Raw genomic sequence first — 131362 nt, 5'->3', positions numbered from 1 at the left:
CTCCTGTTCCTCAAAACAGCTCTCTAAGATCTCAGTATTCCTTGTGAAGCCCTGGTACTACCTGTTGGCACATCGCCGTGTACTCCCTCCGTCCCTCCGTGGTGGCAGCCAGAGTGACCTTCCGGCAGTGGTGCTGGCACCCAGGATCAGTGAATGATAGGACTCGCAACTGCCACCGTACCCTGGAGTTGTGCTTATGCAGCCAGTCCATTCCCAGCACAAAGGGAAACACCGCCTTCGGGGCCACAATGGGTTGTATGTGTTACCAGTGTTCCTCAATGTCTAAATTTAGGGGCAATATTTGGAACAATATTTGGGAAATTCCCTGTCCATTTGGGCAAAACGGATCGGCTTTTTTAGGGTCTGCAAGCCTACTCCCAAGGACTGCTCCATTTGAGTGATAACTATAGTCCAGGTGCACCCGCAGTCTAGGATTCCCTGCACTCTGACACCAGTAGGGTCTGACAATGCCACCGGAATAAGCAGAAGGGGGATAGGCCTTACTGAGTGTCTGCCTATGACCTGTCGGCGGGGCTGTCTTAGAACAGGTCTGCCCCGTTTCCCGAAGGCTTGTTGGAATCCTCGTCATCCTCTGATCCCACACTGGACGTGGAGTTGAAGGGCTTGGTTAGGGGAGTGAGCAGTGCCCTGACTTCTTCGCCCCTGCAGTGCTCCTTTCGTTGGCAGGGTGGAAGGCTTGGCTTGGCCGCTGCCTTGCCTGGTGTCTTCTCTCTCGCCAGGGTTGCCGGTTTCTCCTTCTTGGATGGGCATTCTGCCAGAAAGTGCCCTTGGCTGCTGCATCCTAGGCACAGGCCCTTCTCTCGGTGCCTTGCCCTCTCCACTGCATCCAGCCTTGAAGCCTTGCTGACCGGAGTCTTCTTTCCCACTTGGGGCTTCTTGGTCTTTTTGCTGGCTTCCTTGCTGTCGAGGTGGGTGAGGATATGCATCCTGCCCTCAGTTTCACCAGCCATGCAAACCATGAGAGTGTTAGGGTGGGCCTGGTTGAGGCATTTCTCCAGCAGGTCCTGTCAGAGCCCGTCTTGAAAGGCATGAACCCAGTGGATCTCCGACCATTCTGGAACCTGGGCCACCAGGCACCTAAATTCCCTGGCGTACTACACCACGGCCATAGACCCTTGCTTCAGATGTTTCAGATCTTCTAAGGCAGACTCCGCTACCAGGGGATCCTCAAAACGCTCCTAGAAGGCTCCCGTGTCCTCACCCCCATCTGGGGCAGGGGTCTCTGTTGCATCCTCGGCCATCCTGGCTATTGAGCAAGACCAGTAGATGACCAAATGGGAGTTTGGGCTAACTGTCAGGAGTACAGACTTGAAAATAACACACTTATTTCTGCAATTAAGACTGTCTATAGGGCTTTGTTGGTACCATGGCCATTGGACCATGCCCTTTGGATCCTTTGAACTCAGATGACTTTAACAGCCTTCATGTGAAATGTCCCATTACAAGACATTTGCAGGGTGGTAACCTGGGAAAAATAAGATACCTTCATTAGACATTATATGCTGGACTTGAGAGCTAGAACTGAGCCACATTATTTGCTTTCATGAGGACTCGGCTCTCCACCTAAAGCTCGCTAAGGTTCTAATGTGGGGGCTGCACATCAAGATGGAAGATGAAAACAGAGTTGCTTACCTGTAACTGTTATTTATCGACATCTTGTGTGCAGACTCCTGCCTACTCCGCTTGAGGCTTTATTATTATATTTCTCTTTGGTTTTACTACAGGGGCTTGCAGAGTCAATGGGAACTGAGGAGCGTGGGCACTCTGCCCCTAAATCATGTGCCCGACCAGCGGTTGGGAGGGGAAGGCGTCCTCTGGTGGACCTTTTGCTAGTTCTCCGTGGCAGACCTGCACATGTGCATTCCCAATGTGTCAGGAACCCAAAAGTTGAGCTGCAAAAACAATATTAAAAAATCTTACTAAGTGCACTGATATATATTAAAAACATAATAAAAACAACACATATCTAACTGTACATGACAGAATAGACCAAACGTGTTTTCACTCCGAAGGGTCTTCCTCAGTGGTCAAATTAATGTGTGGAATGTTCTTTCGTACAATATCAAAAACTAAAGGCTGGGTGACAAAGAAAAATCTGTTAGGTATAGCTCCAACTAGTATTTCTAAAGTATCTTATTTGGTGCCCTCCTTCTAAAATATGTGTTATTTGAGGCCACCGTTCGCAGCTCATTTCTAGCTCTACATTAAAAGTGTATTCCCATGTGTGCCAGAAAAAGCTTTGTCATGAATGATGGGGTTCAGGTTGGATTTTGGTTCCCTTTTTGGTTTTGCTGTCCCAATGTGTGCCTGCACACAAGATGTCAATGAACAAGTTACAGGGAAGCAACTAGAGTATGGTAATGTCATTTCTGTTAGCAGGGCGAATATATGCACACGCTGAAATAAGGATAAAGGAGGTAAAAGGATTTGTTGATGGAATGCCATATTGTGATAGTGGAGGACAGGGAGAGATTGTCTGCTCTGTCTAACTACCTGAGTAGAAGAGAGAGAAAACTTCCGAGAAGAAGCAGGATATTGCCCTAAAAGTAGCAATCTAGAGACAGACAAGAAAGCACACTTAATAGGGTAGAAAGGTCCTGAACTCTCTGACCTGTTTAACAGCCTCCTTGCTGCCCCCTTCAGGGTCTTCTTCTCTGCTTATCTTTGTACACCAGACATTGTCCAGTCCAACAATTTCCACATACAAATAAAAAGTGATTTCAAATGTCACATGCTGCCACCTTTCCCCAGCTAGAGTGAAGAGGCCTGGTGGAGTCTGGGGCAGTAGGGACAGGAGCTCTCTCTTTATCCCCAAAAGAATGCTAACCCTAGGCTAGCTGAGACAAGATGACTGGTCCAAGGTCACACACAAGGATGACCAGAATAAATCTATGAAATGTGTGCTGATAGAGTCTCATTTAAATTAGTGAAACTGATAACTCCTCTTCTGGCGCACAATAAAATATTCCTCATGTGCTCCTCTGACCCTCTTCTCACCTCCCCTCACTTCTGAGGGTTCTTCTGCCTTATAAGGAAAAAAAGTCTTATCAACAAGTGCTCCAGCATCAGTTTTTATGATTCATATGTTTATTTATCATAAAGTGCTCCAGCATCAGGTGCATATAATAAATATGTTTTAATTCACAAAAGTTTATTTGTCACAAAGCCTGTTCGATTTTGCTGTTACAAGCTAAAATGGGTTCCCATCTGGGCTCTTTTACTCTGTGGCCAGATTGCTAGATAGCCTTTTCACCCTGGAGGCTGCAGAAAACCCATTGATTGGTAAGGTTTGGATGACAAATACTATTCAGTTGCTTTATTAAATGGGTGCCTGTTCAACTGGAAATGACTGGAAATGTGTACCCTTAAGACCCCATCCTTACCATATTCCTATAGATGTGATAACTGTGGGAGAGTAGAAATGAAAGCTTAGGACACAGCAGTATTTCTGACAAGTAGAAAGCACAACAACTCACAAGTGTGCTTAGTTTATTTCTCCATGATTTTTATATTAGTGACACAAAAATATGAGTAGCTGGTTTGCCACAAGTAAATCAACATAGTTTTGAGACCCCTCCCTTCCCGGGAGTTATTAGGGTTCATAAAATAGCTTTTATCCAAGGCCTGCCCCCACTCAGTCTTTGCAAATCATGTCCCATCATTCCAGAATCTCACTTCCTATTTCAATGGGGCGTTAAGGTTGGATCCAAATAGTTCTTCCACTGGTGGAAAAGGAGTAGGGTGACCTTCTTTGACCACCATAAAGGTTATCCTGGGGAGTCTCTGAACGAAAATCATGTGGAATGGAAACTGTAATAAGGAGGGAACTGGAGAAGACTTGGGTGAGGAGGTAGCTGAGTGGAAGTAGCTGAGTAGCACCCCAAAAGAGCTCCATCCACTAAGGCAGTGGTCCCCAACCCCGGGCCGCAGCCCGGTGTTGGGCCGCGAAGGCCTCAGCGCCGGGCCACGGCTCCCTCTCCCTGCCCCCCCCCCGCAGTGAGAAGCTCGCCAGGCCGTGAGCAAATCGGCCACCGAAGCAGCTGATTAGCTTGTGGTTCGGCAAGCTTCTTGCTTCGGGAGAGGGGGGAAGAGGGAGCCGCGGCTGTCAGCATGCCGGTGGCCACGGCTCCCTCTTCCCCCCCCTCTGGAAGCAAGAAGCTTGCCGGGCCGCAAGCTAATTGGCCGCTTTGGCAGCCAATTTGCTCGCAGCCTGTGAGGAAGGGCGGGGAGAAGTAGCTGCGGCCGACGGCGCAAACGCGCATGTGCGGACTTGCCTCGCATGCGCGTTTGCGTCCGGCAGGACCGCAAACACGCACGTTGGCAGTTTTGCGCATGTATGCACACACAGCACTGCTGCGCGCGCGCGTTTGCGCTGGGTCTGCCACGCATGCACGGGGCCCCGGGTTGCCCACTCCCCCCAGCTCGTGGCAGCGGTCCGCAGCCACTGAAAGGTTGCAGACCGCTGCACTAAGGAATTTGTGTCTTAGTATCATGCAGCAGTAAAGCTGTTATTTCAGAGAGCTGTAATGATCTCATTTTGGGAGGGAAACTTCCTGCTTTCAAGCAGATATATGAAGATGCAGTTGGTCAATGAAGAATTTTAAAGCATTTTTAAATTTGTGTTTTAACACTCAAAAAAACAATCCTTTCAACCTTTAAAGAGATGTTTTTTTACATTCAGAAAACAGCAAGATGCCATGGAGTTTAACAGCAAATAAATTATTCTCATAGTTATAATACTTCTAATTTCCCCAAAGCTAATTTATGTTTGGCTTTATTATTTTTATCTCAGTACAAATAATTGTCCTGGATAGATATGTATTTAATTCATTTGGGGACCCACTCATTCTTTGAGGAGTCAAAGAAACTTACCTTACCATCATTCTCTCATTCATTTATCCTCGCAACAACCCTGTGATGTGAATTAGACAATGGCATGACTGGTCCAAGGTCACCCAGCAAACTTTCATGGAGATTTAAATCTGGATCTCCCATCCTAGATCCTAGTTCAACACAGCCTCATATATACTGGTCCTTCAACATTTTGGGGTTTGACTGGATTCTAGTAGATCTTTTTCACTCAATCTCACCTAACACTCTTCCTAACTGCATCCTCCATTTTAACCATGTAGATCCCATAATCCCCAGCATAGCATTTTTGATAATCAAAGGGACATCCTGACTAGTGGAAAAGCTGACTGAATCCCACTAGTATTCTTCATGGCTCAATTGGCCCAGCAAAAAGGGCAAGAACAACAGCTCAGTCAACAGAATGGCCAGCAAAGTCCAAATACTGAAATTGCATCTAGTCCTGTGGTTATGTTTTCACTGGCCATTGTTTTGTCCCAATAACTGAAACAGAGCCATCAGTCATTATGATTTCGGTGATCCAACCGAGGATAGATTGTTCTGTGTCCAGTTCTCTCAACTAGCACAACTACCATTTTGTTGAATAGGGAAAGGTGCTTATTGTTTAACTTCAGCACGTGTGTTCAGGAACCCAAATTTTCGAGGGTACGAGATATTCTGTACAAAGCTACAGAATATGCGCTGCAGCGTGAAAGTTGTCAGGTTCCAGGTGAGCAACCCTACTAGAGCTCTCAGAATTACAACAGATCTCCAGAGATCAGCTCCTTTGGAGAAAATGGCTGCTTTAGAGAGTGGACTCTATGGCATGACCTGCTAACATCCCTCCCCTCCCTGTTTATGCCCTTCCCAGGCTTCACCCCAAATTTCCCAACCCAGAGTTGGCAACCCCATGTCTGATTAACTACAAAATGGCTCTGCATACATAGGAGGATTGTGTGCGGTGCGCTCTCCCATCATGTAGGTTAGGAGCACCAAAGCTGAAATGACTGAACAAGGTTAAGTGCTGTTGTTCTCTCCATGTGTGGGGCCCAGAAGAATTGCTTCATCCTGAAACACGGGTCCATTGAACAGTAATTTCTCAAAAGCAGGGAATAGCATATGTGTGTGTGTATGTTCAAACAATTGCGAACTCTCACAAGCAGCCCTCTCCACAGCTGTGCAACCATGCTGGTCTTTTTGGCATTCAATTCACATTGGTAGAAATCATAAACTTTGGGCAGTTTGGAGATAACGCAGTGCTAGATTCCGTGTTTTTCTCCATGGCAGGTAGCCCTCGGCTGCTGTAATAATTTGGTGCAGTTTACAACATATGGTGCGTGTGGGGAGGAAGCAACTGTGAAAAAATAGTATCTGAAAAAAGGCTTATTAGGGAAAAAATCAAGCAAAGCCAAAGTCATTGGTTTGTCCTGTTCCAGAAAGCAGCAATTGACATTCTAGCTGCATAGCACATCAGTTTCCTCCCAAGATGCAAATATGTATCAGTTAAGGATGCCAGTTCTGGGTTGGGAAATTCCTGAACATTTGGGGTGGACCCTGGAGGTTTATTGAGGGAGCTCAGCAGGGTATTATAATACCATAGAGTCCACCCTCCAAAACTGCCAATTTCCATGGAATTTCCAATCTATCACCAGTTTGCTGGATGTGATCTTACACCCACCCTACCCCACCCCACTCCACCCCACCTCTGAAAGTTTTTGCATGGCTGCTACAGAAATTATTTTCTATATATAGCTTGTGGTGTCTGTACTGGGACTTCAGTATATTAAACATTAAATGGAGTGCAAGTGGTTAATCAGACCTTTTTTGCCATTTTTGTTTGATGCTTCAATGTTTCTTGAAAGCTGACTCTCCCCAGTTTCCTTTTTTTACTTAAAATATGTATAATCTAAAACTTACAATGAGACAAAATACTATTTCTGTTAATCAACAGTTTCATATCCTGCAACATTTACACTTTCGGGCAAACAAGATTTTCTTATCCCCTCAGAGTCATTAGAGTTGTTGCCTGATTTTGTCCATTCCATTTCCACTGTACTGCATTTCCAAGTCAACATTTTGGACATTTCAGACCTCGGGTGGTACAATTGCTGCCTTTGCCAGCTACCATTTTGTCAAGGGTTAACTTTTTTCCATGAAAGCTCTGGAGTGGCTCAGAGAGGCCATGCCCGCTGCCCACAAAGGAAACATGGTTTTGAGCCAGGATGGAGCCTCATACCTGCAAAAACAAATCCATAGTATTAATTAAAATGAAAGAAAAAAGCATCAGAAGCATTAACTGTAGGACTATTTTTTATTTTTTTAAAGCAACCGCTAATGCATTCTAACAATCTCCATCAACTAATTCCAGTGCCAGAATAAAATGCCTCAGAAAATGTCTGTATTTCTTTCAAGTTCCAAGAAGCATAAACACTCCTACAATGAAAAGGAACGCATATTTCTTAAACAGGAAAAGAAGCATTGGAATGAATACCCCAAACATCTTTAAAACATGCATTTAAAAAACCAAGCAACAAAACAGCTGCCTCTTTCAGAAACACTAAAGGATAAGATGAGTGATAGCTTTAAAAATGTAATCCGTCACTATCCACCTCCCATCCACCCCCCATCACAAGCTTTTCCAAAATAGACATGGGTTTTAAATACCAGGTTTTGTTGCCATCTAGGAGCCAGAATTCCCATCTGAAACCTTGCTGAGACCTGCCTTAAATTGGAGGGGGTGGGGAGAGAGAAACATGCAGACACATTTGCTGTTCTTCTGCTGGCTGGCCTCCATCATTCGTTGATCGCAGGGCTTGACGTTCTACAGCATATATATGATGTAGGATAAGATAACCAGGCCAATAATGGCAAAAAACATCAGAATGAAAATGTCCAACATGGTGATGGAAGAGGGAGGGAAACCAGGACAGCAGCAAACTCTCAGTGAGCGAGGTGAGGCAAGAGACCGCTGGCTGGTGCAGTGAGGGAGGGAAGGAAGGAGGGAGGGAGGGATTTGCAGGCGAGGTGGAGAGAGACAGTGATGCACACACACAATGAAAGCAACATCCTCTTGAGAGGCAGAGAGAGGATGTGGGAGGAAACAAAACTGTCTTTTGCTTTCAGGGGAAAGGCGGAAAGGCAGGTTGAGCAGAGGGGGACACTTTCTGATTGTGGAGGCTGCTAGATGGAGTCCAAGGCTTCTCTCCCTTTTCCTACTTATTTTTATTCTGGTGCACCACAGACCACTGGAACCAGGAACAAGCCAGCATAGGACAGCCGGGCTGTGATTTTCAGCCAAATGTGGCAGACTGGAGTGCTGTGTTTGAAAGCAAGGATTTTTTCCTAAATCAGATGAGTTCTGCCCGAGGAGAACTGCCTCTCTGTCTTTCAAGATGTAACTTCGTTCATTTAAAGGCATTTTGCCTTTTTAGAGCTCTTTCCTTGACCTGGATGGCCTAGGCTTCTTCAGAGCTCCAAAGCTAAGCAGAGATTCAAATGAGTAGCCATGTTGGACTGAAGTAGCACAATACAATCAGAGTCCAGTAGCTTCCAGTATATAGCTTCCAGTATATAGCTTCCAGTAGAAGCTATATATTCCCTGTCATGTAAGACGATCATAGTCTTTTTTTAAAAAATAATTTTATTATTTATTATTATATGAAGCATTTACAGAAAAGTAAAGAGAAAAAAGCCACCAGCTGATATGGTTTGCCATCCTCTTTTAACATACATATTCAGTTCCCATCACCTATTAATCCTAATCTAGAAGTTTTTACCATTTTTCTTAGCAAAATGATTGTTAATACATATGAGAATATGATCTATTATAAGAATATATTCTATTATTATCTTAAGTGATATACAGTCAGTCCCTTCATAAATTGGCCCTGACCTAAGAGTTACTGCTGCTGACTTGTTAATACATATGAAGTATAGTTTGTCATCTTCTTTTAGCATACATATTGGCATACATATTCAGTTCCCATCACATAGTGACCCTGATCTAGAAGTTATTACCATCTTTCTTAGCAGAGTAATTGTTGATACATATAAGAGTATAATCTATTATAGGAATATATTCTGTTATTGTCTTAGATGATATAAAGTCAGTTCCCTTCATATATTGGTCCTGTCCTAAGAGTTACTGCCGCTGTCTTCCCCACAGGAAACCAGGAGAATGCTCCACTGTTCAACACATCCTTCAGGTGGTCGCAGAAAATGAAATTGTGTTTTTTTCCATAGTAGAGTATTTCTGATTGTCCTTCTGTCAGGGCCAAAGAAGTCTCTTGCTTGATTCTTGCTTGCAGTCACCTTTAAGTAGGCTCTGTATACTTTATCAATCTGGATCTCTTCCTCTGGTCGCACAGAGATATCTCCTGATATCTTTTTGCGTGCTGTCACCTTTGAATAGACTCTTTTTATTTTGCTGATCCAAATAACTTCCTGCTCTGGAGAAGGCGGAGCCATGGCACTTGGATAGCTCGAATACTTCGAGCTCCTGTTCCACTGAGGGTCAATCGCTGCTGTGATTGACAGAATCGGGTTTTGGGTACGCTAACCCACCTACAATCTTCTCAGAAATTCCTTGTAAATCTCTGGGGCCTCTCTGTTCCGCAGGGAAATTAATCTCCCACTGGAACGTAAGCTCAGTGTGCACAGGGTCCAGCAAGCGCCGTCCGCCATTTTAATATCCTTTCCTCCTTTTCCTCCTTTTTCAACTCTGCAATCTACAAAGCTTATTTTAATCTACAAAGCTAATTGGATACCTCCCAGCAAGACCTTCGACTCACCACAACTCCGGAGTGAAAACATCTGGCAGACATCAGATCGAGCCTACAAACAGTGAGTGGGGTTTCCCCCGGCACCCTCTTCCCTGGAATGAAGTCTCGGCGTGGAGAGTTGCTTTCGCTAATCCAAACAAGCTAGAGTGATAGGAAGACGATGTATTACAACTGAGGGGGTGGACACTGCCAAATTCCAAGATATTGAGTCATTAATCAACGCAGAGATGCAAGTGCTCTTCCGCTTCTCCGTCTCTACTGTTTCCCCCGTTTCTGGCTCTGCTTGATGCCACCTCATTATGAGGCAGGCTAATTTTCTTTTCTAAGCAGAAGAAGGACTTAAATTAACTCAAACTAATAAGTAACAGCTCTTATTGCATCTGTTTTTGTCTTCGGAGATAAGAGAGATTAGAGCCGTGAATCTCGCGAGAACTAAGCTCCAGAGACATTGCTTTATCAAAACAGACTGTTGCTTTCGTTAGGACTCTGTAGGACCTCTACTGGTTATTTGCAAAATTGCAAATATATTTTGGAAACAACATATGCATAATTGATTAAGTCTAACAAAATTCCAAGCCTGGAACATGTTTTCGCTTAAAAAATTTGCATATCTTCTAGAGAAACAAACACAAGACCTGAAAGAATCTATAAATGGCTCGCTTAAAAATATGCTCATGGAGTTTAAAGGTATTAAGGAAGAAGTTTCTAACAGGAATGATGAACCAATAGTAGTGGCTGATGATAGCTCTAAACAAGGTGGAAAATTACCAGCAGAAGAGGAATCTGAAATTATGGAGATGGAAAAGGGGATGTCAGAGTCTTGCAGCTCAGATAAGGACACCCTACCTGAGAAGATATACAGCCACTCCAAAGCAACAGTACACAAGAATCAATTAAAAGACATATGGATCTGCGGTGAAAGCAACCGATTGAAAGGAGCTTCTTGGAAAAACATCTGTACTGATATTGGAGTCCAGGAGGTACAACTGTTTCAAGATTTATCGATGTATACTCCGAGGGAAAGACTACAACTGTACTTTCCCAGCCAAAGACCAACAGGACAGAACATTAGTCAATGGGAGCCACAAGACGTAACAAGCCTCGATATGAGACCCCCTTAAGAAGCTTGGGGAATGGAAATGTAACACAGTGGTTGAAATTCTTTTCCTCTTTTCCCTCCTTTCCGTAGCTATATAGGCAATATAACTAGTTAAGAAGTTAATCTGGGGTCTAAGATCTTCTAAGTAAGCTGAATTTGTATTATTAAATCTAATTTCGTAGTGTCTACCAGCCCAAAATTAAAGCATAACTAAAAGGAGACACCTAATGGAATGGGCTTACATTATAGTGTGGGGTTTTAGATTTCCTATGATAGCTGAATTTGAATTATATAACATATCTCTGTAGTGACTTTCAGCCTAAACTAAAAGCATAACTAAAAGGAGGTTCCTAACTGAGGAGGTGTAAATGTAACTAACGAAGAATTTATTCTACTAATTAATGAAGACTCCATTTTATTATTTCTGGTATTAACAATGTACACTTATATAACTTAATAACCTTAGCAACCCATAAACATATATTTGTCTCTCTTCTTTCCATACAACTAAGCAGGCTTGTTTTTTTTTTCCTTTTTCCCTTTCCCTAGTGGAAATGTGGAGGGCTCTAGGACCACGTTAAGTATAAACTGTTTATGATTGTTAAAATTGTCAGAAACTATGCAAACAAATGCTAAAATGATGGTAACAAAGTAGACTTCTCTTTTTAAATGTGGTGCAAACGTGAAAAAGTCTATAAAAAGTCTATAAGCTTTGGGTAAAAGTCCATAATATTGTAGCCAGTCTTATAATCTTAAATGAAGAGAAGAGGGTTTTTAAGATTGAAACGGGGAACCAAAATATTTTTCCGCAGTGCTTCTCAACCCACATACAGAGCTTCTTCTTCTATGCGACGACGGCAGCAAGACTAGAATTGGCCAAGAAATGGAAAACGCAAGAACTACCCTCGACAGAAGACTGGCTGAATAAACTAGCTGATTTTGCCAAGATGGCCAAACTGACACTAATAGTTAACGGAAGAATAGAAGAGGCCTTTCAAGAACAATGGGGCCCTTACCTGAACTATTTACAAAGGGGATTAAAATGGGGAACCAAGTGTATCAAATGAAGAGCATAACTCTCCTTTTCTGTATTAACAATGTAGATTGCATGTACCTCACTGTCTTCAACTCTGGAAAATAAAATAAAAACTCTCTATAAAAAAAAACAAATAACTTCCTGCTCTAAATATACTTCCAGGTTTTCGGTGCTTTCCTTCCTTAAATCTGTTTTCCCAAGTTCTTCCGAGGTGCTTTGGATTTTTACGTCCCTAGCTCTCTCCCCCTCCTGTTGATTAACTTCCAGACATTGAATTCTCGTTTGTATTGTTGACTGAGCTGTGTCCTCTTCAACTGCTCTCTCCAGACCGTTGGCTCCGTCCAAAAGCTCACCCTTAGTCCCTTGGATTTCCTTTTCCACCTTATTGACTGCTTTCAGTATCTTTGAGTTCCCTTCGCATAACAAATGGAAAAGCTGTGCCTTAGTTAATTTTTTACATGGTTCTAGGCAGTCACAAAGTATAAACAGAAAGTCTCGTGAGGTCTCGCGGGAGCACGAGCGATCCCAAATTATCAGTTTGTTGATCTCCGTATCAAGTCAGCGTCCCCCACTGAACTCTCTCCAGCAAAGCTTTAAAGTCTCTTTTTTCTTAAGCTCTCTCTTTGTTTGGTTAGTGGGTATAATTAGCTGGGAGCCTCTCACTCGACAAAAGAAGGAATTCACTTGTAAATTGGTTGGGGGGGGGGAAGAGCTTGTGGGGAAAGAAAAGGAAAAGCCAGAAAGCTTTCAATCCTTACTGTTGTAGACTTCAGCTCCTGTCAGTCTAGTAAAAGATGATCTGGGAAGAATGTAGGGTCAGCTGGTCGTTGCATGCCGCGGTTGATCCGGAGAGCTTCGTCTCTCTCCCTCTCCACGGATCTGTAGGACCCTCAGGATGCCGTTCCCGGTTCCTGGGGCGACCGGCGAGCAGATTTGCGTATCTGCTCAGGTCCGCCAGGTGCGGCTTAAGCATGGCTTAAGAGCCGGACAGAAGCCCAGATGTTACAGCGCCATCTTCAGTCGTTCTCCCAAGACAATCATAGTCTGACTAAGAGAGCTTGCACTCGAAAGCTCACGCCTTGAATAAATCTTTGTTGGTCTTAAAGGTGCTCCTGGACTCTGATTTTATTAAGATAAGCAGAGTCAGCCCTGGTTAGTACTTGGATGAATGACTTCCAAGAAAGTCCAGGGCCTCTTTGGAGAGGCCAGTAATGACAAACCAACTCTGAACTATTGGCAGAGTCAAAATATGTGAAAAAGCAAAGCATCAGGTTTCTTAAAGGATAAAACAGCTTTTAAGAGGAACAACTATGTCTAGAAAGAGGAGAGTCCTAAGTACCTGTCTAACCATTAGGATGCCAGTCCCCAGGTGGGATTTGGGGATCCCCTGGTTTTAAAGCGCATCTTCTGGTGACAAAGATCAGTTGTCCTGGGTGTAAACTGCACGGAGCTTTTATTCCAATCCCAGGTCAATTCAGTCCCTGCCGCCTACACAGAATGCGATTTCCGTTTTGATTTTGGGTGATTTAAATTTTCCTTCTGCAACAAGCTGGATTGATCCGGAGTCACCCTATCTTTATTGTGCGATATCCTAGAGTGCTTTTAAACCCCAATATTTTAAGATTCAGATTGAGATAGCAGGCTGTTTTGAATCTGGGCTCTGCTCTGTGGTACAGAACCCCTGATTGGCCAAAGCTGATCATGTGACAAGCTTGCCTTAAAGGAGAAGCCCCTAATTTATCTCAACTTCTGTCAGTCATAGATTTTTTTCTCACTCCTCTGCCTTCTTCGATCCTCTCCCCCCCTTCAAGAAAAGAAAGAGACTGTGCTTGGCTCCCCCCACCTTCTGAACTACCCTAACCTCGTGCAGAACATGTTTCTGTTTCAATGGGGAGAGAGGGAAGAGGAAGACCCGAGTTCAAATCAATCTGAATTCAACAGGATTGATAATGGAATAAACAAAGTAAGGGCAGACTCTGCCCTGGAGAAAATGAATGCTTTGGTGGGTGGACTCCATAGCATTATACTCAATGGAGTCCCTCATTTTCCCCAAACTCCACCTACATCTGGCTCCACCCCAAAGTCTCCAGGGATTTCCCAGTCCAGATCTGGCAACCTTACTGACTATTGCTTTTAGTCATTCAGTTGTCGAGCCAAACAGGGAGGAAGTGTACAAAGAAGCAGAAAATCTACTGAGCCAATCAGGGCGCTGGAGATTACTTGAAAAGTATCTGGAAGTTCCTGATCTAAGAATATCCCTGAAGGATATTCTTTATATTTTGCTCAATCATACCCACTGCAGATCTTGCATTTTCCAACAAGAAAGTCTCTTGCCTTTAAAGCAGCGGTTCTCAACCTTCCTAATGCTACGACCCTTTAATACAGTTCCTCATGCTGTGGTGACCCCCAACCATAAAATTATACAAGTGTTATTTCACAGAAATTAAGCCAAAATGGACCAATGGTGTGAAAATCCATTGTTCATGATTGAATATTAATTGTCTTTTTTCCGGGATTTCTCAGTTCAGTTCTGCCTCTTATCTCACCATGCCTATCTCGTTCTTTTCTGCTGCTCCAGACAGATGAACACTCTTTCTCGATCAACCCCACAAGGTTGTTGTGTGGATGGTGTCCCCACAGCCAAGTTGCTTGCCTGCCGCAACCCCTGTGAAAGGGTCGTTTGACCCCCAGGTTGAGAACCATTGCTGTATATTGACTTCAACTTGAGACAGTCCATTCCACCACCACTGGAGGTCTATCCCCATAGCTGAGATTATTTTGGATTGCACAGGGTGCATAGATGGGTTTTGGTCCTTTCCAGCATTATAGTCCCAAAGGAGGCAATAGGCACCCTGTTGGGTGCAGATGGACAAACTCTAATGGAGGATGCAGAGAAAGCAGAAAGGCTCAGCGCCTATTCTACCCTTTCAATTTTATCCACATCCTTTTTATTTTTATTCAATTTTATCCAACTGAAGCCTCCAGAACGGCACACAGTACCCCAGGTGTGGTATGACCAGTGCCGTATACAATGGGACTATGATATCTTAAGATTTTGATGTGATGCCCCTGTTGATACAGCCCAAAATGGCATTTGCCTTTTTTACTGCTGTATCACAAGGTTCCCCATGATGTTCTGATGGATAAATTGAAGGACTGCAATCTGGATTTTCATATAGTCAGGTGGATAGGGAATTGGTTAGAGAACCGCACTCAAAGTGTTGTTGTCAATGGTGTTTCATCAGACTGGAGAGAGGTGAGTAGCGGGGTACCTCAGGGCTCGGTGCTTGGCCCGGTACTTTTTAACATATTTATTAATGATCTAGATGAGGGGGTAGAGGGACTACTCATCAAGTTTGCAGATGACACCAAATTGGGAGGACTGGCAAATACTCCGGAAGATAGAGACAGAGTTCAATGAGATCTGAACACAATGGAAAAATGGGCAAATGAGAACAAGATGCTGAGCCTTTCTGCTTTCTCTGCATCCTCCATTAGAGTTTGTCCATCTGTTCATCTGTCTGGAGCAGCAGAAAAGAACGAGATAGGCATGGTGAGATAAGAGGCAGAACTGAACTGAGAAATCCCGGAAAAAAGACAATTAATATTCAATCATGAACAATGGATTTTCACACCATTGGTCCATTTTGGCTTAATTTCTGTGAAATAACACTTGTATAATTTTATGGTTGGGGGTCACCACAGCATGAGGAACTGTATTAAAGGGTCGTAGCATTAGGAAGGTTGAGAACCGCTGCTTTAAAGGCAAGAGACTTTCTTGTTGGAAAATGCAAGATCTGCAGTGGGTATGATTGAGCAAAATATAAAGAATATCCTTCAGGGATATTCTTAGATCAGGAACTTCCAGATACTTTTCAAGTAATCTCCAGCGCCCTGATTGGCTCAGTAGATTTTCTGCTTCTTTGAACACTTCCTCCCTGTTTGGCTCGACAACTGAATGACTAAAAGCAATAGTCAGTAAGGTTGCCAGATCTGGACTGGGAAATCCCTGGAGACTTTGGGGTGGAGCCAGATGTAGGTGGAGTTTGGGGAAAATGAGGGACTCCATTGAGTATAATGCTATGGAGTCCACCCACCAAAGCATTCATTTTCTCCAGGGCAGAGTCTGCCCTTACTTTGTTTATTCCATTATCAATCCTGTTGAATTCAGATTGATTTGAACTCGGGTCTTCCTCTTCCCTCTCTTCCCATTGAAACAGAAACATGTTCTGCACGAGGTTAGGGTAGTTCAGAAGGTGGGGGGAGCCAAGCACAGTCTCTTTCTTTTCTTGAAGGGGGGGAGAGGATCGAAGAAGGCAGAGGAGTGAGAAAAAAATCTATGACTGACAGAAGTTGAGATAAATTAGGGGCTTCTCCTTTAAGGCAAGCTTGTCACATGATCAGCTTTGGCCAATCAGGGGTTCTGTACCACAGAGCAGAGCCCAGATTCAAAACAGCCTGCTATCTCAATCTGAATCTTAAAATATTGGGGTTTAAAAGCACTCTAGGATATCGCACAATAAAGATAGGGTGACTCCGGATCAATCCAGCTTGTTGCAGAAGGAAAATTTAAATCACCCAAAATCAAAACGGAAATCGCATTCTGTGTAGGCGGCAGGGACTGAATTGACCTGGGATTGGAATAAAAGCTCCGTGCAGTTTACACCCAGGACAACTGATCTTTGTCACCAGAAGATGCGCTTTAAAACCAGGGGATCCCCAAATCCCACCTGGGGACTGGCATCCTAATGGTTAGACAGGTACTTAGGACTCTCCTCTTTCTAGACATAGTTGTTCCTCTTAAAAGCTGTTTTATCCTTTAAGAAACCTGATGCTTTGCTTTTTCACATATTTTGACTCTGCCAATAGTTCAGAGTTGGTTTGTCATTACTGGCCTCTCCAAAGAGGCCCTGGACTTTCTTGGAAGTCATTCATCCAAGTACTAACCAGGGCTGACTCTGCTTATCTTAATAAAATCAGAGTCCAGGAGCACCTTTAAGACCAACAAAGATTTATTCAAGGCGTGAGCTTTCGAGTGCAAGCTCTCTTAGTCAGACTATGATCGTCTTGGGAGAACGACTGAAGATGGCGCTGTAACATCTGGGCTTCTGTCCGGCTCTTAAGCCATGCTTAAGCCGCACCTGGCGGACCTGAGCAGATACGCAAATCTGATACGCAAAGACCGAGCCCTGAGCCCTGAGGTACCCCGCTACTCACCTCCCTCCAGTCTGATGAACACCATTGACAACAACTCTGAGTGTGGTTCTCTGACCAATTTCCTATCCACCTGACTATCTGATAATCCAGATTGTAGTCTTTCAATTTATCCATCATAACATCATGGGGAACCTTATCAAAAGCTTTACTAAAATCCAAGTAAATGACATTAACCGAATTTCCATGATCCAGCAAACCTGTTACTTGGTCAAAAAAGGAAACCAGGTTTGGTCTGACAGGACCTGTTGGAGACAAATCCATGCTACTTCCAATTTGGATCACCAAATTGTCCTACAGATGTTTGCAGATCGCTCCCTTTAATATCTGCTCCATTATCTTCCCCACAACAGAGGTCAGACTCACTGGTCTGTAGTTTCCCGGGTCATCCTTCCTCCCTTTTTTGAAGATCGGAATAACATTTGCTCTCTTCCAGTCGTCCGGGACATCTCCAGTCCTTAAAGAGGTTCCGAAGATGATGGACAAGGGTTGTGCAAGTTCTCCGGAAAGTTCTTTGAGTACTCTCGGGTGCATTTCATCCGGCCCAGGGGATTTGAACTCATCCAGTGCAGCTAAATGCCTCTCGACAACCTCTCTATCCATGTCAACCTGCCACCGAGACACTGTCCTTTGGCTACTGCCACCTCTAGATGTGCCTAAACCCTTTGACCCATGGAAAAAAATAGGCACTAAGCCTTTCTGCTTTCTCTGCATCTTCCGTTAGAGTTTGTCCATCCGCACCCAACAGTGGGCCTATTGCCACCTTTACATTTGCTCCTCACATAACTGAAAAATCTTTTCTTGTTACAATGGGCTTCCCTGGCCAATCTTAGCTCACTCTCAGCTTTGGCCTTTCTTATGATTGATCTACAGTGCATAGTAACCTGTAGGTAATCTTCTTTAGAGCTCTGTCCTTCAATCTATTTCCTGAACATTTTCCTTTTCTTTCTTAGTTCCTCTTGAAGTTCTCTGTTCATCTAAATAGGCTTCTTAGAGCTCCTGCAGTGTTTTTATCTTTCTGGGATAGTCATTGATTGAGCATGCCAATAGCTCTTGTTTGAGTAGCGCCCACCCTTCACATGCTCCCTTCCCTTCCAGCATTCTCGTCCATGGTACGACGCTCATCATGTCTATGAGTTTATTAAATTTTGCCCTACGAAAATCCAACATCCGCGTCTGGCTACAAGCTTCCTTGGCTCCCCATCTCAAAAGGAATTCTATGAGGACATGGTCACTTCCCCCTAGGGTCCCCACCTCTTTCACCTCATCCACCAACTCTTGCCTGTTGGTCAGTATTAAGTCCAGTATGGCTGAACCTCTTGTGGGTTCATCTACCATTTGATAAATGAAATTGTCAGCCAGGCAGGTCAGAAACTTGCATGACTGAGGATGCTTCGCAGAGTTTGTTTCCCAGCACACATCTGGGAAATTGAAGTCACCCATGATGACAAGGTCCTGCCGCTTGGATATTTTCTCAAGCTGCTCACAAAGTGCAGCATCCACATCCTCTCGTTGGTCAGGCGGTCGGTAGCAGACACCAACCACCACACTGTTTGTTTTCCCTTCGCTTATTTTCACCCAGATGCTTTCCACTGTAGATATGCTCTCCTTCACTAGAATTTCCTGACAGGTAAGCCCTTTCCTCACATACAGTGCCACTCCTCCACCTCTTCGATCTATTCTGTTCTTTCTGATCAGTTCATATCCATCCACCATTACATTCCAGTCATGAGAATCATTGCTGGAAGGTGAGTAGCGGGGTACCTCAGGGCTCGGTGCTTGGTTCGGGTCTTTTTAACATATTTATTAATGATCTAAATGAGGGGGTGGAGGGACTACTCATCAAGTTTGCAGATGACACCAAATTGGGAGGACTGGCAAATACTCCAGAACAGTGGTCCCCAACCTTTTTATCACCGGGGACCACTCAACGCTTGACAATTTTACTGAGGCCCGGTGGGGGGGGGTAGTTTACTCCTCTACTCTCAACCACTGCCCTAACGCTCTCTGATCGCTATGGTAATATTTAAACATCCCTTCAAAATAAGATACATACACGCCACAACAATGAACATGAGGAACATTTTATTTTCATGGAAATTTTAACTCTTGACAAATCAATGGGAACCCTGAGCTTGTTTCTCTGCAACGAGATAGTCCCATCTGGGAGTGATGGGAGACAATGACACCCGAAGTGTGTTGTAAAGACACCCTTATAGGCTAGATATCAGCAAAAAATGTTCACAGTCAGAGTAGTTCAGCAGTGGAATAGGCTGCCTAAGGAGGTGGTGAGCTCCCCCTCACTGGCAGTCTTCAAGCAAAGGTTGGATGCACACTTTTCTTGGATGCTTTGGGCTGAGCAGGGGGTTGGGCTAGATGGCCTGTGTAGCCCCTTTCAACTCTATGATTCTATGACAATATTGAAAAGAGGGAGAGGAGCTGTTTTTCATACACTTTTCATCTTCCCTTCCTCCACAACAAATACCCTGTGAGGTAAAGTGGGGCTGAGAGAACTGTGACGGCTGCAAGTGGAGGGGGAGGGAATAAACCCTGTTCTCCAGATTAGAGGCCATTGCTCTATAACCACTATACCATGCTGGAGAATCTGACATAATTTGAATCTTCAGCCTTTTACCTCTCAACATCATCTGCATTATCAGCAGAGCAGAAGATTAATATGTTCATTAGCAGATAAACTCTCTGGACCGAATCCTGCCAGAATTCTCATTCAGTTTTGCTCAAGTCTCCTCCATATAGCCATTGCTCACATGGCTTTTGTCCATAAAGGCTGGATGATCTGAGGAAATTTTGATAGTTTTTCACCAGAAAAGTTGGCTGTCTCCCACCCTCAGGTTTGTGTCAGACCACACTCATTTTGCCTTCCAATGAAGTGATGGCCAGATACGGCTAGAATTTGAGTTCACCTGTCTTCGTGTCTTGGGAGAGTAGAGTGATTTCAGATGCCAAATGACAATACCATGTGAATAACAGTAGCTTGTATCCGAAGGCTTTCTTAGCAGTGACTTAAAAAAAGCTCCTGCCCTGTCACCAATTTTGTTATCTTTAAGGTACTACTAGATTCTTGCTCTTTTCTAGTGCTAAGGGTAGCCAAGTTTATAATCTATTCATGATTCATGAAGTACCTAGCCTAGAATAAAAGCTACTAGTCTCTAATCTTTCATTTAACTATAGAATTTTTTGTATAATCTTTAAAGGCCTTAAACAAAGGGTCTAACAAAAGGAACTCTAGCTCAACTTGGCATGAGTACAATGTTCCAGATAAAAATGAACTGGCAACATCTTATATGGCATTGCTGTTACTGAGGCACAGAACTACCAAATGCAAACTATTAGTTCAGATGGGGAGGGGGTGTTGACTACCTTTAATCTAGCTGAATGTGTCCCCCCCTCCTCACCTTGTGCTTTGCATTTTGGTCTCCATCCATGAGCCAAGCAGCTTTATTGCTTCAGTTCTGGCAGGCGAGAGTCTTCCTCAGTGCTTCGTTGTTCTTTGGTATCCTTGGAGCTTCCAAGCACATCAGCTATAGAGCTGCAACTCCTAACCCCCATCTGGGTCTCATCTTTTGGATAAAGTGACACACCTCTTTTTCTCAGTCCCACCTAAAAAAGCTCCTCCTGTTTCACTAGCAGACACCTTGGCAAATAAATCTTCACCTTTCAGCCTCAGCATAGGTCTCCTTCTGCCTTTTCAACAGGTGGCACCTGGGTACCTCCTATTACAATTAATCTTCAGGAGATCAAGATCAGTTCCCCTGGAGAAAATGGCTCATTTGGAGGGTAGACTCTATGGCATTATATGTTGCTGAGATCCCTCCCCTAACTCCCCCCTTTCCAGACTCCCCCCTCCCAAAAAAAAATTCCAGGTATTCCCAACTCAGAGCTGGCAACCCTACTGGAAAATCAGAAACTGCCCTGTTACGGGCAGGACCACACATCTGAGGTTTCAAGAGCAGACTGAAGCTCTCTCAATTCACAGAAGCTTCCCAAGGATCAATCCCGAACTATGCAAGCAAAACCAGGGTTAAACGATCAAAGTCTCTATACCAGATGGCACTGAGAGACTGGCCTCTCCTTAGAATGTAATGAATTAGAAATTTCTAGCAGAGAGAAAAATAAACGTCAATGAAGACAAAATCAGTCAACAGGTAAAAATTATACTTTTATTTTCAAATTGGTGCAAATCAGAAGAGAGCTGGAATTATGACTGATTCTACAGTGCCACTGAAAAAGGCCCAGGTGACGTTTGGAGAGGGCATGCAAGCCCATAAAGGAGAAAACATACAGACAACATATGGAAACCCAAAATATACGCAAACCATTTTTAAAAAAATCATTCTAATAGACACTGAAATATAGCTTGGAAAGCTAAGATGTACAGACTTTATGTAAATAAAAATGGCTACACATATGCGATTTAGCTGTTTTGTTGGGCTTTTAAAAACATTTTATTTATTTAAATACAGGTTTAGGTACTTTTTAGCTATTGGGAAAAATAAAAACTCAAAAGTGCATAAGTCAAAGAAGGCAGAAAAATAAATCAAGCAGTGAGAATCTTTCTTCCAAACCAGGAGTCAAAAAAGCTAGGAAAGAGTTTAAAAAGGTGGATTTTGTAATTTTATTTGGTCCTCTAAAAATATTCACATTATGACATTTTGCAGCTTCCCCATGAAAAAACCTGTCCTCAAGGATTGTCTATACATGATTTTGCCTCATCCTAATCAGCTACAAAGGAAACACCCACTGCTAAACTTGTGCTTCTGCCTTAGCACCAAGGATGTGACTCCCCCCCCTCCTCCCCATCTGACTCACTCTTGTTGGCACCTTGAGAAAGCTCACCTCCAAGGTTAGAAGGTCCCCAGACACCTGCAGATAAATAAAAGAACAGAAAAGCCACTGCTGCTTGTTTCTCTGCACTGAATTCCAAACACGTATTTCCCTTTGGAGGACCTTTGAACATGTTTATCACTAGTGCAAAGTGTAAAGGGAGAAGGGGGCAAATAGGGGAACAACTATTCCAAAAACGTTTGTGCTTCCACAACCATTATGATCACTATTGGTCACTATTTGGTCACCATTTATGCCAACTGAGATCTGCAAATTATGCAGGGGTACATGGGGAGCTTGAAAATTCAGTAGCTGCAGGGATCCAGACAAAGGTTTGAAACCTTCCTGTCAGGTGACGTTAGAAGGCAACATGCCAGTATTCCACCCTACTGAGTACAAAGGGATGCAGGACAACTTTGGAAGGAACAAGAAGGAAAGCATCTTGTTGCTTTTAACTCAAGGGAGGGGCCCAACAAGCGAGGGAGAATGCTCTGCTTTAATTGTTTACTCCTCTTACAAAGAGACAAAAGGGGATGCTTTTACTATCACCAATATTTATTTTCTTTGCCCAAGGTCCGCAGAAAAAGTAGGGGATTTGTGAGGACATTAATCCTTGATATGCCTCTGGGCACAGAAAGGGGAAGGAGGAAAAGTAGACACAGTGGAATGGCAGAGAGTCTGTGCAGCTGACGCAAGTTTCAGAGTTTGGTCCTTGTGTGTGCTAGCTTCTGTAGAGGTATTGGATTGAACACCCAAAAACTGGAGGAAACTCAGTGGGCCCAAGCATCTCTCCTTGGACATGCCTTTGAAAAGCAATCTTAAGAAGCAGAAGATTTAAGAAGCTCACTTCTAGAGACTAACATGGTCACAAGAGGCAGCCCCTAACTTGACTAGGATCTCCCACAGGTCATATGGGCAGTGATTTGCAGGCATTGCTTGCCAATAAAGAAGAGGTGCTGGCTCCACAATCCTATGGAAGTAGCTCAGTTGTTAGGTCCATGAATTACAGGAGCCACCTCCGGAGGACTGTGGTTCTGCAGAGAAGCAGGCTGCATGCTACTTTTTCCAGCAGAATTTGCCCATGTTTGCCAAAACAGTTATCACAAGCAAAGACTGGAGACTTTCAAGGTTCTAGCAATTTTGGGCTATAGAAGCACCTTACTGCAGTCCCCTTTCCTGCCTGCATCCTCCCATGTGCACATACCACCCTGGCCTCATCCAGTTCCCCCCATTCTAACATGAGCACAAGTTGCTTTTGGTCCATTATACTACCCAAAGCACCCACCAGCTAGGTACTAAAGAGAGGGTGAGAGGTATATGTCTAGTGCAAGGTACAAGTGTTTCCCCTGACCCTTTGATCCAAAATACCAGGCTGTCTGGAGGGCAGCTGAGAATAGAGAGAGGGCTGTAAACATAGTCTGGCTCAGAAAAGGTACAAGAGAGCAAGATACTGTCATCTACTGGATTGCCTCTTAGGAAGGAGCTCCATTGACCCATGGTGGATGCCCACTAGCATCATTGACAGAAGAAGAAGGATAATTGGTTCCAAAGACAGCATTGCCAAGAAAGAGCTGCTACAGGGAAGCACCTGCCTGTCTTTGCAATATTAGGTGCCAACAAAATTCAGGTCATATGAAAGAGGCAGGGTGGGGAAGTATATATGCGATACACACAATCACCAGAGGCTTTAAGAGAGGTGGCTGTATGCATCATTAGCTAGGTGATTCTTGCATAGGCTGGCTCAAAAGTCATTCTAAAGCTATTTGGGGAGAGGGGGCAGCAGGAATAGCCAAAGCATTTGGAATATTGCTGTCCCTCCCTCATGCTTGCTCCAGCCTAGAGGTAGAACATTAGATGGAGCTGTGCAGATGGGTCCCCCCTCAGCAAGAAGCCCAGGACCCTTTCCAGTCTAAACTGCTTGGCCACCAGAACCCCAGTGAGCACAACTCTCTCCCAACCTCGCCAAAGGAAACACCCATTCTTACTTAGTCCTAGCAGCCAGGAGCCAATGCTTGGCTGCATTTCTACAAGTCCTTCCCTTCTCCAAAAACCTCTCCCCACCATTCTTTGCATTCATCATTCAAAATTGGCCTTCATCTTCCTTGTTTTATATGAGCAAGCAAGAGACGATAATTTCACCCACAGCTTTCAAATGAAGAATGTATTCTCTTTGATTTCTGTGAAGCTGATATTTAAAACGTTACAGAAAGACAGACAGGGGATGGAGAGAATTGGTCAGAGGTCCCCCCCCCAGATTATTCAAGGCCCCACAGCCCTAAAAAACAAATATGGCACCAGGTTCGTTCGTGTTAGGCCTCCCTTGTTCCCACTACCATGCAGAGGTTTGGTTAAATCAAGCTCATTTAATTCAGAATCCAAATAACTTCCCAAAATGGCAGGTACCTGGGGAGGGAGGAGAGCACAGTGCCAAGTTCCAGGAAAGCAGAGGGAGAAGATGGAAGGACAGCTTGTCTTTTCCAAAAAGGTCTTACATGGGTAGTTTAAAAGAGAAAGAGACCCCAATGTCAAATGCCTCCAAAACAAGGCCATGTTGGCAGAAGAATTAAAAAATGGCCACGCCAGAGGCTCAGAACAAAGTAACCAATGCGTGACAAGAGACAGCAGAGAAGGGATAATGGGACGAGAAGCACACGATGAGAGCCCTTCCCTCTGCTTGCTCCCAGGGCGGCACTCGAGCAAGGCTCATATAGCCTCCACATAGTTGGCTGGAAGCATGCCCGTGTCGCCGGTCCGCTCAACGGTGCCGTACATCCAGCCGTCATCAATCTGCTGCACGTTGATGATTGTATCACCGTCCTGGAAGGAGACCTCATCCTCATCAGCTGCACTGTAATCATAGACCGCACGGAATCGCTTCTGAAGTTTGAAGGTAGAGAGCAAGGGGAGAAGGGACAGATCAGCACTCAGGGATTCCCACCAGGTCACACAAAAAGAAATGCAACAGACAAAATGGGACTGTTTGCAGTTATGAAGAAGAAGAAGAAGAAGAAGGAGTTGTTTCTTATATGCCGCTTTTCCCTACCCGAAGGAGGCTCAAAGCGGCTTACAGTCGCCTTCCCATTCCTCTCCCCACAACAGACACCCTGTGGGGTGGGTGAGGCTGAGAGAGCGCTGATATCACTGCCCGGTCAGAACAGTTTTATCAGTGCTGTGGGGAGCCCATGGTCACCCAGCTGGTTGCATGTGGGGGAGCGCAGAATCGAACCTGGCATGCCAGATTAGAAGTCCACACTCCTAACCACTACACCAAACTGGCTTATGATACTAAACAGAGAAGTAAACTTGTCCCTTAGGCTTACAACAGTCACAATATCAAAATTTTTACAAAACACGTCTTTCCAATGAATGTTAACAAATAAAGCTATACAAATTGAGAAACTTTTCTCATTTCTTGTCTTTTATTTTATTGTAAAGGTTCCAACCAAAACGGTCTCCAGATTTGTCCTGTTTTCAAAATGTTCCTCAGTGGTTGTCCTGAATCAATATTAATATACAATACATCAGAGGTCTCCAACCCCCGGTCCACGGCCCAGTACCGGGCCCTTAAGGCCATGGTACCGGGCCGCCAGCGGCCGTGTCTGCCTTCCCCTCCCCCCGCAGCAAGAGGGGGGGGAAGAGGCAGGCGCGGCCGCTGGCACGCCAGCGACGCAAACGTGCACGTGCAGAGCTGCCGCGCATGTGTGTTTGCGCCCCCTGCTGGCGAAAACGTGCACGTGTGGCTGTTCTGCGCATGCGCGTTAGCGCCACCAAGTGGCGAAAACGCACATGCGCGGCAACTGCGCATGCACGTTTACGTGCAGCTGCTGTGGCTGGGCCGCCGGCTCTCTCCCACCCTCGGAGGTAGTCCCCGAATACAAGAAGGTTGGGGACCGCTGCCATACATCATTAACTAATTATAAAACAATTAACTACTAACTTATACCTTACCTCTCGCCATTTGATCAGTATAAGTAATTCTAAAAAGGAATGTAAAACACCTGAATACCGAAAAATTGTCTAAGTATCAAACTACATTGTTCTGAAACCTTACCTAAATTGGAAAAAAGGTTTTTTAATATAAAATTTTTAATTTTCATTTTGTATAAGATAGAAAAAATATGATGACAATAATAAACTAGTCACATTGTACATTATTAAAATGTAATAGTAGAACAAATCACCTTATACAGGGTACACTAGTACCCATACAACTTGCTATATTGAAACTAATAATTATTGAATAAACAAAATAATATACAGTATATATTATGCCCTACCCCTGCATTATACTATCTTGTTTGATTTATCTTTCTAAATAACTCAGATAAGGGCTCCATTGTTCTTGAAAGACATTTGTTTTTCCCTTGACCATCAATGTTAATTTAGCCATCTTGGCAAGATCAGCCAATTAGTCCAGCCAGTATTCTATTGAGGGTAATTCTTGCAATTTCCGTTTTCTGGCAAATACTAGTCTTGCTGCTGTTGTCACATAGAAGAAGAGGCTTCTGGTTTCAGCTGGAAGGCACTGCGGTAGCACACCTAATAACATACATTCAGGTTTTAAAGGAAATTTTTGGGACCACATTTTCTCCAGAATATTATGAACTTTAGCCCAAAATTTATAAATTTTTTCACATCTCCACCACATATGAAAAAAACAACCTACTTTATCTGCACATTTCCAACATTTATTATTTATTATTATTTATTTATTATTGCAGCCTTTTGAAATTTTTGCAATCACTTTTGGTGTCATATACCACCTGTAGAACATTTTATACCAACAGAATTTTACTATTAGTAAACTTAGGAATTCTAGACTATACATATTCCCAGTGTTCTAATGTAACATTTGTCTCAATATTTTGCATCCATTTGGGTTTCCAAGGGTTTTACCAGTTCTACCTCTGTTTCATACTTTAATAATAATTTATATGGTTGCCCCTGTAAGTGCAATTTCCCTTGGATCAACAGATTTTCAAATTCTGGTATAGACGCCCCTAGATTTAGGTGATCATGATATTCTGCTTTGAATCTAGATAAAAGTTGATTGTACTCTAACCATTGAATTTTAACTCCTTTTTGTAACACTTGCAGTTCTTTAAGCTTGCCAGATTTAGATAGAAGGTATTGAAGACAGGTCAATCTCTTCTGTTGGGCTTTACTGGTGAAATTGGTACTTTCAATACTGATGGTGCCGGTGGTATTCTTTCTTTATACTTTGCCCAAACATTCATTATTCCTGTGATCCAAGAATTTGAAATTGTCTTATATTTTTGTCTTCCTGATGGCCACAGTCTTTCATAAAAACTGCTGCCTAGTGTTTCTTTTTAAAAAGCTAATTCTCTTGTCTGTGGCTCCCATACCCAATCTACAATAAAAGTGAGTGCTGCTGCATGGAGATATAGCTTTCAGTTTGGGACACCTTGTCCTCCTCTCTTCTTCTCATCTTGAAGTAGGCTAACAGCAATCCTTGATCTTTTTCTACTCCAAATAAATTTGTTAATCCCCAATTGGCATTTCTAATACCAAGTTGAATAACAATGGAGATAAAGGACATCCCTTTGTTTATTTTGAATGATTGCTTTGTAAGCATTCCATTTACTAATATTCTTGCTTCTTGATCTCAATATATTCGCTTGATGAGCTCCAAAAATATGGTACCACAATATATAATTTTTAGTTTCAAATAGAAAGTCCCAACAAACATCATCAAAGGCCTTCTCTGCATCCAGGAATATGAACGCAGCTTACAGCTCCTTTCTGCGCACAAAATTTGCGGCATTCAAGACAAACCGTAAGTTGTTCCTCATTTTTATAATGTCCATTATCTGGTGAGGCTCAGGTTGCACTTGTTCAATCCTGAAGAATTGGAGTTCTTCTGCTGAGTGTCCAGATTCAACTGTTAAAATGCTGTAATAATGTATGTGGTTTTGCTTATACTCTGATGCTGGTCAATGACCATAAATAAATACAACATGGCTGACAATGGGCATAATTCAGTCCGCAGTTTCTTATGCGGGACATGTGTTCTTGGATCCCAACCTTCAAAGGGTGGCAACTAATCTTGATGTAGATCATCTAATACAGTAAATTATGTTCTTACTTAAAAATTTATGAAGCTGTTAACTTTAAAGTGAATGAATTTACTGAATTTACTGAACCATTACCAGGTTCATTTATAGGTAGCATATTATTACAAACGGCTCATGAACTACACCTGAAATTGCCTTTTGGTAAGTTGCTTAAAGTGGGAGGTACATGCTGATGTTTTTTGCTGACAAGTTCACCTACATGGTTGCTATATCTCCAAGCTGACTTAAATCTTTGCTATATATCACTAAGTAAACTGTAAAGGCAAAAATCAGAGCTGAAACCCAAGAAAGAAAAACTTTACTCCAATACCGGGAACAGGAATCTTTAATCAAACTTACATGTTCATTTGATTATTCACATTACACTCAGGATATTAAGAAAATAACTTTCAAACATCGAGATTAGTTGCTGCCCTTTGAAGGTTAAGATCCAAGAACACATGTCCCATGTAAGAAACGGCGTACTGGACATGCCCATTATTTATTTGTCTGTCTGTCTGTCTGTCTATTTAATTTACTTAGATTTTTATCAGCCATTTAGTTGAATCTGGACACTCAGCAGAAGAACTCCAATTCTTCAGGATTGAACAAGTGTAACCTGAACATCACCAGATAACAGACATTAACAAAATATTAAGGAGGAAGGGATGCTTCTACATTTATTCTTTGGACTCTCTGAGCCCATGGGGCTTGAATACATCTTTATAGAGCTTTTGTGTTTTCTTTAAAACTGTACCTTTAAGATAAGCATTTTGTAAAACACCTGTTGGCTGGGGGATTGCTTTAATAATGGCATTACTATCACTGCATTTGGGAACTGCCTGCTGACAAGCATCTCCATACAATAGGGAGCCAAAGGCCATATTATATGCTAAGAAATCTTTTTTCCAATTAAGGTAAGGTTTCAGAACAATGTGGTTTGATACTTAGACAATTTTTCTGTTTTGAAATATGTAAAAACGTATTGTATGCTGCCGCCCTTTCAGGTGTTTTACATTCCTTTTCGGAATTACTTATACTGATCCAATGGTGAGAAGTAAAGTATAGGTTGGTATTTAATTGTTTTATAATTTGTTAATGATGTATGGTATATCAATATTGATTCAGGACAACCACTGAGGAATATGTTGAAAACAGGACAAATCTAGAGACCATTTTGGTTGGAACTTTTACAATAAAATAAAAGACAAGAAATGAGAGAAATTTCTGTATTTGTATAGCTTTATTTGTTAACATTCATTGGAAAGACATTTTTGTAAAAAATACTGATATTGTGACTTTATTGTAAGCCTAAGGGACAGGTTTACTTCCCTGTTAAAAAAGAAATGCAGACAAATTCTGGTCACCCAGTTCTGCTAAAAGCAGCTGTCCCACAAGTTGGGCTGGTTCCAGAAATAGCAGTTTGTACACTGAGGTAGTTAGGAATTGGAGGAAAGGGCCATGATCTGCAAGTGACCAAAATATCCAGGAGACATGGAAGGAACCTCCTGCCTCTGCCCTGAATTGTGCTGGAGGCACTGGCTCAGCCAAAAAGGACATCTAGTTCTACTGTACTGGAGAATTTACTTCATACATAAACAAAAGAACAGCATATTTGAATGGTCTCTGGGCAATGGCAGCCAATACAAGGCATGATGAATGGGACTGGTAACCAGTAACACTCCCCACCACTTGAGTGACTACCCTATACATGTTTGCTTCACATAATGTGGTGCCAAAGACAGACAGAAAGCCATTAAGTCCAAAGATAATTTGGTGCTATACTACCATAATGGCACAATGTGACCTGGGACCTATGGGTTGATGTGGGGGCAGACATTGGCCAGGGAACAGGACTGGGCTGGGGACTTTATTATCACAGCCAATGGGACCAAGGCCAGCACTGAAGGCAGGGATGGCCTTAGATCATGGCCCAGATATCAGTACAATCATGGACTCTATAGGGAGCTAAGAGAAGGATGACATTATCTTTCAGCCTCTGTATTCTTGGGGGATTTTGCCCCCCACTCCCAGATTTTAAATGCAAAGCACCATACACTATACATCATCTGCATATATATTCCTGGAGTAAGTTGGTTTATTTTGAAGGACTTTTCCTTTCCTCCATAAGCTTAGAAAATTCTTAATGAATTTCATTCCCTGTGTTGGAATGAAAATCTGAGCATTCTGTGTGCTCTTGTGAAAATCCACTAGCACCATGGACATCTCCATGCAGGCAAGGAGCTACTTGAAATAGGCAAGACGTCATTAAAACTGTCCACCTCCCTGGCCACAAAAAGGGGTCACTGGCCATTGGTTCCCTGATTCCCTCTGAATTGTACTCACTCCTCCTCCGGATGGGGCATTGCGCTGTACGGGTGCTGCTGGCTCCTTGTAGCCATAGGACTGAGAGGCTGCCTGTTGTGGCAGCTGGTGGTGGTACACTGGGAGAGACAAGAGAACAGTCAGCTAGCTCTGGGTTGATGAAAGGATTGCAGTGTTTTGAATGCCCTGAAGCCCAGAACAGAATTCCAGCTTTCACTTGAGTCAAAACTCCTGCTGGATTTCTGCTCTGGATTGCCTTGACCATACAACTGTTACAGCCATTCGAAAAAGAACTTTCACAGGCAACAGAGTCAGTTCTTGGGGGGGGGGATGCATTTACCAGGAGTACTGGGTTGGATGTGGTGGGGCTGCTGGTGGGGAGGTGGCTGCTGCTGCTGTTCCACTGGCCTCCTGTAGTTGGCACTCTCCTGGGAGTTGCGACGCTCCAGTTCCCCTGACTCCCCACCAGGTGTACCCATCCGGCTCTTTTCAAATTCTTCATGGTACTTTATCTGCAGAGAAAGGACAGGAGATAACATTGGAACAACAGGGAATGACATCAGAACTGAGAATTGGTCTTCAAATAACCATGCTTTGAGTATGGTCAGCAAGAAAGGATTTGACCCACTCCAGCACACAATCCTTGATGCCTACTTCTGCCTCCAAGAACCTCAATAAGATGGCATAGTCAACTGTATCAAAGGGAGTCAATGGACCCAGTAGGAGCAACAAAGAGGCCAGGCCTTTGTCTATATTCAGATGGAGGTCTTCAACCAAAGCCAGCAAGGCCAACTCCATCCCATAACCCAGCCTGAAATCAGATTAAAAACCACAGTAGATGAGTTACCCAAGACTACCTAGAGCTTGTCTGCTGCTACTCTCTCAATTACTTTGCCCAAGAAGGGAAGATTACAGAGCAATAATTGGCTACATTATTTTCTACCCTCACCCTGCTCCAGATGAAATCCAGTGGTTGAGATCATTCTGCTGATAGCCATTAGAAGCTGCACTGACCAAATAACAATCCAAAGGGTGAGAGTCTGCGCTCTATTAACCTGAACACTGGCTCGCTCCTTCTAAAACAAAACTTTGAGCTCACCTGAAGGTTTCTTCTCTTCAGTGGTTTCTTCTCTTCAGGTGGTTAGGTCATGCCTATGCTTGCTCAGGTAGGTAGGGCAGTTCATATGCAAATTCTTTGCAGCCTGCCTTCTGGTGACCAGAATCTGATCTTCCAGTACTGCCGAAGCCCTGCTGCACTCCCGTTTGATGTCAGGCTCTTGCGGAACTGCAGTCATAGAATCACAGAGTTGGAAGGGACCTCCAGTCATGGTATGCCTGCCCCTGTTATATCTGATGGTTGCTGTTGGGCTTTCTGTCTTGAATTTCTTTCTTTTGGTAGTTGTCTAATCAGCCTCCCATGGGTGGGAAGTGGATGACTTCGCCTCATTGAAGAGAAAAAACCTTCAGGTGAGTCCAATGTTTTGTTCTCCTTTAGTGGGGCTGAAGTCATCCAGGCAGTTAGCTATAACCAAGATGGGACAAGGTGGGACAAGGATGTATAACCAAGATGGGACAAGGTGGGACAAGAATGTCAATCCCTCAGTATCACGCTACTTGGTAGAGGAATCACTGGCTGCTGCTTCTGCGTCTGTCTGGTTGATGCAGTAGTGCTTGACAAAGGTCAAGAAGGAAGATCCACCCGCACATGCTGTGATCTTTCCTGGGGAAATACTTTCTTCTGCTTCTCCTCCATAAGGAAGACCCTTGCTGACTGCGTGCATATCCTGGCCCCGAGATGGATGATGTCTGAAACAGGTAACAGGTGACTCTTGTCCTCGTTGATGAGGAAACCATGTTCCTGAAGGCATGCCTAAGGTATGCTTGTGATGTCCCTCACAGTGGCCTCATTTTGGGCTCTCAATAACAAGTCATCTAACTACGAGCAGATGTGTGAACGAAGCCACCATTCACCTTGGTAAACACTCAAGTGTCTGAAAACAGGCTGAATGGTAAGGCTGTGCACTGGAAGTGTCAACCTTGATGATAGAAGTGAAGGAACCTTCTGGAATCTTTGTGAGTGGATATGTGTAGGTATGCTTCCAGGAGATCCAGTGGTCTCTTCATATCTGAGGTCTGCAACACCTGAAGGATGTGTCGAAGTGATTTCATCCCGAACCTTGATGAAGGTTAAAGTAAACTCCTGTTCCAGGAGAACCACCTTGATGGCTACAATACTGAACAGGTGCTGAATGGCCCTGGGCAAACAGTAGTAGTTGATGGGGAGATCTGGGTACCAGAGAGGGAACAAACAATGTAGAAACTGTGCTTTTTGAAGTGTGATCCACCTTCCAATGTTTGTGCCAGATATTGCAGCAGATGGTAATACTAGCCACTTGCACCCATGCACAAAATTCAATTATGTCTTGGTAGGTATCTACTGCGAAATGCACCTCCTGCTTGATCTTGAGCAATGACTGCTGCATGGTTGTAGATTCAAACTCATGGGAATGGAGCATGTAATCTCTCCAGATGACAATGGCCTTATTGAAATTTGATGACAATGCTGCTCAGGCCCTGATGGCCATGGACACTGCCTTATAGGTCTTCTTGAGGGCGTACTCTTTTCTTTTGTACACGGAGTCCTTGGTGATTATGCCCCTGGAATAAAGGGCTACCACTGATGCATAGACAAGTGGCACTTTCATGGCCTCCATGGCCTCATCCATTAAGTATATACAGCTTCCTGGCCCTGGGCATGAGTGAGCTACTGCTACCTAAAATTGCCCATTCTGCCTTCACTATGTCATCAAAATTGTCTGGACAATGGTGGGCTGTCTGCACGAGCACCAGCTTTTTGAACCCTTTAACATCTAAGTTAGCAGAGGACGCGGATGCTTGTTTCTCCTGCATCTCCATTTTATACCTCAGTGAAAATATTACTTTTGGCAACAGTCACTGCAGATGTTCTGCCAGGAAAACTCTAGTGGAGGTGTCCATGGTGGTAGTGTTATGTGGGCTGCCACTTCTCCACTGCAGACTGACACAACCACCCCAACCCTCCCTGACACTCCTGCGCAGACCATGGCACAAGAGAGAGAAAGCCTTGCAAAGCATATTGGGAGAGCAACTAAAATCCACCTCTTGCTCTCAAGCAGGACTTGGAGCTAGGATTCCCCAGCACACTTGCTTGCAAACAAAAGTGGAGTTTGTCAGCACACCTGGCAGGAATAGAGGAAAAGGAGCCCTACCCATAACAAACCTCCACCAAGCCAAGCACATTGGCTTGTAAATGGAGCTGGCCACCTTCTTTCGACACCAAATCTAATCCAAGATTTGGTCTTTGTCCTTTCCCTTATCACTATCCCCAGGCACAAGTAGTCATCCAGCATTTGCCAGAATGGGGCCATCAGCCCTTCTAGATAAGAAACATTTCTTCATATTCCCAGCAGCTAGTTTCTTTGTCTCAGCAGCCCATTTCTTTGTTGGGACCCGGCCACGATCAAGCTCTTTGTCCCCTGGGCAAGGTAGGATCAGCCCCTTATAACCTCAGGTCACAAATTTCCTTTAAGTACTAGGCTCCCACAAAAACAAAGTGCAGTCAGTTTCCAGGCTATAGAAACGCTGTCTAATGCTCATCTTGGTCCCTCGTTCATCGCCCCAAATCACTTACCCGGACCTCCAGAACTCTGTTCCACCCAGAGAATAGGTAAATATCACCCTCAATCAACCCATAGTATAGGATATTTTTCCATCCCATGAAGCCTTTTCCTTGTGTGCTAGTGGATAAGAACGCATATTTCTATACTAGAGGGCACATGTGTCGTCTTTTATCTAATTAGTGTGCGTTAATAAAATCCTTTCATATTTAAATCTGGAATTTTAAAATCCTTCCATATTTAAATCCTGCCTGGCTGACAATTTCATTTATCAAACGGTAGATGAACCCACAAGAGGTTCAGCCATACTGGACTTAATACTGACCAACAGGCAAGAGTTGGTGGTTGAGGTGAAGGAGGTGGGGACCCTAGGGGGAAGTGACCATGTCCCCATAGAATTCCTTTTGAGATGGGGAGTCAAGGAAGCTTGTAGCCAGACGCGGACGTTGGAATTTCGTAGGGCAAACTTTAATAAACTCAGAGACATGATGAGTGTCATACCATGGACAAGAATGCTGGAAGGGAAGGGAGCATGTGAAGGGTGGGCGCTACTCAAACAAGAGCTAGTGCATGCTCAATCAATGACTATCCCAGAAAGACGAAAACATTGGAGGAGCTCTAAGAAGCCTATTTGGATGAACAGAGAACTTCAAGAGGAACTAAGAAAGAAAAGGAAAATGTTCAGGAAATGGAGGGAAGGACAGAGCTCTAAATAAGAGGATCTACAGGTTACTAGGCACTGTAGATCAATCATCAGAAAGGCCAAAGTTCAGCGTGAGCTAAGATTGGCCAGGGAAGCCCATTGTAACAAGAAAAGATTTTTCAGTTATGTGAGGAGCAAGTGTAAAGTAAAGGAGGCAATAGGCCCACTGTTGGGTGCAAATGGACAAACTCTAACAGAAGATGCAGAGATAGCAGAAAGGCTTAGTGCCTATTTTACATCTGTTTTTTCCCCACAGGTCAAAGGGTTTAGGCACATCTAGAGATGGCAGTAGCCAACGAATAGTGTCTGGGTGGCAGGTTAACATGGATACAGAGGTTGTCGAGAGGCATTTAGCTGCACTGGATGACTTTCCAGAGAACTTGCACAGTCCTTGTCCATCATCTTTGGGACCTCTATAAGGACTGGAGATGTCCCGGAGGACTGGAAGAGAGCAAACGTTATTCCAATCTTCAAAAAAGGGAGGAAGGAAGACCTGGGAAACTACAGGCCAGTGAGTCTGACCTCTGTTGTGGGGAAGATAATGGAGCAGATATTAAAGGGAGTGATCTGCAAACATCTGAAGGACAATTTGGTGATCCAAGGAAGTCAGCATGGATTTGTCTCCAACAGGTCCTACCAGACCAACCTGGTTTCCTTTTTTGACCAAGTAACAGGTTTGCTGGATCGTGGAAATTCGGTTGATGTCATTTACTTGGATTTTAGTAAAGCTTTTGACAAGGTTTGCCATGATGTTCTGATGGATAAGTTGAAGGACTGCAATCTGGATTTTCATATAGTCAGGTGGATAGGGAATTGGTTAGAGAACCGCACTAAAAGAATTGTTGTCAATAGTGTTTCATCAGACTGGAGAGAGGTGAGTAGCGGAGTACCTCAGGGCTCGGGGCTCGGCCAGGTACTTTTTAACATATTTATTAATGATCTAGATGACGGGGTGAAGGGACTACTCATCAGATTTGCAGATGACACCAAATTGGGAGGACTGGCAAATACTCCAGAAGATAGGGACTGAGTTCAATGAGATCTGAACACAATGGAAAAATGGGCAAATGAGAACAAGATGCAATTTAATAAAGATAAGTGTAAAGTTCAGAAAAATGAAAAGCATGCCTACTGGATGGGGGATTACGCTTCTAGGTAACTCTGTGTGGGTACTTGTGGATAGTAAACTAAACATGAGCAGGCAGTGTGATGCAGCGGTAAAAAAGGCAAATGCCATTTTGGGCTGTATCAACAGGGGCATCACATCAAAATCACAAAATGTCATAGTCCCACTGGTCAGTCCCATAGTCGGCACTGGTCAGACCACACCTGGAGTACTGTGTGCAGTTCTGGAGGCCTCACTTCAAGAAGGACGTAGATAAAATTGAAAGGGTACAGAGGAAGGCAACGATGATGATCTGGGGCCAAGGGAAGATAGGTTGAAGATAGGTTGAGAGACTTGGGAATGTTCAGCCTGGAGAAAAGGAGGTTGAGAGGGGACACGATAGCCCTCTTTAAGTATTTGAAAGGTTGTCAGTTGGAGGAGGGCAGGATGCTGTTTCCGTTGGCTGCAGAGGAGAGGACCTGCAGTAATGGGTTTAAACTACAACGATATAGGCTAGATATCAGGAAAAATATTTTCACAGTCAGAGTAGTTCAGCAGTGGAATAGGCTGCCTAAGGAGGTGGTGAACTCCCCCTCACTGGCAGTCTTCAAGCAAAGGTTGGATACACACTTTTCTTGGATGCTTTAGGATGCTTAGGGCTGATCCTGTGTTGAGCAGGGGGTTGGACTAGATGGCCTGTATGGCCCCTTCCAACTCTATGATTCTATGATTCTATAAATCATTGTCTGCCTCTGTTCTATCTCAGTGATGTAATTACCTGATAAACTGTGCAATAAAAGATCTCGCATTATGCCACGCTGCCTTTTGGTGGCTCTACTAGCTAATTCCAGACAATTAAATTTAGACACCTGTCCTTACAGACATCCATTTGGTGTAACAGTAGTATATTCTTCTCCTGACTACTCCCCGTCATACTTGTCTGACGGGCTCAGACCTAGAGGCTGTAAAGCAGGACTTGCTGGATGGCTTTGGCTGCATTTATGGGGTGACCTGTCCGCCTCAGTGTGTGGTTTACATGTCGCCCCCCCAGTCACTCTGAAATCCTCTTCTTCCTCATTGGAAGGGTCTAAGTATTCAACCTTGGTAGCTGGAGAATACTATCTTGAAAGGAAAGGCAAGATGTCCCAGCCACGCGCCTGATGGCAAGCTCTGTTTGGGGTTGGGGACCTACGCCTTCTGGTCTGTAGCCTGCACCACCGTAGGAAGTCAAGGATCTGACTTTCCTTCTCTGCAGTTTCTGAGAAGTCCCAGTGGCTGGTGCTCCTGTGACAGCGTGGGGACCTTGTCCCCACACCGGGCTCTGGCACAATCTTCCCTGAGTGGAATGGCAAGGATGGCTACATGAGGCCCTAGATGCTGAGGTGCATTCCCTGTATGTACTGGAGGAATCAGCTCCCAGCACCTTATGCAGAGGCTGCATGGTTGCTACCATCTTGTCTGCAGAGCTGGTATCATGGCCCACCACATGGGGGTCCTTAAAGGGGACTTGCTCTCAGAGCTCTGGGACACCCCATTGCTGCTTGTGTGGCGAGAGCCGGTCCCTTTTTGCACAGTGCAGCCCTTTACGGATTTGGTATCCCTCTTCTGTTTGCTGCTGGCCTTGCACGCTGATGGGGTAACTTCCTCCACTGCCAACCCCACTGTCTCTGTTGTGTCAGCACTGGAGGAGAAGGCCTGGAGCTCCGCGGTATTGCTCAGGGGCTTGGGCCACTGGCTCACCCCCTTGTAGCGGCTTCTTGTCAGGGATGGGCTGCTCAGCTGAGGGAGTAATGCTGGTTGCTCCCTGTATGTCCATAACTCCTTGCTGAAATATTTATCTAAGCTGTCTAAAATTGCTGTTTGATCAGGAGCAGGGCTTTAAGCTGTAGAGCAATTCAAAACTGGATGGTCAGGCTCTGGTCACCAGAAGACAGGCTGTAAAGAATTTGCATATGAACTGCCCTACGTACCTGAGAGAGCAGAGGCATGACCTAACCACCTGGATGACTTTGGCCCCACTGAAGAACTCTTCTCTCCCTGCAAATCTGAGAGGGTCCTGAAATACAACATGCACACCAGCAGGTGGCAGCAATGCCATGTTGTTAGGAGGACTGTCATCATCTCCCCCATGTTCCCTGGTGGGGAATGTGAAGAATAGCTTGGCACATATTTCCAAATCCAGTGCCAGTCAATCTCTCCCTTCAGACGTCTGGCCTGCCCTTTATTAGCCTGTAGCCAAAGACACAAATTGCTTCAAACAAAATTTTGAAAGATGCTCTTAGACAGATGTTAGTTTACTACATATCAAAAACAGACAGCATTTTCGGGAACTGAAACAATCCAGGAGGGCAAGGTGGGGGAGAACATTACTTGCTCTGTCCCTTGTACTTGCAAGCTCCAACAAAGCAAATACTCGCTCCTGCAGCCTCCTGTGTCGTTTTGGTAGCCGAAAACAATATGGTAGGGGCAGGACACCCCCCCCCCCCCCCCCGCATAGCACCTATCAGAATTAGATGCACAAAGGAAGCTGCTACTGGAATTTTCAGCTGCAGTACAGTAAAGGTAAAGGTATCCCCTGTGCAAGCACCGAGTCATGTCTGACCCTTGGGGTGACGCCCTCTAGCGTTTTCATGGCAGACTCAATACGGGGTGGTTTGCCAGTGCCTTCCCCAGTCATTACCGTTTACCCCCCAGCAAGCTGGGTACTCATTTTACCGACCTCGGAAGGATGGAAGGCTGAGTCAACCTTGAGCCGGCTGCTGGGATTGAACTCCCAGCCTCATGGGCAAAGCTGTCAGACGGCTGCCTTACCACTCTGCGCCACAAGAGGCTCATAAGCAGTACAGTAGCGAGTATAAAATGTAACATCAACTTTGGCTCTGAGGTATATGCTCAGTGTTGAAAGCTACATTTCACAGAAAACAGCCTGTTTATAGCCAAGCTACATTCCAGCTTTAGAGCGTGGGGCAGAATCTCTGCACTTGCAACACCAGGTTGCTCTTGGTAGTTTCCCTCCAATCATGTTCCATCACAGAAAAGTTTGCATTGTGTTATTAGAGGAAAGATTCAGCCCCCGCAGTCTTGGCCTTGTTAAACAACTGAGGAACATTTCTGCCATTGCACCCTCAACCTTGCAATTGAGGGGGAGGGGGGAAAGACTGTGGCAATGCACCCCTGGGCACACTGTGTCTATATATAGGTATGTGGAAATCCAGCTAAAGGAAAGGGCTGTCCAGGGAATCGTCAAGCCCTTAGTGCATGCTTTCTCAACCAGGGTTTTATGAAAACCTGGGGTTTCTTGATCGTCCTGGAAGGTTTCCTGAAGTTAATTTTTAAAAATATATTTTCTAAAATTTGTTAAAACACTTATTGGATAATATGACCACATATGATGGGTCTGGAGGGGGTAGAAAGTGGAGGGGGGCTCAGATGTACACAGCTATGGTTCCAAAATGTATTCTGCATGATTGTACCACTTTTGGAGTTTCTCAAAACCTGTAGAATATTTTGGGGGGTTCTCAATGGTAATTAAAGTGAGAAAGGCCGCCTTAGCATATCTCCGTACCCTTGGCCAAATCTTGTCCTAGCCATCATCCTTCACACTCAGTTTTCCCAACAGTTCAATAAGAATAGTGTCCAGTCCCCATAACTCCCCCGTGACAGGAAGGGAGAGGCAAGAATGGAAGAAAAGCATCTACCATGTGCAATCTGAAAGCTGGATGCTTGTGTCTTTGTAATGCATAGTTTATTCTGCTTCTAACAGCCTTGGGGAGTGCTGAGTCAAGTTCAATGGTCCTCTCTTAGACTACTGCAATTCTGCCAGATCTTCACCTTCATCTCCTTTTGCCCCCTGGCTCCTGAAGCATCAACAAGGCCCTGTTCACATATTTCAAACTCATCTCTGCACCCACAAAGAAATTCATATTGTTTTGCATAGGTTTCCCACTGTTTAGGGGTGGATTCTCTCTTCTTTCCCGTAACAGGTGATGGAATATTCCCTTTTGGAAGTTCCAGGTCACTGAATATCACTTACCCCATATACTCGCATATAAGCCTAGTTTTTCAGCACCTTTTTTCACACTGAAAAGGCCCTCCTCGTCTTATACGCGGGTATATATGATAATTGAAATAAAAGCCTGCTCCAGCCAGCCAATCATTGCATTGCCTTTTGCAAATGTGTACTGCAAGCTGAGCTTACTCTGGCAGCTTGTAGGACATCAACGGTTTGACTGAGGGACTCTGATCTATTTTTCCTTTTGCCTTCACTTCTTCCTCTTCTTAATCACTTCTTCCAAACTATTCTTTTGGTTTCTGTGGGTGGGGTGGGTTTTGGGGGTGCTTTGGGATTTACTGTTTCTTTCTCCTAGTGTTTCTTCTTTTCTCTGAGGGGCAGCATTATTTGCCTTTTCTTCTTGGGGTTGTGTTTCTTTTAAAAGTTGATTTTTATAGTTCTTTCTTTGCTCAGGGGGGGGGCACTGCAGTTGTAGTTAGAGTTGCCCATTCTCCCAGTTTGGAAGCTATGGTACTTGTAGTAGGTTGCCAAGCTTCGGGTATTGTTGTTCTGCTCTGGTTTGCTGGCCTGGGGGGCACTGTTTGGTTCTCCTGCCAGAGCTGATCTCCCACCCAATGGTGCGCCTAAGATTTCACCAAGGGTGCAGGTTGAATTAGACCAAGATATCATTGAAAAGCCCTTTCCCAAGGCAAGCATTCAATATCAGGCTGCAGAGGCTTACAGTCAAGAAGAAACTGAATAGCATTTGCAAGAGGAAAACAGCAAAGCAAAAGGGTAATTGCTCCATTAAAGAGCTCAAGCATGGTGAGCAAAAGGGCAATGGGGCAGAGGGTCTGGGAAAGGACTCCCTGTGAGACTGATTTCAGTCTGCTGGGCTCTCCTAAAATTAACTCCTAGAGAGCCAGCTCACATAAAATGGCTGCAGCCCATGGTAAGAACAGAGCCTTAAGGAGATTTTTTTTAAACAGCTACTGCCCTGTGGCAGTTTCCTTGGAAATAAACTCATTTCCTTGGAAATAAACACACAAATAAATACTAACTGTCTACAACTCAGGATGCATGACCATCTCACCCCTCTGAATCGCAAATACTGTGCATTTGTTAATCTCTAAGGTACCACAATTCTTGTATTTATAGCAATTGGCTAACATGACAACCATCTTTGGATTCTTCGTTTCCCATCTATAAAATGTAAATGAAATGCTCTTAACCAGAGCAGGAGTACGATGTGCAGGCAAATTTCTGTAAAATGCTTTGATTCGTGGGTCAGCCCTTCAATGGCTGCTCTCTTTTCTATGGAACTAGACACAGAGGGTTGCAGTGGGGGAAGAATTGTCATGTCCCTTTCAATTCCCTTGTGGGGTTCCACATACTTTCCCCCAAGCTTTTCAACATATTTATGTGCTCTGGCCCAACTTTGGTCTCGGTTGTCATCAGTATGCAGTTGAGGCCCAGCTATATTTCTTCATGGACGGCTGCCTGGAATACCCCACCCCCACCAGTTGTTTGGAAGCCATAACTGGATGGCTCAGGTAGAGTTGCCTGAAATTCAACCCCTCTAAAATGGAGCCCCATGGCTGGGAAGGAAAGGTGCAGAACAGAAAGCATTTCTACCTGATCTGGCCGGGATACTACTTAAGATCTCGCCCTGTGCCAGGAATCTGGGAGTGATCCTGGATACCTCTCTTACTATGGAGGAACAGGTCATGAGAGTAACCTATCTGGCATATTTCTATCTTTGCCAGGTGAGGCTGCTAGTACCCTATCTGTCCCTGGAACACCTGGCCACGATTATCCATGCGACGGACACCTCCGGCTTGACTTCTGGAATTCACTCTATGTGGGACTTCCCCCGACTTTGATCTGGAAATTGCAGCTGGTGCAAAATGCAGCTGCTGGGTTCTCACAGGAACACCATGGAGGACCCATATCCAGCTGGTACTGAGGCAGCTGCATTGGTTGCCATTTGCAGCCTGGATCGAGTTCAAGGTTCTGATGATAACCTTTTAAGGTCCTTCGCTGTCTGGGACCCACATACCTATTGCCTTGCATTCTGCGGGTACTAATTTGTAGTGTTTCTTGGCCCCCAGGAGGTTTGCTCCTAGTAGAACTGAGGGTATCACCGGAGCTTTCGCAGTTTTGCAAGACCTTCCACCAGGTCTTTGGTTGAGGCCAGATCGGAGGCCTGCCCGCCCGCCTCTCCATCCACCCACCCACATGCACGCTAGCCAAAAAGCCATTTGCATGCAGGGATGCAACAGGTGCTAGAGGCCCCCCCTCCCAGGACCACCACCACCACCTGCACTGCCCCACCTGCTCCTCTCCATCGCGAGCTGGGCTCTCTCTCTCTCAGGGGAATGGGGGCTTGGCAGGGTTCTCCACCTCTCTGCTGCCTTCCCTGGCAGTGAGCCCCACTGTAGGCGACAGGTTGGCCCTGCCCATCGCCCCGTGTGTGCTGCCGCAACGGGGACATTGCCTCCAGTGACAGTGCCTCCACATAGTGGCTGCACGAGTGAGGCATAGAGTAGGTGGCAGCCTGGTCCCAGTTGTAGCCTGTATTGCCAGTAGTGCTGCAGTCATCACGCAGAGAGCCGGGTAGGCCTCTGCAGCCAGCGTATGTGTGGCTGCAAGGGCAGGCAAGCCATGCATGGCTGCCTGGTGGGGGCTGGCCCAGATTGCCCTGCATTTCAGGGCTTGACAGGCCCAGATTGACCTGAACAGACCTAGACACGCTCCACCCCAGAGGCTGTTTCTCTTTTATTTATATAGCCAATGATTAAAATATGCACGCACGCACCTATATATGTATGAATGTATTATGTATATATATCTATAACACCTACGTTCTGATAAGACAGACACCCCAGCTTTGCATGCTGAAACACATGACGGAGACTATCCATTGAAAAGAAAAGGACATGCTCTGGTCTGCTTTTGCCATTTCCCTATATCCTAGAACAGGCTTTCCCAATGACAGTTTTGTGAAATCTGGGGGGTTCATGATGGTCCTGGGTTTCCTGAATGAGTGAGAGTTAATTGTTTGTATATTTTTCAAATGTTTAACATTTATTGGGTGATATGACCATCAAATCCTCCCCGCCCGTTCCAAAATGGCCAATACTGTGCCAGGAAGGGGTGGGCCCAACCATATTCTGCACCATCTCGCCACTTCTGGGATTTCTCAAAGCTTGAAGAATGTTTTCAGGGGTTTCTATTTGGTAAAAAAGTTGAGAAAGGCTCTCCCCTCACTGGGTCCTTAACAAACTGGCATTACCATACCTGTCCCACTCCATTACAAAACTGGTGAGCCACTCCCCCAAGTACCCCAGAGGGAGGGCCAACACTGGGTTCAAATCCTGCAATTAGTGGCTGCCAGAACTGCTGCACACAACTGGCAGTAGAACAGAGGTTAAGGGGAAATCAACTGAAGGCAACAATAGCATCCAATATTAAAGTTGGCGGGCATGTGTGTGCATCTGGCTGCAGTTTCTAGGTGTGAGACACATACTCAGCTGTACCAGAGTTATTTAGCAGCGGCCTATGCAAGGAGAAGCAGGCCTCCTGGATCTTTTCAGAGACAGTCTAGACTGTATGAGGCTCATTTACGAGGCACTATTCAAATCACATGGATCAAACACTCAGACTCAAGCTCTTCAGAGAAAGTTCAAATTTTAATGCTGATCCATCTTTAACCACTAGCTATATAAATAAAAAGGAGACAGCCTCCAGGGTGAAGCCTGTCCAGGTCTGTTCGGTCCTGGAATGTGGGCCAGTCTGGGCGCGCAACAAACCTGGGTTACCCTGGATTGGGCTGGCCCCTCGAGGCCTGGCTCCCAGCAGGCAGCCACGTGCGGCTTGGCTGCCGTCACACCAACGCGCACGCTGCCTGCAGAGAGTGAAGGAACTGCGCCCACCTGCCCAGCCTTTTGTGCGGTAACTGCAGTGCCAAGGTGACAACACTGGAGGCGGCGGCCCCGCAACAGTGGCAACGGTGACAGAGGTCACAGCTGGGCCTCTGTGAGGCTCAGCAGTGCAGAGGTAGTGGCCCTGCCGAGCCAGCAGAGCCAGGGGAGACTTGTGGGGCCAAGCTGCCACCTCTGATGGGGTTGGCCACCAGGGAGTGTGGCAGAGCCCTGTGAAGCCCCCATTCCCCCGAGAAAGAGAGATCAGCTCGACACAGAGAGGAGCAGGTGGGGCGGCATGGGTGGGGGTGAGAGCAGGGGCCTCTTGTGCCTGTGGTATTTATTTATTTGGATTTTTATACCACCCATTCTTTACAGCTCTGTGCGGTATCCGTGCGTGCAACGGACTTTACGGCTAGTAATATAATACAAATAATTCATATTATTTGTGGAGGGGAGGGCAAGTATATGGAGCAAATCTTCTGGACTACATTGCTAGAGTTACATGCTAAAAACAGGCTCAAAATGGTTTCCAGTTTTATTTTATAAACAGACAACAGCAAGTTTCTAGCTCTCATGATAAAAATGAGGGCATTTTGCTCCAAATCTTAATAAGCCCGGGAAAATTTCAAGGTCTTGACAGCCAATAAAATCTGGCAGTTTATTTATTTACTAGGGGCAAAGCCCATTGTATCCAGGAATACAACAGGTACTAGAGCTTGGCGGTGGGAGGAGGAAGGGGAAGAGTTGTCCAGTCTGTAAGGCCATTGGGTGGAATGTGTGTTGGGTGGGATGTTGTGTTGTCATGGTGACAAATGAGGGCATGGGTGTGCAGAGATGGGTGTCAAAAACACGTGGTTTGAAATGTTTGTTCTATGTGGCATAGGGCTGACCTTTGGGAATTGTGGCATATAGATGAGTTTTCAAGAGCCATGTCTTCAGATATGTGAAGGGAAAATCTAACTGGAGACTCTTCTTAGGGGGAGATTACATGGCAACCAATTCCTCCCAATTCTGTATTCAACATCATTTCCCTTCTTGTGTGAATTAGGCTGAAAGAGCTGGTGCAGCCTGCCCAAGCCTCCGTTCTCATCCCCCCTCAGCAGCCCTACTGACCTCCTCCCCCCGTGGTGCTCAGGGGCAGACCGGCGACTGGAGGCGGGCTGTGTCGCCTTCCTATTGGGCCCAGGTCTGGGGGGGGTAGGGCCAGTCCAATCTTTGGACCAATCAGAAGGCACTCTCTGCCCACCTAGGCCTTAGCTTTTTATTATATAGCAAAGCTGTTCCAGATTTTTAATACATAACATCTATTCTATGTATACACATTCAGCATATGCTAGTTCAGATACACATTCAGCATATGCTAATTCAGATATTTCAGTTGTTACATGGAAGAAATCCAGCAGACTTTTGTCTTCCAGGGTGCCAAGTTACAAACTCTGTCTAATTTCATTCACAGGGTTCTTCAGTTCCCTGCTCACAGACATCACCTGAATTTTGTGTTGCAATAGTTGCATTAGCTGGGGGGAGTAGAGGGATCAGCTTAAGCAGTTTTGCATGTAATAAACCATACAAGTACACAGAAAACTATATGTAGGACAGCTTACATTGCTGATTTGATCCTGAGTCTTCTTGATTCGCTGCAGTTCAGGAGTATCAGCCACCACACTGAAGCCCTTCCCTTTGTTCTTCTCAAACTCCTCCTTGTAGCGAACCTGCACAATGGAAAGAGGGAGAAATCCATCATCCTCAGCTTCAGCAGCCTCTTCAACATGTGTAAGTCTCAAGAGGTATAAGGTGATTGTGGGGATGGAGACTCTGGGTCACCATTCCCACAGTAAATGAATCTATAACTGTGCTGGGGCAGAAGCACCAAAATATTGCTGCAGTCAAATATTCAAAGTCAGTTCACCTAGAATTCAATAACGATGAGTTGGGATAAGTGAATGAGTTACAGAGCATATACCTAGTGTTCTGGATTTTTTGGTGGGAAACCCTTCCAGGACCATCAATAAACCTCACAAAAACCTGGTTGAGAAAGCCTGATCTAATCAGACAGCTAAATTAAAAAAAAATACCCCCGCTAACAGCTACAAAGAAAACACACTCCTATATCCATTTCATAAGGACAAAGCTGTGCTATTGCCATTTGCAGTGCTTGCTTAAGAGCAAATCCTTAAGGTGAGGTTAGGTCAAGCTTTGAAAAATCACGTTAGACTTAACTTCATGGAATGTTCATGTATTTTTATTTTTTATTTATTTATTATATTTATATACCGCCCTCTCCAAAGGCTCAAGGTGGTTCACATAAAATAGAAACAATACAGATAACTTAGTTTAACAATAATAAAGTGATAACAACAAGCAACAGAACAGTAGAAAAACATAGAGTACATTAAATTAACGCATACTGATAACCCAGTGGGTGGGGCGGAATTGTAGTGGATGCCATAGGAGGGAGGCTTAGGGGGAGGTACCGTGGGAAGTAGTGTTTCAGGTTGACCTCAACCAAATGCCTGGTGGAGGAGCTCCCTTTTGCAGGCCCTGCGGAACTATTCAAGTTCCGCCAGGGCCCTGATCTCCTCTGGCCTGGAACAGGTTTTGAGGGAAGAGGGCAATGGGCATAGAGAATCTAATCTGCCCGGATAGGTGAAAAGTACTGAAGTGTGAACCTTCAACAGGGATGGGTGTTTTGGGTTTTTAAATACTTTCATGCAATGATGAGAGCTAGGACTTAGTTTTCAAGCGCAAACTCTGCAATTTATACTAGTGTGGTTCACTCACTCACTCACTCACTCACTCACTCACTCACTCACTCACTCACTCCTGTATGGCTCAGGGCAGTTTACACGGAGCATGAATGGCATAATACAGTACAATATAATTTGGTAACGGTGTGATTAACAATGCAGTGGCTTCAACAGTCATAACATAACATGGGCAACAGCAGAACATGTAGTTGCAGTAACGTTACTGCGTCACCCCTGTACAATTAGCATATCTGTATGGGGGGGGTTTCTGGTAGCCCAATGGTGATGCCATTGGCCTCAACTAAACACACTAGAAATCTCTCGGAATCCATAAGTCTCAACGGGCAGACTAAGATCTGTCTGTCACCCATACGGGGAGGGGGTGGTATCCTCAGTCGAGCCTTCAGGTCATGGTGGTCTGACCATGGAACGATGTTATTCACCACCAGATCTACTGCTACACCTGCACCAAAGATCAGATCGAGGATGTGACCAGCCTGATGAATGGGACCAGCAATAAACTGCGAGAACCCTAGTGTCTCCAAGGCTGACACTAGGTCCAGTGTCCACTAGGTCCTGGAGTTGGCGCATCCGCATAGATATCAAGGTAAAGGAAGTAAATAATATATGTAAATGTAAATAATAATGTAAATAATAATAATAATAATAATGTAAATAATAATAATAATAATAATAATAATAATAATAATAATAATAATAAATTTATTGGCATAAAACAATAAGAGGCATATACAGCCAAGCAGGGTAAAAATATAATAGGGTAAAATAAGCTCATATTATAAACTAAAACAGAGTAAAATTGGCTGATTAAAACATCTTAATTCTGGCTCGATAAACAACCATTAAAAATTCAGCTACACACAATGTAGTCTCTGTAGAGAGATCATTGAGCAGGAACTGGAGTGTAGCTTCGTCATTGACTAGACCCCTGGGACGAAGTAGAGGATTGAGAAATATATAAAATTCCACTCACATATCCAGTGGAGGTGAAAAATTGATTCCAACTATTGGACTGCAACAGAAAAGATGCCTGATAAACTGTGGCAAGGAAATTTAATCAACGGTTGCTGAAACATACTGCACAAGAAGCCAGAAAAACGATCAAAATGGCTCTCAGATGAAACTATAATAGCTGAATACAGAAAAGCAGCATAAGCTGCAGGCAAGTGGGAGGAAGCAAGAAAATTAAATGTGGATTTTCAAAGGGCAGCAAGAATAAGACAGTGATTCTTACTGAAAACAGAAATGCAAGCAGTTAGAAGAAGATTACAAAAAGGGACATACAAGAAATGCTTTCACACAGGTAAAGGGGTCCTGAATGCTCTTTGCTGCTCACAAAATCATTATAAAAAATAAACAGGAGAAGGAACTGACTGACCAACAGAGCACCAAGAACGGATGGCTGGAATACTGAGAACAACTGTACAAATGCAGAACAGAAGTTCACTCTCTTCAAAATGAAAAAGAAACAGAAATAGAACTTGAACCAGACTTTCTTGAGGCGGAAGTTGAATGGGCCTTGAGTCAACTGTTAAACAACAAGGCCTCAGGCATTGACATCATACTTGTGGAATTGCTGAGATGTATACCAATCAAAACCATTGTAGCTTTGTGCCAGAAAATCTGGAAACGGTCTGTGTTCATTCCATTACCAAAAAAGTGTGACTGAAAAAACTGTTCCAATTATCGTACAATAGCCCTCATTTCTCATGCTAGTAAGATCCTGATCAAAACCATGCAACAAAGCATAGCAACTACTATTATACCAAATGTTCATGCTGGCTTTCGATGGGGTTGTGGCACTTGTAAACATTTACCAAATTTGTGCTGCATTTTGGAAATTCTGACTGAGCAGTGATATCAGGGCTCTCTCAGCCTCACCCACCTCACAGGGTGCCTGTTATGGGGAGAGGAAAGGGAAGGCGACTGTAAGCTGCTTTGAGCCTCCTTCGGGTAGAGAAAAGCGGCATATAAGAACCAACTCTTATTCTTGATGTAAACTGAAAATGTGGCTTTCTGTAGTCCATGGAGTAAGGACCACTGTGAGTCTAATCACTGCACAAAGACCAGCTCATCCTAAGAAAATCGAATATGTAGTGAACAGGACAGGATATTCATTTAAAATATACAAACCAATGCTCCTCCCCAAATTAATTTTTCATTTGGCCTAGACATTAGATATGGCGACGAGGACAATACCGTCATAAGCCAAGCAAAAGCATGGAACTTAAATTCCTTGAAGTTCTTTGATGAAAGATTCTGTACAACACTAAACTTAAGTTGCTCTGGCAAAGAGACAGTTCTTTACTCAGCTTACCCAATCCCTTCAAGCAAGAACCAATGTCCTCAAATTGGCTGCCAACTGGCTGTAAACAAGCAGTTTGGCATTCCCACTGAGACCCAGCAAAGAAGAAATACCTTGTTCTCAAAGACAGAAGAGAGACAGCCACAGCTGTAAGCAGCTTCCTGGATCTCAAATGTTTGAGAGCGTCCAGTAGGGAGGGCATGCCAATACAGAGCTCTAGTGTGAGGCTAACAGGCCATGAAATGTAACCAGTTTAGATTTTAGTAAGCAGAGGGATCATTCTTGGCACTCTTCCAAAGTATACTTATCCTGCTAGTACCAGGAGAACAACTCCAGAAAAATATTAAGATCTTCTCTAGCATTCCAAAATGGATTTGAGAAGCTTTGTAGATGCCATTTGCCACAATATTGTCAAAGGGGGGGCTAGGCGGAGTAGGCAAACTGATTTGGTTTGGTGTAAGAGTAGGTGTGGTGTTTTGCTATGTAAGTACTGTGTTGATGTCCCCCCCCCAAAAAAAACAAAAAACAAAAACAAAAAAAAACTGGTTTTCAATGTATATTACCATGATCTAAAATGCAGGCCTATAGAGTAAGAAAGATGAGGGCTGGAAGGAGGAGAGAAATATTATTGGATGGTAGCTGTATCCTACGGTGCAGAATTGACTGTTTTGTCTGGAGAAACAGTGTATTTGGAGGAAGGAGCCTGAGTAAAGCAATGCAGAGTGAGTGAAATATGCTTTCTGTGTGGAAGTTATTAGCTTGGGTGGCAAGTAGGGAAGTTAAGCTGTTGCATAAATTACTGGCTTAAATGGCAAGTGACAAAATAAGCCTATATGGCAAGGTCTACTTAATGAGCCATTACACATGATGGGTGGTATAAAAATTTAATAAATTATGTACCTGTCTCAATCCATTAAACGTATTAGCAATACAGAAACTGTTATGCTGTTATAAACTCTACTAGAATCAAAGCCTATTTTATATCACAATAAAATGGGCGCTAGAAGGGCTATCGCTCCCCCCGGGCGACTCAGAAAGGGTTCTGTGTGGGTGGGGAGGCAGGCAGAAGACGGGCACGGACCGGGCTGTTGGGGCAGCAGTTCTGGGGCAGCCTAGTGGGGACGAACTCACTGTGGGCAGGCTCCTCGCACGTCTTCGTGGGCAGCGGCGGCTTGAAGGAGGAGAGCAGTGGATCGGGCGGCCATTTTGTCCCGGGCTGGCTGCGAGGACCGCATGCTGTGCTGGGGCCGGAGCGGCGTGGCGGGGTAGCGGCGGCCAGAAGGTGAGGAGTGGATCGGGCGGCCATTGTGTCCCGGGCTGGAAGCGAGGTCCGCGTGCTGCACTGGCGCGGGAGCGGCACGGAGCTGCGGGGTAGTGGCGGCTTGAAGGAGGTCACCAGTGGATCGGGCGGCCATTTTGTCCCGGGCTGGCTGTGAGGTCCGCATGCTCCACTGGCGCCGGAGCAGCACGGCGGGGTAGGTCTGCCGTGCGCGGCAATGTAGAGGCCGGGCGGCGATGTTTTGGCACGGCGGTAGTTTTGGAGCGGCTGGGTGGCGGCCTTGTGGTCTGGGCGGCCATGTTGCCGTGTTCTGGTTGGGCACAGCGGCGGCAAAGTAGGCGGAGAGGCCGGTCAGCGTGAAAGGTCCCCTGAAGGTCTGGGAGATGGCCGGGGACGGCGGAAGTGGCGAGTGCGGTGGGTGGCTGGGTGTTTGAGAGCGCGGGGAGGTTGGTGGGTGGTGTCAGCAGCGGCAGCGAAGGGCGGCAACGGGAGAAGTGGGCAGTTGGGGAAGGGCAGTCACTGGGCGGAGGGAAAGAGCTGTTTCCCGAGCCCAGCGGCGTGGGGTGAGCCTCCTCCCTGGCAGCCATCCGGCTGGGATGGCAGTTCGGGAGGACTGGAGAGTTCTCGGCGCAGCGTTCGGGAGACGGGCCAAGGGGCCAATATGGAGGCGAGCAATTGGCCACTTGGCCCTCAAGTGCCACTCGGAGGAGCGAATCAGGAGCCGTGAGTTTTTATCCCGGACAGAGCCCGCCCTAACTCCTCCCCGACAGCCCTTACTCGATTATTTAGTCCACGGTGCCCCACACACGGTTTAAAGATGTTTAAATCATAGAATCATAGAGTTGGAAGGGGCCATACAGACCATCTAGTCCAACCCCCTGCTCTACGCAGGATCAGCCCAAAGCATCCTAAAGCATCCAAGGACAGTGTGTATCCAACCTTTGCTTGAAGACTGCCAGTGAGGGGGAGCTCATCACCTCCTTAGGCAGCCTATTCCACTGCTCAACTACTCTGACTGTGAAATTTTTTCCCCTGATATCTAGCCTATATCGTTGTAGTTTAAACCCATTACTACACGTCCTTTCCTCTGCAGCCAAGGGAAACAGCATCCTGCCCTCCTCCAAGTGACAATTTTTCAAATACTTAGAGGGCTATCATGTCCCCTCTCAACCTCCTTTTCTCCAGGCTGAACATTCCCAAGTCCCTCAACCTATCTTCATAGGTTTTGGTCCCTTGGCCCCAGATCATCCTCGTCGCTCTCCTCTGTACCCTTTCAATTTTATCTACGTCCTTCTTGAAGTGGGGCCTCCAGAAGTGCACACGGTACTCCAGATGTGGTATGACAAGTGCTGTATACAATGGGACTATGACATCTTGTGACATCTTAAGAAAAAAAAAAACCACTCTTTTTAACCTCACAGCCATCCCACACATTCTGTCAGTCTACAACATGCAACTAAGCTATTATGTTCTTTGGGTTAACTAAGATTTCTAAGGAGAAAGCATTAGGTGGCAGTAAAAAGCAGGAAGGCAAGGAGGCAGTATAACACACCTCACCGTAGAACATTACAGAGGTGCCTTTACAGAAATTACTCATAAAGGGCTCACACAGAGAAATGAGGAACGAGAGGCGGTTTCCGAAGGATGTGCCTGGCTGGAGTCATCTGCAGCCGAGGAGGAAGATTGGCTGATGCCATCTCCTGTCAGATGAGAGAACTTCTTTTTCTGTGTAAAATATCTTCAGTCCTGGGAGTGGGGATGGGGTGTCAAAGGAGAGCTGCTGGATGCCCAGTGGGATCCAAGACATAACACACCACATTGTATTAGTTTTTCACTGAAGTTAGTGATTAGGGTGGGTTGGGGAGGGTTTTCTGGGATGGGTTGGATGTGGGTGGGTGATTAGTTTAGCCAGCTATTGTTAGTTAGTGTTAGGTCGTTGTCTGCCCTATGACGATCATAGACCAGGGTCTAATGGATGGGAGTAAGAGCAACAGGGAAGGTGACAGAAACCTGGGTGCTTGAAGACAAGACAGTTGCCTTGAAAGAGCTGGCGCCACCTGGCTATTTAGTCTTGCACCAATCTTGGCTCCAAGGTAGGGGGGTGGCATCCTGGCCTGAGAGACTTTTCCGTTCAGGGCTCTCCCTGTGCCATTGTTCCTGGCGATAGAATGTGTCAGTCTACGGTGGGTTGAGAATGTGGCAATCTGGGTCATGTACCATTCACCCACTGCCCCCCCCCCCGGATTCCCTACCTGGCCTGCTGGAGGCAGTGGCTGCCTGGACATTGCAGGACCCAAAGCTTTTGGTTTTGGAAGACTTCAATGTCCATGATGACACGCCAACTTCAGGACTTGGCCAAAATCTGGTGTCAGCTATGGAGTCACTAGGGTTCTCGCAATTCGTTGCTGGTCCTACCCATCAGGCTGGCCATACCCTTGATTTGATCTTTGGCACAGGTGTAGCAGTAGATCTGGTGGTAAATAACATAGTTCCATGGTCAGACCACCATGCCCTGAAGGCTCAACTAAGGATACCACCGCCTCCCCGTTTGGGTGATGGATTCCTAGAGACTCCTGAATGCTCTGCGGGACGCAATGTCCTCCAGCATCTCACTGATGGCCCTGGTGGAGGACTGAGGACTGATGATCGGCCACCATCAACATGATTGCTCCTAGGAATCCTCTCAAGCTTCACCTCAAACAGAATACCTCCATGGTATTCCCAGGAGCTTCAGGAGAGAAGGTGAGACGACTAGAGTGAGTGTGGAGGAAGACTCGTGACGAAGCGATTAGGACATCTCATCACACGGTAATGAAGGCGTATGAGAATGCGGTGAAACGAGACTTCTATGAAGCGGAAATCACGTCAGCAAGTTCTTAGCGCAATTATTTAGAGTAATTAGGTCTCTTACTGCCCTTGAAGAAGGGCTTCAAATGATAAGGAAATTGGATTTGAGCTGTGTGGCTTATCAAGCTATTTTGCAGACAAAGTTCTGTCACTCTGCTACAACCTTTCTGCCACAATTGGTACTTTGCGAACTGGAAGCTCTGTGGCCATTGATGGAGTTAGTGTTTGATGGCTTCAGATGGCTCTCATTAGCTGAAGTTGACAAGTTGCTAGGGTCAGTGAGGGTGACCACTTGCCCCTTAGATCCCTGTCCATCCTGGTTGCTCGAATTGGGTGACCAGCAGATAAGAGGCTCTTTGAGGGAAATTGTCAATCTCCCCTTAACGTCTGGAGAGTTTCACAAAGGGCTTAAGGAGGTACGTCCCCTACTGAAAAAAACCATTATGGGACCTATGGGACCCTGCCAACTACCACCCAGTCTCGTATCTTGTGTTTCTGGAAAAGGTAGTGGAGCGGACCACAGTGGACCAGCTGCTAGTATTCTTGGAGGAAACATCAGCCCTTGACCAATACCAATCTGGCTTCTGTCCTGGCCACAGGGCGGAGACTGCGTTGGTCACCTTGACGGATGATATTCAGCACCAGCTGGATTGGGGTGATTCGGCCATTCTCGTGCTTTTAGATCTGTCCACTGCATTTGATGTGGTCAACCATGAGTTATTGGCCCACCACCTTTTCATTCATTCATTCATTCATTCATTCATTCATTCATTCATTCATTCATTCATTCATTCATTCATTCATTCATTCATTCATTCATTCATTCAATTTGTATCCTGCCAATGGGCTCATGGCGGGTAACATGGTCTTAAAACCCCATTAAAACACCCCCATTAAAAGACTTAAAAACCCATAACATGGCGGATGATCTCCCAACCTACTTCCCCATCCCAACTAGAGGCGCTGAGAGCATGGGGCAGCATGATGTCCACAGGCCCACATGATGTCCCAGCCTCAACCATAAACCCAGCGGAAGAGCTCCGTTTTGCAGGCCCTGCAGAGAGATGTCAAATCCCACAGGGCCCGCAGCTCACCGGGAGCTCATTCCACCAGGTAGGGGCTAGGACCGAAAAGGCCCTGGCCCTGGCCCTGGTCGAGGCTTGACGCGCTTCCCTGGGGCCGGGAAGACCCAATAGGTTTTCCCCCGCAGAGCGTAAGGCCCTGCGGGGAACATAAGGCGGTAGGCAGTCCTGCAGGTATGTGGAGCCCAACCCGCGTATAGCCTTGAAGGTTAGAAGCAGCACCTTGAACTGAATCCGAGCAGCAATGGCCAACCAATGCAGCTGCCTCTGCACAGGCTGGATGTGGGCCCTCCAAGGTGTCCCAGTGAGGACCCTAGCAGCTGCATTCTGTACTAGCTGAAGTTTCCAGATTAAGGCCCGCATAGAGTTAGTTACAGTAACCCATTCTGGAGGTGACCATCGCATGGATCACTGTGGCCAAGTGTTCACAGGTAGGGCGCTAGTAGCCAGGCCTGGCGAAGATTGAAGAATGCCTGGCCTGCTACTCTTTTGACCTGTGCCTCCGTAGTTAGGGAGGCATCAATGGTCACCCCCAAATTCCTGGCTTGGGGCGCCATGGTAAGTTGCACTCCTGCCAAGGTGGGTAAACGCACTGCCTGATCCCGCCCCCTGCCTCCCACCCACAGGACCTCCGTCTTGGAGGGGTTGAGTTTCAGGCGACTCTGCTCGAACCATTCAGACACTACTTCCAAACATCTGGCAAATGGTTCCAGGGGGGAGTCCGGGCGGCCGTCCATTAGGAGATAGAGCTGGGTATCATCAGCTTACTGATGGCAACCCAGTCCATAGCTCTGCACCAGCTGTACCAGAGGGTGCATGAAGTTTCCCACAAAGGAGTCTATAAGGGCGTGAGAACTCCTCCCCCACTGCTACCCTCTGGGTCCGGTTCTGGAGAAAGGAGCGTATCCAACGCAAAGCTGTGCCCCCTACCCCCATGCTGGTGAGGCGGTGGACCAGCAAGTCATGATCCATGATGTCAAAAGCCGCGATAGGTCCAGGAGAACCAATACGGCTCACCCACCTCTATCCAGCTGGCGATGGAGATCACCCAATAGGCCGACCAACACTGTCTCCACCCCGTGGCCAGGACGGAAGCCAGACTGATATGGATCGAGTGCAGAAGTTTCCTCCAAGAAAGCTAGGAGCTGGTCCGCCGCAGCCCTCTCCAGCACCTTGCGCTAAATGCGACACTGGGTGGTAGCTGGCAGGGTCCCGCGTTGATTTTTTCAGGAGAGGGTGAACCACCGCCTCCTTGAGCCGCTCAGGGAACTCCCCGGACTCCAGGGAAAGCTTGATGATGTCCCTGAGTTGGCCTCCTGGCCCCCTCCTTTGAGGAGCCAAGAGGGGCAGGGATCAACCTGACCGACCCCAGCAACTTGTCCACTTCAGAAGAAGACAGCCGCCTGAAGCCATCAAACCTCCAAAGCCATCAAACTACCAAAGGCGGCCAACGGGTTTCCAGTTCGTTAACTGTATTAATTGTGGCCGGAAGGTCACGGCGGAGCAACAAGAATTTATCTGCAAAATAGCTCACTAATGCCTCCCAGCCAAGTTCCAATTGACTAACATTTTGGCACCCCTCAAGGTCGTTAAGGGATCGAACTGCCCTAAATAATAGGACCGGGGAAGAGCTTGAGGACACGATTTCTGTGGCAAAAAACTCTCTCTTTGCTGCTTTCACCGCCATCTCATACGCCCTCATAAGCGTGCAATAAGATGTTCTTGTAGCCTCATCGTGAGTCTTCCGCCACACTCGCTCTAGTTGTCTCACTTTCCTCTTCTTCTCCCAGAGCGCCCCCGTGTACCAGGGGGCCCGTTTTGAGTCGAGGGCAGAGAGGACGTTTAGGGGCGATCTCATCTATAGTGGCTGCTAGACGGGACTGCCAGTCCTCCACTAAGGCTGCCAGTGAGTCGCCAGGAGGCATCGGGTCCCGCAGAACAGTGGTCCCCAAACCCCGGTCCGAAAACCGGTCCCGGTCTGTGGATCAGTAGGTACCGGGCCATGGCTCCTCCTCATCCTCCTCCCAGCTGCGGCCTTGGGGGCTGCCCTGCCACTCTGCCGCTGGCTCACCTTTGGTGCTCTACTGTGGCCATGATGGCTGGGGCCCCTCCTCAGCATGGCACTGCATAGTTGCTGCTGGCAGTGCCCCCCAATGGGCAGTGGGAAGTCAGGGGCGCTGGCAGGAAAGCAAGTGGAGCAGGGGCTCAGGCGGCGACAGCAACGTTCCTTGGCAAAAGTCTACCCTCCCTCCCCGGGCCTCAGTAAAATTGTCAAGCGTTGACCGGTTCCTGGTGTTAAAAAGGTTGGGGACCACTGCCACAGAGCATTCTGGAAACCAATTGGATCCATAAGTCTCGGTGGGCAGGACCCTAATGGCTGGTCTCCTTTCTCCAGAACTAGACTCAGAGGGTTGCTGTGGGGGATGAGTTATCGGACCCTGTGGGGTCCCGCAGGGGCCTTTACTCTTCCCCACACTTTTTAACATCTATATGCACCCTCTAGCCCAGCTGGTCAGGGGCTATGGGCTAGTTTGTCATCAATATGCAGATGACACCCAGCTCTATCTCCTAATGGGTGGACAGACTCCACCCCGGCTAGATTTGACAAATGGAGGATCCTTCCCCGATGTTGATTCGATGTGGCCCTCACTCCTAGTGTAAGAGAACTGACTCTTGGACTGAACGGAGGGGAGTGAGGGTTATGGCTCTTATAGGATTTAAATTGCCATCTGATTAATTGTGACTAATTTGTAACGGTTATTACGGGGTGTTTTTATGGGTTTTATTTTATTTTTATTATTGTTGTAAATCACCATGAGACCTTTGGAGAACAGTGATACAGAAATCTAAAAATAAATAATAATAAAAAATAAAAGTGCAAAAATGTTACAGCATGCCATGCTTTACGGTTTTATCCAAGGGAGTCAAAGATAGTGCTGTGTTTCAAGCCACAAACATCTGCAAAATCCAAATGCTTAGGTTTGTGTAGTCCATTATCAGCTATATACATAGACAGTTATGCTATTTTACCCCTACACTAATCCATGGCAGCCCAGAGACAAATATTTTACCCACTTTGCATATTTCTACGCATAAGAAACCTCCTGCCTGAACAAGAACTTTTAAAAAATTTAACAAAAATGAGTTTTCTATGCACAGCTACCCCACCTTTTCAGACTTCATCTTACTATAGAACAACACGGAAACTGTCAGCTTCCAGTCCACATATGCCAATTTTGGGAGGCTCCCCCAAGCAATAAATTCTCAAACAGGGATACCTATCACTTCCCTTGTTTTACACTTGAAACTGGTTCAATAGGAACTCCATGCTTTCTTTGTTGAATTCTTCAGCAGGGTTTGAGCAGGGCCCAGAGACCCTTCCTGAGGAACTTGAATTGGTGGTGGAAGATGAGCAGTGATGTTGTACCAAACGTATCCAACTCCTGCACCCACCCCAATTGAAGGTGGTCTTGCATCATAACACTTCTGAAAACTGAGCTGACCTCTGGATGCCTTTGTTACCTGTGGTTAGACGGGGGCAACACAAGACTAGGCCTCCTTAGTTATGGCACTGGAATTATGAAATACCTTCTGCTGGAAGATCAATGTCTTCTGCCAGTGGGTAAAGAGTTGTTTGACATCCTTTCAGTGACCCTGCTTCCTGTTCCTGTGTACATATCTATGCATTTGCATTTTGTTAGATTTGTATTGTTATATGCTTTTAAAACTTAAAAAAATGCTTTGACTTTGCTGTCTGGGGGATCCTGAATTCGGTGGAAAGGAAGAATAAATTTTAAAATATTAATAATAAGCTAATCACAGAAGAGAAAGTATGTCTGTGATTACTGGCATGTTTGTAAACATTCCTTTTATAGAACTAATATGGAGATTCTCAAATTTAGATCTCCTGCTGCCCAAGCAGTCCATTACTGGAATAAAACTGCCCCACAAGTATACCTAATATGACATGAAATATTTAACCATTATAGAGCACTTCCACTAGTTGAAGTGATTCAGACATTTGATTCTTACAACAGGCATCAGAGTTGACACAGTATTAATTTAACCTCAGTGCACAGGGAGTGGAGGTCTGGGGGGGGGGCTATCTAAGGCCACCAAATGAATTTCTGGCAGAAGAGAGATTTCATAGAATCATGGAACATAGAGTTGGAAGGGGCCATACAGGCCATCTAGTCCAACCCCCTGCTCAACGCAGGATCAGCCCTAAGCATCCTAAAGCATCCAAGAAAAGTGTGTATCCAACCTTTGCTTGAAGACTGCCAGTGAGGGGGAGCTCACCACCTCCTTAGGCAGCCTATTCCACTGCTGAACTACTATGACTGTGAAAATTTTTCATTTTTCTGACCCAGATGCAGAACTTTACACTTATCTTTATTAAACTGGGACCTCCAGGAGTACTGATCAATCTTAGCTACTATACCAAACCAGCTCCCTAAATATGGTGCTGAACAAGGAAGCAGGATCCCAGCTACATTTTTGTAGAGAGAGTGAAAAAGAGGACATTTCTCTTTCACATCAGAGGGTGGAGCAACACAGTGCTACATGCAGAGGAAGTGCTTCTCAGACAAGGCTGGCTTTCAGTTCTCTCAGTCCTTTTATGGGCACTCAGCTGGAATCAACACAGCTCTGATCCTTGCAGAAGGCCAGACCAGAGTGAGTCAGACAGGCGGACTCCTTCTTTCCCATGTCCCATTCAACGGTGACCTATTATGAGCTGATAGAAAGAGGATGGCGGGGGTGGGAAGGTTAAATGCACTAAATGAGGAAGTTAGGAGTAGGGGACTAGCAGCCCCTCACCGAGGAAGAAATTCCTTTAATCAGACTTAAACAAAAAGTTACAGAAGCATTAGTTCCCAGCAATTAAGTAACCTGTAAGCAAGTTGTTGATCACTGTCATTTCACTCAAGAATAATATAATATAATATAATATAATATAATATAATATAATATAATATAATATAATATAATATAATATAATATAATATAATATAATATAATATAATATAATATAATATAATATAATATAATATAATATAACATAATATAACATAACATAACATAACATAACATAACATAACATAATATAATATAATATAATATAATATAAATAAAGGGATTATTCTAAAATAAGTGGTTTGCAGTTTACCCTCAGCTGTGCGCATCCCTCACAAGTGAAGAACTGGGTCCTGGACACTATTAATCATTCCCTTTCTTCTTCCATCAAGCTGCTAGCCCACAAGGATAGAATGATAAGCACAGACATGAAAGTGTTTGAGCACTGGCTGGTGAAATCTCAGAAACCAGGTGAAGGAGGATGGCCTGAAGATTTACCAGTTCATAGTTTCCTTGTAAGTAGTAGAACCAGAATACAGACCAACATATCTAAGTTGCAGGTTTTATTTTTCTCTGGTTCAGAATTTTCAACCAAGTATAGAACCGTGGATTCCTCAATGTGGACTCAGAAGAAAAAAGGAAATCACAAGGCACAATGATATAGTAGTCTTCTCTATGTTTATAGGTGAAAAGGTTATAAAAGTCTAAATGGTCAAACATATGATCAAACATAAAGAATCAACCAAAATGGGATCCTAGGTTAAGTGACCTGCTTTCTGTTTTATCTTCGTCAGTGGTTGTTCTGCAAAATGAATAGACAAGTAGACAATATATGCATGTAGAAGTTCAAAACATAGTTCATAATTTTACAAAGCAGCATAACATATTTTCCAATATACTGTCATAGCAGGAGTCATACTATCACATTGGCAAAATGCTCATAATCGTCTGGGGATTTCATAGTGCCCATGAGGGCTACCTTCAGTTAGTATTTATAGAGAAGCTGGCAGTTACTGGCGTAGTCAATTATTTAAAGGGGCCAGATCTATTAAAGTAAATAACCAAAACAGATTTTTACAAAAAACAATTGTAATCAATGTTGGCATTAAGACCCCCCGGCATCACAGTATTCAAATGATGAATAAAAAAACTTTCCCGTTGTTGAAGGCGGATGATAATGTTGTCCTTGGCATATAGTGAAGGTTAGGCCGCGACTCACTGCTCCCCACTCGCCCCCGCTCCCCGCCCGCCCTCCGAACCGGCCCCGCTGCGCCAAGACTGCCGCACCCTGCTAGCGCCCGCTGTCTGAGTTACAGCGGGCTCTCTTTCTAGTGAAGAAATAGTTCTTACCTAGAGAAATTTACAAGTGGCTAAAAAGGTAAAGGTAAAGGTATCCCCTGTGCAAGCACCGAGTCATGTCTGACCCTTGGGGTGACGCCCTCTAGCGTTTTCATGGCAGACTCAATACGGGGTGGTTTGCCAGTGCCTTCCCCAGTCATTAACGTTTACCCCCCAGCAAGCTGGGTACTCATTTTACCGACCTCGGAAGGATGGAAGGCTGAGTCAACCTTGAGCCGGCTGCTGGGATTGAACTCCCAGCCTCATGGGCAAAGCTGTCAGACGGCTGCCTTACCACTCTGCGCCACAAGAGGCTCATACAAGTGGCTGTTCAGGGTTAAAACCTTGATAATAAACTACTGCATGCTTAGTTGGTGAGAAAGTGCTTCCAAGTATCACTACATAGCTGCTTTTCTTAGAGTTCAATAAAAAGTAGAATCTACATATTTCAGGGGTACCTCAGCAACAGGACATCTTAGAGCAAAGCAACAACAACACCGCCAAGGTACTGCCCTATTTCAGCATTTTTCCTACTCCAAGTTGCTATTTTCATCATTCAAAGCATCAAAATGACAGGATGTAAGCCTTCTTATTACACAGTCAGCTGTGGTCAACAGACATTAAAATTAACCTACCTAGAGGACTTGTTTACTCACACAAAATATAATTGTGTACTTCCAGCAAGTGATCAGAACTAGTTACGCCTTCTTAGCATCTTAAAATAAAACCCAGACCTCTGAGGTACGTGGGAGGCATTTAGCGTGGCAACCTCAATCCTAGATACTCTTGGAGATTGTCTAGTTAGCAGACTACCAGACAATGCAATGTGCAATGCAATGTTTCTATTCTGACTTCCTAGGCACACACTGTCCAGAGCAGTTTTTAGCATGCCTTCCTCAAAAGGCCAAATCATGCAAAAAGCAAATTTGGAGCCACTTGCTTGAAATACCATAATGCCTTATTCTAACTACTGACAAAGCTAGCCCCCCACCCACCATACACACATTTGGAGCTGTTCATCCTAAACACCACTGCTCACAGAAGCAGCCTGCTTCCCAATACATGCATGCTTATTCTCAACAAACAATGGGAATGGGGAAAGGGGCTTTAATATCTATCAAGAATAGTAGAGGGAAAGATTTTAATAACTACCAAAAAGGGAAAGATCTAATGATCACATGCAATGGACAGGGAGGAAAAGGGTTCAGAGGGACAGAAGTATTGTACGTGTTGCAGATAATAAATAGCTTAATTTAACATCCTTTTACTTAGGAAGATGGGGAGGAGTATGTTTGATGTTCCCCAGTCCAAAGCTACGTGTCCACTTGAAATGGGTTGGTAAACTTTACAGCCTCTCTTAACTTTTTGATGGTTGAGAAACCCGAGAAGTGGTGAAAGTACACAGAATATAGTTGGGATGCATAGCTATGTACATGCCCACCCAGAGCCCCTCCCCTTCCCATGCCCTCCAGGACCACCATTGGCTATGGGGAGTCAACATATATGGTCATATCACCTGAAAAATGTTTACCAAATTAAAAAAATATATACAAAATTAATTCATAGAATCATAGAATCATAGAGTTAGAAGGGGCCATACAGGCCATCTAGTCCAACCCCCTGCTCAACGCAGGATCAGCCCTAAGCATCCTAAAGCATCCAAGAAAAGTGTGTACCCAACCTTTGCTTGAAGACTGCCAGTGAGGGGGAGCTCACCACCTCCTTAGGCAGCCTATTCCACTGCTGAACTACTCTGACTATGAAATTTTTTTTCCTGATATCTAGCCTATATCATTGTACTTGAAGTTTAAACCCATTACTGCGTGTCCTCTCCTCTGCAGCCAACAGAAACAGCATCCTGCCCTCCTACAAGTGACAACCTTTCAAATACTTAAAGAGGGCTATCATGTCCCCTCTCAACCTCCTTTTCTCCAGGCTGAACATTCCCAAGTCCCTCAACCTATCTTCATAGGGCTTGGTCCCTTGGCCCCAGATCATCCTCGTCGCTCTCCTCTGTACCCTTTCAATTTTATCTACGTCCTTCTTGAAGTGGGGCCTCCAGAAGTGCACACGGTACTCCAGATGTGGTATGACAAGTGCTGTATACAATGGGACTATGACATCTTGTGACATCTTAAGAAAAAAAAACCCACTCTTTTTAACCTCACAGCCATCCCACACATTCTGTCAGTCTACAACATGCAACTAAGCTATTATGTTCTTTGGGTTAACTAAGATTTCTAAGATTACTTAAAGAGGGCTATCATGTCCCCTCTCAACCTCCTTTTCTCCAGGCTGAACATTCCCAAGTCCCTCAACCTATCTTCATAGGGCTTGGTCCCTTGGCCCCAGATCATCTTCGTTGCTCTCCTCTGTACCCTTTCAATTTTATCTACGTCCTTCTTGAAGTAAGGCCTCCAGAACTGCACACAATACTCCAGGTGTGGTCTGACCAGTGCCGTATACAATGGGACTATGACATCTCTGGATTTTGATGTGATGCCCCTGTTGATACAGCCCAAAATGGCATTCGCCTTTTTTACCACTGCATCACACTGCCTGCTCATGTTTAGTTTACAATCCACAAGTACCCCAAGGTCTCGTTCACACACAGTGCTACCTAGAAGCGTACCCCCCATCCAGTAGGCATGCTTTTCATTTTTTTCACCCAGATGCAGAACTTTACACTTATCTTTATTAAATTGCATCTTTTTCTCATTTGCCCATTTTTCCATTGTGTTCAGATCTTGTTGAACTCTGTCTCTATCTTCTGGAGTATTTGCCAGTCCTCCCAATTTGGTGTCATCTGCAAACTTGATGAGTAGTCCCTCCACCCCCTCATCTAGATCATTAATAAATATGTTAAAAAGTACCGGGCCGAGCACCAAGCCCTGAGGTACCCCGCTACTCACCTCTCTCCAGTCTGATTAAAGACCATTGACAACAACTCTTTGAGTGTGGTTCTCTAACAATTCCCTATCCACTTAACAATCTGAAAATCCAGATTGCAGTCCTTCAACTTATCCATCAGAACATCATGGCGAACCTTGTCAAAAGCTTTACTAAAATCCAAGTAAAGGACATCAACTGAATTGCCCCGATCCAGCAAACCTGTTACTTGGTCAAAAAAGGAAACCAGGTTGGTCTGGCAGAACCTGTTGGAGACAAATCCATGCTGACTTCCTTGGATCACCAAATTGTCCTCCAGATGTTTGCAGATCGCTCCCTTTAATATCTGCTCCATTATCTTCCCCACAACAGAGGTCAGACTCACTGGTCTGTAGGTTCCCGGGTCATCCTTCCTCCCTTTTTTGAAGATCGGAATAACGTTTGCTCTCTTCCAGTCCTCCAGGACATCTCCAGTCCTTAGAGGTCCTGAAGATGATGGACAAGGGCTGTGCAAGTTCTCTGGAATTAACTCCTACCCATTTGGCAAACTCTTCCAGAGCCATTAAGAAACCCAAGGTTTCACAAAACCCTGGTTGAGAAAGTCTACCTTGTGATGTTGTCCTGTAGACCGGGGGTCATCAACCCCTGGTCCACAGCCCGGTCCGCGAAGGCCACTGTACCGGCCAGCCGGCAGCCGCGCCTGCCTCCCGCCCCACAGAGAGAAGGGAAGAGGCAGGCGCGGACGCCGGCAATGCAAACGCGCATGCGCGCAGTTGCCACGCATGCGCGTTGTGCCCCTGGTGGCAAAAACATGCATGCACAGCTGTCGCGCATGTACGCAGCACCTGGGCCGTCGGCTCTCCCCTGACCTCAGAAAAGTTGGGGACCGCTGCTGTAGACAAAAATGTTACACTTGTGATGAATTTGCATCATTTGACTCTTTTAAGCCAGACATGCAGTACATTTTAATACCAAGCCATACCAGGGCAGGAAATGCTTCTGGATCACTATTAGGCCACCAAGAAAAGGGCCTCCTGAAGGTACCTTAGTGGTTTCCTTTAATGCTACATCTGGTGAAGTCCCACAATTGGGACACAAATGTGGAAGTCTAAACTCCCAAAACAATAGAAAGGTTTCACAAACGGCTTTAGAATAAGCTTCTATAAAGGGAGCCTCAAATCACAGGCAGCTTTCCAGACAGCTGCCTGCCTGGTGGTCTCCCAGTCATCGTCATAAATACGCAACAAGAGAACTGGAAAACAACTGCTCCTTGGTTACTTCCTCCCTGCATGAAATACCCCAGATCCATAACACTAATGGTACAGGCTCATGTTAATACATTCCTATGCCAGGAGGCAAAAAGCTAACCGTCTGACTGAACAGGATTTTTAGAAGAACCAGCAATAGGTTCTCTTTTCTGAGAGTAAAGCTGCACAAAATTGATCACATCAAGAATTGGAGTTTCAGAAGAAAAAAGATAGTTTATTCTTCAAATAAAGATGTATTTAAAAACAGGTAGTCGGGATTAACTATCACTTGACAAAGTGTATCAGGCATTGCACAGAACTAGCAACACAACCCTTGCCCAAAGGACTTAAATCAAGGTTACATGGTAGTCTCAATGTGAAATAAATCTGTTTCTCCAATCAAGGCAGTAAGCCTTTACAAGGGACACTTACATTTTACTTAGGAAATAATATATTTCTAAGGATACTTAGTCACATTCCTATTCTTGTTACCCTGGAAAAAGGGAGAAGGCCTCCATGGCTGTTGAAAGTCGCTGTGGAAAAGACTCCACACTGAATCTGGTTCCACAACAGAACTTTCCCTATGATTGAAGTGGTCCAATCTCATCTTGAAAGCAAGCTTTTTATCCTCCTTGAGCCTGGGGAAGGTGCTATCTCCCATTCCTCATTGGCTTGAGACCAAGTGAGACTTCCTCAATTGCTTTTCTCCAAATGCCAGTAAACAAACAGTCTTTCTTTATTAGTAGACAATGCTTTACACATCAGACTGCTCAACAAAATTTGAGTACAATGGTACATTTAAGACCAACAAAGATTTATTCCTGGGTGAGCTTTCATGTGCTTACAGTCTTCCTCAGACAATGGAACAAGGATCATAAGAATACAGATAAAAGGAAAAAGTAAATTAGTAGCAAGTTAATAAACTATGTCATAAGCAGTTGTTAAAACTCCATAAGCAGTTGACAAAATATTTGAAGAATAAAAAAGAGTCATTTAGGAAATGGAAGGAAGTCCTTATTACCAAGGAAGAGTATAAACACATAACCAATAATTGTAGGGGGAGTGTTAGAAAAGCTAAAGCTCAATATGAGTTTAGGCTAGCAAGAAATGCTAAAAATAACAACAAAAGGCTTCTTCAGTTATATTTCAAGCAAGAAAAAGAACAGGGACACTATAGGACCACTGTGAGGACAAGAAAGTGAAATTATAACACATGATGAAGAGAGGTCTGAACTGCTTAACTCCTATTTCTCCTCAGTCTTCTCTTGTGAGGGAAACAGTGATTAATGTGGCAAAACCGTTAACACAACATGGGGGATAGGAATGGTGGCCTAGGATCACTGTTGGAGCAGTCCGCAAACACCTAGTTTCTTTAAATGAAACAAAGTTTTCTGGGCCAGATGAACTGAATCCAAGGGTACTAAAAGAGCTTGCAGATGTTATCTCTGAACCTCTATCCATTATTTTTGACAGTTCTTGGAGAACAAGAAGAAGAAGAAGAGTTGGTTCTTATATGCCGCTTTTCCCTACCCGAAGGAGGCTCAAAGCGGCTTACAGTCGCCTTCCCATTCCTCTCCCCACAACAGACACCCTGTGGGGTGGGTGAGGCTGAGAGAGCCCTGATATCACTGCCCGGTCAGAACAGTTTTATCAGTGCCGTGGCGAGCCCAAGGCCACCCAGCTGGCTGCATGTGGGGGAGTGCAGAATCGAACCCGGCATGCCAGATTAGAAGTCCGCACTCCTAACCACTACACCAAACTGGCTCTCGTGAGTGAGATGCTAGATGATTGGAGGTGGGCAAATGTTGCCCCCATCTTCAAGAAAAAGAAAAAGGAGGATCCGGGTAATTATCAACCCGTCAGCTTGACATCTGTAGCTGGAAAATTTTTGGAACAAACCATCAAACACTCGGTCCTTGAGCAGCTGGAACTGAGAGCTGTGATTGCTAAGTGGAATCCCACAAGGAGTCCCACAAGTGGAGTCTTGAGCGGAGTCCCACAAGGACCGGTCCTCTCTCCTAGCCTATTCAACATCTTCATGCGCCCTCTCACACACCTGGTACGGAGGTTTGGGCTGGGTCAATATGAAGATGACACCCAGCTCTTCCTCCTGATGGATGGCCACCCTGACTCTCCCCCAGAAGCATTAGCCAACTGCTTGGAAGCAGTGACAAGATGGCTTAAGCAGAGTTATCTGAAGCTCAATCCTTCAAAGTCCTGTAGCTGGGTAGGAAGGGCCCATGTGAGGAAGCGTGTCTTCCTGCTCTGGTGCAGCTCTCTACGGCTTACTCTGCCAGGAAACTAGGTCAAGGTTTTGTTCTTAACCTTTAAGGCTATACGTGGATTGGGTCCTAAATACTTGAGGAACCAATTACCTCCTTACACCCCCCACAGAGCATTCCGCTTTACAGGTATAAATTTGCTGATGATCACAGGTCCCTGGGAAGGGCGCCTGGCCTCAACAAGGGCCAGGGCTCTTTCTGTCCTGGCCCCTACCTGGTAGAATGTACTCCCTGAAGAGCTGTGGGCCCTGATGGAACTCTTAGAGTTCCGCAGGGCCTGCAAAATGGAGCTCTTCCGCCAGGTGTTTGTCTGAGGCTGGGTGGTGGTCTCAGAGGTTTAAGATCGGGTTCCCCCCTCCCCTAAGGGTACTGGGACAGTATTAGACTGGTATGATGTCAATGCCTGAGGCCTTGTTGTTTGACAGTTGGCTCACGGCCCATACAGGCCATCTAGTCCAACCCCCTGCTCAATGCAGGATCAGCCCAAAGCATCCTAAAGTAGCAATCCCCAACCTGTGGGCCATGGACCACATGTGGTCCGTCAACTAATTGGAGGTGGGCCCCGAAGGACGCCTTCTTCCCCCCCCCCCCCGGCCCTTTACAACACACTTCGGGTGTCACTGTCTCCCATCACTCCCAGATGGGACTATCTCGTTGCAGAGAAACAAACTCAGGGTTCCCATTGATTTGTCATTGTCATGAGTTAAAATTTCCATGAAAATAAAATTTTCCTTATGTTCATTGTTGTGGCGTGTCTGTATCTTATTTTGAAGGGATGTCTAAACATTACCATAGCGATCAGAGAGCGTTAGTGCAGTGGTTGAGAGTAGAGGAGTAAACTACCCCCCCCCACCGGGCCTCAGTAAAATTGTCAAGCGTTGAGTGGTCCCCGGTGATAAAAAGGTTGGCGACCACTGTCCTAAAGCATCCAAGAAAAGTGTGTATCCAACCTTTGCTTGAAGACTGCCAGTGAGGGGGAGCTCACCACCTCCTTAGGCAGCCTATTCCACTGCTGAACTACTTTGACTGTGAACATTTTTTTCCTGATATCTAGCCTATAGTTTAAGCCCATTACTGCGTGTCCTTTACTCTGCAGCCAATGGGAACAGCATCCTGCCCTCCTCCAAGTGACAACTTTCCCCTCAAGAATGTCTGGTTCAAGTTCTATTTCTGTTTCCTTTTTCATTTTGAAGAGAGCAAACTTCTGTTCTGCATGCTTACCGTTCTTCTGTGTATTCCTGCCACCTGTCCTTGATGTTCTTGATGCCACCTGGTCAGTCAGCTTCTTCTCCTGTTTATCTTTGATAATACTTTTACAAGCAACAAATGGCAAATTTCCTTGCTTCCTTTCTTTTGACTGCAGCTTTTGCTGCTTTTCTACATTCAGTTATTTTTCTAGTTTCATCTGAGAGCTATTTTCATGTTTTTTCTAGTTCCTTGTGCGATATTTGTTTAACTGCTGGTACATTCCATGTGTAGTTAGAAACGTTATGCTGTTACCTATGTGACCCTACCTCTGAACTGTAACCTGTGCTACCAGACCCTGGATTATAATCAGTGACAACCAGGCCCTCTGGACTGTATTCTATGGTGCTAGAAACCCCGAATCAGCAACTAATTACCGACCTAATTGTGGGAAGAGAATAGCACCTGTGTGCACTTCAAGCAAGACTCTGAATTATGGACTTTGGACATTTGCTCTGACCTAGACATAAGGCCTCTTGTGGCGCAGAGTGGTAAAGCAGCAGATATGCAGTCTGAAAGCTTTGCCCATGAGGCTGGGAGTTTGATCCCAGCAGCCGGCGCAAGGTTGACTCAGCCTTCCATTCTTCCGAGTTCGGTAAAATGAGTACCCAGCTTGCTGGGGGGTAAACGGTAATGACTGGGGAAGGCACTGGCAAACCACCCCGTATTGAGTCTGCCATGAAAACGCTAGATGGCATCACCCCAAGGGTCAGACATGACTCGGTGCTTGCACAGGGGATACCTTTACCTTTAGACATAAGGCAAAAAGCCAGGCCAACCTGTCTTTGCAAAGCATTAGTGGAGCTTGGCATGACTGACTGACCTCATGAACCCAGCATCCTCCTTCCTGACTTCCCCCCTCACCCCACTAAACTGGCAAATCTCAGAAGAAACTTCTCTCCTTTGAAACCCCATTTCTGTCCACCCAACCTAACACCAGCTTGCCAATAGCATTATTGCTCTCTATAGTTTCCCTGATCATTTTATTTGATCACTTTGATCCTGGGACAGCCTGGATAAATCAACATTTTGGATCCATATCAAAGGGAGCATTTGCACCCTTTATCTAAAGCCCACATTTTGCCTGCGTGACTTTTACCACATATCTGTCTAAGGAAAGGGTACAAAAACTCTTCCTTGCAGCCCCCTGTGTACTCGCTCACTCCCCTCTAGCGATGCCCGAATCAGGTGCTGGTTCCATTCATGTTGCTGACCCCTTCCCTCAACGCACCCAAGTTCTAAATCTGAGCAAGATAGGTAATTGTATGATTTCTGCTGCCACTTGTTCCCCTGCTTAGTGTTGTTCTGTGTCTTATTTCTTAAATGCAGCATACACCTTATTATTAACAGTATTTGTTGTCTCCTGTGGATTCCTACAAAGAAGACTATGCAGACTAGATTTAGCTATTTATCCCTTTACATTGCTCATTTCCCCAATTTCTGATTAGAGCATTAAGTGATAAAATAAGCATTTTGCTTAACAATGCTTTTAAATCATGATGACTCTGTTTTTATCATGTTGAATTAGTGTACTTTATGTAATAAATATTTGAACATTTAAAAAATGATTTTTGCAGCTCAACCTTTCCGTTCCTAACTTTTCTGGTTAGGTTGGGTTTTAGTTTCCCTTTTTATGTTGCATTAACTGCTGTTTCAACAACAGTTGATTGAATTTCTTGTCACAGTTCATCAGGCATCTTCTCTGTAGTGTCCAATAATTGAGATCAATTTTTCCCCTCCCAGAACCAATGGAATGACATTAATACAAAAGAAATTCCGTCTAAACATCCGGAAGAAGGTCCTGACAGAGTGGTTTCTCAGTGGATCAGGCTTCCTTGGGAGGTGGTGGGTTCTCCATCTTTGGAAATTTTTAAACAGAGGCTAGATAGCGATCTGACGGAGAGGTTGATTCTGTGAAGGTTCAAGGGGGTGGCAGGTTACAGTGGATGAGTGATGGGGTTGTGTATAGTGCAGGGAGTTGGATTAGATGACCCAGGAGATCCCTTACAACTCTATTATTCTATGACTAGGGGCAAAGCCCATTGTATCCAAGAATACAACGGGCCCTAGAGCTTGGCAGTGGGAAGAGGAAGGGGAGGAGTTATCCAGTCTGTAAGGGCATGGGGTTGAATGTGTATGTTGTGTGGGAGGTTGTGGTGGCATAGTGGCAAATGAGGGCATGGGTGTGGAGATATGGGTGTCAAGAACCTGTGGTGTGGAATGTTCGTTGAGTGTGGGAGAGGACTGACCTTTGGGAATTTGGGCATAGTGGTTACAGATGAGCTTTCCAGAGCCACGTCCTCAGATATGTGAATGGAAAATCAGACTGGAAGATTACATGGCAACCAATTCCTCCCAGTTCTGCGTCATTTCCCTTCTGGTGTGAATTAGGCCACAGACACCGAAATGCCCCTCTGCCCGAATATACATGGGGTAGTCACAGTACACAGGTGTCCACCCTGTTCCTTCTGTCTCGCATATTTTCACTGTTGGTAAAATGTTATGTGTCCACATGCTTCTTTCATGGTTGCTCCTTAGAAGAACGGATTGTTGTACCCTATTGCTTACTACCCAAAGGAGTCTCAAAGCGGTTTACAAACACCTTTTCCATTCGTCTCTTCACAATAGTCAACCTGTGAGGTATATGGGGTTGTGAGAGGTCTGAGGGAACTGGGAATGTGCCGCAGTGACCCAGCAGGCCTCAGGTGTCTCAAAGCATTTTCCAATCGTCTTCCCTTTCTCTCCCCATAGCAGACTCCCCATGAGGGAGGTGGGATAGCGAGCCTCACAGGGAAGCTGGCAACCCTAAGAGGAAGACTCTCTGTGCACAGCAGTCTTGACCTTAGTAAGGTTTTTTATACTGTTTTTTTATTTGCCAGGCCAAAAAGTCATTTCAGTTACCATGTGTCCCCAGCCATTTACTTGTTCTATATTTACAGTTTCAGGCTGTAAATATTTATTTAGATCTTCCTGCACTTTCCACTCACAGGCTGACCATAGCCCATAGCCCAGGAGGGACACACCTGCCCCACTCCCTCCCAACTACAGGCAAAAATGGCTCCTTTGAAGGCTGGACTCTGAGGCGTTGTACAATGTTGAAGTTCCACCTCCAAATCTCCAGGAATATTTCCAACTCAGGGGTAGCCAACCTCCAGGTGGGGCCTGGAGAGCTCCTGGAATTACAGCTCACCTGCAGAGTATAAAGATCAGCTCCCCAGACAGAAAGGGCTACTTTGGACAGGGTTGTGGTAGAGGAGAAACATTTAAGGCCTCCCACACAGGTTGTTGTTGAATTGAAAGACTTGATGCTTACTGCACAGGGTTGTTGTGCAGATGAAACAGGAGACAAAAGAGCCAGTTTCTTCTGCAGAATAACGCTGTGCAGTGGCTTCAAATCTGCAGAGAGTTGCAAAGAAGAAAGACACATGGCTTGGCTGTGTCTAACCCCCGACCAGAGCAGTATTTTAAGTGAGAAGGGGCTTTTCTGTGGCCTCTCAACAGTTCTGGAGCGAATCTCTTAAACCAGCGATTCTCAACCTCCTTGCCCCTGCAACCCTGGCAGCCGGCATGGGCAATGTGCATGGGTATGTGCATGAAAATTGAGGCAGCATGGAGGCGGCCAGTGTCATGGCTCCGCCACGTCCTCCGGCCACCAGCCACCGCCACTGCCCATCTCCAGCCGCCGGCCTCCACTGCGGGCTGCTGCCAGATACTGCTACCGTAGCGGCCAGCAATCTGGTGACCCCACGGAAGGGGCCACGTGACCCCAAAAGGGGTCGGGACCCCAAGGTTGAGAACCACTGTCTTAAACCCTCTGATTGGCAGAAGCCTTTGACCAGGGTTTTTCCTGGACTTCCATTTCATATTTAGTGTAGCAATGACCTTAAGCAGAATATTTGAAGGCTAGATTCAAAGCCTGTTCCTAAGAACGGGCCTTGAAAGGGTCCCCTCCCCTGGCCAGGCAGCTTAAGGTGGCTTTGGGCAGCAGCTCACAGCCATATCAAATGGGGCGGGTGGGGGCTGGGCAACTTGTTAACAGGGCCGACAGAGCTCCTTAGCAGTCCTTAAAGAGGTCAGCAGGCCGGGAGGCCCTTGTCAGCAGGCCCAGCCTAGTAGGTCAAGAGCCCCTCATTAGCAAGGCCTCCACCACGACCCTTTGCCCAGGGCTTCTGTCCTTACCTGCTGCTGGCTCTAGGCACTGAGGCGTGTCTGAGAGCAAAGAGACTAGAATCCAGGGACAGAGGGCGGGAGCTGCAGGGGCAGGGCCAATCAGGGCAAAGCTGGCTGTACCCTGATTGGCCCTATTCCAACTTGGACAGCCGGACATGTCCCACCCACTAGGCTGTTTCATAAATATATAGAGGAACAACAATGGATAAGGATGTTCTGCTTGGAATAGTCTAGTGGAAATGTTTGGAGCCTCTGTAGTTTTCTCCCCTGAGAGCTTTCCCTCTTTTTTATTGGAGATGGCTTCCAAGGCTGCAGAACATGACTCACTCATGGCTCCTGGTGTGCCAGCATTACGACAGGGGCTGACCTACAAATGTCGTTTGGGCCTGGGTAGGCCCCCCCCATTAGTTGCCCGAGTCTGGAGTCCTCCGTGTCTGATTAATCAGATGCATAACAATTAGACACTGAGTGGTCCACTTACCAGTCAAAGGGAGCATAGATGATTTCGTACCCTGACTGATTGGCACTGCCGCAGGAGTCCATATTGGGGAAGTGGGGAGGGAGGCCTTTGAGGGTATTTACTAATACCCTCCTTGGGCGATAAACTGACAAAACCACAGGTGACAAGGAACATAAATAGCCTTACTTGACTCTGAAGCTCACTTTGCTGCTTAAGGCGCAGGTTCTCTGGTGTGTCTGCCACCATGGTGAAGGACTGCTTTGGGTAGTGTCTGAAAAGGGAAAAAATGAGGTGGTGTTAAGTGGTTGTCATTAGGCAGCAAAAACAACAACCCACAATAACACTAGTTATGGCTATTCCTTTTTACTATGTATATGTTTCTGGGTTGGTCATGGGCTCTAAGCAGTTCTTCTCTAGATACTTTCATCTACTTTACAGCACAGACAGTGTCTCTGACAGCTTTCATTAAATAGAGGCTTAAAACGGATGATTGGAAAATGCAAAGGAAATTACTGACAGTCCCATGCATTGGCTCAGGCTGCTGCCCTGATAATGATCAACAGTTGCCTGTACCCATGCAGTATTTGCTGCTGCTCTCCACCAGGAGGAATGCCCTACCTTACACTTTTCTCATTCTGAAGAATTTGTAAAATGGAATGTTTGGGGAGATTTTTTAAATAAAGGAAACAAGATTTCAATTAATGCCTGAAATCTGAAGCACTTGTTCCTGTATTTTACAGCATCATCCTCCAAGTTCGTAATACTGTTTTTCTATCTACTATTCAGTTTTTTAGTGCATTCTCAATTTTACATTGTTGAGTCTCAATGAAAATGTGAACTAGAAATGAATGAATTGACTCATGGCCAATATGATTCTCACGGGTAAATACCGCCCACACTTTTTTATCTCAAGAGAAAAAGTGGGCTATAAATATCTAAATGTACGAATATCCTGAGGATTAGACCACAAATTTAGCAGTCATATATACATATACAGACAAGAAATTTGGTGGCAACTCTTAGGTGAGGACACAAGAATTTCATCTCCCAGTTTCCCAGGTTTTCTCTAAATATAGAAATGGGGGGGGGGGGTTGAGGACATTTATGAGGCATTCTCATCTGTCAAAAGCAGTGTTTGAACTAATATGCCGTTAAACTTTTGTAAAGCTACTGCCTCTAAAGCCCTGCAATCCTTCTGACATCACAATGGAAAAAATACTTCTAACAGTAGAGAATATAGCACATCTTCATGTTTTTGGCATAGATTTGGAGTCCTGCCAAGCATCTAGGCCTTGCAACATAGTAAAGAAGTATCTTGTCTCTCAGGTGCCATAGCACAGATTCTTCCCATGAAAAACTGACGTGGAAGCAAATATACAATGTGAGAAACTGTTCTCAACTTAACTCTATGTGTGCATATGTCTGTGAAAGAAAGTTTCGCTTGCACTTCATGAAGTATGCTACATGTAAGTCAAGAAGCTTCTTTTAGTTGATGCAAAGCTTGCTTTTTGTGTTTATTTTGGGAATTCCACAAAATTCAAAAAGTTCAGAATCAGAAATTATGGTTCTTTCAGAAACTGATTAGAGCAATAAGAGGTATGATGTTTAAATTTGCAGATGACACCAAATTGCGAGTAGTGAATGCCCCAGAAATAGAGATGATGTTGAAAATCTGAATATGATGAAAAAGTAGGGAAATGAGAACAAATTGCAATTCAAGAAAGATAAGTGCAGAGTCCTTTATCTGGCTCACAAAAATGAGAAGCATGTATACTGGTTGGGAGATACACTTTTGGATAGTAGTGTGTATGGACAAGATCTTGGGGTACTTGTGGACTGTAAGCTAAATATGAGCAGATTGTGTGATGCGGCAGTAAAGAAGGCAAATGCAATCATGGGCATCAAAATCGCAGGATGTCATAGTCCCACTGTATACCATATTGGTCAGACCTCACCTGTAGTACTAAGCGCAGTTCCAGAGGCCTCACTTCAGAAAGGATGTGGACAAAATTGAGAAGGTTCAGAAGGGAATGGCAAGGATAATCCAGGGACTGGGCATCAAGCCCAAAGAGGAGGCTGGGTGACTTGGGAATTTTCAGCTGAGAGAAAAGGAGGCTTTGGGGGAGGGGTCATGATTGCTGTCCTTAAGTATTTTAAAGATTGTTACTTAGAGGGCAGGGAGTGGATCCTGTTGACAGCAGAGGATAGGACCTACAGTTATGGGTTTACGATAAGTATAGAATGGTACTGGCAAGATATCAGGAAAAAAACTTCAATCAGAATAGACTAGCAGTGGAATCAGCTGCATAATGAGGTGGTGAACTCCCCCTCACTGGCAGTCTTCAAGCAGCAAGAATGCTATAGTCTGATCCTGCATTAAGAATAGATGGCCTGTATGGCCCCATCCTTAACACGCCCGCGGCGCCGGCGCCGCGGACTAAATAATTCGGTAAGCCCTCAGGCGGAGGGCTTTGTCCGTGATGAGGAAGGGGCCGGATTGGCCCCTTCCTCCTGACAGACCATCGGCCGGGCCAATTGGCAGGCGCGAAGCGCCTGCCGATTGGCCCGGCCGAGTCCTAACCTGCTGAAGGAAGCAACTGCGAACCGTGCAGAGCGCGGCTCGCAGTTGCTTCCTTGAGGGCGGCCTGAAGCCTGATGTAAACTTACATAAAAATAAAATTTTAAAAATGGGTTGGTTTTTCCCTTGGATAGAAATTTGTTGGTGCCATCCTTCCTTCTGTTCCATAATTGGAGAGGCCAAATGGTCTTGTTCTGTCACTGCCACAAAATGGCCACCATTCCTAGAGTGAGCTTGACATCTTCCAGAAATCGGAGGAGAACAGGGGTATAAAATGAAGAAGGACTAAACTTTTAGAGATGAGTGAAGGACAAGTACAAAGAGATTTTAGTGTAGAAAAGGCATAGTCTATTCATATGCTGCTCTCCATGTTGAGGCAGAAAAGAAACAGAAGAGGGCAACTCCCACAGACATAGCTCTTCAACTTCAGAGCTTGGGAATTTCATCTGTCCTTGGACTACATCAATGAAACAGTCAAGCATTTTTCTCTCTCTCCCCCCACCCCGAATATTGTCAGTATTGCTTCCCTACCATGAGAAGTATTCACTGATTTCAAGTGAGTGCTTCTGCTGAAGTTTATCATGCTGAATGAACTAGGAAGTAGTGAAGACTCAGGAGAGGCAGAGTGGGAGATTGTTCCCCTCCCAACTTTGTGAGCTTTAAAGCTTACCCTTGGAAACAGAGACCTTTCAACTCCATACAATCCTACTGAGAAGAGATAAAGCCAGACAACTATTTCATACCAAGGAGGCCTTGATTCATATCCCTGGTCTACCATGTAGACTGCTGACTCACTTCACAGCAAGTCAGACTTTGGTTTTGAAGATAGAATAGGGAAGAGACAATCAGCTATGCTACACTGAGATCCTTTCAGGCAGAGTGAAAAAATATGTCCCTGTCTTGCTTATGCTGGGCTACCACAAAACCACGATGAATTCCTACACCCACAGATCATCTTCCCCTTACAAATAGTACGAGTGCATAAATAATAAATATATAAACAAACAAATAATAAAAAATGTTTTCCAGTTTCCACTAATCATTGGCTGTTAGGGCAATTCAACTGCCATTAAAAGGAGTGAGGCTTCTGTCCCAAAAAAGAGTTCTAGAATTTTCTATCTCCAAGGCCCAATTTAAAATGTAGCACTAGACTTACACATACACAGCTGCGGGGCCTGCAAAAAAGTAGCTCCTCCACCAGGCACTTGATTGAGGTTAATCCGACCTCAAAACATCTGACCTAAAAAACATCTGGTGGTCCCCTTTAAGTCATACCCTCCATAATCCAAAGGATTCTGACCTCCCTAGGGGTTGTTCTATTGAAATTGTTCAATGAATTAAGTACAGTAACCTGCTAAAATTACATTTATTTTTAGAACTATCACAGATATGTTATGCTATGACTGTTATTTGATATATGTTCTCCAAACATTCCATGTAAACCGCCCTAAGCTGTATGGATAAGGCAGTATAAAAATCTAATAAAAATAAATAAATAAATACAACACCTCACGTAACAAAGAGCCTTGCTGGACAGGTGGCTTTAGCCCATCAGGGATCCACAGTACAGGCATGTACAGCAACAATACGCTACTACTACCCACATAGGAGGGTAGGGATCCAGTAAAGCAAGATTCTACTTCAGTGGGGGAAGTCATCCACAGATGGTTAGGTCACGCTTCTGCTTGCTCAGCTGGGCTATTCATATTTAAATTATTTTGAGGTGGTCTTAATCAGTGAATATGGGCTGGCATTCCAGTTTCGAATATTCCTACACTCAGGCAGCAGGCTTCTGGCTAGCTCCACACACCCACTAGTGAAAAACCTTTTCCTAAGATGTAATTGCAAGTTGAGTGAAGGAAAAACTTCAGGGGCTGCACCCATTTGCAGATCCAGTGCAACAGCCCTGAAAACTACAAAATGGGACTTCAAGTAGTCAGCTGAGAGTCTGCTCAAGGTTTTTGGACTAGGGCCTCTGACTAAGAAGGATCTCAAGGAGGAAGCTGACTCCCTGTCTTCCAGGCTGGGGAATCAGGAGATGGCGTACACAGGTGTGAAATCGGCAGCCTCAGCAGAGTGTGCCCTCCAAGGTCTTGGGAGGGGGGTGTTCCTCTGCCCCAAGCCTGGCCTGAAACGTGGACACCACAGATCACTGCAGCAGTCACAAGGGGCCGGCGTGCCCCAGTGGAGAGATTGCTCCAGTCACCAGGAAATCCCTACCTGTGGGGCAGAGCCATTGCAGGAGCTGAGACCATCCCAGAGTGGGGAGAGCTCCAAGATGCCAGGCAGGAAAGGAGCAAAGTAAAGAGCTCAACGAAGTGTGTGTGAGGATAGAAGGCAGCCTGTGAGTTGCCATCCACTGTAATGGTGGAACCCAACTTCTCCCAACATGGTGATGGCAGTAGATTCCAACATAGGGACCTCAACAGATGGTAGTATAAGCAGACTCTGTCCAGGCAACTATACCTCTGGCTGCCCATATGACTGCGACACCTACTGCCATCTAACCTGCCATCCAGTCCAGCAGCGAACAAGTTTTTAGCACAACTCCCAGGACAGTAGCCCAGCTTCCAGGCCAGGGAACAATCGCGATGCCTGGTCCCAGTTTGTCACATTGCTTCCAGCACAGGGAGCAATTGTGATGGCCACTCCCACCCTCACCCAGTTTCCTGTGCATCAGCCCTTCCCAGGGACCTTCCTGCATGTCCAGGTCAGCATGGCACAAGTTTTCATAGGCTGTTGGTGGCAGCTGCATAAGGGGATAAGGTCATATCAAAATCACAAGATATCATAGTCCCATTGTATACGGCACTGGTCAGACCACACCTGGAGTACTGTGTGCAGTTCTGGAGGCCTCACTTCAAGAAGGATGTAGTTAAAATTGAAAGGGTACAGAGGAGAGCGACGAAGATGATCTGGGGCCAAGGGACCAAGCCCTATGAAGATAGGTTGAGAGACTTGAGAATGTTCAGCCTGGAGAAAAGGAGGTTGAGAGGGGACATGATAGCCCTCTTTAAGTATTTGAAAGGTTGTCACTTGGAGGAGGGCAGGGTGCTGTTTCTGTTGGCTGCAGAGGCAAGGACATGCAGTAATTGGTTTAAACTTCAATTACAATGATATAGGCTAGCTATCAGGAAAAAAATTTCACAGTCAGAATAGTTCAGCAGTGGAATAGGCTGCCTAAGGAGGTGGTGAACTCCCCCTCACTGGCAGTCTTCAAGCAAAGGCTGGATACACACTTTTCTTGGGTGCTTTAGGATGGCTGCACTGATCCTGTGTTGAGCAGGGGGTAGGACTAGATGGCCTGTATGGCCCCTTCCAACTCTATGATTCTATGATTCATAGAATCATAGAGTTGGAAGGGCCCTCCTGGGTCATCTAGTCCAATCCCTGCACTATGCATAACAACATTAATGGGAGCAAAATCTTCAAAAAAGGCACTCAGAACAGAACCAATCCTGACACACTGGAAGGAGAAAGTCCAAACATGACATTATAGAAGTGCTTGGCTGCTGCTTCTGATCTTCCCCTTCAGGAGTTGACTTGCTGCTGCTGCTCAGAACTCACTCCCCGGCTTGGCCTGCAAAAGAATTAGCAGTTCCCTTCGTCAAGCTTTGGGCCTTCTCCTCTCTCCTGCTGCAGGGCCGGACTGACTGAGGGGTGGGGCAACTAATCTATGCGCTACTTAACTTACTGCTCATGCTCAGTAACCTTTGGCTCCCTAGGCCTAAATCCTAAACTGATGGAATTTACAAAAACAGGAATTTATTAAAACTGTATTTGAGAGACCTCCTCCCTGCCTATACTCCCAAAAGAGTCTTATGCTCCACCACCTCCAACTGGCTGCAGATCCCTGGCCCCAGAGAAGCGCATCGGACCTCAACAAGGGCCAGAGCTTTCTCGGTCCTGGCCTCCACAGCTCCCTGGTGGAACAAGTTCCCTGAGGAGATCAGAGCCCTGCCCGAACTTCCCCAATTCCGCAGGGCCTGCAAAACAGAGCTCCTTCACCAGGCATTAGTGTGAGGCCGACCGACTCAGAACATCTACTGGTCCCCCCCAGATGCCCTCCCATGACTGAAAGAATTAACCTCCCAATGTTACTATTAATTGTTATTTATATTATAAATGTGGTTTTGTAATCTTTTTGATGCTTTATGAAAATTGTTTTGATGTTACAGCCTGTATAACGTTCCATGTAAGTTATAGAATGTTCAATGTTCAGCCTGGAGAAAAGGAGGTTGAGAGGGGACATGATAGCCCTCTTTAAGTATTTGAAAGGTTGTCACTTGGAGGAGGGCAGGATGCTGTTTCTGCTGGCTGCAGAGGAGAGGACACGCAGTAATGGGTTTAAACTTCAAGTACAATGATATAGGCTAGATATCAGGAAAAAATTTTCACAGTCAGAGTAGTTCAGCAGTGGAATAGGCTGCCTAAGGAGGTGGTGAACTCCCCCTCACTGGCAGTCTTCAAGCAAAGGCCCAGAGCTGCAAAGAAATGGGTGGTATAGAAATCTAAATAAACAAACAAACAAACCCTATCACTCATCCACTGTAACATGCCACCCCCTTGAACCTTCACAGAATCAGCCAAAGTAGAAGAAAACATTTGTCTTATTTGAAGGTTTCTTCTCTTCAGTAGGTTGAAGTCATCACCCAAAAATAACAACAACGAAACACTTTGGACTGCAAGGCAAAATACGAAAAAAGATCTGTACAGAGGAACTTGTATAAACTGGAAGGCCAATAGCCCTACCTGAGCAAGCAGAGGAGAATCCTTCAGTTAAGACCAATGTTTCATTCTCTCTCACCCTTCCCCTCCTCTATTTTTATCTTTACCATCATCCTGTGAAGTTGAAGTCCCTCAGTGAGCTACACAGTTGAATAGATGGGGTGACCTAAGTATCTCACCTAAGTATCTTAATCCAACACTCTACCACCCTGGCTCTCAAGTTTGTATTAGAGTGCTGGAATAGGATTTGAGAGACCTATGTTCAGATCTCCACTCTGCCATGGAAGCCATAGCTAATATGTACACACAGTCAGCCTAAACTACTTCATAAGGTTGTTGTGAGGAGCAGAGGAGAAATAACGCAAGCCGCTTTGGGTTTCCATGTACTAAAGAAACAAATAAATTTAGCTTGGATACAGTAGTTGTGATTGTTCCATCCTTCATTGAGATGCTCTGTCCAACTTTTCTCTACCTTTTAAAAGTAAACTGTAACATAGGAATAGAAGTACTTGCCTCAAAAAATAGTTGCAAAGGCAAATTATGAAATATTTTGTAAATTTAAAGTGCTATTGATCATTGCCCCCACAGTGTTTGTTCTAACTGTCAGATGTTTCATTTTGGTTTCTCATCCATCAAGAAAAGCAAGCATACGGTATATAGACAAGGGAAAAGACTTATGTTCCAGAAAGAGAAGGGTGGTGGTAATATTTACAGTAATTTGAATAACAACTATCTCCACAACTTGATAACCATGTATTATTGTCAACACACATGAGCACCTCTCTCCAAAAAGCCCCCCATATACCTGAAGTATAAAGATCATATGAATCTAATATCTTTGCTAAAACCCATCTTTAACACTTCACTGTTAAAATATTTGAGCAGGCCCCTAACTGGGTGGAGCCTGTCTAACCTCCACGTCCAGTCTGCAGTTCGCCGTGCGTGTCCTGACTGGCCTGGCCCTGCTTACAGGAACTCAAAAGTTGAGCTATAAAACAATATAAAATTTAAACAAGTGAACCAATATTAGGTTAAAACAAAAGTTAAAGCCATATTAAAAAACTATATAGACCTTCACATGAATAGACCAAATGCGTTTTAACCCTACTGGGTCTTCCTCAGTGGTCAATATTATTGAATAATGCACTTTTATCTAAAACAATCAAGGCCAGATCCTGAAGATGAACCTCAAATACTTTGGCCACCTCATGAGAAGGAAGGACTCCCTGGAGAAGAGTCTAATGCTGGGAGCGATCAAGGGCCAAAGAAGAAGGGGACGACAGAGAATGAGGTGGCTGGATGGAGTCACTGAAGCAGTGGGTGTGAACTTAAATGGACTCCGGGGAATGGCAGAGGACAGGAAGGCCTGGAGGATCATTGTCCATGGGGTCGCGATGGGTTGGACACAACTTCGCACCTTCGCACAACAACAACAATCTAAAACAAATTATAAAGAACAGCTGTGTGGTAAAGAGAAATCTGTTAGGGGTAGCCACAATAAATACTGGTATAATATTCCTTTTTGGAGCACCATCTTCTAAGATATGTGGTATCTTAGAACACCACTCTCAGCTACTGTTTTACTTTGCAGAGAGAGTGCATCTCATGTGTGTCAGAAAAAAACTGCTTACACCTGCCTCACCCAGTGAGGGGCACTCGCTGCCAGTCTGCCCCTGACCGCTGTCAGGAGAGGAGGTCTGTGGGCTACAGACAGGAGGGCTGCCTGCTGTGACCTCTCCAAGGCTCACTGGGCCTTTTCAGGGCCAGTGGGGAGGATGCCCACTAAGTCTTGGAGATTTCATGGCAGAGCTTTTCTTGCCAAGCGGGAGTGTGGGTGGGAGGACTGCCTGCTGTGGCCTCTCCAAGGCTTGTTGGACCTTTTCTGGCCTGGAGGGAAGGCTAACAGGAGGGCTGGTTGCCTTGGCGTCTCCCATGGAGTTTCTCCACAGCAGGCCTTTTTTGGCCAGGAGGGAGTGCAGGCAGGGCGGGCAGGCAAGCGGGAGGAGCGAAGTTCCTATCTGCACTCCCCTCCACCCCAAAAATGCCAGCTGCAGCCTACCCAAGCTCTTTTAGGACAGGGGGTGCTGGCGGGAACTCTGTTCCCCCCCACCGCCCCAAAGAGACCCACCAAGACTCGGAGAGGCTGCTATGGGCCTTTTTGAGGCAAGCCTCTCTGTCTCTCTCTGTCTCTTCCTTTCTCCCTCTTTCTGACACTTTCTCCAATTCTTTCCATCTCTCTCTATATCTGACTCTTCCTTTTTATCTCCCATTCTTTCTCTTTTTTCTTCCATTACTTTCTCTCTCCTCTCTCTTTTCTATCTTTCTAGATCTCCTTCTATCTCTCAGTCTTTCCCTTTTTCCTATCCTTCTTTCCCTTTCTTTATCTATCACTTGGTCTTTTTCTTCCTCTCTATCTCTCTCTTTTTATTTCTTTCTCTCTATTTGTTGATTTCTCTCCCTCTCTTTCTCTTTCATTCTCTCTCTTTCCCTCTTTCTCTCCATAGTTCTCTCTCTCTTCTTTCTATCTCTCTCTTTCTTACTTTCTTTCCATCTCAATATTCATTTATCTTTTTTTCTCTCCTCTTTCTCTCTTTATATCGCTTTCTTAATCACTCTTTCTTTCTACCTCTCTCTTTCATATATTTTACACCCTCCCCACATGCTAGCACCTGTTGTATTTACAGCTACAATAGGCATTAATTCTAGTATTTACATGAAGTTGCTGAATGTCTTAAAAATAAGCACACTAGCCATTGCAAGAAGAGGAAAAATACGTCCAAGCACAATTCTAGCAGAAATGCAGGAGATGCAAGATTAAAAATATTTCTACCCTAAAAAAGAATGTGCCTAGACATTCTCACTAAGAAGTTTTTAAAAACCACACAGCAGTTGACAACATGCTTTGATACTGTGCTGGGATGGTCAGGAACACTATACCTAATATTACTTCTAATAAATTAGAAGATTTAACTTCTACAGGCAAAATGTTTTCAGATCTATGATCTTATGTCATCAGCAATGGATAACGTACAAGAACTTGAAAACTAAGAGACTAACAGCAAGACTGGTAATGTCCTACATTTAGCTTACAGTCCACAAGTAACCCAAGATCTCATTAATACACCCATCCAGTATGCATGCATCCTATTTTTGTGACCCAGATAAAGGACTCTGCACTTATCTTTATTGAACTGCATCTTGTTCCCATTTGTCCACTTTTCTAGCATATGCATATTGGAGAATTAAAACAACAGCTTCCTATTTTACTCCGTTTACAAATTCTTATCAAAAGCAGGAGTTCACATCTTACCCAGTGTGAATTCTACTTACAGATCACAAGACTCCACATCAGAGAAATACACTCCGTATATATTCAAATATAAACCGAGGCACCCAATTTCACCACAAAATCTGGGCAAACTTATGACTCGCAAATAAGCCGAGGGTGGGAAATGTGCCATCATCACAGGCTCTCCCATCCAGCCTCCCCCACCCAACAAATACAGAAAAATCAAGAGGATGAATAGCTGCTGGGTTTTGTACCCCGCTTTTCACCCACAGAAACCAAAAGAATCATTTGGAAGAAGTGATTAAGAAGAGGAAAAAGTGAATGCAAAAAGAAAAAAAAGATCCCTCAGTCGAACCGTTAATGTCCTACATGCTGCCAGAGCAACAATTGGCTGGCTGGAGCAGGCTTTTATTTCAATTACCGTATATACCCGCATATAAGCAGAGGAGGGCTTTTTCAGTGTGAAAAAAGGTGCTGAAAAACTAGGCTTCTTTTTTTTACCCTGTAGTCAAAATGCCAGTCACTCTTCAACTGGCATAGAAATATACAACTGCATTAAGCGGCATTGTAAATTAATATATTCAGGTACAGTTCAGACAGACTATTTGCACAAGAGGCTGATAAGCAACACACCTTCCTAGCACACAAGAAGTAGGCCCAAGAGAGCAGATAAGGAAAGGAGGCAGGCAGGCAGTAATGATAAGTGACTAACTATAAATAGCCTGTGATAAAAACCATTTTCTGGTGCCCAAAAAAGGAACAATTTCGGTACCCAGAAGAATTTCACATATGAACCAACCAGGAAAGGTGGGCTATAAAAATAAATATATTAAGGCTATTCATATCACAAGTAAGTTATTAACCATGGTAACACTACTTACAACTGCGGTTATCTCTTTAGTTGGACAGAAACAACAGATGGGGCTGAAACAAATTTAGTAAGGGGGGGGGAACACAATGGGAAAGGCTGTGGCTTGAATGTAGTTACCAACAGTTGTTTGTAGTATAGCAGAAAGGAGCACAGGCTGCCAGCAACTACATTAAAAAGAGTTGCTAGGGTATACAGTGAGGTATGGGTGGGGCAGTAAGAACCTCTTGGTTCTTAGGTTTTAATGAAGCCCTAGAAAGGGAATAAAAGCACACGACCCAGAATATCGGTTTCTGATGTCTCCAAAACAATCTAGGGGGGAGGGGGAGGCTCAAGGAACTTGCAGCAGCATTACTTTAATTAGAACATATACTTGCCTAGGGATATACATACACACAGTGCTAATGGAAACAGATTTTTGTGGAAGGAGGTGGCTATTTTCCCTTCAAGTCTTTCATAGCTCCAAAATATACGTAACACTATGGGTAGACATACTGGCATATTTCTGGCTCAGTCACAGTTCATGAATTTTATGTTGCTACAGCGGAGAGCTGGCTCCTTAGTTTGCCATGGCAACCATATCCAGTGCTCATTTTCAAGAAGGGGGATCCCAGCAGTGGCCTCGGGGGTTTTGGTGCAGAGGAAAACAAGAAAGCATTTAAAACTGTAGCACCCCACAAAAAGGTAATTGCTGTAACTCCATAGAATGCAATTTGAAAAACTGTATGGAAGATTGTAGTAAACAAATGAACTGCAATGCAATAAGCTCACCAAAACTGATACTCCTGTTTCAACAGGAATTCACACAATCCATGCTCGCCCTAACCTTCTCCTGCATGTCTAGGCATGTCTCAGGCATGCCTGCCTAATATTTTGTATTTCCATAGCTCTTCCTCCTCTCCTGCATTCATAGCAAGACCACTTTTCATATTATCTTCGGCACTAATTTTTTTTTTATTCCAGTAGCCATTCATGCTGTAAAGAAAAGTAAAGAGAGCCAGTTTGGTGTAGTGGTTAGGAGTGCGGACTTCTAATCTGGCATGCCAGGTTCGATTCTGCGCTCCCCCACATGCAGCCAGCTGGGTGACCTTCGGCTCGCCACGGCACTGATAAAACTGTTCTGACCCAGCAGTGATATCAGCGCTCTCTCAGCCCCACCCACCCCACAGGGTGTCTGTTGTGGGGAGAGGAATGGGAAGGCGACTGTAAGCCGCTTTGAGCCTCCTTCGGGTAGGGAAAAGCGGCATATAAGAACCAACTCTTCTTCTTCTTCTTCTTCTTCTTCAATAGAGGAGAGATCTGAAACAATGAGACTGAGTAGAATGCGAATACGGTGTCAGGATCTGTATATTCCACCTTAAGACTCTGTTGGTTATCTTTGGTGTTAAATACTTCTGTATCCAATATATCTGATTTCACACAGATTTAATTACTCCATACTTAAATGCTGATGCTATCTTATAAGCCGCAGAAAAGTAGAAGGGCAAAATGTTAGACAAGCTTGCGGCCTGGGAAGTTTTTTACTGCGTGGGGGGGCGGGGAGAGGGAGCTGCGGCCCGGCACCGGGCAGCGGCCCGCAGGTTGGGCACCACTGTTTTATTGTATTACTGTTTTGTATTTTAAACAAATGATGTCAGCCACCACAAGCTACCTGGCTAGGTGTGGCAGTCTAGAAATCAACTAAATAGTTGATATACATGCCTCCTTTCTCCCCAGAAATAAAGTCTTTAATAACGAAAAACCTTTGAAAATTGGTATACTGTCATGGTGAAACAGATATGTTCCCCTCCCCCTCCCAAAAAAGAAAAGAAAATCCTGGATATAGATTAACAAGTTAGTTTTGAAGTATTTATATTGCTACCAATTAGTCAAGAAGACAGAAAAGGAATATCAAATGCAAAGATATCAAACACAAAAAACTCTGCTCCATCCTCGATATGGCAGCCATCTTCAAGTATTTAAAAGGCTATGAATTGTTTTGTTTCCTGCATTTTTCTTCTATGAAAGAAGAAAGCCTGGATCCTGGCTTAGAAAGGGAACATCTCTGAGATGGTAATTGACTTGCAAATCAATTAGTTCCATCTGAAAAGAGTTACTTGCATCTTCTGGTGCTACTCCAAATGAATTCTGAAACATTCTTATTTCCTTTCAAGCTTATGCCAAATAGTGAATCTGTTCTGAATTTCCACCTGCAAAAGGTCCAGTACTTTAACATGTGATTCGACATTTCATCAGTCCTTCCTGTAAGTGGCCATGGCTTAGGAAGAGAGAGAAAAATCATGCAAGTAAATGGCTGACGATGTCACTGGTGTCGTCAGGAAAGGTTTGGATTTCTGGATCATGATCTAAGATGTCAATATGAAGGGCTACTATCAGGAAGATGGTGTGCACCTCACAAGGGATGGAAAAATTATTTTTGGGAGAACCCTTGCAAACCTAGTGAAGAGGGCTTTAAACTATATCCAAAGGGGGAGCGAGACGTAAACTCTTAACTTGGTGTGATGGCAAGATGAGAAGAGTGCAAATCTACAGGGGATGGCAAGGAACAGGCTTCCTCAGGAGGTGGTGGGTTCTCAGTCTTTGGAAATTTTTAAGCAGAGGCTGGCTAGCCATCTGATGGAGAGGCTGATTCTGTGACGGCTCAAGGGGGTGGCAGGTTACAGTGGATGAGCGATAGAGTTGTGCAGGTCCTGCATAGTGCAGGGGGTTGAACTAGATGACCCAGGAAGTGCCTAATACTAGAAAATAAGCCCGCTGCAGGCAAAATGCAGCAGGCGCTAGCGGAGCGGACCATGAGAGCGGCGGGGCTCTGTGGCATGGCGTGGCAAGTGCAGGGTCGTCCTGTAGGGGCAGCACCTCACGGCCTACCTGCTGTCTTGGTGCGAGCGGTGGGCGAGCTCGAGGGCAGGAGGAAGTGGATGGGGTGAGGCGACTGGCGCTGGCATCCGGAGCTTCAGCCGCCGGTGGCTGGATGGGCGTTCGGGGAATGTCCCGTGGGCAGCCGGCGCTTGGGCGGCAGGCGGGAGCAGCTGTGTGCGGCACTGTTGGACCTGGCGCCCCGTGTTGGAGTGCAGCGCCTCCGCCGGGGGGCCCCAAAGCTTGCTCCGTGGGCTGCAGGTGGCCGGATGGCCCAGGGGGCGACGTGTTGTGGGTGGCAGCGGGGCATCCTGCATGTGCGCAGCAGGCGGGAGCTGCCGCGGCCGGCGTTGCTGGAGCTGGTCGGCTGGCACCCCGTGGCGGGGCGCGTCGCTGCCGCCAGCATTGCCAAAGCTTTTCCGCCGGCCGCTGCTGGCTGGCTGGGCCGGGGGGCGCTGTGTTGGCGGCGGCGGCGGCGACCTGCGCTCTCGTAAGGCTGGAAGGTAATGGCGGCGGTCGGCCGGCTGCGTGGGAACGCGGAGGAGGGCGGATTGGGAGCCGCTTTGCGCTTCCCGATTCATCCGTCCGGCGGCAAGGGACCAATTGCGAGCTGCGCGCCCGCCGATGGAACCCTTACTGCTTTATTTTATCCGCTCCGCAAGGAGCGGTCAAAGACTAGGGATTCTAACATGTCTGATCTACATTCTTTGGCCTCTATGCCTCTCAGCAGGGAATCTCCAATTACCAGTACTCGTTTGTACCCTTGGAAGCAGACCCAGAACTCTCACCAGTGGGGGCCTGTTAAGTGTTTCTTGGACTTTGTGGGGTCTGTGGGGAGAATTCCTAGAACCCTTACCTGTGGGGGCCTGTGACTTGTATCCTAGTCTTTGTGGGGGCTTGCTCTTTGCAATGTGGTCTCGGGTGCCACGACCATGTTGAAAACCAGCCTTGACATCTGGTAGCTGAGCATCAATGACTGATTTGAGACGGTTCTGGATGATCTTCAATTAGATTTTACTTGCATGGGACATCAGGGCTATATGGCGATGGTTTGAGCAGATGCGAGCATCACCTTTCTTTAATAATGGGATGAAAACGGCCTATTGGCCATGTGCCAGTTTCCCAGACTTTTTGGCATAATGCTGTGATTGCTGCTGGTGGAATGGATCTGAGAAGTTCCACTGGGTTGTTATCTATGCCAGGAGCCTTATTATTTCGGAGCTGATAGGGCTGTGAGTGTCCTGCATAGTGCAGGGTGTTGGTCTAGAATCCAACTCTATGATTCTAGAACCTTTGGTTGGCTAGCATTATGATTCTCAGGTCTTACTGCAAAGATACCCAGTCTGAGGGCCGCAGGTTGCATGCGGCTCCTGAACTCTTTCTGCATGGCCCGCTAATCTGCTTGTCTGCTGCTATCATTTGTTTGCAACCCCTCCCAGTTTAGTATAATCTGCAAATTTAATTATCCCCTGTAAACCCTCATCCAAATCATTTATAAATATGTTGAACACAGGCCCCAGGACAGATCCCTGGGGAACTCCACTTGTCACTCTTCTCCAGGAGGATGCTGAACCATTAACAAGTACCCTTTGAGTAGGATCTCTTATTGACCCTCCTGACAGAATGTGATGGCAAGATGAGAAGAGTGCATTTTACCATACCACATTTTACCAACTTGTCAACAAGAATATCATGTGGAACCTTATCAAACGCTTTACTGAAATACAGATAAACTATGTCCACAGCATTCCCCTGATCCAGCAAAGTAGTCACTTTCTCAAAAAAAGAGATAAGGTTGGTCTATGATTTCGTCTTGCGAAACCCGTGCCAAGTCTTAGAAATCACAGCTCTGTTCCAGCTGCTCAAGGACTGACTGTTTGATTATTTATTCCAAATTTCTGCCAGTTACACATGTCAAGTTGGCAGGTTGATAGTTACCTGGATCCTGTTTTTTCCCTTTCTTGAAAGATGGGGACATTTGCCCGCCTCCTATCATCTGGCATAACCTGTTCTCCAAGAAGTGTCAAAAAGAATGGACAGAGGTTCAGAGATTACATCTGCAAGTTTATTTAGTTCTCTTGGATGCAATTCATCTGGCTCAAGAATACTTTGTTACATTTAAAGAAACTAGGTGTTTGTGGACTGCCCCAACAGTTATCCTAGGGCACCATTCCCATCTCCCTTGTTGTGTTATGTTTTTTCCACATTGAGCACTCACAAGAGAAGACTAAGGAGAAATGCTGTGCTGGGCAGTATTATTTGTTCCTACATGGATGAGAAGGAAGGGGTGATAATTTGTGAGTTTGATGAGACTGTCCAATTGTTCTGTAACATCCTTGATGCGTGTACGAGGTAGGTAGCAGACCTCTCGAAACAACAATCAGGCACCTCACAAGGGATGGAAAAAGTATTTTTGGGAGAACCCTTGCACACCTGGTGAAGAGGGCTTTAAATTAAACACAAAGGGGGAGCGAGATGTAAATTCAGAACTTGGTGTGATGGCAAGAACTGAAGATGAGAAGATTGTAAATCTACAGGGAATGTTACATAATCTGGGAACTACTAGCATACAAGGAAGTTCAAAAAACAAAACCATGAGGCACACAAAAGATGGATTACGATGTCTCTACACTAATGCACAGAGTATGGGAAGCAAGCAGGAGGAACTAGTAGTCCTAAGAGAGGAAGGGGGCTATGCCTAATCACAGAAATTTGGTGGGATAATACTCACAATTGGAATACTAGAATCGAGGGGTACAATCTATTCAAAAGGGATAGAGAAGAAAAGAAGGGGGGAGGAGTAGCAATATATGTTAAGAATCTTTATACTTTTGAATACAGGTAGCTGAGCATGAAAGTGCAGCTGAGTGTATTTGGGTGAATATAAAGGAATAGGAAATGAAAGTGGTATTATTGTGAGTGTCTGCTATAGACCACCAAGCCAGTCAGAGGACTTATTATTTTATTTTTTTTAATTTATTACTTGAGTTTATATACCGGACTTATTATTTTTTTGATTTATTACTTGAGTTCATATACCGGCGTTCCCGTTTGGGTTCACGGCGGTTTATACAATACAAAAGTAAAGATTCAATAAAACCCTTTAAATACCGCAATTACATTATTAAAATTATTAAACTAAAAGACGGCGGCACTAATGAATCAATTTATCCCCTCAACCAGCCAGGCCACAGTCTTGCCATCCTATTGACGAGAGTGGGAACCGATGGAGATGGAGATGGGGGGGATCCCTGATAGAATGTCAGGAATCCGCCCAGGCCTCAACCATATGCCTGGCAGAAGAGCTCCCATCTGGAAAGTTGACAACTCCGGCAGGGCACTAAGCTCTTCCGGGAGCTCATTCCAGCAGGTTAGGGCCAGGACCAAAAAGGCCCTGGCCCGGGTCAAAGCCAGGCAAGCTTCCTGAGGGCCCGGGACTACCAGTAAGTTCACACCCGCAGAGTGAAAAGCCCTGCGGGAGGCATAAGCAACCCAGCGGTCCCACAGGTAAGCAAGGTACAGACCGCGTTACTGAGACCCAGTGCATTGGGCAGATTCGTAGCAGTCGCAATAGGAGGAGGGGAGGCTTGGGGGCCAATTGGAAGCGATGGTTTAGGTTGACCTCAACCAAATGCCTGGTGGAGGAGTTCCTTTTTCCAGGCCCTGCATTTCAGGTTTTGTCAGGGCCCCGATCTCCTCTGGGAGCTTGTTCCACCAGGTGGGGACCAGAATGGAGGAAGCTCTGGCCCTGTTTGAGGTCAAGCAGGCTTCCTTGGGACCAGGGACCACCAGGAGGTTGGAGGTAGTAAAGCGCAAGGCTCTTTAAGGGGTGTAGGCAGAGAGATGATCCCTCAGGTATACTGGGCCCAGACCGCGTATGGCCTTAAAGGTGATGACCAAAACCTTAAGCCTGATCTGGAATTCAACTGGGAGCCAGCGCAGCTGCTGGAGGATGGGCTGGATGTGGGACCTCTGAGGTGTTGCTGTGAGGACCCTGGCAGCAGTGTTCTGGACCAATTACTGTTTCAAGATCAAGGATAAGGGCAAGTTAGCGTAGAGCGAGTTACAGAAGTCTAGTCTAGAGGTGACCATCACATGGATCACTGTGGCTAGGCATTCCAGGGCCAAGTAGGGCACTAGTAGTTTGGCTTGGCGAAGGTGGTGAAATACCAGCCGTGCTACCATCGTGTTATGAGCCTCCATTGAGAGGGAGGCATCAAGTATCACTCCCAGGTTCCTGGTGGAATGGGCCACTGTTAGCTGTACTCCATCCAGATTGGGTAGGTGTGCTTCCTCACTTGGACCTTTCCTGCCCAGCCACAGGACCTCCGCCTTTGAAGGGTTGAGCTTCAGACAACTGCTTGAGCCACCCCGTCACTGCTTTCAGGTAGCTGCCTAATGTTTATGGGGGAGAGTCAGAGCAGCCATAAATCAGGAGGAAGAGCTGGATGTCATCAGCATATTGGTGGTAACCCAGCTCAGACCTCCACACCAATTGGGCAAGAGGGCACATAAAGATGTTAAATAGAGTTGGAGAGAGAATTGTACCCTGGGGGACTCTGCAAGCCAGTTGGTGATGGCTTGATGAGCTCTCTCCTAATGCTACCCTCTGTCCGCGATTCTGGAAAAAAAAATCAGCATTAAAGGGCAGTCCCTCTGATCCTGACACAGGCTAAAAGCTCATGATCTAGTGTCGAATGCTTGTAAGAGATCTAATAATATCAGCAGTGCAGACCCGGCCCAGTCCAGCTGGTGACATCAGGGCGACTAGCACTGTCTCTACCCCATGGCTACACCGGAAACCAGACTGAGCTGGGTCTAGGACCAAATCGTCTTCCAAGTATGCTGACAGTTGGTCCATGACTGCTTTTCCAAGCATTTTCCCCAGAAACACTAAGAGCGAATTGGGGTGATAGTTGGATGGCTGTTGTGGAGTCAGAGAAGGTTTTTTGAGTAGCGGGCAAACCACTGCCTCTTTTAGTCCCTCTGGGAATTTTCCTGTTGAAAGGGAAAAGTTGACTATCTCCTGGAGGTGGGCTACTACTCTTGTGTTGGAAGTTTTTAGTAGCCATGGGGGACATGGATCTAGAGAGCAAGTGGTTGGCTTTGCTGTCTTCAGCAGCTTGTCCACTTTGGTCAGCGTGAGTCGTCTCCTGAATAAGCTCCTGGAACAGCCGAGGGCCCTGCAGGAACCTTTTCAGCTCTACAGGGCCTACAAGACAGAGCTCTTCCACCAGGTATTTGGTTGAGGCCAGAGTGATTAAGAGCTGTGGGCTCTCTTCACCATAGCTGTAACATCATGCTATCTCCACACTTATCCCCACCCAAGGCACAGGATATGGCAGGGCACTTCTGAGTTTGAGTAGTTGGTGGGGGATGGGGTATTACAGTATTTGCTGGGGTATAAGACTACTTTTCCCCCCTGAAAAACATGCCTCCAAGTGGGGGGGGGTCGTCCTATACGCCGGGTGCACTTCAGTACTGTAATGTAATGTAAAAAACTCTATATTTAGAGTGGAAATGTTGGGGGGTCGTCTTATACGCCCAGTCGTCTTATATGCCGGCAAATATGGTAGATTGCTGCCACTGTTGTTGTTTTAAGGGTTGGAGGGTTCTGTTTTATTGTGGGCATCTTTGTATCTAATACAAACAGCAAAACAACAAGGGAGTTAGAGAATTCAAGTCACATCTCCTTACTAATATATCATGAACCATATTTAATATTAACTGAGTCAATATCAGAATCTACCTAAATTATTTTTTGGTACTATAAGGCAGTGGTCCCCAACCATTTTATCACTGGGGACCGGTCAACACTTGACAGTTTTACTGAGATCTCGGGGGGTAGCTTTTTGTCAAGGGACGTCGCCACGCCTGAGCCCCTGCTCCACTTGCTTTCTTGCTGGTGCCCCAGACTTCCCACTGCCCGCTGGGGGGCGCTGCCAGCAGCAGCTGCGCAGTGCCACGCCAAGGGAGAGCCCCAGCTATGGCTGCTGCTGGAGAGCACCAAAGGTTACCCGGGAGCAGAGTGGCAGGGCAGCCACCCAGCCAGGGAAGAAGACGAGGAGGAGCCGCGGCCCAGTACTGAATGATCCACGGACCAGTACCGGTCCCCTTGGGAGTTCTCCCAAGAGAGTAGTAAGGCGTCTCCGAGCGAGTCTGGATCCACGCCGCCTCTTGTGCAAAATTGAGGGCACTTGGTGTTTACAGCTGTAGCAAACAGATCTATCATGGGCTTCCCCCATGTCCAAAACACTGAGGTAAGGTAGTGGGCAGTGATGGACCATTCCCGTACTGTGTTCACGTCCCTGCTCAGAGCGTCTGCCCATATGTTTTTTTTCCTGCTATGTGTACCGCTGTTAACAATGTGTTGTTGCCTAATGCCCAGTTCCAAATTCTGATTGCCTCTTGGCATAAGGCTGCGGACTTTGTGCCTCCTTGCTTCCGAATATAATAGACTGCTGCTATGTTGTCGGAAGTGACCAGTACCCGCTTTCCTCCAAGAACATCTGCGAAGGAAGAGAGAGCATACCTTATAGCCCGTAGTTCTAGGTGATTAATATGCAGAAATCGTTCACCGTTTCCCCATCTACCAGCAACGGAATGTGTCCCACAGTGTGCACCCCAACCTAACAGAGATGCATCAGTATACAAGATGATTTCTTCTTTACAAGTGCCTAATAGGACACCTCTTGTGAAGTTCGCGGGCCTCGTCCACCACCCAAGAGAGCGGAGAACTGATTGTGGGACTGAAAATTGTTTCCACTTGCTAACAGTGTGAGGTTTGCATACAGGCAGAAACCACAACTGGAGGGGTCTCATATGTAATCTAGCGTCTGGGGAAACAGCAGCAGTAGAAGCCATGTGCCCCAGAAGGGTCTGAATCCTAAGTACTGAATGGTGTCTACTTTTTCTGGTGTTTCTTGCCAAAGAAGAAATCCGGCACATTCTGTCAGATGGCAAAAATGCCATTTGTCTAACTCCGTCCAACAGGGCCCCAATAAAATCCAAGGACCGTGTAGGTGTCAAATGTGACTTGGCCAAATTAATGTTAAAACCTAAGGAGGTCAAAAGATCCACTGCATATGAAACAACGGTCATAACTTCCTCTGGAGAATGGCCAACCAGTAACCAATCATCAAGACACGGGTAAAGTAATATCCCCCGTGTTCGAAGATGAGCAACGATCACGTTTGTGACCTTTGTGAACACACTCGGAGCGGAGGCAAGGCCGAATGGGAGCACTGTGTATTCATAGTGCAATCCTGCAGCATAAAACCTTAAAAATTTTGTACAAGATGCATTAATGGAAATATGAAAATAAGCATCTTTCAGATCCACCTTTGCAAACCATAAATCCCCTTTTAGGAGAGGAAGGAGTTCATACAAAGAAAGCATTCAAAAACGGTGCACCGAAATAAACTTATTTAAATTTCTCAAATCCAAAATAGGTCTTTTACCCCCATCTTTTTTGTCTACTAGGAAATACCTAGAGTAAAAACCTGGGGTAGATGGTGTAGTCCCCAGACATTTAATAGTCCTTTTATTTAAAAGCTCCATAATCTCAGTTAGAATTTCAGGATCCTGAACATCCCATTCAGTAAAAGGAACATTAAACTTAGGGGTATCCAAAAACTCCAGATAATAACCCGTTTTTATTAAAGACAGTATCCATGTATTGTGTGTTATGGACAACCACCAATTTTCATAGACAACAAGCCCACAGGGCAACTAAATTTGGACAGTCATTGTGACTGTGTCTGACGGCTCTGAGTGTCTCTATCAGGGGCTGATTGGCAGTTTCTTCCTCCACCCCTTCTACGAGATTGCTGTTGAAACCTCGAGGCTGGGGGAAAATCTTGTGGCCTATTATCAAAGAAACGAGAATGAAAAGGTTGTGAACGATAAAAGGGACGGTTCCACTGTCTAGGGCGGGATTGAGTAGTTGTGGAACCAGCAATCCCTAAAGATTTTGCCTGGAGGCGATACTTTCGCATCTTTTCCAGGACTTCATCTGCCTGTGGACTAAATAGCTCTGCACCATCAAACGGCAGATCTTCCAAGGCCGAATGGATCTCCCCTGATAAGGAGGACGATTTCAGCCACGAATATCTGCGCATAACGACTGGTGTCGACATAATCCTACCCAAACAATCCACATTATGTCTGGAGGATTTAACCTGTTGCTTGGCTAAATCTTTCCCTTCTGTAAGCAAGGCCTGTATAAAAGGTCTGTGTTCCTCAGAGATGGATGCCAATAAAGGCTCCAACTTCTCCCAAAACATAGCCTGATATCGGCTCATCATGGTTTGTAGGTTGGCAACCCTGATGCCCATGGCCGAAGATGAATACAACTTTCTACCAAAGCCATCCCTATCAAGGGGTGCAGAATGTTGTTCCACTTTCCCTTTTCCCGGGAGTATAGCTGAAAACACGGAGGATGACATAGGATGCTTATAAAGATAAGCACACCCTTCCTCCTGCACCCTGTACCAATGGTCAATTTTACGTAATGTTGAGGGAGCAGGTGGGTGTCTGCCATGTGCGCTCAAGCACCTCAGACACCCCCCTGATTAATGGAAGTGCTACAGGGCCCAAATCCAGGGAATATAGAAATTCCATCAGTGGGTCTTCTGATTTTTCAGTATTGACCCTGTAAGGAAGTTTCAGGGCATTAGTCATATGTATAAGTTGCTCTGAGTATGGCTTGTTCTCATCTGATGGAGAACACCCTGTGGTAACCTCAACCTCTTCAGGGGGAGAAAGAGTTACATTTTCAACATCATCATACTCAGAGTCATTGTCTCTAATATGAGCTTGACGTCGAAGAGATTCGTCGTCGGAGCCTGGCCCTCTTGACGTCGATGGTGCTCTCGACGTCGAAGTCCTTTGTCGTTGATACGACTCCGGAGCCGCCACCCGCACCGTCGACGTCGAAGGCCTATTGCTTCATCGGCACCAGGAAGCTGGAAACATCATGGGCACCCACAGCTCCTCTGACGAAAGTGATGACGAGATCCGTCGACGACGAGCATGTCTGGATGGGACGTCCTCCTCCGAAGACGATGGTGGGCTGCGCAATCTCAACCTAGGCAGCGAACGTCGACGTCGAGGTACTGAGGAGTCTCCGCGAGTCCCAGCCGAAAGTGGAAGATCCCCCGCTGTCGAAGATGGACCTCTCGACGCCGAAGGCTCTCAAGCGCGAGTCGACGCCTCTGCTGATGGTGGGCCGGCTATCGGCGATACAGCGGTATGCTCCGCCGCCGATAAAGAGATGGTTTCCCGGCCTTGAGACCGTCCTCTCAACCCCACATCCGATCTCGGCAGGGAGGGAGAGATTTGCCTTCTGGCCTTCTTCGAAGCCTTAGAAGATACAGGGGATCGACCCCTAGAGGGTGGAACTGCCCTCTTCTTCTTCTTCTTCTTAGTTGGATTAGAAATCAGGCCTTCAACCTCAGAAACCCCTTCAACCGAAAGAGAAGGCCTCAAATATTGTGGGGGCATCAAAGATTTCTCCCAAAGCGCTGCCTTTAAGCGCCTGGCCCGTTCATCTCAGGTCTTGGGTGTCAGCTTCTTACAGGACGGCTATTCACCGAATGCCCCTCTCCCAAGCAGAGCAGGCATGAAGTGTGGTTATCAGATTGTGCCATTTTGGAAACACACTGATCACACTTCTTAAACAGTGCCATTTTTTCTCTCAGAAAATATCTTTTGTCTACTTCAATCCAAATATCTCACCTGAGGTGATTTATCAAGAGCTAGTTGGCTAGCGTCGTTCTCCACCAGCGGTAAAAAAAGGACTGAAGGAAGAGTGCTAGCTCCTTCCACATCATGTGACTTTGGGCGGGAAAAGTCACTCTGTGAGGGGAGGGGCTGGCACTCTTGGGAGTCTTTTTGAGCTTTATGTTGGCTGGTTATATCTCCGAAGCAGGCCTGCGATTCCGCAGAACCCATGTGGGACTGCACAGAACCCACGAAGATGAACAGAAGTCATTTCTGCTTAAATATGCCTCTTACGTAATACAAAAAGCAATAAAACTAAGGTAAGTTCATGTTACATATGCTTCTTGTGGATGCTGTCATTGTAAGCTAACATTTTTTGGTACTATCAGTTGTATGTCTGCTAACTAACTAAAGTATCAAAGACAAAAAAAACAATACATCCATTGGAGTTGGGGGATTCATGTTACATCTCCTTACTAATATTTCATAAACCATGCTTAATAATTATACCCTGAGTCAATATCAAAATCTACCTTCTTGTGGATGCTCTTATTTTAAGCTAACATTTTTTGGTACTATCAGGTATGTCTCCTAACTAAAGTTCGATCAAATTCCGAAACACATACTTAGGATGTATATAAGACTAGCAATGTAGCCCAATTATGGTAGTTCATTCCTTTTGTACATTTCATATGGTTGTATATCACAGTGGTCCCCAACCTTTTTATCACCAGGGACCGGTCAAAGCTTGACAATTTTACTGAGGCCCGGGGGGGGTGGTAGTCTTTTGGCAAGGGGCGTCGCCGCCGCCACCTGAGCCCCTGCTCCACTTGCTTTCCCGCCAGCTCCCCTACTTCCCGCCACCCACTGGGGGGTGTTCCCAGCAGCAGCTGTGCAGTGCCATGCCGAGGGCGAGCCCCAGCCATGGCGACCGCTGGAGAGCACCAATGTTGAGCCGTCGGCAGAGTGGCATTGCAGCAGCTAGGGAGGAGGACGAGGAGGTGCGGCCTGGTACCGACTGATCCACGGACCGGGACTGGTCCCCGGACCGGGGGTTGAGGACCACTGGTATATCAGAAGTTATTTCTCCTTAAGTATCTAATACAAAAAGCAACACAATTAGGAATTGGGGAACTTATGTTACATTTCCTTGCTAATATATCATGAACCATGTTTAATAATTATAAAACAGAGTGAATATTAGAGTGTATCTTCTTGCGGATGGTCATATTGTAAGCTAACATTTTTTGCTACTAACTACCTATATTTCCCTCAAATTCTGAAACACGCACATGTTTAAGATGTATATAAGCCTAGCAATGTTAATGTTTAATGACGTTCGCTCATTCCATACATACATTACATATATCAGAAGTAATTTCTGCTTAAACATGCCATGTACGTAATACTAAAAGCAATACAAATAATGGTTCAGCATTCTCTTGGAGAAGAGTGAAAGTGGAGTTCCCCAGGGATCTGTCCTGGGCCCTGGGTTATTCAACATATATGTCATGCAAGTTTCTGACCTGCCTGGCTGACAATTTCATTTATCAAATGGTAGATGAACCCACAAGAGGTTCAGCCATACTGGACTTAATACTGACCAACAGGCAAGAGTTGATGGATGAGGTGAAGGAGGTGGGGACCCTAGGGGGAAGTGACCATATCCTCATAGAATTCCTTTTGAGATGGGGAGCCAAGGAAGCTTGTAGCCAGACGCGGATGTTGGATTTTCGTAGGGCAAACTTTAATAAACTCAGAGACATGATGAGTATCATACCATGGACGAGAATGCTGGAAGGGAAGGGAGCATGTGAAGGGTGGGCGCTACTCAAACAAGAGCTATTGCATGCTCAATCAATGACTATTCCAGAAATACGAAAACACTGCAGGAGCTCTAAGAAGCCTATTTGGATGAACAGAGAACTTCAAGAGGAACTAAGAAAGAAAAGGAAAATGTTCAGGAAATGGAGGGAAGGACAGAGCTCTAAAGAAGAGTATCTACAGGTTACTAGGCACTGTAGATCAATCATCAGAAAGGCCAAAGCTGAGAGTGAGCTAAGATTGGCCAGGGAAGCCCACTGTAACAAGAAAAGATTTTTCAGTTATGTGAGGAGCAAACGTAAAGTAAAGGAGGCAATAGGCCCGCTGTTGGGTGCGGATGGACAAACTCTAACGAAAGATGCAGAGAAAGCAGAAAGGCTTAGTGCCTATTTTACATCTGTTTTTTCCCACAGGTCAAAGTGTTTAGGCACGTCTAGAGATGGCTGTAGCCAAAGGATAGTGTCTGGGTGGCAGGTTAACATGGATAGAGAGGTTGTCGAGAGGCATTTAGCTGCACTGGATGAGTTCAAATCCCCTGGTCCAGATGAAATGCAACCGAGAGTACTCAAAGAACTTTCCAGAGAACTTGCACAGCCCATGTCCATCATCTTCGGAACCTCTTTAAGGACTGGAGATGTCCCGGAGGACTGGAAAAGAGCAAACGTTATTCCGATCTTCAAAAAAGGGAGGAAGGATGACCCGGGAAACTACAGACCAGTGAGTCTGACCTCTGTTGTGGGGAAGATAATGGAGCAGATATTAAAGAGAGCGATCTGCAAACATCTGGAGGACAATTTGGTGATCCAAGGAAGTCAGCATGGATTTGTCTCCAACATGTCCTGCCAGACCAACCTAGTTTCCTTTTTTGACCAAGTAACAGGTTTGCTGGATCGGGGAAATTTGGTTGATGTCATTTACTTGGATTTTAGTAAAGCTTTTGACAAGGTTCCCCATGATGTTCTGATGGATAAGTTGAAGGACTGCAATCTGGATTTTCAGATCGTTAGGTGGATAGGGAATTGGTTAGAGAACCGCACTCAAAAAGTTGTTGTCAATGGTGTTTCATCAGACTGGAGAGAGGTGAGTAGCTGGGTACCTCAGGGTTTGGTGCTCGGCCCGGTATTTTTTAACATATTTATTAATGATCTAGATGAGGGGGTGGAGGGACTACTCATCAAGTTTGCAGATGACACCAAATTGGGAGGACTGGCAAATACTCCGGAAGATAGAGACAGAGTTCAATGAGATCTGAACACAATGGAAAAATGGGCAAATGAGAACAAGATGCAATTTAATAAAGATAAGTGTAAAGTTCTGCATCTGGGTCAGAAAAATGAAAAGCATGCCTACTGGATGGGGGATACGCTTCTAGGTAGCACTGTGTGTGAACGAGACCTTGGGGTACTTGTGGATTGTAAACTAAACATGAGCAGGCAGTGTGATGCAGCGGTAAAAAAGGCAAATGCCATTTTGGGCTGTATCAACAGAGGCATCACATCAAAATCACAAGATGTCATAGTCCCATTGTATACGGCACTGGTCAGACCACACCTGGAGTACTGTGTGCAGTTCTGGAGGCCTCACTTCAAGAAGGACATCGATAAAATTGAAAGGGTACAGAGGAGAGCGACGAAGATGATCTGGGGCCAAGGGACCAAGCCCTATGAAGATAGGTTGAGGGACTTGGGAATGTTCAGCCTGGAGAAAAGGAGGTTGAGAGGGGACATGATAGCCCTCTTTAAGTATTTGAAAGGTTGTCACTTGGAGGAGGGCAGGATGCTGTTTCTGCTGGCTGCAGAGGAAAGGACACGCAGTAATGGGTTTAAACTTCAAGTACAACGATATAGGCTAGATATCAGGAAAAAGTTTTTCACAGTCAGAGTAGTTCAGTAGTGGAATAGGCTGCCTAAGGAGGTGGTGAGCGCCCCCTCACTGGAAATCTTCAAGCAAAGGTTGGATACGCACTTTTCTTGTATGCTTTAGGATGCTTAGGGCTGATCCTGCGTTGAGCAGGGGGTTGGACTAGATGGCCTGTATGGCCCCTTCCAACTCTATGATTCTATGATTCTATGATTCTATGATATATATAAATTTCAGATGAGGGTTTAGAGGGGATACTTATTAAATTTGCATATGATACTAAACTGAGAGGGGTAGCAAACCCAACTGAAGATAGAATCAGAATACAGAATGATCTTGATAGGCTGGAGAACCTGGTTTCCTTTTTTGACTAAGTAACAGGTTTGCTGGATCGGGGAAATTCGGTTGATGTCTTTTACTTGGATTTTAGCAAAGCTTTTGACAAGGTTCCCCATGATGTTCTGACGGATAAGTTGAAGGACCGCAATCTGGATTTTCAGATCGTTAGGTGGATAGGGAATTGGTTAGAGAACCGCACTCAAAGAGTTGTTGTCAATGGTGTTTCATCAGACTGGAGAGAGGTGAGTAGCGGGGTACCTCAGGGTTCGGTGCTCGGCCCGGTACTTTTTAACATATTTATTAATGATCTAGATGAGGGGGTGGAGGGACTACTCATCAAGTTTGCAGATGACACCAAATTGGGAGGACTGGCAAATACTCCGAAAGATAGAGAAAGAGTTCAACGAGATCTGAACACAATGGAAAAATGGGCAAATGAGAACAAGATGCAATTTAATAAAGATAAGTGTAAAGTTCTGCATCTGGGTCAGAAAAATGAAATCATACCGACTGGATGGGGGATACGCTTCTAGGTAACACTGTGTGTGAACGAGACCTTGGAGTACTTGTGGATTGTAAACGAAACATGAGCAGGCAGTGTGATGCAGCGGTAAAAAAGGCAAATGCCATTTTGGGCCGTATCAACAGGGGCATCACATCAAAATCACAAGATGTCATAGTCCCATTGTATACGGCACTGGTCAGACCACACCTGGAGTACTGTGTGCAATTCTGGAGGCCTCACTTCAAGAAGGACGTAGATAAAATTGAAAAGGTACAGAGGAGAGCGACGAAGATGATCTGGGGCCAAGGGACCAAGCCTTATGAAGATAGGTTGAGGGACTTTGGAATGTTCAGCCGGGAGAAAAGGAGGTTGAGAGGGGACAGTATTTGAAGGGTTGTCACTTGGAGGAGGGCAGGATGCTGTTTCTGTTGGCTGCAGAGGAGAGGACACGCAGTAATGGGTTTAAACTTCAAGTACAACGATATAGGCTAGATATCAAGAAAAGAATTTTCAGTCAGAGTAGTTCAGCAGTGGAATAGGCTGCCTAAGGAGGTGGTGAGCTCCCCCTCACTGGCAGTCTTCAAGCAAAGGTTGGATACACACCTTTCTTGGATGCTTTAGGGTGCTTAGGGCTGATCCTGCGTTGAGCAGGGAGTTGGACTAGATGGCCTGTATGGCCCCTTCCAACTCTATGATTCTATGATTCTATGATAAGTGGGCTAAACTTAATAAAATGAAGTTCAATAGGGGCAAATGTAAAGTTCTGCACTTAGGTAGGAAAAACCAAATATACCAATATAGGATGTGGGAAACTTGTCTTGGCAGTAGCATGTGTGAAAAGAATCTAGGAGTTTCAGTAGACCATACATTGAACATGAGTCAACAATGTAAACTCGGTGGCTAAAAAGTCAAATGGGATTTGGGGCTGTATCAAATGGAGTATCGTGTCCAGATCATGGGAGGTGATGGTACCACTTTGCTTTGGTTTGGCGTCACTTGGGAGTACTGAGTTCAGTTTTGGGCTCCACAATTTAAGAGGGATATAGACATATTGGATCATGTCCAGAGGAGGGCAACAAAGATGGTGAGGGGTTTAGAGACCAAGATGTATGAGGAAAGTTTGGGGGAGCTTGGTCTGTTTAGCCTGGAGAGGAGACGACTGAGAGGGGATCTGATAACCATCTTCATTTTTAAAAGGCTGCCATGTAGAGCAGTGGTTCCCAACCTTTTTATCACTGGGGACCAATCAATGCTTGAAAATTTTACTGAGGCACGGTTGGGGTAGTCTGTGCAGTGCCACACTGAGGGGGAGCCCCAGCCTTGGCGGCCACCGGAGAACACCAAAGGTGAGCCGGCGGCAGAGCGGCAGGGCAGCCCCCGAGGCAGCAGCCGGGGAGAAGGACAAGGAGGAGCCGCAGCCCGGTACCGACTGATCCAGTCCCCGGACGGGAGGTTGGGGACAGCTGATGTAGAGGATAGAGCAGAGTTGTTCTCTCTTGCCCTGTAGGGCCAGAACCAATGAGATGAAATTAATTCAAAAGAAATTCTGTGTCAACATCTGGAAGAAGTTCCTGGCAGTTAGAGAGGTTTCTCAGTGGAACAGGCTTCTTTGGGAGGTGGTGGGTTCTCCATCTTTGGAAACTTTTAAACAGGTTCGATAGTCATCTGACAGAGAGGCTGATTCTGTGAAAGTTCAAGGGGATGACAGGTTACAGTGGATGAGCAATAGGGTTATGAGCGTCCTGCATAGTGCAGGACTGGTGCATAGTGCAGGACATAGTGCATAGTGCAGGACATAGTGCATAGACTGGTGACCCAGGAGATCCCTTCCAACTCTATTATTCTATTATATATGATTCTATGAGAGACTTGCATCTGTCAAAATTTGCTAGACTAAATGAATGAGAAACAGTTTGCGTTTTAGAAGGTTGAGCCGGACCATCCACCATCAAAGACTTGCCTTGACCTAAAGAGATCAACTTGACTGGGATGTCAATCTTTCAGGATATTTTCCACTGATGTGATCTCAGCAGTGACTGTAGTGGATGGGAGTGGAATCAACACTACTGAACAGCTTTGGAATTCACCCAGTAGGCCTTGTAGACTTGAAAGTTGCACGATCTACCTCCAGTTGGTGCATATTACCACTGTGACCATCCTGATGGTCTTCTCCACTTTTGTCTGAGAAAGGAAAAACACCAACTGAAAAGTGTCCATGACAACTCCTAGGTGTTCAAGCAGTTGAGTTATCACCAAGGAGTTCTTCTCCAAATTTATAAGGTAGCCAAATTGGTGAAGTTTGTATATAACTGCCTGTGTGTGCCAAATTGCTAGATCCCTGTAGGAGACCCGGGCCAGGTGGTTGCCCAGAAAAAGGTGAATACGTATCTCCTCCTGGAACAATAGGACCACTATGTTCACTAACATTTTTGTGAACATTCGAGGGACGGAGAACAAGCTGAATGGTAGGGCCTTGACTTGATAATGAAGTCCTCCAAAGCAAAGTCCCAGGAGAGCTGAGGACACTGACGGAGCTTTAATAGTTCCCCAGGGACTATAAAACGGAGCCCTCCACCAGGTCCTTGGTTGAGGCCAGGGTAACTTAGATCTGGGCCTCTCCGTGAAGCCAGGTCATCAGGCTTCCTCCTGTATGCCCTGAGGCAATAGTCTGAAGCCTGTGGAGCTGGGGGAGCATTACTGTCACTGCCATGGATGGGTAAATGGGCTATCTGAAGAGTTTGTCAAGGGATTTTATCTGGATCATTAACCGCCACTGTGTGGAAGTGGCAAGCTATAAATTGATTGATTGAGTTTAGTTGCCCAAAATGGCCACCACTCCAAAACCAAGAATAGCCTGATTCTGTCTCTGCTGCTGTAATCAAGGCTCTTTATTTTAAAACAGCCTTGTTTTTGTCCACTGAAGCAGCAGAAAAGCAAAGAAAAGGGAGAGAAGGGCAAGGAAGTTGAGAGGTAAGACCTAAGTAATTTAAAGAATAAGAAGGAAGAGTTCTGGCCCAAGAGATAATCCTATCTAGCTGCTCTCCTTCTCGGGGCAGGAAGAAGACTGGAAGCGAGTGCCATCCACAAAGGGAGACAGGAAGTTGAAATTTCATCCCTCAAAGGGTGGTGGGAAACACCCACCAAAATGTGCTCCTGGGTTCCAGAGGAAGATCAGGATCTTTTCACCCACATGCACACAGAAATTTTAAGAAAAGTTTAAAGATATAAAATACTAATCCACGTTAAACTTATTTTGCTGTCAACATAATAAAAATACAACTTTGTTCTTTATGGCATTTGAACATCCTGTATGCAAAACTGCAAGACAGAGAGTTGCAGGCTGCTGCAATCTATGCTATCACAAGTCAAAGGTTTTTTTCTGTCTGAAAAGCAAGCTGAAAATTGATTAAACACACAGTCTTATACAGTTATACAGTAGGATTAGCAGTCTATTTAGAGACAGATTTAAACTGAAGAGAACAAGCACGGTATAGTTATTAGGAGTGTCAGACTAGAATTTGGATGGCCCAGGTTCAAATCTCCAATCTGCCACAGAAATTTGCTGAGTGATCTTGGGCCACTCACACTCTCAACATAACTTACCCTAAAGCAGTGGTCCCCAACCTTTTTATCTCTAGGGACCAGTCAACGCTTGACAATTTTACTGAGGCCTGGGTGGTGTAGTCTTTTGCCGAGGGACGTCACCACTGCCTGAGCCCCTGCTCCACTTGCTTTCCTACCGGCACCCATGACTTCCCGCCGCCCGCTGGGGGGCGCTGCCAGCAGCAGCTGCGGAGTGTCACGTCGAGGGGGAGCCCCAGCCATGGCAACTGCTGGAGAGCACCAAAGGTGAGCCGGCGGCAGAGTGGCAGGGCAGCCCCTGAGGCAGCAGCCAGGGAGGAGGACGAGGAGGAGCCGCGGCCCAGTACCGACTGATCCACGGACCGGGACCAGGTTGGGGACCACTACCCTAAAGCAGTGGTCCCCAACCTTTCTGAGGTTGGGGACCAGCAGGGCATCGGGGCGCGGCCCGCGGCCCGCGCAGGCCACGCCCACGCATCGGCCGCACCCACGGGCCGCGCCCACGCATCGGGTCGCGCCCGCATGGGCGCGGCCGGCCCTGATTCCCTCTCCCCGCCCTTCCGCAGTAAGAAGCTTCCCGGGCCACAAGGTTGCGGCCTGGGAAGTTTTTTACTGCGGGGGTGGGGGGTGGGGAGAGGGAGCCGCGGCCCGGCGCCATGGCCTTTGCGTCCCGGCACCGGGCCACGGCCCGCAGGTTGGGGACCACTGCCCTAAAGGGTTGTTATGAAAACAAGATAAAGGATAGGAGAATGATGTAAACTGCTTTGCTTTCCCAATGGAAAGAGTGTCAGAGTATAAATGAAGTGAATAAACAGGATTAGCAGCCTACATAGATGCACATTTAACATGTCTAACTAAAACAATTAACACCTAAATATTACCACCGACTGTGGAAAAAATTAGTTTCATTTAAATTAATATACCCTGGAAAATATATAGCATATTTCTATGGTACAGACGTTAATCTTATAGATTATTTTACCTTACAGTCTTCATAGGATACACTTTGAATTAGTAAATCCTCACCTAAGAAATGTTTTTCACTCATTTCATAAAATAAATATAAAAGGTTTTCTCTCACCAAAATGGGAAAAGGCCTTACTGTTTCTCACTCTGACCATTTGTGTTTAAACTGCAAGCATTCTATCACCAAAAACATCAGTGCCATTAACTATATATACACTACTGCTGAAATACTGCCCACATGAATGATAAGTCTTTAGAAGACCAAGATTGCTTTGAAGTACAGATAGTATCTCAGTCAACTTGCTCATCTTTCTTCTGGTAAGGAAGTCCAACAAGCCATGTTTACTGAGCTACACAATCCATTTTAATTATATTTTTTTACCTTTAGTGCTATGAAGAAAAAAGATAGTAACATTATAAGCAACTTACGCATTGCAGTATGGCTTCTTCTCATAGCCCTTGTAATTTTTCATGTTAAGAGTCATCTTGCAGACCTCGCAGTGGAAACATGCTTTATGCCAGAACTAGTAGGAAATAAAGAAGAGGTGATAAATGCAAAACTGCTTTTAATGAACAACTACTTCCTACCTGATGTTAATTTGGTCTAGAAATGGTATTGTGAATAAGGTTGGCATTCTATGTGGGATAATACCAATGCCTGATTAGAAATATGCTCAAAGGCCTTTCTATTGTGGTAACCCAAAACACTGTTTAATGAAAGTTTCAGGGGGAAAATCCTAAGCTACTACTGATAACTTGCTTGTTTTTAAGAAACAAGCATTAATAGCTTACACAATTTACTAAAAAAACGTGTTATACTGATGCAAGCTTGAACCTTAAAAGGAAATATTTGCAACCTGCTACCCAGCTGCAGCAAGAGGCCTCTTGCCAGACAGGAAGTTGCTTTATGTAGCCTTAAGCAAAGAAATATAATCTGGATGCACCAATGAAGGTCTCCCTTCTTTACTTCCAAGCCAACTTAGGCTACCCATCTGGTCTCAAAAGGCAGCTCTTCCTCATACAAGATTGATGTAGGAATAGTCTCAATTTCCAGATGCATAGTCAAAGGGAATGATGTTTTTCATCTGCTGATGTGAGGGTGCAGGAGAGACCTGGAACCCCAGAACTAAATGAGTTATCTGAAAAGCAATTTCCTCCTGCTCACTGCCCTAAGGAAGAAACAGATTCCTATCTGGCAACAGGCACCATTGTTATCAACCAACAGTTCCACTGAGAGCAAGTGAAAATTGTATATCACATATGTCACCTGAAAAGAGCAACACAATATAAAGTGCCAACTTTTGTAGCCAAGTTGTTGCCTCCAAGAGAGTCCATGCTTTGTGGATAACTATAGAAGAAACTCAGGTATCTCTACTAATTCTTCCTACTTCTGAAAGTCCATCATAATAACCTATTTCAACTTCCACAGCCTGAAAACCTGTTGATATAGCCTATTCAAGCAAGCAAGGCAAATTATCCAAGGATATCTTCTTTCACTTTAAACACATATCAGATTCCTCAGATGAGTTTGAAAGATTACAGAATTAACAGTTTAGGGTTAAGAATATGGTGGGCATCATGAGCTGCAACATACATGTTTAAAAAGAACCTACAGCAACTGTGTAGAACAAATATATTGTTCAATACACTTCCAGCAATGAACAAAAACCCACACAGAATGGACCTGGCATGCGTGACGGAAACTTGGGTCAGGGAGGACAAAACACCTACCTTTGAAGAGCTAGCCCCTGCTGGGCTCTCTGCCCTCTATCAGCCTCTGACATTGGGGAAGAGGGGTGGCAATCCTAATTAAAGAGGATTTCTCCTTCAGGGTTCTTCTGATGCCATCAACTACAAGTAGTGAATGTGTTGACCTTGGGTGGGGAGCAATCAAGAGCGTGGCCACCTGACTGGTGTATCACACGCCCAATGCACCTCCATTTGCCCTGCTGGAGGTAGTGGCAACCTGAACACTAACATCTACGCTGAGCTACCGTCCTCTAGAAATGTGTTGGATCTGGTGTCAGCCATGGCAACGCTAGGGGTCTCACAATTTGTTGTTGGCCCTACCCATCAGGCAGGCACTGAAGGCCTGGCTAAGGCGACCACTCTTTCCTCAGTTAGGCGGTGAGCGGATTTAAGCTTGCCCACGGAGACTTATGGATCCAATTGGATTGCTGAAGGCTCTGCAAAATCCAATGCCTCCTGGCACGTCTCTAAATACTGGTCAGCAACTGGTACAACAGAATGCTGACCACCATTGATGAGATAGCTCCCTGACCACCTCTGTGTCAGGTAGGCCCCTTGGTATAACAAGGAGCTCCACAATAAGAAATGGGAACTGAGCTGACTAGAGTGAGTTTGGAGGAAGACTCACAACAAAGCCTACATTTATAAAATGTAGATGAGAGCCTATGAGGTGGTGGTGAAGTCAGTGAAACGCAACTTTTACTCAACTACCATCACGCCTGCTAACTCACGCCCAGAGCAGTTATTTAGGATTAGGGGCAAAGCCCGTTGTATCCAAGAATACAACGGGCGCTAGAGCTTGGCAGTGGGAAGAAGAAGGGGAGGAGTTGTCCAGTTTGTAAGGGCATGGGGTTGAATGTTGAGGCCTACTCCACAGGGTTGTTGTGTAGATGAAACAGGAGATAAAAAACCAGTTTCATCTGCAGAATAACGCTGTGCAATGGCCTCAAACCTGCAGAGAGTTGCAAAGAAGAAAGACACATGGCTTGGCTGTGTCTAACCCCTGGCCAGAGCAGTATTTTAAGTGAAAAGGGGCTTTTCTGTGGCCTCCCTATCAGCCAACTGTTTGGCAGAAGGGGATAGTCTCCCCCCTCAAGAGGAAGGCCCACAGACTCCCCTTCGTTGCTCTTGGAAACGCCTCCCTCCCCTCAGTCAGGGGCTGTTAGAGGCTCCTTCGCAGCAGGCTGGAAGGGAGGGGGAGGGGGAGTACTCTGCAGCCTCCGGCCAGCTCTATCAGGGTTCTGAGGCCATTTACAGTTTGTTAGGACAGCCTTGGGGCGAAAAGGTCTGGCACAGCCTGTCCAAGCCTCTGTTCTCAAGCCCTCAGCAGCCCTACTGACCTCCTCTCCCTTTGGTGGTCAGGGGCAGACTGGCAGCCATTTCTCCAGATTGCCCCTGGCTGGCTGGAATTTTGGTCTGTCCTGGTGAGGGGCCAATCGGAAGGCGCTTCGCGCCTTCCAATTGGGCCCCCTCCACTTGTCAGTCCAGGGCCATGGGACCAATTGTTGCCCTTTCTCATCACGGACCCCAACACCCCTTACTGTTTTATTAAGAGGGAAAAGATAGTTTGATCTCTCACTGAACTGGAGGAAGGGCAACAAAACAATAGCCAATTGGATATCAGCTGTGAGGCTTCTGCGAGTCATTTTGCAGACGAAATCTCAGCACTCCACCATGACCTCCCTCCAACCTCAGAAACAGGAAGTGACCTGGAGGCTGTCTTTGGAGAGAACACTGAGTAACTTTAAACAACTCATGCTGACTGAAGTGGACAGGATACTTACAGCAGCAAGACCAACCACATGCCCACTAGACCCCTGCCCATCATCATGGCTAATAAAAAACGCCAGATATAAGAATAAGGGGCCCCCCTCCGAGAGATAATCAACCTCTCTCTCGAAATGGGAGAATTCCTGGGGCCATTCTGCACAAGGACCAATGTTGCCAATTGGTTTCACAAAGTGGAAACGCTATTTTAAATAGTGGAATCTCGGCGTTCCGCATACCTCCATTTATAGTGGAATCCAGTAGCGTTTCATTCGTTCCCCACAGGTTTCTGGTCTCGCAGGAATCGCTAGAAAGGAAGCGATTTTTTTCTGTGCTTGTTCCCGCCCCTGGCCGTCAATCAAATGGAACAGCCAATGGGCAGTTGTTATCACGCTCCCGAAAAGCCCCTTTCCCTTTAAGCACAGGTTTTAAAAAACACACACACACGTTGCAACGAATATTCATTGCAACGGAGAGACCCATCTAGCTGGCGTGTGAGCTGGCGATTCATCGTTATCACGCTCCCAAGTGGAAACCCCCCCCCCTGCACGGGTGCGATTTTTGGCCGAAATTAAAGGGAACTGGCGAACAGCGGGCTGTGTTGTGCTTGGGGACTTAGGGGAGCTTTAAAGCACTTCTGTGGAGGGACTGTAGCTGGAGAAGCCTTACTGGTTCGTTGCTTTCCCCGCTCCGAGGAAAATAAATGGCGATCGCTTTGCCGGAAGTACGGAGGAGAGAGGCAGGGGGATTGACTTTGTTGCAACTGCTACAAAATGTAAGACTAGTGCTATATTAAAGTCGTGCAGAATGGCCCCTGGAGACTCTAAAAGATGCAATGGTTTGCCCACTGCTAGAAAAAACATCTCTGGATCCACAAAAGCCCAACAACTACAGACAATTCAGTACCTAGTGTTCCTGGGAAAAATTGTTGAAAGGGCTATTAAAGACCAAATACCAGAATTACTGGAAGAAGCTTCAGTCCTATACCAATCCCAGTCAGGTTTCCTGCCTGGTCATGGGGTAGAAACAGTGCTAGTCGCCCTGACGGATGACTTCCATCGCCAGTTGGGCCGAGGCATGTTAGTGCTGCTTATATTATTATTAGACCTTTCAGCAGCGTTCAACACACTAGGAGAGAGATCTTCAAGCCATCACCAACTCACATGCGGAGTCCCGTAAAGAGCATTTCTCTCTTCAATCCTATTTAACATCTTCATGTGCCTTCCTGCCCAACTGGCAAGGAAGTTCAGGCTGCATTGTCATCAATATGCGGTCGACATCCAGCATGTCCTTCTGATAGGTCACCACTCTGATTCTCCCCCAGAAGCATTAGCCAGCTGACTGGAAGCAGTGATGAGGTAGCTCATGCAGAGCCATCAGAAGCACAATCATTCAAAATTGGCGGTCCTGTGGCTGGGCAGGCGCAGCCCAAACAAGGAAGCGTGTCTGTCCTACCTGGACATAGTACAACTATCAGTGGCTCACTTTGGCAAGAACCTGGGCATGATCCTGAATGATTCCCTCTCCATGGAGGTCCAGTAGCATGGCTAGCCTTCTAACACCTTCGCCAACGCAAACTACTAGGGCCCTACTTGGCCCCAGATCACTTAGCCACAGTGATCCACACAACTGTCATCTCCAGGCTAGACTTCTACAACTCACTGTACGGAGGCCTACCCTTAACTTTGATCCTGAAACTGCAACTGGTGCACAATGTGGTGGCCAGAGTCCCCATAGTAGCACCATGGAGGTCCCTCATCCAGCCCAACAGCTGAGCTGGCTACCAGTTGAATTCCAGATCAGGTTTAAGGTCTTAGGTCTGGGCCCAGTGTACCTGAAGGACCATCTCTCTGCCTATACCACTCAAAGAGCTCTGCACTACACCACCTCCAACCGGATAGTGATCCCTGGCCCGAAGGAAGTTCACCTGATCTCAACCAGGGCCAGAGCCTTTTCTGTCCTGGCACCCACCTGGTGGAATGAGCTCCCAGAGGAGATCAGGGGCCTGACAGAACTAAAACAGTTCTGCAGGGCCTGCAAAAGGGAGCTCCTCTACCAGGCATTTGGTTGAGGCTGACCAAGACCAAACAACATCTACAGAGCGCCCAATACTACTTCCCTTGCACCCATGCAAGAGATCTGGCCAAACACGGGCCCGTTAGATTGTTCTGTTAGAATGTTATTCTTGGTTTATTGTTATTACTATTAATTAATTAATTTTACTTATATCCCGCCACTCTCCGTAGACTCATAGCAGGTTACACAAAAAACAAATTAAAACGCCATTAAATCAGTCATAAACCCCCAATACCATAAAAACCCATAAAACGGTGGCATAATCCACAATCCTTCTCCAGTCAACCATCACAGGTGTAAGATTACAGAGTTGTACAGGAGGAGGGGCCCTAGTTGTCCCTGAAACCTGGCCTCAACCAAAGACTTGGTGGAAGAGCTGTGTTTTGCAGGCCCTACGGAACTGAGATAGCTGTCAGGGCCCTCAGCTCTTCCAGGGGCTCATTCCACCAGGTCGGGGCCAGGACCTGCGGGGGGCATAAGCAGATAAGTAGTCCCTCAGATAGGCAGGGCCCAAGGCACAGATGGCCTTAAAGGTTAATACCAAAACCTTTAACCTGATCAGAGCCACAACTGAACAGGCTGAATATAGGCCCTCCAAGATGTACCAGCGAGGAGCCTAGCAGCTGCATTTTGTACTAGCTGTAATTTCCAGGTCCAAGGCAAGAGTAGCCCCGCATACAGCAAGTTACAGAAATCTAACCTGGAGGTGACTGTTGCGTGGATCATTGTAGCCAGACACAAAAGGGCAGTTAGGGCGCTAGTAGCCTCGCTTGGCGAAGATGGTAGAATGCCATGCTGGCTACCCCCATGACCTGGGCCTCCATCGAAAAGGAGGTATCCAGAATCACACCCAAATTTCTGGCCGAGAGCATGATGTTAAGCTGCACCCTAACCAGAGTGGGTAGACAGGCTTCTTGTCCTGCCTCCTTTCTGCCCAGCCAAAGGACCTCCATCCTGGAGGGGCTGAGTTTCAGGCAGCTTGTTATCTTTGAATACTATAATAATATTATCTTTAACCGCTCCTAGCGGAGCGGATTAAATAATGCGTTAAGGGCACCAAGGGCGGGCCCTGTCCGTGATGAAGAAGGGTGCCGATAGGACCCTTCCCCCGGACTGACAATAGGAGGGTGCAATTGGCAGGCGCTTTGCGCCTGCCGATTGGGCCCTCCGATTGTTAGTCCGGCGGCAAGGGACCAATTGCGAGCCGCCGGACTGACGAATCGGGAGGCGCAAAGTGTCTCCCGATCCGCCCCCCTTCGACTGCGCTCGTAGCCGCCTGGCAGCTGCCATTCCCTACCTCGCCATCGACAGGGCAGGTCGCCACCTGCCTGCGAGACCAGGCGGCCCCAGCGCTGCTGCCGCACCTCACTGCGGGACCGCTCGCCACGCGCAGCCAGGAGCGGCCTGTGGCGCCACCTGCCACAGCAAGACGCAGCCGTATCGCCGCTACCGCCAGCCGCCCTGGCAAAACACTCCGCTGGCCGCCGGCAGCCTATCCTGGAGCAGTGGCGACACCCACCCCGCCCACCCGCTGGCCGAAGCTCGGGGGGCCGCTTCAGACGAGTCGCACTGAGCCCAGCAGCTGCCTCCTGCCCTCCAGCCCACCCGCAGCCAAGACAGGTAGGCCACGGACCGGGGGGGGGGGGGAGGACGACTTGCCACTGCCTCACAGGCTGCCCACCACCCGGCCTCGAGTCCCTGCTCTGGCCCTGCTGCACCGCAAAACTCCCCAGCCCTGCTAGCACCCGCTGTCTTCAGATTACAGCGGGCTTGGTTTCTAGTCTTTATATATCATAATCTGTCAGTTTAATGTATTGTTCTATTATTTATTTGATTGGCTCAGGGCGGTTTACATAAAATATGGGGGATACGTGGAACAAATTAATATATAACATAAACAAATACAACAACAATAATAATTGTTGTTATTTAACACAATTTAAGTGATATTCTTAAACAATATTTATTTATATACCGCTCTCCCCAGGGGCTCATCTGTAAACCGCCCGTGGCACCGCGGGCAAGACGGACTTAATAAAACCGTAAGGAGTTCTGGGGCGGGATGTGTCCGGGATGAGGAAGGGTCCAGATTGGACCCTTCCTCATAACAGACAATCGGAGGAACGAATCGGCAGGCGCAAAGCGCCTGCTGATTGGTCCCTCTAATTCCCAGCCCCAGGAACTGTGAGCCGCGCGCAGTGCGGCTCGCAGTTGCTCCCAGCCTGACGCAGCGAGAGGCGCGAAGAGCCTCTTGCCGCGTCAGGCTGCCGCCTGAGGGAGCCACCGGCAGTCGCGCGGAGCGCGGCTGCTGGGGGCTACCTGCCTGACGTGGCCTGACGCGACGGGAGGCGCAAAGCGCCTACCGCCGCCTCCTCCAAGAACAACATGGAGCCCCGCAGCCCGCTGCCGAGCCGCTGGCTGCACTTGCCTCCCGCCGCCGCCTCCTCCAACAACAACACGGAGCCCCGCAGCCCGCCGCCGAATCGCTGACCACCCCGAAGCCGGTGGGGCCGTCAGCCCAACAGTCCAGAGGCTTCTGCTGCGCCGGCGGCGGTAGCAAAGCTTGCGGCCCCATCAGCGGCGCCGCCGGAAACGTCCGTGCAGCCCCTGACGCCCCCGCACCCAGCAGCTATGCCTCCGCCGCCTCTTGCTGCTGCGCTGACCTCTGCTGCTGCCACTGGGCCAAAGCCTCCTTCTCCCGCCCATCAGCCAGCCAGCCAAGCTCGCCTCGCTCAGCAAGGCTGCAGGGCCTGCCGCGCGGCCTGTGCGCCCACTCCGCAGGGCGGGGAAAAGAGCCTGAGGAGCCCTCGACGAGCGGCCAGGGCAGCCGGAAGGACGGAACTCAGAGAGGGAGAGAGAATGCCTCCGAATGGCTCTCCGCTCTTCCTCCCTCCTACGCTTTAGGTAGGCTGCTCCATGGGGGGGGGGGAATTAAGTGCTAGGGCCCGCTGGGACTCCGCCGCCGCTTCTCGGCCTTTTGCCTAAGATCAAGTGTAGGACTCCGCCTCCGCAACCCCAGGACTCCAGGGACACATGTAGCCGCTCGCCGCCCACTCGCCACCCGCTCGCCGCCGCCGCAAGACCCGTCGAAAGACTGCAGGTAGTCCCCCCCCATACCCACTCTCACTGCTAGCGCCCATTGCATTTCAATCTGCAATGGGCTATATTTCTAGTAATAACATAAGAACAATACATGGAACAGTCTATAAAACATTTGAATAACCGTAAAATAATAATAACTGATAATTGTAAGCATATAACAGTATAATAGTATAAACAATAAACAATGCAACAGTGAAACAATACAAACAGGTCCATAGGTGGGTGTTCTGAGGGGGGGCAGGGGGAAGCAGGGGCCCTTTGGTCGCTGTTGGTTATGTCTGGTCTCAACCTGGCAGAAGAGCTCCGCCTTGCAGGCCCTGTAGAACTATTTAAAGCTCTGTCAGGGCCCTGATCTCCTCCGGGAGCTCGTTCCACCAGGTGGGGGCCAGAACAGAGAATGCTCTGCCCCTGGTCGAGACCAGGCAAACTTCTTTAGGGCCAAGGACCCTTAGCTGGTTGGTAGCGGTGGAACGCAGGGCTCTTTTGGGGGCGTAGGCAGGAAGGCGATCCCTCAGGTACACTGGGCCCTGACCGCATATGGCCTTGAAGGTAATTACCATAACCTTTTGTCTGATCCAGAATTCAACTGGCAACCATTGCAGTTGATGGAGGATGGGCCGGATATGGGATCTCCACCGTGTTGCAGTGGGGATCCTGGCTGCTGCATTTTGAACCAGCTGTAGTTTCCGGGTCAAGACTAAGGGCAGGCATAGAGCGAGTTACAAAAGTCCAGTCTAGAGGTGACCGTCGCATGGATCACTGTGGCTAGGTGTTCCAGGGCCAGGTAAGGCGCTAGTAGCTTGGCTTAGTAGAATGCCAAGGTGGTAGAATGCCAGCCGCGCTACCTTTGTGATTTGGGCTTCCATTGTGAGGGAAGTGTCCAGAATCACGGCTAGGTTCCTGGTGGAGTGAGCCGTAGAGAGCTGCACACCATCCAGGGCAGGTAGACGCACTTCCTCACACAGGCCCTTTCTACCCAGCCTCCATCTTTGAAGGATTGAGCTTCAGACGACTCTACTTGAGCCATCTCGTCACTGCTTCTAGGCAGCTGGCTAATGCTTCTGGGGGAGAGTTAGGGCGGCTATCCATCAGGAGGAGGAGCTGGGTGTCATCTGAATATTGATGGCAACCCAACCCAAACTTCCGTACCAGTTGTGCAAGAGAGTTGAAAATGAAGATGTTGAATAGGATAGGAGAGAGGACAGCTCCCTGTGGGACTCCACAAGTAAGTTGTCGGCGGTCTGATGTTCTCTCTCCTATTGCAACCCTCTGTCCACGATCCCGGAGAAAGATTAACCATTGAAGGGCTGTCCCTCGTATTCCGGCATCGATGAGGCGGCCAGCTAGAAGCTCATGATTGACTGTGTCGAATGCTGCTGAGAGGTCTAGTAATATCAGCAGTGCCGACCTGCCTCGGCCCAACTGGCGACGGAGGTCGTCCATCAGGGCAACTGGCACTGTCTCTACCCCATGGCCAGGCAGGAAACCTGACCAGGATGGGTCTAGAACCAAAGCTTCTTCCAGGTATTCCATCAGTTGATTTGCAACTGCCCTTTCTATTATCTTCCCCAGAAACGCTAAATGTGAGACGGGTTGATAATTATTAGGCTCTCATGGATCTAGAGATGTTTTTTTTCAGCTGTGGGCCTCTTTTAATCACTTTGGGAATTCTCCCGTTGTGAGAGATAGGTTGATTATCTCCCGGAGGGGACCCTTTATCCTTATGCCAGCTGTTTTTAAGAGCCAGGATGGGCAAGGGTCAAGTGGGCATGTGGTATAGTAGGAATGGAACTTAGCTAAGGCCCTTAAAGAGGACAGACTGATTCAGGCCATGGAGAGGATGTCTGAGTGGGGATCTGTTGTCAGTCTCAGGGAGATGCCTGGTGGAGGAGCTCCTTTTTGCAGGCCCTCCAGAATTTTGGGAGTTTGGACAGGGCCCTGCTCTCTTCAGGGATCTCGTTCCACCAGGTGGGGGCCAGGCCAGAAAAACCTCTGGCCCTCGTTGAGGTCCGATGTGCTTCTTTAGGGCCAGGGATCACTAGCCAGTTGGCAGTGGCAGAGCATAATGCTCTTTTGGGGGTATAGACAGAGAGACAACCTCTTAGGCACACTGGGCCCAGAAAGTGTATGGCCTTGACAATTAGAACCAAAACCTTAAGCCTGATCCGGAATTCAATCGGGAGCCAGTTGAGTTGTTGAAGTATAGGCCAGTATATTGGTGAGAACCCTGGCCGCTGCGTCCTGCACCAATTGTAGTTTCCAGATCAAGGATAAGGGTAGGCCTGCGTAGAATGAGTTGCAGAAGTCCAGTCTGCACGGATCACTGTGTTTTTGTGCCAAGTAGGGTGCTAGAAGCTTGGCTTTGCGCAGGTGGTAGAAAGCCTGCCGCGCTACTTGTGACCTGTACCTCCATGGAAAGGGAGGCGTCGAAGATCACTCCCAGGTTTCTGGCAGAGTGGGCTACTGTTAGACACACTCAGTCCAGGTTGGGTAGGCGCGCTTCTTCGCTTGGTCACTTCTTACCCAGCCACAGGACCTCCGTCTTTGAAGGGCTGAGCTTCAGACGACTCTGCTTGAGCCATTTTGTCACTTCTTTCAGGCATCTGGTTAAGATTTCTGGGGGGGAATTGGGGCGGTCATCCATCAGGAGGAAGAGCTGGGTGATCTGCATATTGGTGGCAACCCAGCCCAAACCTCCTATTACTTTCTTATGTGAACTGCCCTGAGCCTTAGGGGAGGGTGGTATACAAATGTAATAAAAAATAAATAGGTCAATTTATCAATACAAAGCCAGAAATCCCACAGCCAAAGAAGCGACTCTACTACAACTTCTCTATATCCATGAGGATTAAACTATGAATGTCATTTAAATTAGAGTTTACCCTGCCATATGAGCACATCAATTTGGATTTAAGGTTTTTTTCTAAACAGTCCATTATCAAATACAAAGGTTACAGATTTGCAAATTAACATTAACATGAAGTAAAACCAAACTTACCCTTAATGTCAAAATACGTAATTGGGTTTAGTACTTTTAAACCACTCATGTTTAAGCAACAGCCACTTGAAGAAACTAAGGAGAATCTTTTGTGAATGAAAAGCACCACACCCAATATTTAAACATCACAACCCAATATGTTAGAAGGAGGTAATGACTCACTACTGGAGCAAAGGGAGTCTTCCTCACTTTACTGCCTAGAGCAACAGATTTGCACTTCACCTGTGGGCCAACTCCTTTTGCACATTCTACATTCTTCAGTTCAGCAGTCCCTACTCGTTTTCAGCAGGAAAAACTTGTTTTTATTTAACTGTGATATAACTAATCTTATGCTCTACCATCATATTTCATTTAAAATCTGTGCTATATTTTTCTTTTCTTTTTGAAGCCCGCAGCATTCAAAAATAAAGGTACCGTAAGTCCTCCCCAAAACCCAGGACTTGACTGAAAAGGCCTTTCGCAGCCTGTCCAAGCCTCAGTGGGCCTTGCTGGGGTGGGGACTCATGGAGTTTCTGCCAGGATTCCCCCCGGCCCCAAAAAGGGCTGTCAAGGCTTGGAGAGGATGCAAGCAGGGCTTTTCAGGGCGTGGGGGAGGGCTGGTGGCTGGGAGGGAGGAATGGAGTCTCCCCCCTGCCCCGAAGAGGCCTGCTGTGGCCTCTCCAAGCCTCGGTGGGCCTTGTCGGGGAAGGGAACTGCCTTCTTCCCCCCCCCCAGCCAGCACCGCCAACCTCCTCTCCCAGTGGCAGTCAAGGACAGACTGGCGGTGATTGTGCCAGACCATCCCTCGCTGGATTCACTGGGAGCCGGTCCACCTCTGTTTTAGAGACAGAGGGATGGATGGATAGACGGATAGACAGACAGACAGACGTATATATAGATACACCGTATTTGCCGGCGTATAAGACGACTGGGCGTATAAGACGACCCCCCAACAATTCCACTCAAAATATAGAGTTTGTTACATTACATTACAGTACTATGGGCAGCTATATCTTTCCCAACTGAAGTGCACCCGGTATATAGGACGATCCCCCCACTTGGAGGCATGTTTTTCACAGGGGAAAAGTAATCTTATACGCCAGCAAATACTGTATATATATACACACACTTATATATACATATATATATACATATATATATATATACATACACACACAAACCTTAGCCTACAGCAGTCACATACGCACACACGCACCTTAGCCTACAGCAATCTTTTTCAAACTTCTGACCATGGAGGATCCCCTTAAATAATCTTTTAGGCTTCAAGGAGCCCTGGAAGTGATGTTGTCAGTGATATGTAACTTCTGTGGGGCTTGGCTGTGAGGCATGTCCAACTAGCAACATCACTTCCACGGCTCCTTGAAGCCTGAAAAATTATTTTAGGGGCTCCTCCACCCACATTAACAGGCAGGCTCAAGGAGGATGCGGGAGAGTGACAGGACACAGTTTAAGGTAGGTGTAGGTGTGCATGTTCCAGTACCTTCCAAGCACAGAAATGAGTGAACTCATACTCAGGAAGCGAAGCAATGGAAGCAGCTGGTTCCCTAGTTTGTGGTCGAGTCCATTAAGCAGGAGAGGAAAAGCCACACACCTGCTCTAAAACTTCCAAGGCTGGGAACCACTGGTCTACTGTATGTACAGTGTTCAGGATGTTAATGTACATTTGCTATTAAGCCTATCACCGCAGTGAGTCCCAACACAAACAAGAAGCTTATTCTTCTACGCAAGGACGGCAGCAAGAGCTGCCTTCAATAGAAGATTGGCTGAGCAAACTGGCGGATCTCGCCAAGATGGCTAAATTGACATTAAGTGTTAATGGAAAAACTGAAGAAGTTTTTCAAGAACAATGAGGTCCTTATTTGAACAATTGAAGAAAGTAAAATGTATTGGGAAAGGAGGGGTTTTTACTATTACAGTATATTTAGAGTCTAAACCAGGGGTTGTCAAACTGTGGCCCTCCAGATGTCCATGGACTACAATTCCCAGGAGCCCCCTGCCAGCGTTCGCTGGCAGGGGGCTCCTGGGAATTGTAGTCCATGGACATCTGGAGGGCCGCAGTTTGACTACCCCTGGTCTAAACTATCACTTTACTAATGTCTATTATATTTATCTACTTTTTTCTACCTTGTTGGAAAATAAAAATCTAATTTTTTTAAAAAGTACATTTGCTAACTAATTTGTCTATTTTTTTAAAAAGTGTTTGAGATCAGTTAAAGTTAGGAGAAACCATAAACATATGCCTCCACTGCTTATCTGTGTGAAAATTAGGATGGACTCCATGTTTCGTATACTGGAAGCCTTTCTGGTCACCATCAGCATCATGTAATAAACTGTGATGGGTACTTCCAATGACATGCCAAACCCACTGACTGACCGGGGGGAGGGCCCCTCCTTTCCAAGGGCCCTCCTTACCAGTCAGACAAGCTGGCACACTGTCATGAAGTGCCTGGGGGTCTCTGATTGGCTCTCAATGAAACAGCCCTTCCCAATGAAGGGCCAAACCTATGTTCTTTCCCTGCTCCCCTCTGCCACAGGCCACCTCACCACTGTTGTGGGGTCTTGCCATTCTCACCAGCCTACTTGCCTCCAAGCAGGACAGGGAGCACTGATGGCCTCCGACATAACTGCCTGCCGTTCTGGCCAGCCTTACCAATGACATGCCAGGAGCGCCAGCACCCCCTGCCATGTGGTCCACCGTTCAATTTGGCCACCCCGCCTCCACATGGGGAGCCCCGGCGGACTCTGATGCTGTCAACTGCTTTTCTTGCTGGCTTCACCACCACACTGGGCACACCAGCAGCCACCTTCACACCTGCTGGGGGGGGGGTTGGCCTGCTGCTACCTCTTTGCACCATGTGCCAAGAGCTGTTGGGATGGGGGGGCCCTGCTGCCAGCTCTCAGATCCCCACAACCAGAGCTGGTGGGGAGGCCTGCCTCCAGCTCCCAGGCTGCTTTTAAAGCAAGCTTAGCCCATAGTAAGATACTACATACTAAGATTAGTATCAGAAATCTTTAAAAAAAATTTAAGTAGCAGAAATTAAAAAATACTGAGCAACTGCAGTTGGAATTAAGCCATCAAAATCACAATACTAAGTACAATTCCAGGAAGTAGGAGTTACATGAAATACATCTTTAAACCGACTAAATAATTCGTTAAGAGGTGTAGAGGTGGGATTAGTCCGTGATGAGGAAGGGTCCGGATTGGACCCTTCCTCACGACAGACAATCGGAGGGACCAACTGGCAGGCGCGAAGCGCCTGCCGATTGGTCCCTCCGATTCCCAGCTCAAGGAACTGCGAGCCGCGCGCAGCGCGGCTCGCAGTTCCCCCTGGCCTGACGCGGCGAGAGGCGCAAAGCGCCTCTCGCCGCATCAGGCCGCTGCCCGAGGGAGCCCCCGGCAGTCGCGCGAAGCGCGGCTGCCGGGGGTTCCCTGTCTGGCGGGCTGACGCGGTGAGAGGTGCTTCGTGCCTCTCACCGCGTCAGCCCGCCGCCAACAGAAGAAGCTTGCCGCCCCCGACCAGCCCGACGACGACGACCAGCCCGCCGCCGCCGGCGACCAACCCACCGCCGACGACGACCAGTCCGCCGCCAACCAGCGCGAAGACCACTTCGGTAAGGCCCTAGCGCCCGCTGCATTCCCCTGCAGCGGGCTTGATTACTAGTTATCTATAAAGTTAATGATGGGGTAAGGATTTGCATATTAAGGAAAATTACACTAAACTGAGGTTTTTATATATACCTTGCCAGTTGCCCCCATATATGGAAATGAATTCTAATATTAGCATCTCCACCCATAGTCAGTTTAATGCAATTCTCAACTTATTTATTTATTTATTTATCATACTTCTATACCGCCCTCCCCGGAGGCTCAGGGCGGTTTACATTATAACAGAGAACAATACATAAAACAGTCTGTTATGCAATCTAAACTAGGGGTAGTCAACCCGTGGTCCTCCAGATGTCCATGGACTACAATTCCCATGAGCCCCTGCCAGCATTTGCTGGCAGGGGCTCATGGGCATAGCTGGAGGGCCACAGGTTGACTACCACTGATCTAAACAACTGAATATAGTCACAATTCAAGCTGATCAATGGAGTCCACACAGCACAATTTTTGTTTTGTTGGAAATTCCAGTGGAGAGATGGCCTGAAGTGACAATGACTCAACCCTGGTGCCCAGGCTAAGTCCCAAAACAATTCAGAACATGTGCAATTCCAAAGGTTGAATTTATCTGCATTGTGTGTGTGTGGGGGGGGGGCTCACTTGTCATAGCTTTGAACTTGAGATATACCCCTTCCTTCCTCTATTTCCTTTGAAAGTATTTCCAAATGTAAGCTGAACTCTAAGAATGTAAACCAGAATAACTTGCTCTAAATGGAACTAGGTTAAGGCATTGTTCAATTCTTTCCCAGTACTTACACCAGAAGGCCCATAAATCAAATCTGGAATGAGTGTCCTCCACTTTCTAGGCACAGGTTTTTATTTATTAATATTAATCATTTAATTTATATACTACCCTCCCATGCAGCTCAGGGTGGTGCTCAGGAAACAAATGACAGCAAAACTGTATATAATCAAAATTTTAAAATCACAACATCTCCATGCCAACAGTAATTCTCAAGACAACTGTCAGAGGACAGCACCTTAACCAGCAATTTTCAATACGCCTGTCAGAGGAAATGGGGAGGCCCATTTGATGCCACTAACATGACAATAGTTTTGTATTCTTTGCCACCTTCAAGGAAAATGCTAAACAACCTTTATAACACTGGAAGAACCACAGATCCTCAGCTGCATTAACCAAGTACCTAAGAATAAGAACCTTCTGTCAGTGGACTGGACGGGAAGACATAAATGTAATTACTAGACAATATACAGCCCTAAGAAGCAAATCATCACAGAAAAGGTCATGCACTAGTCAATACTTTGGTGCATGCTTTTCTTTTAAAGTCAGTGCCCTCTAACACAGAACATCTTTCAGAATAAAGAACTACATCCATACTTTGTAGTTGTCTATCCACAAAAAGCTCATTAGATAATGATAGCAGATGCATTCATTTTTACAGCAAAAAAAGGACAAGTAGCTGAGCAAGGCTAAGCTCTCTCTCATCTGTAGCTTACCTCTCCACAGTCTGATCCCCTAGGTCAGGGTTTCTCAACCAAAATTTTTTGAAACTCTGGGGGGTTCTGACAGGGTTTCCTGAATGGGTTGGAATTAATTTTGTATGTATATAAAAACGTAAAATTAATTATACACACACACACACACACATATATATATAAATAATTTTAAGCATTTACTGGATGATATGACCATATATGGTCATGTTGACCTGTCCACCTCTCCCAAAATGGCCAATGATGGGCCTGGAAGCACTGGGAAGGCTTCTGGGTGGGCATGAACACAGCTATGCCTTCCAACCATGTTCTGCATGATCGTGCCGCTTCTGGAGTTTCTCAAAGACTGAAGAATTTTTCAGGGTTTCTCAGTGGTAAAAAGCTTGAAAAAGGCTACAGTAGGTGTTTCCCCCCTCCCCAGCCAAACTCAAATACTGTAAACAAGGAGTAAAGCTGTAGGTATATCCAGGATATTAGTCTCTCTTTGTACCGAGGTTTAAACAACTTGTTTTTACTATGATTACATCTAGCATGTCTATCAGCTAACCCCAGAATATGGCAGAAGGACAAAGTGTAGAACCTCTTTATTTTGGAATCTTGTATAGAGACATCTTCATTTTCATTTAAGGGACAAGTCACACAGACATCTTCCTGGATGGAAACAACCCCCAAATGCAGGTATTGCAACCAAGAGACTAACCATAAATTATTTTCACTGAGAATATTAACAAAACACACACAACTGATTTCACTTAAGCTGTGCAGTACCACAGAGAAAAGGTTGCAATTTAAAATATTTGTAAGCTACCGTGACTGTAAAATGAGGAATCAATTCTTACAAGAGATATATAAAACCAATACTATGTTTTGAAAGTTGGAAACACTGCAGAACAATCAGTTTGAAGGGTGGAGGCAGGGGACCAGAACTTAATGTGAAGCAGATAGCTAGTTATTTCCTGAGAATTATCCTTTTCATTTTGCATGCTGAGATACCCAATTGCATTTGGCACCATGAAAACACTGGAAAAATTCTGTTAATTGTTCATGAAAAGCAAATTTTAGAACACTGAAGGAAAAAATGACACAGATTTTTTTTCCAAGCCATCAAGTCAATTCAAATACATTTTTTTTACCATGGCAGTCAACTCTGGAACATCCCCAAAGCCAATTCAGTTGTTCCATGGTGTTCCCCCCCCCTTTTCAACAAACTCAAGGAACTGAGAGAGTGTTGTTCTCCAGCAGTCTTTTTTAATGCCACTCTCTTCTTGGACATTTGAGAAGAAATGCTGTCGGAAATCTAAGCAAGCAACTGAACAGCAGTATAACAAAGAAAAGAGGCAGGAGAAAGTCAGGTTTAGGGCCTGCTGTGCATATTTAGGTGAGTTTAACTCACAAACCTTCCCAATAAGTAAGAATGATATAATATGGAAGATCTGCTTTTGTAACCATCATTTACAGGGAAGGGTACTAAATGTGATTCATATACACACAATCACTTACAGTCATTTGACCTGTTGATACTGCATACTTACGGACCTCAAAATAATCTTCTGCTTCCATCCCCTAAGCCTAAATTTTTATCAAAGTCTTTATCCCCTAAACCCAAGTATTTATCACTGTTGGGATACAATGTGTTAATTCCCAGGTATTCTAGCCCCTTACTCCCAATTCCTAGCCCCTCACTCTCATTCCATTTAGAATCTTAACTGCCTAACCTAAGTGAAATTACACACACATAGAGCTTATCACTATCCAATGACATATGTGGGACCGAGCATCTGTGGCCTACCCATTCACTTTATCCCCAAAGGGACCAGCTGTTACCACAAATCATCAGTCTTATTAAACCCTTCCTAGTCTGCCTCCTTTCTATAATCCCTCTCCTGATGTTAACCACCAAACTGTTTCTCACTGAGACAGACCAGATACAAATCACCACCTTTGACCTACCTAAACCAAGGCAGATGAAGGAACCACCTCCATATCCCTATTCCCCTAGTGTACCTCAAAATTTATTTCCTTGCCACATGCATCCTAGAGGCACTGTTTATTCAACTTCTCTTTGGTCCTCCAGCAGATCCTGCTGCACCTGCTGCTTTCATACAGTAACCTATTAGCCCACCCAGACCTGTCCCTTTCCTTCTCCCAGCCACCTCGCCCATTTTCCCCACCCTTCCTTCCCCAGTCCATTCTCAACAACTCCTACCTACTTCCTCCTCCCTCAAGCCTTTGCCCCCCTTTTTAAAATCCAACTTGCCTTGGGTGCCCCTTCCCTCTCCTCTCACTAGCCATGGAAGCCCCCCCCCCCCAATTGCACCTTCCGCATACTTCCTTATTCTGACTCTCCTTCCTTCCGGCAATTCGGGGGCCTACATTCCTCCCTGACAATTTTCCCAGGACAATGCCCCTAGTTCCCTCCCCGCCCAGCTGCCCCCTTCGTTATCCAAACCCCAATCCACTTTGACGTTTCACCCTTCCCCAACCGCCCGATTGCCCCTACTTCTACCCCAAAATACCTTCAAGCTTCCCTTTCAAACTCCCTCCTCCAAACCCACTGGATCCCTGCCCCAATCTCCAAGTAGCCCCCTTCTCCTAGCCCAAGCTACCCCCGTGACCCCTTTCCCTTCCATTAGCCAACTCCTACTGAACCCCGTTAATCCGTTCCCTCCCTTATCTAACCCCCATCCAACCCTAAACTACCCCCTTTCCCAACCCACAGTTTGCCCCATCCCCACCTTATCCAAGCCCAATTCCCAACCCCCCGAGCTGCTTCTCCTCCCTTATCTAACCCCCGACCCAGTCCTAAACTACCCCCTTTCCCAACCCCCAAGTTGCCGCCGGCCAGTTACCTTCTCATTCCCCTCCCCCAATTCCACCCCCCTCCCAGCCGCCGCCCCTTCGCAGCCTTCCTGTCCCCCCCCCCCCCCCCCGAGCGGTTCTTCCTCGGCCTCGCGGCTTCCCTCGGTCTTCTTTGCCACACGCCCGGCCCGTCGCCTTCCTCGCAGCACCCACCTTGTCGAGGCAGTTCACCTTCTCGGTCGGGTAAACGATCTTGCCGCAACGGGCGCAGCTCGGGTTCATGGCGGCCGGAGCGGAGGGGCTGCTACGCTGCTGGGAGGGAGACGAAGCCGAGGAGGAGGAGGCGGCAGCAGCAGCGGCGGCAACCAGCAGGACTCGGAGGCCCGCAGAGGAAGAGATGACCGCCTGCGGGGGTTCAGGCGAAGAAGCCGCCCTGGCAGCGTCGGGAGGGGAGGGCGAGGCGAGTGGCGGCGGCTCTGAGCTTCTCCTCCGCCTCCGCCCTCTTCCTCGTCAGCACGCGCGGATGGCGGGGCGGTTTCGCGAGGGAGGGAGGGAGGGGCGGGGCTCGGTCTCGTGTGCCCCGGAGCAACGGCTGAAGGAGGGTGCGCGCGCGCACGAGGAAAAGAAGGCGCGGGGGAGGTCCGTGTGTGGAAAAAACCCGAGAAGGTGGCGGAGGCTTTCTCTCGCCCTCAAAGGGGCTACAGTCTCCTCAGTGTTCCCGTAGGTCTTCCGGTTCCCTATCGCGGGTCTTTAGGGAACGGGATGGTTGGAAAATACCGATTAAAAACTAAAGAAAACCAACCCACGCCTTCCTTTATTTCCGAAGCGATCATGTTTTCTGCCTCTAATAAAAGCAGAAGAGGAGCACTCCCTTTTTATAGCCTCAGGAGAAACAGGAGTTCAGCGGATGGGAACGGATTATTCGGGGGAGACTTCACCTGTTGGATTTCTGCCACTCAGTTGCTGTCCCGACCTGCCTTCCTCCAGTGACTTGCGTAGTTTCCCCTCGCCTTCAGTGTATCCTTAGAACATCCTTGAGATACAATGAAGGGGAGCATGATGTAGGCAGCTTTGGGTCTTCATTAGGGAAAATGCAGGAGACAAATATAGTGCATTAGGGATAGGGATTTGATTGCCAGGCTCCTTGAGGGAACGTGGTCCTTTTAGTATAGCGCTTAAGAGTGGCACCCTCTAATGTGAAGAACCAGGTTTAATTCCCCACCTTCTTTCACCTTGGAAGACACAGTTCTCTCAGAGCTCTCTCAGCCTTACCTACCTCACAGGATTGCCTGTTGTGGGAAGGCAATTGCAAGCCACTTTGAGATTCACACAGTAAAAACTGGGGTTCAAAAAAAAGCTCCAAATCCCATTTAGACTCTCTGTACCAGTCACTTCAGTCTTAGCTGTCTCACAGTGTTGTCATGAGGAAGGGAGACTGGTATAAACAACTTTGGTTTCCCATTGTAGATATAGCCACAAGAGTTGTAAGCTCCATCTTTACTTATTTACTTCTCCAACTAACCATTTCTTGTCATTGCCTCCACCCCCATTGTAACTGCCTCCATTTGTTAAATTTCCACAAAACTTAATAGATTAGAGTCTCATACATTAAATGCTCTTTTTTTTGTTACTTTTTGGTTGTCCTTTTTCCAACTGGACTCACCAACAGTTCAACTGTTGTCTTATTTAAAAAACAGAATGGCTAAATTCTATTCCAAAACTAATAAGGGAATAGGCAAAAAAAAACCTTGATGCTCCAGCTATTATACCACATTGGAATAGGGGCATTTCCAACTGGAGGGAAGAGCAATCAGTTTAGATAGCCATTATGATGCCAGCATTGCAGAACCTACTCCAATTACTAGACAGCATATAATTATTTGTACCCTGAAAACCACCATGCTGAACTATCCTGGTTTCAATGCTGTTTTAAAGGGCCGCTGCTTCGTCTATGAGGAATTTCATGGGACACATTTTTCTGCCTCCATTGTTGCCTCCTAGCATTGTTACCCAATCCATATGCCTCATCAGGGAAAGAAAGCAAAGAGTCTAGACATGAGCGCCACTTCATAACACGACAAAGAGTGTCTTGTGCCTCTTTCCAGTTTTTTCAAAGAAAAGAAAGCAGAGATCTTACTTGCAATGAGATCCATGTGCCCCCTTCCCCAAGAATCTGCATCACAGGAGGAATCCAGGATCAAGTGCCACTTTAGAAAGGGCAGCTTGAAATCCATGTAATATTTTTAAGGAAAAATAGGTGCTTGGAGTCACACCTGTTTGAAAATGAGCTTGGGGTGAGGAGAGGACAAGACTATTGAAATTAACTTCTTTCAAAATTATCCAGCCAGCTGGTCAGTTCCTAGATCCAACCAACTTGGCCAGTTTGGATTGTTTTTTAACCAAAGAAAGAGAGGGAGAAAGGTCCCTTCATCCTGTCATCTTCAGTTCTCTTTTAAAACACTTGCAGCAATATACTTACAAATTTAAAGAATACTGGAATGACACCTTGGAGGAAGAGAAGGAGGGCCAGGTATCTACTGTTTCTGAACAAGAACATGGTGCTGCTGGGTTCCCAGAGGGCTTTAGGGATACCTTCAAGATTAACAAGATTTATTCCAGCATAACTGTTTGTGCCTCCTTCAAGGATTGCTGCCTTGCCGTGGCAAGGGGGCTTGCGTAGCTCAGTGAAGCTATGAGCTATGCCATGAAGGGCCACCCAAGACGGACAGGTCATAGCAGAGAGCTCTGACAAAAGGTGATCCACTGGAGAAGGAAATGGCAAACCACTCGAGTATCTTTGCCATGAAAACCCAATGGACATTTCCAAAAGGCAAAACGATATGACACCGGAAGATGAGCCCCTCAGGTCAGAAGGTGTCCAATATGCTACTGGGGATGAGCTGACGGCTAGTACGAGTAGCGCCAGAATGAATGAAGCGACTGGGCCAAAGCCGAAAGGACGCTCAGTTGTGGAAATAACTGGTGGCGAAAAGACAGTCTGATGCTGTAAAGATTTTTATTCCATAGGAACCTGGAACGTCAGATCCATGAATCAAGGCAAGCTGGATGTGGTTAAACAAGAGATGACAAGACTGAACATCGACATTTTAGGAATCAGTGAACTAAAATGGACAGGAATGACTGAATTTAATTCAGATGACCATCAGGTATACTACTGTGGACAAAAATCTCGCAGAAGAAATGGAGTAGCCTTCATAATCAATAAGAGAGTAGGAAAAGCAGTCTTGGGATACAATCCCCAAAATGACAGAATGATCTCAGTTCGAATCCAAGGCAAACCATTCAACATCACAGTAATCCAAGTCTATGCCCCAACCACTGCTGCTGAAGAGGATGAAGTTGACCAGTTCTATGAAGCTCTACAACACCTTCTAGAAGCAACGCCAAAAAATGATGTGCTTATCATCATGGGGGATAGGAATGCTAAAGTAGGAAGCCAAAAGATAACCGGGATAACAGGCAAGTTTGGCCTTGGAGTACAAAATGAAGCAGGGCACAGGCTGATAGAATTTTGTCAAGAGAATACAATGGTATTCTTTTCCAACAACCCAAGAGACGATTCTACACATGGACATCACCAGACGGTCAACATATAAATCAGATTGACTATGTGCTCTGCAGCCAAAGATGGAGAAGTCAGTAAAAACAAGACCAGGAGCTGATTGTGGTTCAGATCATCAGCTTCTTGTTGCAAAATTTAGGCTTAAATTGAAGAAAGTAGGGAAAAGCACTAGGCCATTCAGATATTAACTAAATCATATCCCCGACGAATATACAGTAGAGGTGACAAATAGATTTAAGGAATTAGATCTGATAGAGAGCCTGAAGAACTGTGGACGGAGGTTCGCAACATTGTACAAGAGGTAGCAACTAAAACCATCCCAAAGAAAAAGAAATGAAAGAAAGCAAAATGGCTGTCTGAGGAAGCTTTACAAATAGCTAAGGAGAGAAGGGAAGTTAAAGGCAAGGGAGAAAGAGAAAGATACACCCAATTGAATGCAGAATTCCAGAGAAAAGCTAGAAGAGATAAGAATGCCTTCTTAAATGAACAGTGCAAACAAATAGAAGAAAACAATAGAATGGGGAGGACCAGAGATCTTTTCAAGAAAACTGGAGATATGAAGAGAACATTTCATGCAAAGATGGGTATGATAAGGGACCAAAATGGTAGGGACCTCACAGAAGCAGAAGAGATTTTAAAAAGGTGGCGAAATTATACAGAAGAACTATACAAGAGCGAATTTAACATCCCTGATAACCACAATGGGGTAGTTACTGACCTGGAGCCAGACATCCTGGAATGTGAAGTCAAATGGGCCTTAGGAAGTCTGAGCAACAATAAAGCTAGTGGTGGTGACAGCATTCCAGTTGAACTATTCAAAATCTTAAAAGACAATGCCGTAAAAGTGCTACACTCAATATTCCAGTAAATTTGGAAAACTCAACAATGGCCACAGGATTGGAAATGGTCAGTTTACATTCCATTCTCAAAGAAGGGCAATGCCAATGAATGTTCAAACTACCACACCATTGCACTAATTTCTCATGCTAGCAAAGTTATGCTCAAAATTTTACAAGCTAAGCTCCAGCAATATGTGGACCGAGAACTTCCAGAAGTACAGGCAGGATTTCGAAGAGGAAGAGGAACTAGAGATCAAATTGCCAACATATGCTGGATCATGGAGAAAGCTAGGGAGTTCTAGAAGAACATCTACTTCTGCTTCATTGACTATGCTAAAGCCTTTGATTGTGGGGAGCACAACAAATTGTGGCAAGTTCTTAAAGAGATGGGAATACCAGAACATCATATTTGTCTTTTGAGAAACTTATATGCAGATCAAGAAGCAACAGTGAGAACTGAACATGGAATCACTGATTGGTTCAAAATTGAGATAGGAGTTCAGCAAGGCTGTATACTGTTGCCTTGCCTATTTAACTTGTATGCGGAGCACATCATGAGAAAGGCAGGATTAGAGAAGTCACAAATTGGGATCAAGATTGCAGGGAGAAATATCAACAACCTTAAATATGCAGATGATACCACTCTAATGGCAGAAAGTAAAGAGGAACTAAAGAGCCTGTTGATGCGGGTGAAGGAGGAGAGTGCAAAAGTTGGCTTGAAACTCATCAAGAAAACAAAGATCACGACATCCGGCCCTCTCAGTTCCTGGCAAATAGATGGGGAAGAAATGGAGATAGTGACAGATTTTATTTTCCTGGGCTCCAAGATCACTCCAAGAAATTAAAAGACGCTTGCTCCTGGGGAGGAAAGCTATGGCAAATCTAGACAGCATCCTAAAAAGCAGAGATATCACCCTGCCAACAAAAGTGCGCTTAGTCAAGGCTATGGTATTCCCAGTTGCAATGTATGGCTGTGAAAGTTGGACCATAAGGAAGGCCGAGCGTCAAAAAATTTAGGCTTTTGAACTTTGGTGCTGGAGAAGACTCTTGCGAGTCCCTTGGACTGCAAGGCGAACAAACCGGTCAGTCCTAGAGGAGATCAGCCCTGACTGCTCCTTAGAAGGCCAAATCCTGAAGATGAAACTCAAATACTTTGGCCACCTCATGAGAAGGAAGGACTCCCTGGAGAAGAGCCTAATGCTGGGAGCGATCGAGGGCAAAAGAAGAAGGGGACGACAGAGAATGAGGTGGCTGGATGGAGTCACTGAAGCAGTAGGTGCAAGCTTAAATGGACTCCGGGGAATGATAGAGGACAGGAAGGCCTGGGGGATCATTGTCCATGGGGTCGCGATGGGTCGGACATTACTTCACACCTAACAACAACAACAACAACAACTGTTTGTGAACTAGGGTTTTTGTGGATCAGAATATCTGAAAAAGTGGGCCCTTCTATAGTGCAGTTCTGGTCTAGACTGATCTATTTAGTTCTCAAGAGCTAAACAGGGCTGGCCCAAGTTAATACTTGCTCAGGAGACCACCACTAAGGAATACCAGGGCCATTATGCAGAGGCAGCCAATGGCAATAACTTCTGTTTGTCTCCTTTATTGAAAACCCTACTAGGTCGCTATGAATTGGCTGAAACCTGACTGCACTCGACTGCACCACCACCAGATATGGACATTTTATTTCATTTATTTTTGTAATTTATAATCTGCTGTTTTCACTGGGACTTAAAGTGGATGATACAGTGTAAGTAATTAAAATGTATTGTTATAGTCATTCAGACCAGTTTGCACATAGTAAAGAAAAGAAGCCATATTA

At 46.0% G+C, this 131362-nt stretch overlaps 1 protein-coding gene across 1 annotated transcript; it reads right to left on the bottom strand.

Annotated features, from left to right (window-relative positions):
* Window positions 1–21166: 21166 nt before the first annotated feature.
* On the bottom strand, window positions 21167–125676 carry LASP1 (LIM and SH3 protein 1). The gene is made up of 7 exons (XM_077315935.1): window positions 125332–125676; window positions 105938–106032; window positions 72577–72661; window positions 45229–45336; window positions 30584–30755; window positions 30265–30362; window positions 21167–24721 (listed from the first exon to the last, which is right to left on the bottom strand). The coding sequence occupies exons 1-7, from the start codon at window positions 125398–125400 to the stop codon at window positions 24548–24550; spliced, it is 801 nt and encodes a 266-aa protein (XP_077172050.1). The 5' UTR covers window positions 125401–125676; the 3' UTR covers window positions 21167–24547.
* Between the last annotated feature and the right edge of the window lie 5686 nt (window positions 125677–131362).

The sequence above is a fragment of the Paroedura picta genome, chromosome 16, assembly GCF_049243985.1.
Source record: "Paroedura picta isolate Pp20150507F chromosome 16, Ppicta_v3.0, whole genome shotgun sequence".
In the NCBI taxonomy this organism is placed as follows: domain Eukaryota; kingdom Metazoa; phylum Chordata; class Lepidosauria; order Squamata; family Gekkonidae; genus Paroedura; species Paroedura picta.
Note: the sequence above shows the minus strand (reverse complement) of the source record. Positions and strands in the feature narration are given on the sequence as shown.

Bases quoted from the DNA above. Each gene is read 5' to 3' on its own strand.
- LASP1 (XM_077315935.1), bottom strand. From the start codon at position 125,400: ATGAACCCGAGCTGCGCCCGTTGCGGCAAGATCGTTTACCCGACCGAG. The intron at 72,662-105,937 runs GTAAGTTGCTTA...TTCCCTTTTCAG, and splicing joins AAGAAGCCATACTGCAATGC to ACACTACCCAAAGCAGTCCT. The intron at 30,756-45,228 runs GTAAGCTGTCCT...CTTTCTCTGCAG, and splicing joins CTCAGGATCAAATCAGCAAT to ATAAAGTACCATGAAGAATT.